The sequence below is a fragment of the Rhamphochromis longiceps genome, linkage group LG12 (genome assembly GCF_057381845.1).
Source record: "Rhamphochromis longiceps isolate RC_006_pf linkage group LG12, R_longiceps_female_GT1.1, whole genome shotgun sequence".
Classification (NCBI taxonomy): domain Eukaryota; kingdom Metazoa; phylum Chordata; class Actinopteri; order Cichliformes; family Cichlidae; genus Rhamphochromis; species Rhamphochromis longiceps.
In genome coordinates this window covers 19,541,014-19,684,092 of record NC_140568.1, presented here as the reverse complement: position 1 = coordinate 19,684,092, position 143,079 = coordinate 19,541,014, and the positions used below count along the sequence as shown (strand labels likewise).

Sequence of the window (143,079 nt, the reverse complement as noted above, 5' to 3'; positions counted from 1 at the left end):
GCTGCTGAGATTTTTTTTTTTAAATTGGGTTTTCGGGAAGGGATCTGATATGATTGCTAAATTTATCAATTTTATTCATCATTCTGAGGAAAGAACAGGGAGAGGTTCTTTAATGTGTAACATCTGGATCAGCTTAAACATAGGTGCAGCAGCCTGAACTCTCTTAGGCAAGCGTTCTTGTCATTTCTTTAAGTAGTCTTCAGGAATAGTTCTTGAATTCTTGAAGGGCATTCAAAGGTCTTGTTTGCATGTTGGGTGTTTTTAGTTCCGTCCTTTGTCAAGATGATCCCACACTGGTGCAGTAATGTTGATGTCCGGGCTCTGGGGAGGCCAATCCACGACTGATACTGTTACGCTGTGTGTTTTTCTATACAGGTAATATTTTACTGCACTGGCAGTGTGTGTGGACCATGGTATTACATCGTGGTTCAAAATCTGACTGTACCTTCCTGTGTGTACAGTTTCATAAATTTCAACAAAATCCCAATAGCCACTGACTGAAATGCAGCTCCAAACCTCCATTATATTTTACTGATGGCTGCAGCCTAGTTCTTGTGTAATTTGGCATACTTCAGCTTTTCCCTTCCTTAAGAATGGCTTCTTGACAGCGACATTTCCTCTGAGACTATTTTTAATGAAGTCAGTGACCTGTGGATGGATCAACTGAAGGTCCAGATGCATCTGGATCTTCAGGTTTTTTTTCCTGTTTCTTAAGGACATGACTTTCAGATACTTTTTATCTGCTCTAGATAGTGTTTTAGACCCACCATTTCTTCTTTTATTCTCCACTTTTCCAGTTTCTTCAGATGTTTTAAAGACACACTGCACACCATGCCAAGATATGCCAAGTTTCTGATCTAGAACTCTATGGAAATCACGTTGTTGCTGTAAAAATGCTATTCTACTTATACCTGTCAGAATGTGCTATCTTTGGCATTTTTACATAGATTCAACTAATGAAATGGTAACAAATGATGTGTTTGTGCAACAGATTGTGACAAAGTGCCTAAAGCTGCATGTTAAAATTAGTTCTTTGCGAAGTTGTCTTTTATGTGTAGACTCAACACTGGTTAATCCCTTAAAATAAGTTTCTTTTTTTCTTTTTTGCTTAAATAATTCATAGGTCAGCGTTAAGTGGCTGAGCAAACAAAAAAATATTCTTCTGAAAGTGATCAGGTTCAGGGACTGAACTAAAAATTTGAAAAAAATCATTGAATAACCTTCAGAAAGCCCGGAGAACTACTGCTAAAGACCACTTTGAAAAATTGCACTAGTTTTGACCTTTTCCTTCTGTGAGATGTCAGAGGTACAGAGAGAAGCAGACTGGTCAACTCATCTGAGTTTGCATTTAAATGAAAATAACTGAAAACTTTTGCAAGCATGCAAAGAAAAGCTGTTGGCGTAGCATCCATAACAGACTCTTTAGCTGTTGGCTTTCTCTGTATAATCTAAGTTGTTCACTGTGCTGCAAACCCTGAATAATATAGAACTGAATTCAAAAGATCAACCTGATACTTTGGCCTATTTTCACCAATACTCAGTCTAGCTTTAAGAGTCAGGATTGGATTTATCTCCAGTCCACGTATGGAATCAAAGCATCCCTATTTACTAAAGCAAGACGATACCATATCACATTCTGTACTGATGTAACACTAGTAGAGCTTTAATAGTAAAAGAATCCAGGTGCCAAACATCATTTTAGATCCATTCACACCAATTGGCACAAAGTGAATCAGAAATATGGAGGCCCCGAACTTGTTGATCAACCTAAATCCTGTTGAGCAAAAAATTATTTAGCCCTTTGATTTCAAAACCAGAGCTGTCTGTGTCCTGAGTTACCAAATGCTTTCAATTGTTACTGTGTTGTTAACAGAAGGCATGATGCAACACGGAGGGGAGTTTACTCCTGCCCAAACTGTTTTGAAACCTACTGCTGGCATTAAAAAATCAAAATGAGCGCATATTTTCCAGAAAACACACCAGAGCTCTCACTTTAAACAAAATACTGTGTATGCCGTCATAAATTGTATATGGAGCATTTTCAATTAAATATATAATTTATTATTTTAATTTATTGAAAAGGCTATCAGCATTCTTGATTTTATTATTCAATCTTATTTTGCAGTTATACTGGCTTCTTCATCTTCTTAAAAAAAGCGTTACCCTGACACTGGCTCACAGCCACTGGAAAATGGAAAAAGGATACAGTTGAAAAGTCACCTCCCCTTCACAGTCCTTTCATAATTCTGGATGTCAAAACATTTAACATCCTGAAAATAAGTGTTGACATCTTCCGTTCAAGGATGTTTTATGCTCAGAACGTTTGTTACACAGGAGTTCTAATAGAATAATTTCTTTAAGCCTATAATTCACCTCAATTTGTTCATCATATTTAGTTGAGCTCTAAATAATTAACAGTTAATTACAACTTATGTGACTTGGACAGTCCCCTTGGTGGACGTGTCTGTTTTGCTCTGAGTAAAAGCATGAAATGTGCATGGTTGATTTCCTCCAGAGAGAAATTTGTTCGGTGGTTTTTATTGTTATGACTACATTAACTCCAACATTGACGTGAAACGGCTAGTGGTGGTGATGGTGGGGGGACAGGAAACAAAAAAGTTTTTCAATTGAAAACACAAGGACACTGACTTTTACAGATGTGAAACAACAATGGACGCCAAGTTTGAAGGTTCAGGTTTGAAGGTTCAGGAAATGTGGTTCTTTTTGTGCTGAGCGAGCGCTATGTCAGCTCAAGGTTTTCCATGTTGGTTGAGGAGTTGGGGCCACCCTTACTGAAGGTTTTCCATAGTGGTGAGTCCTCAGACATACCCGGCATCCAGAGAGTCTGTCGTCTGTGTTTATGGAGACGATGAAACACCATCCTGTGTTTTACCACGATTAGGTTAATTGACAAAGCAGATTTAAACTGGTTATAAGATGTAATTGCTCTAAAAAATGGTGTTAATCTAACTGGGAAGACTGGACTTGGTACAGAGTAAAATTTACTGTCCCATCCGTCTTTACTAAGTACATAGCTTATAAGCGTTTCAGTCACTGGGATGAATGCCTTCCTTTGTCCCATCCACAGCCTCTTTGTTATGAAGGAGAAAGCTTTTTAACTTTTGACTCATAAGCCAGATATAGCAGCCAGCGTTTGTCAGTTTAATGTTGAACAAGTGTCTTGGCTGCTGTCACATATTCATATATCTTTACTTTGGCAGCCCAAAAATGCTAAGATGGTAAATTTTGAAGTGAGGCAATTTAAACCGCAAGTGGCAAAGATTTACTCCGTAATAATCGGTCTCAATAGACAATCTTCGATGATCTTTGAAGCTGTCAGTCAGAGGAATTTAGTTTAAATTGATTTGAAATGCTCTCCGTTCTGTCCAGACCCTTTTCAGCTACAATTTGATCTCAAATATGACATTAATGGAGTTTGGTTCATGTCAGTGTTGAGTCGTTTTTGCTTTGTTTTCCAGAAATCTCATTGACACATAGCGAGCTAAAGGTGGTTTCTGCTGTCAGAGTAAAGGGGCTGCTGGATGCATTAATTTTACGAGCCTGTCACATTGCATTAGTCATATTTGGTACGCTAACTCTTTGTCCTATGCAAATTCTTTCTCGACAGTGTTTGAAGCATCTTGTTTTTAAGCTTTTTAATGATGTTATGTAAGCTGCTGAGTTGTTTTGGAGCAAATTAAAGCAGAACAGAATGTGGTTATTGCAGTAAAAGACATCATAAAAGCAAATTTGTGAAAAGCACTGTATGCTGCAAGGTAGCAATTATGATGAACATAAAATACTGGCACGGTGAGCACAGGACTCAGAAGAAGTTTAAAAGAGCAATACTCCACTTATAAGTCAGTTATTGGGGTAATTTGATTAGAAACCTTTTACGTAGATGAACATTTATCCGCAGTAAAAACACAAAGTATTTTACACAGTTATTCTAATGAATATTGCTCAGATTATTAGGTTATATCTTATAAGCCACATTCTTAATGCTTCAGTATAATAAGAAACATCTGATGATTATACACTATGAGATGGTTAAGCTTTTAGAAGTGTCTTAATCATAGAAAGTTGCATTAAAAAGGAAAAAACCTTGTCTAGTTGACTGTACATTATGACTACTGAGTGCCTACTCGCTGACGTTACTGACCCACGAGGCACAAATAACAAAAACGTGCACAAGCTGTACATATTTTATTGCAATTACAAGTGTCATGACAATTTTTAATACATTATTTTACAAATTTCTTATGTACAAACGCAATTTGTTGGATCTGCTGACATCAACAAACCACGAGATTTATACAGTAAATACAGTGCTTGATTTATACAAGCAAATTTTATGATACCTGCTCAAGCTATTCAAGATTTCAAAATGAATATAAAAAAAACGTTGATCTTAAAAAAAGTTCCATAAAATACTGTCAATCAGGTTTTTGTACTCGCTAACAGTTTAAGGTTTAAAAAAAAAAACAAGACAGAGACAGAGAGAGAAGAGGAAAAGAGGAGATGTCGCCGGGTACATGAACTGTGCAGTTTTTCAAACTGGAAAAGAAAAAAAAACTGGCCAAAAAAAAAATCAAGGCTCTATTACAAGTTAATAAATCTAACTGGTTCTACAAATTGCACTTTTGAAAAATGAATGAAATTTTTTAAAAAAATCACTGGATACATTTCCTGTGTCAACTCTATATATTGTAGGGTCCCTAACTTAAAGCTACTCCCTCACATCCTAAAGGGTCACCTAAGGTTCCTGTCTCTATAATAACTTCTGAGCAATGAGCACGCCTTCATTTGTCTCATATTTTACACTGAGAATGTACACACCTCAGAAAAAGCAGGGAGCAAATGTGTAAAGTTGTCATGGAGATGAGTATTGCCCTAATGTTTGATATTGCACTTTTATCTCAATTTACCTTGACCTGGTTCTAGGTCCCCCCCCCCAAAAAAAAGAAAAAAAAAAAGAATAATAATGGCCTGTAAATAGTTTGTTTAGGGAGGCATACAGTATAGTATATGTTCCTCGGATGCTCAGTGGAAGGTGTTGGGGTTTGGACGGATCATCATGACTACTTTCTTTAATGAGTAAGCTCCTCCTCTGAACTCTGCCCAGTAGACTCCATCTTGGTAGCGGCTGCGGTAGTGTCCTCCTCTGTACCAAACTCCATTCAGATTAGAATGGGCACAAGAGTTGTACCACCAGCCTCCCTTCTGGTAATGGGCACAATTTCCTTAAAAACGTGGAAAATAAATGAGAAACAGTCAAGCTATGCTCATAAACATGGAGAAATTATTGGAGCTAATCTGCCGGAACGTCACCCAGATTTTTACCTGTATACACATCGTGGTCTCTGTCCAGTGTTGTGAACTGTTTGCCGTTGTGCCAGGTCAGCGAGTCTCCAGCATTTCCATGGTAGCGGCCTACCCTCAGCTTGTAGAAATCAGCTTCAGACTCCACCCTGAAGCTGGCATACTCCGCAAACACCTTTCTGCCAGACCAGTCCTCCAGTGTGACCAGCAGTTTGTAGTTTCCCTGGTTAGTCAGCCAGTAGATGTTCTCTAGACCCAGCCAGTACTCGCCGTCAATATTGCCAAAACCTTGCTGTGAAGTGCAGTGTTAAGAAAAAAAAACATTATCAGTACAATTAGTAAATCCCTTCTGAATGTTGTTTGAAAAGCTTTGAATGGTTAGCTTGGACGGCCGGGGGATGATTCAGGGTCGTTGCTCCTGCTCTGGTTATAATTGTGAATTTTATCTCTCTTTTCTTTTTTTCTTTTTTTTTGTGGTTGTTTATCGTCAAGGAACATTATCATAAATGGACCCTTTGAGTCGAATTTATAGCTTCAGTCGGTTTTCCAGATTTCCACTGTTATGTTGTTATTGAGAATGCAGCAGGATACAGTGCATTTAGTGTGAAAGTCAACATACTTGATCCTGGCGCGCCACTATTTTCTGGCTCTGGTCATATTATAAGTTGGTTTGTGGTGTTTCAAATTGTGGAAACACTTCTTTTGATGAGTGCACAAAGGCAATTTGAGATCTTGTGTGGTTTAGAGGTCTTTTTGCAAAAAAGTTTCTTTTGTTCCTCTGAGCTAAGATTTAATCAGGAGTCACAGCCTATAAATGTTTACCTATGAACTCCATCTTCCACTGTAAGAGGTTTCCCATTCAAGAGATAGAGGAAATTAGTTCCCCTGGGTAAGTGGTAATGTTCTCCACAGCCCTCCATAGCCATTTATCTGGTAGTTCTGGTGTAATATTCAAAAAGTATTTTTCCAGAATGTCAGTAATGATAATACAACACACTAACATGACTTCCAAATGCAATCCAATAGTTTTGTATGTGTGAATTTGTCTCAGAAGACCACTGAGACAAATACCTCATTGCTGAAATTATTGAGGTATTAGGCTATGACGTATGCAGGGGCAATCAGACTATATTAGACACGTGGAAAGCTTAACAGTCACCTATTCATTGGTCACTGACATCTGGTTAGTGTCAAAACACCCTACATAAGTAACCAGCTTCCCTCCAGACCATGAAGTCCTTGATCTGGTGTGAAGTTGCCGCACCTTGTACGTCTCCCAGTTCCTGAAAAAGTTGACAGAGCCGTCCACCCTCCTCTGAATCACAGTCCAGCCGCCTGGGTCGTGCCTCTGGTCACACCACACTTGCATAAGTCGGTTGGCATTCTCTGGCTTCACCAGGTACATGCCACTGGTTGCGTGTCCGTCTTCTAGAGCCTGCAGACAGTCTCTAAACGGGCCTAGACAGAAAGATTAAAGCATAATGTGTACACAGCATGTAAAACACACTCAGTTGCAAGTCTTTGCTCAAAGGTTGAGAGTCAGAAAAAGAGAAAAACTCAGAGTGACACAAAGAGTTACTGTACTTTACCACAGGGAATCCCAGTTTTCTGCACAGGCGCTCATTTTAACAGTAGAATTTACTTTGGCTTCTACTATCACAAGGGAAATGGCTGCTGATTGCGCAGCCAAAAGAAACACTGGCATGAGGGCAAAGGGAATCCTGACTACTGAATGATGAAACAATAGCAAAAACGTTTCAGTCATGTATAACACGTTAGAGTTCCGTGTGTGTTTATATTACCAAGATGTTAATGTTATTGCAGAGGGGAAAGAAACTGCACAGAACAGCCTGAGCAGCATCAAAACTGCATTATTTTTCAGCAGCTGTATCTACCCTAATTTGAACATGTGCCTGTATTTCTTCCAAGCATAGCAAATATGGTAAAAACACTCATCTGCAAAAATGTTAAAATGTATTTAAGTTCTCAAGATTGCATGCTTGAGTGGTTTGCTAACTGGCCCGTGTTACAGTTTTTAAATGCAAAAAGAAAGACAATTATGGGCCGCACGGAGCATTGGAGTTTGAGGATGAGGTCCATCAGTGTTTTACACGAGGAAAAAAAGCAAGCATATGAAAGAAAGAAGCAAAGAACGTGTTGTTATACACATGTTTCTGGTTTCAAGAAATCACTGTGGATGATATCTGTTTCATAGTCCACTCTTAGCCACCCATTTACTCTCAGGAATGTCTGTGTTGGGCCGATACAAGCCAGAAAGTTGCCCTGCCCTGCCCTTGCTCTGTTCTGCCTGATAAAGTCTGCTTCTTCGGTGGAACATATGATCGAGTCTTGCCTGGTTCAGCTGGAACAAATGACATCATTGACTCAGGGTATCTCTTTCTGTTTGTAGTTACACCCTCCCTTTTTTGTTAGACTTCATCCTCATGTTTTCTGTTTGCCTTTCAAATCCCTGTCTTCCTCTCTTTACTTCTTCGTGGTGTGTAGCTTTCTGTTACAGTTTTGAATAACTTTTTGGGGTGTTAGTTGCATGACCGTGGGCAGGAAATTACTTGCCTCCTTTCAAAAATTCATACAAAGGCTACTGTTCACATGCAGCCTGGTGAAAAGTGGCATGCAGTGGCACGAAATGTCAACGGAAAATGCTCCCACTGGAAATGCTGGGAATAGTCCGCTGTTTTTCCACCAAAACGAAAGTCTTTTAATAAAAAGGAGTGGCGGTGTACTATTCACTACAACTGATCCCATCAAATGCCCTTCGCATCAATTCTTAAATCTGCACGCACATGTTCAAAAAGACAATGGGCTTAGGGCCAGGTATCCATTTAGGCGCACACAGTTAGCCATGCTTGTGTTTTTATGCGGGTTAAATCGTGGCAATTTGATGATATGCATCTGAAAAGGCAGAAGACAACAGCGTTTCTGTTCTCACGGCCAGCTCTCTCCTCTAGGAATGTGTGGGATAAATTTAAATTTGCTGTGACTACGAAGAATGGGTGTTAATGATTAAGAGGTTCACTCACAAACACGGTCTTTGTTTTGCGAATGCTGTTTGTCATGGCAGCTGGTTTGTTTTGGTACCAATGCATCAAATACAAATGTTTTCTGTTGGACTGTTAGACTCACCAGAGGGCTTGTCAGTGGTAGATGGACTGTGCGTACCAGTGGGCATTGTTGGAAGAACTGGTGGAAGAGACTTTTGGTCACTCTGGATTTCATTGCTGATTGGGTTGTTGATGCGTGGGATTACAGGCGGCTGGTAGGGCTTGTTAATAGGGGGTGAGGGTTGTGGTGGAGGCTGAGGCCGCGGCTGGGGCTGGGGCACGGGAACATGGCGAGGAGGAGGTCGACTCCGGCACTGCTCCTCCAACACGGCAATGAGAGCCGACTGGTTGGTGGCTAAAGAAGCCAAGTGCTGGTATTTGTGCTCGAGATCTTTGTACCGACTGGTGAGCTGTTGCATCTCAGAGGTTTGGTTGAGGATCTTGTTCTCCATCTGTGCCAGTTCTAGCGCATTGTCTCTCTTCCTGATGATCTCATGGAGCAGCTGCATGTACAGCTGAGTGACCCTGGAGTTCATGTTTCGACTCTCTTTCCTCAGAAGCTTGACCTCATTGACGATGCCCCCATCCACCTCGACCAACTGCTGCAGGGTCTCGATCTGCCTCTTCTGCTTCTGTAGTTCCACATTAAGCAGCTCTAACTCTTGTTTGTTGACCCGGTTCTCCAGCATGGCCTCTGGCTCCTTGGAGTTGACACAGATGGCTCCAGTCACTTTTTGTTGAGGTACAATGAAAGTGTAGGAACATTTGTCCTGCTGCTGGTCAGCTGGAGCACGTTTGCTCCTTCCTGCATAGATAAAATCTCTTTCCAGACCCTCCTCGCTGCTCTCAAATTCTTGGGTACTGCCCCTGCCACGGCTGCCGTCTGAGCGACTCCCCAACGTCTGCTGGACTCCACAGGCTAGTCCATAAACTAGAAGGAGCCCTAGCAGGACCACTGAAGGGGGCTCCATGAGTTAGTGTCCAACTCTAAAGAATGCAAGTAAGAAAATGGAAAACATGGAGATGTTTAGGGGGAAACTATCAACTGTTAAGCAGAAGACACAGCTATGCTCAATCTGTTACTTCTACATTTAAAAGCACAAATAGGAATAAACCAAAACCTTATTTTGTTGCAATATCAAGAGAATCTTGATGTTAACATAGGTCTATTACCAGAAAAAGCTTGCTCATCAAGATACACTGGTTTTGTCTTCATTAACCACAAGAAACAAACAGGTACAGAAGCAGCATGCATACACATGTCAGTGTAGGCTGGGCAGAAGTTGGCAAAGATACAGTCAACTGAAAGAAAATGGCTCACTTGCCCTGCTGAGTGTCACAGATGCATTATATTCATGCGTAATCCATAAATCTGAGTGTCTCAGTGTCTTTGCTGTTCATATCACTGCTGGTGTGAGCAGACACTGTTGCTTTGCCTCTGGCTTTAAGTGTAATTTACGAAATGTGCTGAGCCTGTTTTTTTAAAATTGAAGTCCGAGCTTCAAAAGCAATACATGCACACGTGGTTTGATAGTTACTAATACACCTCATTGCCCCGAACAGTGATGTGCTGATCACTTTGGTTTATTAAGTCGCTGGTAGGAGCATGCGCTTAGCTTAATTTGTCGTTCTGGCGTCGGCTCTGCTTGAGCGACTGCCACCACTTGTCCCTTACGCACTCCAACATGCATCTGGTCCACTCTGCAGGCCTGGACATCTTAACTCATGGAAAATTTGAGACACCACCAGATGATGCTATTCAAAGCTCTGTTTAAAGTATTGAGCATGTTGCATCAGTTCTGTGTATATATAGCTCCTACCAAAACTGGGAAATTGGTTGCATTCAGACGATTAATCATAAGTCATGAAGGAAATTCATCTTAATTTGCAGACTTTAAACGCGTCTGTTTCTGCTTTGACCGCGAGACTGAAAGCTTACCCTAGCATTCAGCATGAATATGAATGAATAAAGGCAGCTAATATTATCCTCATCTTTGCTTGATTGAATCTGAGATAAAGTTCAGTTTAAAATCTCTTTAAAATCATATTTCCTGTGTGTAATTAAGCATTTCCTCAAGGGTTCAGGAGAATTAAAATATGAGCTATTCCCCTAGAATTCATTTATATTATTAGTAAAATAAGTTTTCAGAGTTTTTGAAGATCTGGAGGAATGTGCTACTGGTTGTTGAGGTAAATGTAACTCCTGCATAAGGATAACAAGGCCTGTAACTCCTTGGGCAGCATAATTGAAAGCTGCTGCATATTGGATTACAGAGGGGTCCTGTTTAACACCTCCTTGGAGTCAAAGTGGGCCGGCCTAATCATAAAGCATTACAGAGAAACCTAAATTGGCTGTGTAACGATTGCCTGCCTTCAGGACTTCCTTTTGTTATTGCTTATCTTTGTGTAAAAGACCATCTACCATATAACGGTGAGCACAAAATTGGGAAGAGAGCAGAAATGTTTTTGTCTTGTTAATCCGGGCGTGTAGCCAGCACATTAGATTGGAGACTTGGAGAAGAGAAATGCAGCACTGTCCAAGATCATGACCCTTGGCACATTTGACTCTTCTGGCTTTATCTGTCTAGAATCAAATGTGTAAACACTTTCTTCCTGGGGGAAAAAAAAGTAATAGAAATGATCTTCTGCACAGTTCATGCTAGTCTTATGTAACCTGTGTTTTTGATGTCATCGTTTACTCAGCCAGAACATTTTCTTTTTAAATTACAGTACAAAAGAGCACAAGGTCTCAGAGGTACTTTGGTAATACAATACTTTAAAGCACTCGTCACCTATGCAAAAAAATAAAAATAAAAAAAATAAGTGCACAGTTTTCTGTCTTTCAGAAAAGCTAATCCATCTGACAAAGCCCGGCTCAGTGAGGGCATCTCTGCTATTACTGATTGACGCCGAAATTGTAGTGTCAAAATATTTTTCACACTATGCAAAGAGATTCTTCTAATCAAGTCTGACAAATATAGTCTTAAAGTCTTACAGATCAAACCCTGAAGAAGTGACTAATAATAGCTTACAAGTAAGCATGATAATAGAGCAGCTCAGGGCCTGTCCTGCAATGTGCTGATGACTGTATTTGTCCACGGCTCCTGCGGTTTCTCCCCCCCGGAACATGAGCTGTGTCTCAGAGAAATGCCGTGTGATTTGCCCCTGCTGTGGAGGACTCCCATTTTGGACGTAGTTAGCCTGGAATCTCCTGCTCTAGGCTTCTCTACACTTCAAAGCTGAGGGGAAAATGTTTGCAGCTTGCTGTGAAACGTGTGTTCGCAAGTGTGATGCAGTCTGTGCATGTCTATGAATGTTTTTCCCCCTGTTAATGTGTTTCTAATAACAACACTTGCTGGCGTTCAGTATCCTGGGGACAATAGCCAGTCTCATCTGCCCCAGCAGAGGCAGCATGTTATTACCTTATCCATAGTCTGCCAGGGGGATCAGCGGAAAAGCCTTTACCTCCTTATTTCCTGTTAAAACCCCGTGGACTTTATAGTCCTAAGATCAGTCCACCTAAACAAACTGCTACTGACCACCAAACGCTGCAATTATTGAGTGGTCCTTAAAAGTGCCATATCCATACATACTCTGCTCTAGGCCTGAAGGCATATGATCGAATGAAATGAGTGAGCCTTCTTGTTGCAGTATGATTGGCAGCTCCTCTTAGGTAATTTTTTCGAGTCTGCTTCACACCAACATGTTTTGGTTTCACTGTTTTCAGGTGGTAAGTCTGTGTTTACACGACTCCTCTTTCTGGATTTTGCTCCGTGTTAAATTAAGTGTGATGGGTGGGTGAAGGGGGCGAGGTCACTGTGTCTCTGACCAGCGCCATGGTCATGCTCAGCACATATTAATTAGAAGGTGGGCTGCCTTGCTCCGGCTGGTCCGTGCCTCTCACCCCAGCCCCTCTCATTTCAGACTGAGCATGGCATTCCAAACATTCTTCGTCACCTCATTAGAGCGAGCCGCCATACTCACACCGAGAGTCAGTGGCAGTGGCGGAACCGAGAGCGCCGGACCCTGTAGATGGAGGACCACTACTACGCCCCCACCCCCCGCCCCTCGTCATCTACCTGTAAGATGCTCCATAGCTGCTGACCCACTTCATTCATTGTCCTACTTTCTGTGTGAATGCATCACAATCACACCATCATCACCCTCAACAGGAGATCACAACACGGCTACACAGCATCTCATTTGCCAGTTGCCAAAAAAGAAGCGGACACTTTGCCGCGTGGCTTTGTGCTGCATGTTCAAATTAGCGCCACCGCTGCTGAGAACTGGCAGTCTCCTGCATGACACCCAATAAGTGTTGGATCAGAGTCAAATTCAATCTGCTCATGGTAATCTGCACTATTGCTTTACCTTGAGGCGAACCTCATTCTTTCCTCAAGCATGTAATCCTTATGAGCGTGTAACATGTCATTTGAGGCATGATTAACCCCAGTTACCAGTTTGCTAACTGGGGTTATTTTTGTAATTTCCACTGTCTATTGAAAAGCGGAGATAAAGTTGTTTTTTTTTTGAATGTAGGTTTTGTTCCACTCAATGCTCTTTTTTTTTCTCTCTTGTGATTTCAGACGGGGAGGCAGGGGGTCTTGGGAATTGTTTCGATAAGTTCCAGCATTCTACCTCAAAGCCCCCTTATCCAAACACCACCCTGGCAACAGAAACAAAGACTAGATTCAACCGCCTGCTTCCCTGTCCTCTTGAGTCCAGGGGAACATCCTGAAGCTGCAGTGTGCTTAACATAGTAAAGTTGTCCCTTTTTTTCTCCCCCCTCTTTATAAATGAGCAGTTATTTATAGATAATAAAAAGAAGTCTTGTGTCCGGCACCATCATAAAGAGCTCTTCATACATATAACACGTACAGGGCATGTCCCTTCATTTTAAACTTTAAGAGCTCTGTGTTTTGAAAACACAGAGTTTTTTTTTTCCTAATGAGTAATAAAGAGGCACTTCACTATAGAGGCTCACTCACCAGCATCCCCCTGTGCTGAATTAACCTCCCCTTGGCCAAATCTGTCATAGTCAGCATCAGTCCAGTTAGTCACCATAAAGCATAATTACCTTTTGGCTACAAGCAGTGAGTCAGATGACGGATGCTGCATGATGACTGCTGAATTCAGGATTAGGCAGAAATCATTAAACCAAGTACAGAAGTCTGACTTCAGCCTGCTGTTGCAAAGTGAGCTTAACCACACTACTAGAACTAGTTATTGAGACCGAGTCTACTCACAACTCGCTACCTCAAGATACTAAAAACGAGTAAAGTCATTTTTGAATGAATGCAACACCCTGTTGAAATAAACCAGATCATAAGGTAACTGCAGATTCATGACAAGGTTACATCATGCTTACGAGATAATTGCACTATACTGGTGAGGCTCCTTCAGTTCCTTTGCCCTCCTGCCAGACTTGTCTGAAGTTTCTTATGGTTGAACGTCATCCCAAGGGTGAAACCTGCACCCCCGCGTAGTCCTCTCTGCGCTCTGGCTGTCTATAGTTACTCAGCCTTTTCTCACCTTAGTCCACTCCACCGGTGAAAAGGTGGCGTTTCAAAGCCTATTGTTGTAATTGTTAAAAAAAGAAACTGTCAGTAGCCAAACAGAACGTCAAGTTGAAACTAATCTTCAAACATTAAGGAGATTGCTCCCAGATCCACTTTAACAAAAAAAAAAAAGTTGTGAAGAGAAAAAAGGGACAGCTGGTAACGTCAGCCAGGTGGCAGAGGTAGTTTCCTGATCAACAGTGAGAGTCTGAGGCAGGTTGTGTGCTGCCCGCGGCCCGTTAGGAGAGGACTGTCACTTTCCTGTGGGCTGAATCCATCACTTCTGTCTCACAGCTCTAAGAGGCTGTCTCTCTCCACTGCACCTCTCTCTCTCTCTCTCTCTCTCTCTCTCACCCACCCGCTCTCTCTCTCTCTCTCTCTCCTCTGTGCTTTTAAATGATGAAAAATCTTGTAGTAGTTCAGTAGTCAGAGCCCCGCACCCCCACCCTCCACACACACACACACTTAAATGAACACATTCTTTTTTTAAAGCAAAAGCCTTCTGTCTTCTACCCCTCCCCCCATGGCACAGAAGAGATTCACAATCACGCACAACACAAGCTACACACTCACACACACTCTACTCAGATTTCCAACCCCTGCCCCCTGGCTACTGGTTCACCACCACCACTACCACCACCACTATTTCTGGCTTGGATTGCACGGTTCTCCTGGTGTTGGACAGCAGGGACGTCAGACTGATCACATCCTAACTGTGCGTGAATGAGCGCCCGTCCTGAGAAACAGCCTGACGGATGGGAAGCAGATCCAGGTGTTTGACTAAAGCCAGGTCTGCTTCACATCGTGGACATGACGTGTTTGAAGCAGGCTGGATTCCTGCATTGTGATGCTGCTCAGAGATAGTAAAAATGAATTAACTTCAGGAGTGTATCAATCATACGGGGCTGAACAAGACGACATGAAAAACACGATGATGTGCATGTGGAGAGCGCTGCCAGCAATCTACAAATTCCTCAATTGGTCTCATGTGGCTGGTTGTCTGTTGTTCTTGTGTTGTCTTCCTGTTTTGCATTTTGCCCTGCCGGTAATGTGGGATTCCTGTCTCTACTAAGATTTTTGCCATTTCATAATTTTCTATTCAAAGCAAGGACGTATCATAGAAACACATACAATGCCATAACAACAGAGGAATTTATCCCTCTCTTGCTGCTCTTAATCTAATTTCTTCTTCTTCTTAAAACTGTAGTCAGCTGTTTAAATTGTTTCAAACCAGCTTGTATTACAAAGACTTGCTAACTGTTAATCTGGCCAATATTCAGTTTTTTAGCATTAGATAGTGTGACAGTGAGGTGATCACATCCTATCTAATGACAGGTCAGCAGCAGTCAGCAAAGCCAAAACTGACTTATAGTGATTTATGACTCACAAATTGCTGCATCTCTAAACTTGCAGATGGGCTTCATTGTCAATCATCTTCTTTTAACTGGCTTCGAGCCTTTTTTATACCTTAGTGAATAAAAAGATGGTATCACTACTCTAAGTATTCATTTTGTCATGCTTTGAATAATTAAATAGTATATGTGCAAACATCATTGTGTTTTTCTGACTCTGTGTTGTCTAAAGTTGTCAGTTCTGCTGCTGGGTTTGTTTTATGGGATATCTCATTCTCCCTTCTGGAACATAAACCTTAAATATGTTGCAGATGGCGACTACCTTTTATGCGCGTTAACGAACCTGTAAAAGTGTTGGGATGCATATAAAAAGGAAAGAATGGGGAAGAAATTCATGAAGTTTCTGCAACATAGCTTTAATTTGAGAGTTAAGTAGCAGAAGCAGCAGACATCTCCATTATTGGACATGTCCAAATCCACTCATGCTAAATAAAGGGGCCACAAGTGGTGTTCAAGTTAATAGCTGAGGTCTTACAGTTATATGACCCCCCCCCCCCTCCCCTTTTTTTTGTTCTTAACTATGTATGCAGCTGTTCCAGTAATTGTGTATTCTAAAATCAGCATTTTCCATTGTGTTATTTGGTTATATAAGTTCCTTTTAAGCCTGCAGATTGAATACACCTCTGAAATCAAGGCTGTTGTACGGTTTTCATTCTCTCCGAGGAATAGGCCAATCATAAAAAAGTCATACCTCAGTTTTCGGAAATGTTTCAGTGCACTATTAAATAACTTCTAGCAAGAAAGGAAAAAAGCTATGCACATCAGGCACTGTTGAACCTTGCTCATGTTTCATGCATTTTTGCAGTTAATAAAAAGAAATTACTGCAAACGGCTGAGTGCTGAAAGTACAATGAGAAACAGAGAAAGAAATCAAGCAAAAGACAACAAATATTTGAATATGTGTAATGGTTAACCTCATCACCACAATAAGCAGCATGGTACTGTTGATATATTCGCTTCACATTCTTCTGTCGGTTTCTTTGCACAGATCACGTGTGGTTCAGTGTTTACAGGCTGACAGATGTTGATTTCAGTTTCTTCCTAAAGTGAATAGAACAGTCTAAATGTTCCTCCTGAGGACACAGTGGGAATGTAAAACTGCGTTTGTGGAGCAAAGTTGCTGGCAAAAGATACTGGACCAGCAACATCCTGGATTAAGGCAGACTGATGGAGTAGTCACTCATTTGACAAAATAATCCCTTAAAGGGATTTGTGATCAAAGAAACTGTGATTCCACTTAGATCTCATGGATCACATGTTACACTGGCATTTTTTCTAATGCCCTCCTTGTTTTCTTCCCTGTCTTATATGACAGCTGCAGCTGAATGTGGTCAGCACATGAATGACAGTGCTTTCAGCGTTTTTGCCTGACTCATTGTTGAATCTCATCCAAAACCACCGTGTTGGTGCAGTGATTAGGTCTCTTTCCATCTCTAATCTCTAGCAGGTGGGAGGAACACTGAAGTCAGTGGGAAAATGTTGCACCCATGCTGAAATGGTGACCAATCAATGCATTTTAAAGCTGCTACCACATGGGAGAGAGTGTGGAAAGGATCTTCAGTTTGGAAATGTTTCACAGATGGCCTCCTATGTTGGTGAATGAGTTAATAATTTGAGAGCCTGGTTGCTTGCCAGTACATCGTTTGGGGTTTTGCAGGTTTTGCAGCAGGAAAGTTCCTGTTATTACTAGAAATGGAGTCGAGTTTAACAGTGTCTATTTCTTGATTTAAAGGTAAGTTTTTCTGGTTCTTTTTGCTGACAGATGTAGCAGGATGTGCATGTCAAACAAATATGCTTTCTTGCATCAGTGATGCTTAAAAGCTCAAAACCTAGATGATGTATTTATTACTTCTTTTGTTATTCTTATCAGGTTGTCCTAAAAGCTCCCTGTAAAGTCATCATTTGATGAAAAGAGTGAAAGTGAGAGCATTTTTCTCCCATATTAATTTCTCCTCATTGGCTCCCTGTAAATCTAATTTAAAATCCTGCTCCCCACATACATGGTCTTGAATACTTAGGCCCCATCTTATCTTATTGGCCGTATAGTGTCATATAACCCCAACAGAGCATTGTACTTACAGCGAGCAGGCTTACTTGTGGTTCCTATAATGTAAAAGTAAAATAGGAGGCAGCCTTCAGCTTTCAGTGGAACAAACTCACAGGCTGCATTTGGGAGACAGACACACTGTCTGCTTTTAAATTAAGCTCAAAGCTTTCCTTTTTGACAAAGCCCCTCCCAGAGCCTGGTTGAGCTGGAGGTTTCTTTCTGCTAAAAGGGAGTTTTTCCTTCCCACTGTCGCCAATTGCTGCTGTATTATTACAGTATCTCTACTTTACAATATAAAGCTCCTTGAGGTGACTGCTGTTGTGATGTGCTATATAAATAACATTGAATTGAAGCGAAATGAACTGCTGTATAGAACATTTTGGATCTGTTTAAGATAAAAAATGTAGCGTCTTCTTCTCTTTGACATATTCCTGCAGCAACTCTGAACACATGTCCACACACATAAGAGGAAATAGAAAGAAACAGCTAAAAACAGCTTTTTCATATAAGCAAACTATTCTAGTCCCCATGTGTTTCAAATATTACAACATATTGTATTTTAAAGATTTGCGTTGTCCTGACTTGAACGTTGATGTGGTTGATTATGAAAGCTTATTGAAAGAGAACTGTAGTCCTCTACTTTGATAGAAATATTACTGGCCAAAATACAAGTGCTACAGTTTTCAATAAAACAGAGCTTTAGGATTACATCAATAGACATGTTTTTCCTTTTTTTTTCCATGAGCTGATGTTTCATCAACAGCGGTTTCCCTTGAGAACTGGGAGGAAAAGCATGACATCATGTTTTCCCCTCCTTTTTAGTAACTCTGAAGGCAATTAAATCTTATCGCTGCACTCATACAACATAACATGCTGTGGAATCAATTCAGACTTTAAGAGTTTAACATCAGTGGGTCAGTGAGACACTATTAAATACAAAAGTATAAAAGTACACGTTGACCAAACATGTGACCAAACAACTCCACTTTGCTCTGGTCGGTTCAGAAAACATCGCTACAGAAGCCTTTGTGCAGATGCAGCTTTGTTAACTGAGCCTGTGCTGCTATGTTCATTTTAGAGAGAAGAGGCTTTCTCACAATAGCTCTTCTAAATAAGTTGTTTGGTCCTTTTCTAACTGTACTGTGATGAAATGTAACATTTAACTGAGGCCTGTAAAGTCTAGTAGAGGGTCATTGACACATAATGACACACTTATGACATTTTTTCTTAATTTTTCCACCGACTAATGACCAGATCATTTGTTATTACATTTTAATATATCTAAAACATTAGAACTAACAGAGTGTGTACTGTATTATTACTACTGTGTACCATTTATGTACTCTGGGTGACCTAGAATATTTCTCATGATATAGGAAAAAAATCTATGACTAACTCATTTATTTAGATTTGGGTCACACGTCACCTTTATAGCCTGTTTGTACTTAATGTCGGGTTTTTGCCTCAAGTTGTGAAAGCATCCTGCACTTTACTTGGAAGTACTTTATTGGAGGTTGTTAAAGTAGTTCCGTTTTTAGGAAGCAGACGTGCTCTTGCTCTCAGACATGCCTGGGCTTGTCCCCTTGTTGCATGCACTAGGGAACGTAAACGCATGGTGCGTAAAAATCCGTCTCGGCACTAATACGACAGATTGTTTTGAATTAGATATAAAAAAAAGGTGGTAAGGTGGCAAAGACTACATTATTAAAATCAATAAATGACCTTTTTTTTCAAGGAGTATTTCATTCTGTGAAAGTAATAGTTTAAAGAAACTGTTGTGTACTTGAAGGCTTTCTTGGGGGGTATAATGCAAAGAAAGTTCAAGATTGTCAGGCTTTCTTAGTTTTAGCTTGCCTGAAAACACTTAAAACCCTCGTTAGTACAATTGTGTATAATTAGTTTTCTCTGTTAAACCCTAGCTTCTGCTTCAGGCTCTGTATACGCCCACATAAAACGGGGTGTCTGATGTCTAACTGCTGGCTCAGAGACATTATCAGAGGAAGGAGAAATTAATACAAATAAGGGAAGCACATAATGTTACAGAGGATTCATAATATTGTGAAGACAGTGTTAGGGTCATTACTCAAAAAAGGGTAATGCATTACCCATTACTCGTAAGATTTGTTAAAAGTAATGCAGTATGTTACTTAATTACTTGCCGGAAACAGTAATTTGTTACACTACTCTTTACATTTCTTTCTCTTCACTCCATAAAATGACCTCAAATGTACTGTCAAGTAATTCATTAGTAATTATTAACAAAGTGATATAAATCTGAGGCTTTATTCCTTTAGGGACTTTATCCTAAAGAGTACACACATGCAATCTTTCCTTTGCTTTGAACATATAAACATGAAGCCACGCAATCAGCCCAAAGAGGCTTCAAAGCAATCGCATCAGTGATTATTTTAGAAACACGAACAGGCAGAAATGGCGGCTGCAGCCTGACTGCTCATCACTTCCTTTATTATCTGTTGACGATCAGCTCTGGCTGCTGGGTTGTGGTCGGCATGCAGTCAGCATTAAAATAGCTCTGGCTTCTTGGCTAGCTTTGTGTTAGCATGCTGTCTGTGCAAAAAGTTGGATAGAGTCCAAGTTCTGTTAGCACTATAATGTGGTTGTTTATGTCCTGGATGCAGGTTTCATTTTAACATCACGCTCTTGTCTTTTTGTGGGATAAAAATAAAAGTAATGTCCATATATCACCTCCTCAGAAGACGTAGCTCACTCTGCCATTTTCCTCCTCCGCAAACTGAAATCAGCTGATCGTAGTACAAATACACAGGAAGACAAAAGCATGTTTGTTTGTTTAGTTAAAATAGTTACAAATTACTATTAAGGCCATGTATTCTTTAATATGTAGTGAAAGTGCAGATATATAACCAGAATGAATTTGATTAAACAAATTACCACAATTTGGTATTTATTTAGGAAAATACCACAAGTATGACTCTGAGCCCCCATGAGGATTTGAACAAAAGACTATATTTCTACAGGAACCAGATATTTCAACTTTAATGGAGAAAATTCTTTGAGGAATTTGAAAAACGAAATGGTCCGTACCAGCTCTGCCAGGCTGCTCTGCATGAGAGGTTAGGAATTATAAATAAAGCAGAAAAGACTTACGAAGCTGTTAGGGGCATTGTATTCATGGGGAAATGCTCCTGTATCTTTTAATGGATATCAACCAGGTTGTTAAACTTATAGTTAAATTGTCTTCTTGATTGTTCAGTTTCAGGGTTGCTGTTTGGTTCAAATTTTAAACCTTAGATATTAATGACCCTAAACTAAATCTTCACAGGAAGACGTTTCTAGTGCACTTTCATTAATGGATTCTGAAGTCAGCAGTTTATTAGTCAAACATAAAATGTACTTCAGGTAGTTGTCCCATTTACTTTCATCCTTGACAAAATGTTATAATGTTTTCATGTATCTGTATTTTTTTGCAAATCAGATGATTTAAGTCACTGATTTGTATCTTGGCAGTTAGTGTACGTCCGTAGCAGATGTGTCTCCATAGCGACCTTTGTTTAAACGCAGTCTTGTACAGGCCAGCTTTTCTCCCTGTCTGCCTGGCATGACGGATGGGTCTGTGGTGACCTTCGTCGACCTTGTCACCCGCGGCTTGTTGCTTCTTTGTTATCAGTGTTTGATTGACAAGCCTATTAGAGCTGTGATTTCGCCTTTGGAAGCTGCTGCTGTAACAGCCTTTTTTTGACACATCTCTCCGCTCTAATGAGATGGCACTCCAACAAAGCTATTAAAACATAAATATTCATATTTTCATAAATATGATGTGGTATGGAAAGAGTTTGCGTAATTATTTCATGGCCTTGCTGTGTAGGGCTTACTGTTCCCTGTGGTTGGACCTACAAGGACCATTCTGTTGGGAGGAAAACTTTGAGTTTTATGATCTGAGTGGAAAGAATGGGACTGGCTCAGGATTTTGTCGAGCTCACCCCAACTGTTGCACAAAACCGCCAAATGAGACTAGTAAATATTCAACGTGTGAGAATTCAGAGGAACAGGATTTCATTCAGACTTCATTATTCTGACGTTGAAGGAATGAGCAACCTGTGTGGCCCCGTCTGAAATTCACTCAACGTTATTCATGCAGCGATTTAACGGTGTAACGGTCTAACAATGCGTTTACTGCTAATAACATTAAGAGATCTGTCCACATGTGCAGCTTGTGACCAAACTTCAGGAATTCAGAAGTTACTAACTTTGCCTGATGTTCACCTTTTTCCCTGTTTCTAAACCCTAAATAATCTCAATAAGCTATAAATACATCTTGTCTCATGACATTGAATTTAAAGATTGATGTTACCGTATGTATTTTTCGAGAGCATTAAAGATTTGTTGTGTGCTTTCCAGACAAGTCTGGTCTTCCTTACATCACTTGGAAAGAATCCAAAGGAGCACTCAGGTAAAGGCTTTTGCAGGTGCTGTGCCTTGGGATCCATGGATGCAGAGCAGGACAACAACTAAAGATCTAGTTGAAAATATAATTAAGTGTGACCTAATGTACAGGTGAAAAGCAATCCCACTTGTTTTCTACGGGTGTTGTACATGGATAAGTTTTAATAGGCCATCCCGGTGGCCTGTCAAAATCTAGACATGGGAATGTGTTTCACGCATAACACATATAGCTCTGTCATTAGTGCCGGCTGGCTGTGGTGCAGTTCAGATTTCACAGCTCACAATGAAATTGGTAAGTCTCTGTGTGAGTTATGTCAGCAGCATATTTGACCTAGTTTTTCAGCTTGATGACCATTATTTCCACAATTAAACAGAATGTCCCCTAAAACTCACCTGGTAGAGCAAATAGTATACTACATAATCACTACATACAGTATATATATGTGTGTGTCTGTGGGTGTATTAGCAATTAAATCAGCCATTAGAGGCCTACAACCCAGTGCACTCCTATAGTGCCGGTCCCATGCCTGGGTAAATAGGGAGGGCTGTGTCAGAAAAGGCATCTGGTGAAAAATCGTGGCCAAATCAAACATGTGGATCATAAAAAATGAAATTTCCATGACCAATTGGACAGAGCCCGGGTTAACAACTACTGTCTCTACTGTTGGACAACAGGGTGCAAGTGGAAACTGTGCTACTATTGGCAAAGGAAAATGGGGAGGCATGTTGAGGTCAGGCAGAACTCTCTGTGGACTATGATGTTTGCAGACGACATTATGATGTGCAGTGAGCGTAGGGAGCAGGTGGAAGAGAGCCTGGAGAGCAGGAGGTATTCTCTAAAGGGAAGAGGAATAAAAACAGTAGAAGCAAGACAAAATATGTTTGCGTGAATGAGAGCTAGACAGGTGTAACCGTGAAGCTGCCAGGAGTAAAGGTAGTGAACATGGACGAGTTTAAACACCCACGTCAGGGGTGATTGGTAAAGAATGGCAACAGTATTTAAAGGGAAAGTTTGCAATGGTTTGGAGACAGTAGTCCCAAAGTATATGTACTCCGGTTTATGTGACTAAATTCAGTCAAGCGTGGCCTTTTCCATTCCTTCAGTAGAGTACATGTGTGTTTGTGTGATTCTCGTAAAAACGTGAACAGTGCTGTGAGTATTAAGTTCTTGCTAACCTACTAAATTTAAATCTACGAGGCTAATTAGCTGTGCTACTAATGAGCTCTAAAGCACTGCTAATTAAAACTTAGTAGATGCTTTTTATGAATTATTTTATCATCAAGCCTTTTAAAGTTTGAACTTGCATAACAAATGAAAAAAGTCTCAGTAAAGCGTTCGACCACCAGCCGTCTTCAGAACAGTTGTTGCATTCAACATATGTGAAACCTTCTGAGTGCTGAAGGATAATGACCTGAATCTAAACCTGATACCCAAATAAGAAGGTCTTTAACAAAGTCTACCAGCCAGGATTAATGTCGCCATTAGTTAGCCTTGACAGCTTGTGAAATCAGGAAAGAACGTTAAATACCAGCACTAAATGTTGTAAAATGTAAATTCCAAAATGCCAACTCTTACTATAAAAATAGAGTAATTATGCATTAAACATTCAAGATAAAAAATTTACACATAATGATAGCAAAAGTGTAATTTAGATTTCAAGTTTGTATTTGTTTTGAATAATATGTGAATAAATAGTGGATTTAATGCCTGACCTCCTCCATTTACACATTATTTAGCTTTTTTTGTAACATTAGATGCAATTTAACATCACATCTATTGCTGGACTGCCTGAATGCTAATACCTGGCAATCACAAGATGGTGATATAATAATATCAGATGTAGCAGTTTGATGGGTTTGACATAAACACAGCATTAAAAAATTGGCTGGCTGTGGATCTTCCATTAGAAAGAGTTGCACAGATTACAGTGACATCTGAGGGGGAAGCAACAAAAGGAAACTGTTCATTTTTAACCACATGTTGCAATCTCATTCGTTCTTCTGTTGATTAAACAATGGTCAGCACTTCCTGGCAACCTCCAGTTGCTAGGGAGAAATGTGTATTTCCTCACCAGGAGGCGGGAGGTTGATGGAAGCGGCCGATTGTCACGATCACCTGTAGTTTGTGTGAAAGATTCCTGTTTGTCTGCTAACAGTTACTTTTGTAAACAGAGTGCAGGACACTGAAGTATCAGGTTGATGACGAAATGGACATAAGACATATTTATGGACATAAAATGGACATAAGATACATCGTCACTGTAATTATGACGATGTGCAAAGTTTTGTTCAAATTGAGCCACTCATCAAAGGGAGATAGGGTACATACACATATATACACTACAATCATTACAGTAAAATAAAGCAATGCTCAAATTTCTTTTTAATTAATTAGTTAATAAGGTTAAAACTGCACTTAATTACATTAGAAAAAAGACCATCTTTTCTTGCACATGAAATTTCGTTTATTTGTTCAATTTACTCACGCACGATAAGCATTTGTTTATAAAATTTTCAAAAACTACAGAAAGACATTTCTATCTAATAGAGTAACAGAAAATTATTGCCTTGTCTGTGTGGAGACTGGTTATGGTTTAAAGCATAGTCACCTCCCCCAAAAGTCGACTCTGAACCAGGAAAAGGTACCACAGAGAGAAACCCAACAGTTTGCCCATGAGCCAGCACCTCAATCATGAGGAAAAACATCCTTTTAAATGAAAGAAACCTTTGTAAGAACCAGATTCGGGGTGCGCCATCCACCTTGATCAGTTGGGGTCATGTCCCCCCACCACGAGGTAAGTAAGCATTTTCCCCCCAAATACTGACTTTTGTAGTAACAGACACCTTTCATATAGAAATGTGGCTCAAGAGGTGCAACCGAATAGTCAACTAATCAAAAGGTTGGCGGTTTGATCCCCGGAGCTCCTCCTTGTTGTTGAAGTATCCTTGGGTGAATATGGATCGTAGTGCGAAATGCTTTGAGCGGTAAAAACATGAATGGGGCAAACTATTTTACTCAAATTTCTTTAAACACTGTCAAATCATAGAACTTACACAATCGGCCTCTGTGACCTGACAGTTTTCTATACTCAGCACTTAAGAGCTTAATATGTGACTGAATTTCCCTCTGAGCAGAACTCACATGCAAAAACCGTACAGTTATCATCCCCTGTTGTGACAGTGACTCAGATAATCAGCTGTGTGTGCAGACTTTTCTTGCACTTTTTTTGAGTACTTTCATTGAAGCAGGTCTGCTTGCACTCTTGCAAGTTTTACTGCATCCCTTTGCTTTCAGGTTTTCATCACAAATCACCACTCTTTAATTCGATTAGGACCTTGACTGTGGCATTCAAGCATTCAAACTATTCAGTAATTATGTAAAGGCATCAAGCATAAGAGTATTTGGCTTGGCGCTGATTTGTACATATTTTCATTTCTCAGTAGCCTTACCTTTCCACGAGGTATTTTCCGCAATACAACCCAGCAGGAAGTAAAAGTGGATTCGATTTTCTGTTTACTGTCCCCGTGGTGATTTTTTGTTAGACAGCGTACAAATCATTTGTTATGGTTTCCTCCGTGAAAACAGTAGTTAATCAGTAGCCGGAAAGCTTTGGCTCTCTCAATGTCAAAAGCAGAAGGGAGTCATTTCGCTTTGAAGGAAGCACTACTTGCTCCACTTGTTTTGATGACTTCTCCATGTGTGAAGTGCAAGTATTCGATTGAACATGGGAAGCTTTCCACACAGGGCAATGAAACCTCATGACAAGTCAGTGTCATCTATTAGGACTCTGCTGGTAGGAGGTAAAAGAGTCACCTGAAAGCACAAAGTTCAATGAACGTGTTAAATGGTCTGGGTGAGCACAGTTTAGTTTAGTACTGACTAATATAACCATTACCTGAGGGTTTTTCTTTGCTGTTACTGCTTTTCTGCATAATGTGCGGGCCAATACAAAAGCCCACTTTAGAGGAAGATGGAAAAAGAGTAGCGGAGGATGGGGGCCAAGCGGTTTGCTGTGGTGAGGTAAAATTGCAGACGAAAGCATATCTCCTAATCACGCAGCCCAGAGGATGGAAGAGGAGGAATCCTCTTACTGTTATTGTTTCCCATGTTCTTCCACCCCCGGTAATATTTTCCACATTAAAGCATGCTCTTTGCCCTCGCTCCAAAGACGGACCCAAATTTCACAGGAGAAAACCAAAGGAACCGCAAAAAACGACCGGGAGAACCCATGTCTGCTCAAGACTTAAATAATACTTTTATACGACAAAGTCCTACAGATGAGCTACTGGCTTAGAAACGGCCGTATTCTTCTTTAATTTATTGGATTCAACAGCTCACACTGATGTAATGTGATTTCATGCTTTATAGTTACAGTAATGAGTAGATGCCTTCGGAAAGATTTTATAAGACTCTTACACCACGGGTCTTACAGCTCGGAGAAATCTGGATACAAAATGTTTACTAGTATAACCTAAACGTGGCTCGAGTGGAACAGTGAGGCATTTCCTGGACCACATCAGAAAACGAGACAAGCTTAATTACCACACGCTTCTGAACAAACACATGTATACACTTAGTTCCCCATTCAGCACAGACTGCTTTCAGAGGCCAGTGTTGAGCTCATAATTTGGCTGAGTGTCTGCAAGCTTTTTTGTCTCGTTCCTTCAGACTACCTCATAAGAACAGTCTTCCAATCCCGCTTTGGACATGCATGTTTAGTTTGGAAGTTTAGCTTGGGAATCATTTCTGAACATGCAAAGTCAGGTCCTTTTAGCTCTGCCTCTTCGTCATTGCAGCTAGGATCAGGAAAGAGGTTTGAATTTGGTTAGTTGAACAGGCAGATGTCAGGGACAGAGTTTCATCTCTGCACTTTTCCTTTGAAAAGTTTCTGAAGTGCGAAGTGTTTACAAGTGAAATGCCACCGGCTTCCTGCACATGAATGCTGCGTCAAGTGTTTAATTTCCGGCGAGCGGCGGAGCTCGTTGCCATAATTACTGTCCATTTGACATGTTGTTGTAAATGTCGCATGTCATTCCCGAGGACCTGATGCCGTGACATAAAACGCCTGCTGAAACTACTCAAAAGTTACATTCATCCAGCAACAGCAATCAAATGAAACTTTTTATTACTCGTGCTTTTCCTTCACAGCACTGGCAGTCGGTTTCACTGTGGAACAATAGGGTGCCTGTCGATCGAATTGTCTCAAAAGGAAAACTTTATAACGTTTGCTGTTCCTCCAGAGCCATGCAGCAAATTTCTTTTCCAAGAGCTCTGTTCGTATAACCTTACTTGGATGACCTTAAGGTACCGGACTGCAATGTACTCAGTCGAAAAAACTCCATGGCTTTTGTTTCAACCGTTGCTCTAGTCAGACACTTAATCAGCCCTAAACTCTCATTTGCACGGCTATTTGTAGCAGATGCTGTACTTGATTACTCCCCTATTTGTGGACTAGAAGAATAAAGTAGAGTAATTCATGGTCTGTTCATTTGCAAAAACATAGCTGGTAGCCTGCTGCATAAAGATTATTTTAAATGCGGATCATTATGCTTGTGTTATGTTACCTCTGTCTTAATACCTTAAATTGAAGGTGCTTAACCACTGTTACCTAATGTTTGTCTGTCATGGCTTCCCTGAGCCAGCCATAACAACTTAGCCAATATTTAGTCAGCTATTTCCACTGGTCAGGCCATTAAAAAGACTGGAGCCCCAGACAGACAGTATTACACCAGTGTGTCCGTTCAGGCAACATCCTCAGATTATGTAAACACTGTGCGTTATAGTGCTGAGTCTCCTGTCAGCATAGAAGTCTGCATCTGTGACAAAGACTGTTATCCACTATGTGTGCTTCGCTAAACCAGTGTCAGAGTATTTAAATTTACTTAGTGTACTTTTTACTGCCAGCTTTTCAGCAGCCTGATTTAACATTCTCAAACCCAATTTCCTTTTTAAATCTTTTAATTGTGTGCACGTGTGCATTAAACATTTAATTAAGCTGTGAATCAGCCCTCGTTATGCAATCCATCATTTGTAGTTTTAGGGAATCGCAGCTATCAGTGGTTTTTTGCCTCCTATACAACATGCGGAAGTGGTTAGAGGGAGTCAACAGGAGACAGCTGTCTGCTCATTCAGCTAAATAATTCTTTGATATTTCCTGATATTGTAGATTTTCTTATTGTTTGCTTTCCTTATTCTTCTCTGAAAGAGAGAGAGACTAAGAGTACTGTGCACAAGTCTTGAGCCACCCTTTCTTTCTGTTTAGCTTCTTGTAATTCTTAAAGTGGAAAACAATAGTTGAGCAATAGTTCTCCAGGATTTCTGATGGTCTTCTTCTTTTTTGTACATTGGCTGCTTTCGCATTCGTTTTCAGTCTAGACTTTGTACTTGACCATTTTCAAAACAAATTGTCAAGATTTTTGTGTTAAGCCACTTTACAGTCATTTAAGCATAAAAAAAGTCACCTAAGTTAAGGGATGAACCACTGTGGTGTCTACACACAACAGGCAAATTACCAATGAAACAATCTAAAATTGCATCTTTAAGCAATTTGTTACAAGCAGCCTGTCATCAAAAGAAATAATTTTTTATCATCTCTTTGGTTAAATCTTTGAGAATTGTATGGAAGACCATTTCTACCACAAAAAATATATCCATAACTAAGCAAAAGTAAGTCAAAATTTTGACTTATTAACTCAAATTTTTGAGAAAAGTAACTCGAAATTTCAAGTTAGCGCTGCCAATGACTTCGTGAATGACGTAATTTCTTGTTACTCGGAAGCTGAAGCCCTCAGCTACAAATGCTACAGCTAAGCTACCAGTATTGCAGTCAGTCATGAATGCACAAATTGCTGAGTATTTTCAGCGTGGCTTCACAAATGATGAAATCCTTGTGTTATTAGCTGAATCACATGGCGTTACTATCAGCAAACATACTCTCGAAAGCGCCAATTTGTTGCTATACATTGGTAGCTCACGATCTGGTTTTGAGTGCACATTCCTCTGCTCCATATCCTTCCGGGTAATAATAATAATAATAATAATCCGGTAATAACTCCAAATTTCAAGTTATGGATACTTTTGTTTTGATTCCCAAGAATCTATTAAAACTAGACATAACTCAGCAACTGGATAAGTGAAGGCCAAAAGACTGAGCATCAGGCTTCCAAAAATAAATAATGAGCGATGTATTTGGCCCTTCAGCTGATACATGAAGTGACCTCAGTGGAAGAGTGGCTGTCAGGAAACCTAAAGGATGGGAAACAGGGAGAAAAGACTGAGGTATACCAAATTACACAAGAACTAGAGTGAATGACTAGACTGTTTTGAACACAAGTATCAAGGAGGTTAGGAGCCGGTGGTTAAAAAATGGTTGAAATTATGAAAGCAGAAAAGCATGGTCAGATTTTCATCCACCGAGCAAGACAATCTAGAAAGCATCTGATTGGCAACAGCTTCTTCTTTCAGCATGACAATGATCCCAAACATATGGCCAATGCAGTAAAAGCACACGTGGACAGCAAAAACGCAATTGAACACTATCAGTCATGGATCATGGATCAGTCATGGATCAAGATTATTGGAGCAGTGTGGGATCATCTTGACAGAGAACAGAACGAAAGGCAGGAACATCCAAAGAAGTGCCTTGAATATATTTCAAGATGTCTGGAGAACTATGACCGAAGACTGCTTAAAGAAATAAGAAGAAAGCATGGCAGAGTTCAGGCTGTGTTGAAAAATAAAGGTGGTCATGCCAAATACTGACTTTCAGGCTTGTTAGAATTGTTCAAAACTTTTTTTCCCCTTATATACCGTATTTCTATGTGTGTTTGCACATGTTTGCGCAAGTCACTGTACCTGTTTCCCAATTTCTGAGCAATTTGGGATAAAGCTAGCTGGATTGTCTTTTTTTTTCTTCCACAAGCTATTTGCCATTGCATAACAGCAAAGTAAAGATGTCCTTGTTATGGAACCTCCAGAGACACTACTGAGAGTAAAGACAGCAGCTTCTCCCTCAGCAGCAGCTCAGCCATGCTGAAATGCCAGAGTCTGGCATGCTGGTCATGCTGTAGAAAGAATTTTGGACCAATAATCATCTACTTCCTGACTGTATTGTAAGGATAATAATCTAAACGTCTAAAGTGCCTAAAACCTTTGCCCTGTACTGTATATTCTCCATGTCCTATGTTCTAGTTTAATTAAATAATTACAGGAAGCAGTGTTTGCATGTTTTTAAATTCTTTCCTGTAGTTGAAGAACCTTGGCTTAAACGTGGCCTTTGGACATCTGAAACCCGACCTGTCCCCGTGCATGTACAGCAAAACGCTGCAAACCAAAATGAAACTTTTAGCTAACTCAGGTGTAAATTTAGACTTTAGCTACTATAAAGTTGCAACAGTTTGAGACGTGGGAGTTTATCCCTCAGCAGTTTAAGTCATTACAACCTCTTTGCTACAGGTTGGAACTTTAGCCCCGAACAATGAACCTGGAGAGCTGATGGAAAAGCCATCTATACTGAGACTGGTTTTATTGCTTTCCAGGCCTGCTTTCCCCCCTATGAGGTAATTTTGGAGGAATGTCCCAGAGAGTAAAGTAAAAGTCAGGTCAGAGTACTTGACCTGTTTGTTTTGAGCCTAACTCTTGCAACTTTCCTTTTTTGGAAACAAAGCTAAGAAGCTTAAATTTCTTGACTCCCGACTTTACTAGTGCGCTAACATCGAGCTTGTAAAAGAACAGTGCTTGTGTCAGCACCCACAGTGTGTATCAAATGAATGTAAGACCTGTCTTGGGGGAAGCCTTCATTGAGGTTGTAAAATTGAGTCACTGACTTGTAGGTGAGGGTACTGTAAGCACTGGCTAAAATCGCTCTGTTTCATATTTTACACACTGACTAGGTTCATAGTAGTGTGTGAAATATAACAGCTTAGCCTTGTGATAATATACCTAGAAATAAATCCTCCCCAGTTAACAATTTGGTTTAATTCCCGGTAATAAATAAAATAGAGAACATGCATCTCTAGAGTCTTAAAATAAGTCCACAGAAGAAGTGCAGACTGCTTCTGCTGATATCACAGAGAGTGGGTTTTACAGTAGTTTGGCCTGGGATGTTTTCACCAACCGTGGGCAGTTCGCAGAGTAGCTGTTTTTCATTAAATTTAAGTCGGATCGTTTGTCATAAACTCAACGGCGCAACAAATTTGCAAAAAGGATGGCAAGGCATAAGGAAAAGCTGTGTTAATACTTCGTGTTGTTAACCAGATGAGATCAAAGAGGCAAACGGTACATGCTGTAACAGCTCAGTTCTGATAAGTCAGTCTGGTATAGGTACTGCTGTTTATTCAAAGGGGGCAATGCATATTAATTCACATAAGTACTTAAATGCATCATGTAAATGTGCCAGATTTAGCCACACAGGCTAAATTTCACATTTTCATATCTAAAATAAAAGACATACCCACATAACACTGAAAACACCTATGTTACGCACTATGACAAAAACATCAGATTTATTGAATTTTACCGTACTGTGAAGAATTATATGCCCATTTTATCTAATGTTTTAATATCCAGTTGGTGCTGCTCAAAAACCCCACTCCTCTCCAAGTGGGATCTCACCGAGGCTCGGCATTTTTTTTGGCCTCTTCAGCTTTGATTTTTCTCTCTCTGTTTACTATAAAAGCTCGTGTGATCACCGGCCGTTGGTTTATATTTACTGTGGCAACGGATAAGCTCCATCCTGACTGTCAACGTCTGAAAGTCTGAACACGATGTTGTCTCCGGTCGTTGTATGTTTTCATGTTTATGGAGAGGAGGACTGTTGTAATCACTCAGGCCAGAAGTTTTTAAAAGAAGTCAGCTGTTTATACCAAGTATTTGGATAAAGTCTGATCACTAATGACATTGACCGGTTTTGACTTTATTTACTAAATACTCCTAGAAAAATGTTGTGCCTCTACCTCAGTGCATTTCTGAAGCGAGGAGTAATGAGTTATGGAAACAAAGATCACTTCCACTTAAACTCGTGACGTCACGTGTCAAAGGATTTCAGCTTCTTATGGCCTCTGTCTTCATTTGTAGGTAGAGCAGAGCTCTAAACTTACACTGCGATTCTTTGAATAGTTAAGTGATTTCCTAAACTTGGGATGTGAGATGTGGCAAAAACAAATATTAAAATTAAGCTGATTAGTCAAATATGCCACAAAGAGTTTCTCCATTTTCAGGGGATATTGTGTGTGGCGCTTACAAGTGCTAACCGTGCTATATGAGAAGGTTGATGAAATATTTTAGGCTTTAGGTTGCTAACTTTTTTTTTTAAGAAATTGCAACATAATTACCCGAATGTGCTGATTTATTGCCCACAGCTAACTTCCATTTGTCATTCTTTTTTGGTTGTTTATCGCTCTGGTCACTCGCTGCTACGTGTCATTTGCAACAACAAAGAAACAGCAGAGCGGTTGCAGTTCGTTGCCATGGACAGGATTTCATACAACACCCATGAACGGTTATGTCTCATACTAGAGCCATGAGTCTTTGTTGGCTCTGTCCGTGTTGTAAAATGTGGAGAGGACAAGCTAAATATAAATGTGTATTGGATTTCAAGAAGCACGAAATGCTGAGAGGAAAGCCGGAGAGCACACCGTGGCTGGTCCCATGGCACCGTCTGTGATGGATGGCTGTCAGCCCCTCCAGTGCCACCCCATTTCCTGGGGTCACACCACTGGAGGTCATGTCTCTCTGGAAGTCAGCCACCAGAACTCTCAGCCCCATGACGGGAAAAGCTCCGATACATCTTTGAAACTCATAAACTGTCGAATAGAGCCAAAGCAACAAAATGTAAATGTTGCACTAAATGGCTGCCAAGACAAACAGTGTCTTCGTGGTTTTTTCCAAGACTTCTTCTTGAAAATATACAACATTGACTGACTCTCAGATGTGGTATAGCGTGTCTTTATTGGAACCATATAAGGCCCATTCTTTTCTTATGAGGTAATTCTGTTTGCAGTTATATGGGGGGGTGTATCCAGTGATGTCACCCCGTAATTTACCCTATGCTCTCTTCACAGATTTGCTGATGGTCTATGTAGTGTCTGACTTCTCATCAGAGGCAGGAAATGACCAGTTATGGCTGCAACTGTTGCTGCATAAGAAGAGTCCTTAAAGACTTCATTAGTTCTTTTTAAAGCACAGCGACACATGTTCAGCTCTTACTTAACTAAATGATTTAAAAGAAGTTGGTACCGTCTAAAATATGAGAGTAGCTTTTTCAAATCATTATGCAACCGGTTGTTCAGAGTCATAACCACTTTTTCCCCATAGACGCTGAACGGAAGACTCTCGGCTTATCTTGAACCTCTTTGTTGCAAAGCTATTTATAATGCTGATATTTCCATTTCGTCCCGTTCCAGGCTGTAGATGAAATGAATGGAGCGTCGCACTCTGCCAGCTGCAGCTTGCTGGTGTTGATTGCACTGAATATGTGTAATAAAGTCAACTCTGAAATTGGAAAGCACCAAGTGTCTACAGACTGGGGACCAGATGTCAAAAACACCTAACATGAACAGCGTGACCTTTTAAAAAGTCATTTCACAAGTGTGTGATTACGGGCGTGGAGCAGAGAGGCATCTGGTTGATAACGAGGGAGTTTTTCCTCCTCACTGTCTCCAAGCGCCTGCTCACAGAAGGTCGTCTGATTGATGGGGCTTCTTTCTCATATTGTAGCATCTTTGCCTTTATGATATAAAGGTCACCAAGGCAACTGTTGTTGTGATTTGGAGCAATGTAAGTAAAACCGAATTGAACTGACCTATGCTCATATTGGTAAAGTATCTTATATATTATAGCAATATGGAATGTAGTTTGTAAAATTAACAAAACGTATGTGTTATGTCTTACTCAGGGAGTAAATCTTGATTTGCAGTCACACGTCTAAGCAACTATATTTCTGTAACCAAAACACTAAAACTTGCAATGTAGCATGTGAGTTGTTGCAGGGCTTTGGCTGAGGGTGGGTTCATCTCAGCGTTACTGCCTCTGGTTTGGGGCTGTAAAGCACTTCTTTAGTATCAGTCCTACACAGCATGGGGTGTGTCTAAAAGTCATTGCTGGAGCAAAATTGACAATTACCTATCCTGTCAGGGCTGTAGATCTAAGCAGAGTGATTAGGTAACAACTGTGGGTCTGACCTCACTAATGGTGCAGACACAAAATATCCTGAGGGAGCAAAGAGTGCTTGTGCCGCCAACTATTTAAACTGGCGGGGGTTGCAAGTAAAATAAAAGTCTTTTTATCTGGAGCTTTAAACTAGATATCTACACACAGCAGAGACCTTTCTCTCTGCTCACTATCGAGGGGCATACCTGGCTATCTAAGTACTCGATTTATCATGACAAGAGTTCTGTTGTTAAAAAGTCTTATTGTTGCCTGCTGTTGCTGAATGTGGCATTAATGAGAGTAGTGCGGTTGAGCTGGAAGAGCTGAGCTGAAAGGCTGTAGAGAATAGCACAGAGGGCTCATAATTATCACTGGATTTCTCACAGTGAGTTACAGCAGTTACATCATTTATTACTATATTGATTATAGCAGCTTTATAAGTCTCAATGTCTTTGTGTAATTCTCTATAATTATGTAGTTATAGCGGTTACTGAATTATGCGCAATTAAAACAACAAAATTCAGTTCGTGCACGTTACTACTCTTAGTGGTGTGCTGCGTTGCTTTATTTTGCTTGGACCTCTTCATGCAAGTGGTTATATAAGAGTTTTATTCAATTGAGCCTGGAAAGTCTTTTTTCTAAGAAGAAATGTGAATGTGAGGAAGAAGAAAATCTGGCGTCTGATGTCCTGCTATAATGCCAGGACTGATGTGAATGACATTAAATGTCGAATCGAACCCAAAACAGTAGCTTTGAGACTTTTGTGTAAGAGTGTGTATGTGGTGGTCTTTATTCCTATTTCCTTCTGTAGCAAAAAAATGTTTGATTTGGTACAACGCCCCCCACTCCCGCTCCCATCTGCAGTCCCGTGGAGTAATGGAAGGAAGCGGGGCTTGGCTGGCAGATTGGGTAGCAGGATGGATGGAACTACTGTGGTGAACTCTGTGGGGATGAAGTCAGTGTCTGGCTCGCATTAAATCTTTACCAGACACATTCAGTCAACCAACAGCTAGATTCCAGCCAACATGCTTAGAACACATGAAGGTGTTAGCCTAGATCAAGACAAGCTGATGTCTCTGTTGCATGTGTTGGAGGAGCACTGCGGGTGGCTGGAAGAGTGTCCCAGTAATGATTTCACTGGCTATTCTACAGAGAGCCATGTGATGTCTTATACAGCGCTGTAAAAAGTAAAGACCAGTTCAAAACTTACTAATGTTCTTGGCAAGCTGTTCACTGACGTGTGCAGGAAATATTGTCAAGCTAGTTGAAAAGAATGATGTCAACGAATATGCCACACAGCATTTGTGTTTTATTGCCCCGGCGAGAGGAGAGATGGCTTTGAGGGCTTCGCTGGTGCAGATTTGTAATGCAGGTCGGTGTGAGCTTGTAGACATGTCTGACACGTCTGCCTGAGATATCAGCCTCTGATCATAGTTAGCCTTTTTTCCATGCAAAAAATAAACATATAAATAAATAAATAAACATTTTATCCTTTTTCACAACCGCCTTAGTGAGAGAAAGTTCACTTAGCACCACAAAAATTAAGCTAAAATGTGTGAGTGCACGTGCATTATAAATAACCTTTTAAATACAAAATTACCCAAATTATTATTTATGGACCATGTCTGCATTATTCCACACTTACCTATTTTCCTCTGGCTTACTTTCATAAAGATTTTCTTTTTTTATGTATGTATGTTCAACTGCTGCTATGGCAACAAGTAAATATTGCCATGTCATGCTTTTCATCTGTGCACAAGTGGTTTCCAGGAGGGCACAGGGTAATGTTATGGTTAATACTATACTGCGTATGTATGTTGATTATCACATTTATTGGCAGCACAGCTGTATGGAGCAAGAAACTTAAAATGTCATCTGGAAAATAGATTTCAATTTTATAAATTGGTCTCCACACTTGAGTGCTATGCTGACAAAGTATGTGCTAACGAAATGCATTAATGGCTCTCAAGCATGTTGCCAGCATCTTTATATTCACGCAGTTACTGCAGTGTGCAGCATGATTACATTTGCATTAGTTGGGCCTTTGGTGACCCTCATCCTCTGTTTCAACTTCATGCACTGATTCGGTGCCAGACAATCTGCTCTAAACTTCACATTTTAAGATGTCTAACAATAATGATGAATATGCAAGAAATACTCAGTGTTTGGCGAATTGGCTCAGACTACACTTTTGCTCATGGACATCCTCCATTACGCTTTTACCAGTAGTTCAGTCGCCATTTCATAGTATTACTCAGTCTCTCCACAGATGCTGGTGACCATATGAATGTTGGACATTAGTCATATTCCTTACTGGTTTGGATTCCAGTTGTGTCTGATGTTAAATAAAAGGGTGTCATTGAAAAAAAGCAAAAAAAAAAAAAAAACGTCTGGAAAACTTCTTGTACCAACTTTAATGGGTACAGGCTCTTTCAACACACACATGCTTTTCTTGCAAATTCTTGAGTTTTTCCTTCAATTACCAATGTTAAACAATCCAAAGTTACTTTAAAGGTATATTACGCTGTTTTTGAGGTTATTGAAAAGAAAAAATAATATTGTGCAAGGATAAAATGTATAAATGTAGAATTTTGTGGACCCCCATCCCCCTTACTTTAGAGTTTCCGGTCACAATGGACCAGTCAGTTTTAACAGCTCTTAAATTAACACAACAAACATTTTTCACCAACAAATTCAGTTCAATAGGTCGTTCAGTGGGTCTTTTATTTATTTGGTCATTCACTGGGCCATTCAGGGGGTCAGAGGCCGAAAGGGGTGGGGGGTGGATTCCCATTCATTTCCTATGGCGGACACTTTTGACCGGGAACACCACATATATAACAAAGTTGATTAAAGCACTCAAAATTCAATGAAAGAGGTGCTCGTTACTTTTATATGTTCAAGTTCATAGTGTGGAGGATGTCATAAGGCCTTGAAGCAATCAGATGTAAAACACAATATTTATGAGTGTTTTAATTTGTAAATCAGTCAGATTTAATCCGAACACGACAGGAAGGTTTCAAGAATACACAGGAACAGATTTGTGGAAACCGAGATGTTGTCCCATCATCTTAAACACAGTGGCCGAGATGGACATGGCCGTTCCACCTAAGTGCGTATTGAGTTTGTGGCGAGGGAACGGCCACATACGCGTAACCTGAAAAAAAAAAAAAAAAAAAACAAGAAAAGGAGATAACTCACAGGTAAGAAAACAGAATTCAGTTGACTGCAAGCTGTTATCTACTGCCATCTGGTGGTGAGATTTTACACGCTCTACCTTTAATTATGAATGTTAGACTATTCAAGGCTACATGAATTGCATTAAATTTAGGTTTGAATCGGGAACACAGTAAAGCTGAAAATCATCTGAATACAAAATTTTGCAAGTCGTTAACTTTGCTGACAAAGCCAAACATTAAGCAAGTTCAACAATATGAGACATATACTGGTCAGCCTCTTCTGTTATTCCCTGATATCATTTGTAAAACTTTTCCGAGTCTCAGTCTGCTCACAAAAGAAGGACCAAGTTGAAAAGCTGAATCTGGCAAGTTTTTATTGAGCCAAGTTTTGGTCAGAAGAAAGCAACAATTCCTTATCTGCTTTCAGTCTTAGCCAGAGAAGCTCTAATTTATTGTCCATGAAGCTAAAGCTGGCTCAGTCAGTGTACCATAAAAAGTACTTTGAGTGTAATATTTGGAGGTAAAATGGTAACATATTATTGCCTTAACTCTTCTGTTGCCATTTCTGGACAGTTGAACTAGATATAAAAACACAGCATTGACACATTATCAGCTTATAAAAAAATGTATTATGAAACCAGTGCTTGCTCGCACACCCTACACATGGCGAGAAATGTGAAATATTAAAACCACTTGTCTAATATTGTGTAGCGCTCCCTCATCCCTACAAAACAGCTCTTTTACCACCGTTGCACTGATGAGGAACCTCCTGTGTCCTGTGGTGTCTGGAGCCATTCCTCCTTTGTTTTATAGCAAAGTTTGAAAAGGAGTTTATTTTTGTGGTACACATATAAGTAACATCCACAAGAAATCCAGAGAGACTGCCCAAGACGATCAATGCTCCTTATTTCTCACGTCAGTGGTTTTAATATCTGACATTCATCCTCCTATTAACTGCGTTTTTATTCCACTGACTTCTGAGAAAATCTCTTTATCAACTAAATATCCCAGTGTGTTCACCAGATGCTAACTTTCTCAGTATACTGATGCTCAACAGGTAGTTTGAAATACATCTATCATTGGATTTTTTTGACTAAAACCAGCTGCCTGCATCTGGAAAAGAGAGCTTAAAGACTCAAAAGAAAAGCTCTGCAAGAGCTTGAGAGTTGAATAATAATTCTTTGTGAGTTCATCATGAGCTAAACCCTTCATATCACACACTGTCATTTTTGTTTAAAATATGGACTACTTCAGCACTTTTTTTTTTTTTTTTTGGTCTTTTTAAATATTTTTCAGGATGTGAAAGTTTTCTGAGTGATTAAACAGCGGCTGATTTGTGCGTGAAGCAGAATCTAGGACAAAGTGAAATGTTTGACAAGAGTTTGACTCGAAGAATTCTTTTGTTTGCAGGTTTAATTTGTTAATTATGGTTATGCTCCGAGCTTCATTGCTTATACCTACTAATAGGCAGCAGTGTTGTGCTCATTAGCGAGTGGAGCACAGCAAGTCCCCATTTCTCCTGACATCCTGACTGTGTAAAGCAGTAGGGGAGATGGTACTGGTAGCCATCGCTCAGACGTAAGCATTCATTCCCACTAATACTTTGTGTTTTATAGAAAAGGGAAAACAGCCTTCAGTCTGCCTTACAGCGCTTTTTTTTTTACACGTGTTACAGGGAATTAGTGATACTTAATGAAGGATAAGCTTCCAAGTTTGTGTGCAGTCCTGCTGTTTTTCTCTGAAAGAAATGGGAGAAGGAAATGTAATTTTTTCTCATTTTAATGCTATTTTTAATTATTTGCTACCACTGCTCGTTCTATTTACACATATCTGTTAAAAAATTCCAGTGGTAGCACTGATTTAGTTATTGCCCATGCTTCAGAAATATTAAAGACGCAGCGCAGATGGTTTTAATTAGCCTGGCATGCACCATAGTCAAAAAGAATTAAGTTTAATGCGTGTTTGTTTAGAAACTCGAGCAGCATGGAACATAATGGGACAGTATTCACAGACCTGCATTTATTTTAAAAAGGAAACATTTTTACCTAATAGTAATGTTAGTATTGCTACATGACAGGTTTTGGCTTTAACAGAGTGCTCCAACATTATTTCAGCAGATCAATTCTCTTGTAAATGTTGCAACAAATATTAAATCTTCACAAACGCCATCAGCTTTGTATTCACTAGTTATTCCTAACATGCAGTCACGGCTAATGAGCACATCATAGAAAACAACCTGAGGCAACTGCACACACACACAGCACTGAAGCATCAACAAACACGCTTCCCCGGTACAGCGCAGGCCAGCTTTCCTTGACCTTCTCTATTACTCATTTCGGGGAAATGAACAGCAAAGAACTGGGTTCTGTATTCCAGAAGAGCACATCATAGGTTTCAGGAGAAACCGTGTACGATGTGGGGGGGCTAATATAAACATCTCTCCTGTAAAGTTCGAGCTGCCCAGTGCGATTTGGGTTTTGTCAGTTATGACCAGCAGCTCAACATCTGAGATTAATGACGCTAAGAGAGCACCGTTACCCAGCAGCGAGGACTCTAGAGATCACCCGCGAGTGGATCTTTTTAAAAACGGGCTAAATCCTGCTCCATCTACAGAGCAGCTGAGGTATTACCTCAGGCAACGGCTATTTACTGGAGATTTCCTGTTTTCCAAAGTGAAGAATCTATGGTTCATATGACTTCCTGGTTTTTATTAAAGCGCTAAAAGATTCTTGATTTAAAGCATATTTTTGTCCAGAGCAAATTTTATGTTGCAGATGGGGGGCAAATTAAAAAACAAAACAAAAAAAAAGCAGGAAGTTTCTTGGTGTTGGGCTATCACGTGGTGTTAGAACAGCTTTACTGTGTTGGCATTGACTCTACTGAAGGGATGGTTGAGATCTGGCCACTGTGAAGCTGATGATCTAAATCATGACCCATCATGGCCTGTAGATGGGGATGTTGTCATTCTGGAAGAGATCACTCTTATGAGTACAGAAGTATTGTTTTGCAACAATGTAATAATTGTGATTAATTTTGTATTGGTCGGACTCTAATGTGTTATCCCTGTGTATATCCTGTTAGATTTGACCCCTTTCTGATTGAAATATAAAACTGCTTTTTTTAGATGTAAAAAATCCAGGTTAAATAAAGGTCTGGACTGAGATCACCAAAAAGGAATAATGATATAACAAGATTAAGCTCAAACACTCAAAGTTCTTCTTGCCCCATTAAAGGGAGGATTTTCTTAGTATGGTCCCCAAAGTTAAAGTTTGTTTTTTGAGTTTTTCTTCTTCAACAGAAGATAATTAAAACTACGGTGGTACGGCAGTAAGATAGACAAAAACAAAATTGTGGTCCATTTTATTTCTGTGGATATTTGACATTCATTTACAGCAACAGGGACATACTGTACTTAAACTGCACTTTATGGTTTTCAGGTTATGTTCCTTTTCAGATTTGTACAACAGCGGCACATATTTGACTACTGAACACCATCGATAACTTTCAATACAGTGCTCTGTACAGTGGTGTGAAAGCATGCTAGTTTGTAGCGCCACGCTGGAGAAAATGTAAGTGCAGTCCAACTGTGCTTCATTATTTGTTAATAACTATATTACCTTTGTAAAATCAGCACCAATCACATCGCTTGTAATGGTATCGCCAAAATACATTCAGAATAGCACCTTTACAATTTACGTGACAACAAAACGTAAGAAAAGAGTACAAAAATATTAAGATAGATGAAAGACTGTTGTTAGCTAGTTACAATGTGCCATTACAATGCCAGTAGATCCTTAATAAGTCAAACTCTCTGTGACAGGAAGTTTTATTAACCAGTGATGTGTTCAAATTCCTTAAATAAATTAAAATAATAGGGGTAACATTGTACAGTTTCGTAGCTGTGATAGTAGCTTAGCAGCAGGCTTGTATTTCCATGCTGCAAACATGTTTTTATATGAAAAGGAATTTTTCCCAGTAATAGAAATGCAACACTTTAAACTAACATACAAAATGTTTGATAGAAGAACATTAAAAAAAAAGTTCCTGATACATTCTGAATTTTCAGATGTGAATTAGATGCTCTCTGCATTTTTTAACCACAAAGAGGGTGCAGGGTAATGAAATGAACTTCAGATGTCTTCCGAACAGGATGTTCTGCTCTGTGATCAAAAGATCCCACAGAAGCCAAGATTTGGAACAGGACTTTTCCTGCTATGATTCAGTCGCAAGTCAAGATACACAATAATTATCCACTTGCTAACATCCTGGGGGGGCAGAGTCATGTGGAAAGCAGCATGGACGATCAGTAGGGGTAGGGTGAGATGGAAATGTAGATGATAAAGATGCTCTGGTAGGTAATGCGGCCTTGCAGCGATATAGTGGTGGCCTGCACTTTGAGCCTCACTAGTCCAGGTCTGTCCAGAACCTGCAGGGTGTAGATGATCCCTCTGCCGGCCTCATCTCTGATACCGAACACCTGCCCCAGCCCGCCTGCCTCCGGTTCTTGCTCAAGTATTGTAAAGGATGTGCGCTCCTGCAGGATGCCAGACTCTGAGAAAGCTGACAGTCGTACCACGTTGTGATTGGCTGGAATGCCGGAGGGAAGAGTGAGCAGCTTGTACTGCAGGAGCAGAGGAGAGCCTCCGGTGGCGCAATCCAGCAAGCAAGGCCTGTAACAGGTCCTTTAAAAGTCGTCCGGAAAAAAAAATAATTATTAATTCATATAATGAACATAATTTTGCATTTGTGTGGTATCTACAACTTAATTAATAACCCTGTATAACACTTATTAATGTTGCAAATTACCCGGGTCTTCTTCCACTCTGGTAGGATGCAGGGCAGGGTGTATCCAGACACTGGTATCCTCCTCGGGTGTTAAAACACATCTGGTTGCGTCCACACTGGATGCCTTGTTCTACACACTCATCAATGTCTAAGAGAAAGAGAGGGGATAAGTATATAGCTGTAATAATTTGAGGGGAAGGTGGAAGTTTTAAAACAGTTTAAGGAGACATTTACCTTTACAGCTTCGGCCGTTGGGTAGCAGCTGGTATCCAGGGGGACACAGGCACTGGAAACTACCAATCGTATTTCGGCATTCATGTTGGCACGGTTTCTTGAGGAGGCACTCGTCCACATCTGTAAGTGGAAAACAACAGAACATTGTTTGGGCTTATATTGTAAGAATCCTTTGTTATTTTACATCTTTTGGAGTCTTTTTGATTTCAACTTACCAACACACTTGCCGTCTCTGTTGGTGTACCCGACAGGACAGCTCTGCCTGGTGATGCGAGATACTCCATGGGAACGGGAGAGGATTGGCCTGCCGAGGGATGACACCAGCTGTGGGACGAGTCTCGCCCTGACTCTGGTTCCGTTTGTGAAGGTGTGCCCTCTCTCAAGCCCTGCGCAGGAGCGCCCATCGCCGAGTAGCACTGTCCCAGGGGGGCACAGACACCTGAAGCTGCCCGGCACATTGCGGCACTGATAGGCGCAGGGATTTGGCGTTTGCAGACACTCATCGATGTCTGGAAATGAAAAACAAAAGTTAAGTAGTGATTTGTGCTTCCGTTGGGTGTGATGTTTAGGGTTTTTTTGTTAAACAAACGTAATAATTACCCAAACATGGAAGCCCAACTCCCTGAGATCGATAGCCTCTGGGACACACGCATCCATAACCTCCGACTGTGTTTCGACAGATCTGAGTGTAGCGACACATGTGACTTCCATCCTGGCATTCGTCAATATCTGAAAAATGTCCAGATCAAAAAAGGATGATTTTCACACAGTCATATCCAGTGTTGGGTAAGTTACTTTAAAATAGTAACTTAGTTACATTACTAGTTACTTCTCTCAAAAGTAACTCAGTTACTTCAAGTTACTCGTTACTTTCAAAGTAACTAGTTACCAGGGAAAGTAACTTTGGTTTTACTCAGACTTCTCTTGTTAATGTGTTGCTTCCATAACTTTGCCAGTCTTCTAGCTTGCTTACTTGCCACAGTGCACTGTGCCACCTACCAATAGAAAGGAAAAGATAATGTGCACATTTCCACGAGAGAAATCCCACGCCTGGACCGTCATTGACTGCTGCCATGATTCTAGCCTACGTCACAGCGTCATGTGCGCCTTTTACATCCAACACAAAAACTGCAGTCGTGGTGCTTTGATTGTACTCAGAACTCGGAAATTCTGCCTTCTGAATAGGAAGATGTAGGTAACACCAGACTGCAGATGAGCTGCATACAGAGCTGGACTGGGACAGAAAATTGGCCCGGGCGTTTTGACTAGAGACTGGCCACCATTATAGGAAAAATCATAAAGCCTTTGAATGAAAACAAACACTGTTGTGACAGTGATGTTCACTGTTCTGATGGTATATATGCATCAATCTATCAATCGTTTGTTGTAAGATTCAGATAATTATTTAATAAAAGCTAGACATTTTAAATGAGAATAAGAAAGAAAAGTATTTCTTTGTGCCCCCCTCTCCCTGTTAATGCCCTACATGCCCCCCTGGCAACACTTTGCTAGACCCGCCCCTGCACAGTTACCAGCTGTCAGCTACATAAAAAAGGATCCTGGTGTTATTTGTCTCTCAGAAACAGTTCATAACTTCAACTCATTCATGTCACCTAAAAGGTAAACCTGTTTCTCCATCACAGCTCTGATGGTTCAGTAAGGACATCTCCTGGTTTCATCTTCATGTTTCCCTCTCACCACATCTCCAAACCGACATCATGACCAGCAGCTTTACAGCTGTGGCTCCAGCAAACATCAGCTGATACTAGAAATTAATATTAAATAAATTCTAACAACAGCTGATCAAGCTTAAACGTGCTGCTGTTGTTTAGCGCGACATCCGTTGGTTTCCTCTTTCTGGCGCAAAGTGAGCGATAAACAAACAAGGGAGAAAAGCCGATCAGCTGATCATTGATCAGTTTTCATGACTGAAGTAGAAACGGGAGAGGGAGGGGGGAGAATGAAAGAAGAAGAGGCAGCTGTGCAGCGTAAACACAGAATAACTCCAGCTTTGTGCCTTTTTCATTGTAGCTGAATTACGGGACAAACTGTTCCTTTTCACCTCAATAAGAAACGCGTAATATTTTCTCTGAATACCAGACGGGACGGTTGGCAACTCTAATAACTTATGAACAAAATAAAGTTCAACATCATTAACTTCATAGCACCCACCCAGCTGTATAGAAACTCCGTCATGCTAGCTAGCACGCAGTACGAAAAAGTCAGAATAACGAAAATAAACTCCACCTACACTTGGTTCATATCTGACCCAGAGAGACTGCAGGTCAGAACTTCTTACCTGAAGTTCAGTTCACACTTGGACCTGCGGCCGCCTCGGGCCTCTCCTCCTCCTGCCTCCCCTTTCCTTCATCCACCTGCTGGCCTCCACCACTTGCTAATGTTACTGAATCTGTGGAAGCTCCGCGATGCCACCACACGAAGTAACGAGTAACGAGCCTATCTAAATCCCAGTAACGACTAACGCGTTCCTGATTTTGGCACAATAACTAGTTACCGTGCTCGTTACCACAATAATAACGTAGTTACTGTAACGCGTTACTTAATAACGCGTTAGTCCCAACACTGGTCATATCCAGCTATACCTTAACGATAGATTAAGGTTAATGGTTATATTGACAAAACCGATAACTTTAGTTTGCTTTTCCTCACTTTGGCTAAATAAAGGTTGTTTTAAGCCTGGATTATGCATCTTGTTCTTGTTGTATTTTTCCTGAAATTATCATTTTCTCTTTATTAAGAAAAAAAAAGACCCCTTTACACACGCCTGTGTTTAGTGATTGCTCCTACACTGCAAACACTGCCTCTTTTACGTGAGTGCACTTGGCTAGATTGGGACGACCTGAGCTAATATGTGTGTTAATGCTGACTGCGATTGCTGACATGAAGCCAGTTAAAGAGAAGATATCCTGAGTACCTTAAAGCTGCCGTGCAGCAGTGTCTACCATAAACTCTGCTGCATCTTGTTACAGAAGTTTTCTTTTTGCAGCAGTGGATTTACAGTTCATAAAATCTTTTGCTCTCTATTTGGCCTCTTTTGACCTCAGTGGTTCTTTTGGCTTTCAAAAGGATTACAGGGGGTTTCATTTCCACTTATTAGGAAAACCATTTTAGCAAATTCACGATACAGTGTTGAAGGGTTGGAGGTAGAAGCCAAATCTGAGTCTTTCAAGGCATGAATGAGTTCATGCTGTCAGTCAATAAATTAAGCAGTGATTAATGAACAGGAACTGTTAAATGAAGCAATGTCTAAATAAATAAAGTGGATAAAAGCAGCTTACCCACGCAGGCCCCATTCTCTGCTTTGGTCATTCCAGCTGGGCAGCTGTCGAAACACTGGTATCCTCCTTCTGTGTTACGGCACTGCTGGTGAGCCGGGCATACGTTCCTCGTGCATTCATTGATGTCTGCAAAAGTTAAACCGTCACATCGGAGCTGTTAGTAAATATTCTGCAGGGCCCGCATTACTGTGGATGCTGTATCAATGGAAAATACATCCAAGGGGAATAAACAGGCTTTTCAACATTATAAGTATAAGAAGCAGCGTTACAACAAAGAACACAAACTGAACACAAACTTCCTTATATTTTGTGCTAAGTTTGTATATAAAAAAAATGCAGTTGGGTGTAGTCTTATCTTTTGAAATCTTCTGTAGCATAACTTAATAAGAATTCAAACAAGTTAAGGCAGGCAGGTAGTTTTTGTTCTTTTTATCTCAACTGACCAATGCAGTGACGTCCTGACAGCTGGTATCCAGGGTGGCAAACACAGCGGTAGGAACCCAGAGTATTGAGGCACTGGTGCTGGCACGGGGAGACAGCGGACTCTTGGCACTCATCTACATCTAAAAGACCAATTCGACACATACAGCAGGGCTTTATCGCTGATTAACACTTAAGTGATTGGCAAGAAATGAGATTTTTATTATTGTTGCAGGTGCAAATATAATAAAATATTACACGAACAGGAAAATAATGAGACGTTTATGCCTCCATATGAAATGCTGGACATTTTAACAGTGATTAACAGCTGCTTGCCTTCACAGCTGGTTCCTGTGATGCTGGCCTTAAATCCTGGTCCACACTTGGCCTGGCAGCGATACGTTCCCACTGTGTTGACACACTGCTGGTTGTAGTGGCACATGTGTGAGCCTTGGGAACATTCATCGATATCTGCATGAGGGAAACAGTTAGTGAGATCATTTTAGATTTACTTAAGTAGGACATTATCTCTGTGCACTGTGTATTGTAATATTGGATATTGCAAAAAAATCACCCAGCAGGTTTTCTTTGTCTTACCTTGGCATACATTGGTGTCTGCAGAAATGGTGAAGCCAGACGGACAGGTACAGGAAAAGCCTCCCATAATGTTGTTACACGAATGAGAGCAGGGAGACTGGAGCGCACACTCATCTTCATCTAATAAGAATGCATTTGATGATAATAATAAAATAGAACAGTCACAAATGTTCAAATAAATGGTGTTAAAAATGATTGAGGTATTAAAAAATAAGCACAGCATACCAGCACAGTAGGAGGTGGTGTCAAGAGTGAAACCTTTAGGGCATGCGTCTTCATAACCATCTGCAAACACAGAGTACATGCAATGTTAGGCTTTCCAACAGATCCTGGATTTCATGTAAAATCGAGTTTAAATTGCTGGAATTTTTAAATATTTTTGCAGACCTGGTACGTGTAGGCTGGCAGTAACATGGAAGTCCAAAGTGAGCGTAAACATGTTGTAGGCACTATTCATCCCAGAAACCTTGAGCAGTTGAAGCACAGGACCCTGGCGCTCTTCCTGGCCCTCGTAAATAATTGTGTGATTACAACGCAGCACCATGGGGCTTCCTCCTCTCTGGTGGGTTTGCGTTGACCACGAGTACAGCTGCCCTTGGCCCGTCTGCACATATGACTCATCGAACTCCTACGGGGCAGGAGTGAAATCGGGTCACACAAACTAAAGAGGATCGGAGGTGTGAAACTAAAGTGTCATGTCTTTAAGTCAGGATTTGATCTGAATGATCTTTAAATACACATTGCGATGAAAGCTGTGAACACACCTGAAGGCTCATGTGAGATGATGATAATGAAGGAGGAACAAATCCGTTAATTACTATGTCAATTAGCAAAACACCCTCCGAATCCAGACCTCTGGCAACATGAGTCAAACGTAGGATTTCCCCTGTTAGAAGAGATTAAAAAACCAAAAAACATAACACTGTAAATCCACTTAAAACCACAAGGGAGCGTGCTGTAACTGCTTAGAAGCACAAGCCTCCATGTTCAATGTATGTGACTGCTAGTAAGTGCTGCCATCTACTGACTGTTTTACAAAAGAGCGCATAATGGACATGAAAAACTCAACATTTGTTGTTGTTCCTGTAAAATCACACCACAGTTTAGAAGAAACTAAACAGAAATAAAAAGAGTTGAACAAAACTTATCTTAAGCCGAGTACTTTCATCGATTAAATATGCAGTGCATGACCTTAAATAAATGAATCAAAAGCTTTAAATATTAACTGGCATATGCACGGAAAACAAAGCAAAAATGTGTAGTAGGCAAAGCTCACCAGTCTCGAACTCCAGCTGAGACTCCTGTCTGAACTGGCCCTGAGTGAAAGCGTAGCCATTTCTGGCTGCTCCATTCGGCAGCACGGTGGTCCAGTAGATGGGTGCAAACACAGACACCAGCACCCGCAGCAAGGGACCTACAACAAGACAGCATTAGCTCTGTGCCTCTGCTGCTCTGCTACACATCAACATGTGATTTGAACAAGATTGGGAATGCATCCCCAAGAATTCAACTCTTTCTAGTAAAATTCAGCGTGACCACTGTTTAATGAAGTGGTAACTGTTAGGTATGAGGCTGAGGTCAACAGCAACCAATGGTACACAATGGTACATGCCATCACTCACCCACAGTGGGAGGAATATTGTCAAGGCGTGCCTGCACAGTGCTGCTCCCCTCGTCATCATTGTCTGTAATGTTGGCCTCCAGGTAGGACACACCAAACTCTCTGTCATTGACCATTCCTATCAGGCTGCCTCTAGTCCTGCGTGGAACCTCACCTGGCAGCACCAAAATACGTTTAAATAAGCTACATTAACTGAAATTCATTAATATCAGGTTGTCCTAAACGCTCCCTGAAAGTGTTTAAAGTTACTGACATGGACTGGAAAGAAAGAGCATACTTCTGTGTTAGACACCACTCCTCATTTAATTATTACTTATTATTAATCTCTGGCTTTCTTCCATATTGCGTCTCTTGTCCTGTCTTCCTCCCTTCACCCCCAACTGGTCACAACAGATGACTGCCCCTCCTTGAGCCTGGTTGTGCCGGAGGTTTCTTCCTGTTAAAAGGGAGTTTTTCCTTCCCACTGTCACCAAGCGCTTGGTTTTCTCTGTATTATTTTTAGTTCTTATGGTACTGAGCTAACTTGAGGGGACTGCTGTTGTGATTTGGCAGTGTATATATAAAATTGAATTGAAGGGTTGAATAATGAAATATTTTGTAGTTATTGGCAACGGCCAAGATTGCAAATACTGAGATAATATATTTTAATTTTCAAATTTCCTCATGCATTACACAGACATATTTTTTTGGAGGCATCAAAATGAATCGAAATGAATAACAAAGCCACTGGTACCTGGACACAAGCCGACCTGACATTTTCTAGAGTCGATACTGGGGCCGCTGCATGATCGGCCTCCATTAGCTGGTTCTGGGTTGTTGCATAGTCTGATTCGCTCTTGGAAGCCTTGGCCACAGGTGCTACTGCATGGTCCCCACTCCTGCCAGCTAGAGTAGCCTCCATTGACTAAGAGAGGAAGAGAAGAAAAGAATTTTCAACAGTGGGTCCTCAGGAAGTTCATTTGCACAGGTTATGTTGTGCAAACTTGCTGTTGTGCAAAGGAAAGGAGCACTTGCAACACATGAAAGCAACAGACATGAATAAGTGAACACGGGGGGAAACTAACATTTTAAAGTCGTTCTTAAAAGTGGATTGGAGGCAGTTTGGGAAGTACATTATGGTACAAACTTGTTTGAATTTTTTATTTCATAACCCGTTAAATAAATCATATAGACAGAACTCACTCTGAACCTTGAGCGTAATGGTCCTCTCAGCTGTTCCAGCCTCACTTTCAGCCACACACTGATACTCCCCTTCATCTGCAGCCTGTAGATCAACCAGGTTTAGCTGATTATCGAATTATCTAAGGAACAGTTATCCTTTAATAGGACTACAAACCTTCCAGACAAACATATCTCTGAATTGGGTACAGTTTTACAGTTTAGGGAAATTACCATACAAGCAAACAAAATCTGACATTTTCAATGGGGCAGTTGACTTTATTCCATTGAATTGTTTGTCATAATTAATATTACAGGGACAGAGAGAGGAAATTTCATAATAAGAGCACTCTGCTGGAAGGACAGTCATCTGTCTGTGAGAAAGTCTCAGCTGCAGGCTGTGCAATTACAGCAGCAGTTAGAGACCATAATAAGGTTAGAGGCTACGGAAAGAGGGGCAGAGTCTGGGAACATACAGCATTCTGTTTGTTTCTTCCCTCTGAGCCTAATGCTGTTAGCCTCTCCGGCTGAACTGAATCTGATTTAGATGGGAGCAGGACACTACAGGACAGTCACACGCTGTTCCTCTACCCAAGGGTATTGTAGATGAAGCTCAGATGGGATGAATAAAGCGCCGCTGTTCTACTCAGATTGCGTGATGGAGCCTTCTTGCGCAAACTACATCGGAAAATGTTTCATGCCAGAGTGAGCTAGGCTTGACAGAACTTGTTTAGAAGCAGGATTACTGCTCAAAAGAACAGAAATAGGAGGAGAAAAGAAAATGTTATATTTACAGTGGTGCTGTAAATGACCAGAGATCCGTTGTGGAGGGTTTGCATTCGGAGGAAGCGAGGTAGCGGTTTTCCATTTCTGAGCCAGCGGAGGACAGGGCTGGGGTCTCCGTGGACGGGACAGTCAAGCACAGCAGAGCCACCCTGAATGACTGTCTGAGACGTGTGGGCTTCACCCTTCAACACCGGAGGCTCTGGAAACACATAGCATGTGTATTTTCAGATAGAATGTGTCATAATGTAAATATCTATAGAAAGTTCAGTGAGCGGGAATCCTCGAGGATAAATCTCACCTCTGATACGGACGAACGAGAGCGCTCTAATGGAACCCACGCTGTTTGCTGCTATGCACACGTAGGTCCCAGCATCACTCCGAGTCACATTCTCAATGATGATGGAGCTTCTGCCTGCCTCATCTACAGTGGCACCTGCAACAGTTTTGCAGTTTTACACCACAGTTTTATTTTAAATTAGGCTTCTTTTTTTTTAAACTGAATGCATTACACATAATAACAAATACAGTAATCTGTGTGGCAATTATGAGCTGTTTAACTGAAGAAAAAAAGGAAAACACTACCTGCATAGGGACTGTTGTTGACAGTCCAGGAGATAGTAGGAGAAGGCGTTCCCTGAGCATGGCACGATAAGGCAAGAGTCTGCCCTTTGTTTAGCATTGCATCGCCTGGCAGCTCCTTGAATGCAGGCCTCATATTGATGGTCAGTCGGATGTCTTGCCTCGCAGAGCCTGCTGCATTGGTGGCTACGCATGTAAACACACCAGCGTCTCCTGACTGTTGAAGGAAAGAAGCAGCAGCTGAGTGTTGCACATGGAACTACAGAGAGATGCAGTTCATAATAAAGTGCAGAGAAAGCATGACATAGAGGCTAACCTCAGCCCTCTCTATGATCAGCTCTCCTGACCGTAAGACGGTGAATTTGCCAGGGAGGTTGGGCACCACGCTGCCGTCCTTCTCCCATGACACTTTAGGCTCTGGTGAACCCTGAGCAGCGCAGGGCAGCAGAGCCTGAAATCCTTGGATAACTGACAGTTGCGTCTGTGTAGGAGCAATCACGGGTGGGACTGAAAAGAGACACCACTATTAACACAAACATGTTACGACACAGCGCAGCTTGTAAAGTGCTTCACTCACCTTGAATGAGCAGCCTCATATCATGGCTGGCTCTGCCGGCGGGGTTTTTAGCAGTACACGTGTAAAGACCCGCGTCGCTGCGCTGGGTAGAAATAATTGCCAGAGTTCCATTGGAGAAGACGCGCACATGAGCGCCATCAAGCACAGGCCTCCTCTCTTTGTGCCAGGTGACTTCAGGCAGAGGCTGCCCATCAGCTATGCACTCCAGGCTGACTGGCTGGCCTAGCACAGCCATGTACTCGACATGAGGCACGCTCAACACTGGTGGAACTGCGGAAACATAAGATGAGCAGATATTTATTTGCAAATTTCCTAAAATGTATGTAATGTTTCATAAGATTATGAAACATTACATAATGTTATTCCCATGGTGAGATAAAAAAATCGGCATTACCTTGAAGGACTAATTTTGTCCGGCCCACAGCTACACCAGCTTCATTCTTTGCCAGGCACTGATAGGTCCCTGCATCACCAAGCGTCACACGGGAAAACTTCAGAGCTCCGTTCGGGAGCACAGCCAGCCTGTGACCTAGACACACAGTCACATGAAAATTACTGGTCCACATGAGACAGGTCAAATTAAAGCCCACAGCATGATGACATTGCTGTCTTATCTGTAAAACGTTAAAACAAAACAAAGAAAAGATTCTTGTTGGAGTATGACTTAGTTGCTGTTAGATGTGTTGGATTCTAATATATGAAAACTGTGCATAATTACAGCAATGTTCATCTGTCTGTCTCTTCATAAATAAGGATTTGGCTCATATTTTTTGTACCGTTACCTGTTGCTATGGGAACTCCCTCTCTTTGCCAGGTGATGGATGGTCTGGGGAAGCCCTGAACCTCACAGAGGAGAAGAGTCCCGTGATTCAGCACTACTTGTACCTCTTCTGCCATTGGTCTGATCTCTGGCAGCTCTGTGTGTGGAAGACAGAACACAGTGTCATATGGTTTCATACATTTTAACATAAACATAATAAGATAACATATGTCCTTGGAGGCCTACCATGCACTGAGAGAGAGATGTGTTTGTGAGCCACTCCAGCTGGGTTTCTGGCTGAGCATGTATATTTGCCAGTATGACTGGGCAAAGCAGCAGTTATCTCCAACTCTCCTGCATTAAAGTGAGTACAAAGAACATGTGTTTACAGAGGACCGTGATGTATGAAAATGTAAGGAAACAGCAACTGGTGTGCTGCTTTACCAGTGGGAAGGATGCGGTAGCTTCCTCCTCTGGAGCTCAGTTTGGCTCCACCCTTCGTCCAGGTGACAGTGGGCATTGGGCGTCCTTGTATGTGACAAGGCAACACGACAGGAGACATTTTCACAGCTTTAACTGCCGTAACATCATCTTCAATAGATGGAGGGACTACGGGAGAGAACAGCAAATTTGTGGGCTGAATTATCTGAAACAGCATTCTACAGCCGGCTGATTTTCACAACACTTTAAATCAATACCTTGCAGGATGACCTCGATGACTCTGCGCTCCTCTCCAACATCATTGACTGCAGTGCACTCAAAATAACCTTCATCCTCATTGGCTGGGGACAAAAGAACCAGAGACCCTGAGGACAGTAACCTGAACAGATAAGCAGAACTGCATCAGCTTTGAAGTTTTTATAGCTGTACGAGTTGTACTGCATACCAATTGTGTATTTGAAGCGTACAGGCATAGCTTTGTCTATACCTGTATGCACCAGGCTGCTGGCTGATATCCAGGGGAGTGCCATTCCTCTTCCAGGATACTTTAGGAGAAGGTATACCTGCAGCCTCACAGCTAAGCAGGGCTCTGATACCAGTGGTTACTGTCACGTTGAATGGACCCGGACTGATTGAGGGACCCACTAAAAGGACACAGAAGACCTTCAGCTAAGCTGTTATAACAATAAAAAATTGTGCTAAAAACTGAATCTGCTGGCATCCCCAAAATCTTCATAAGCTAAGTACTGCTTATACTGTCTTTACCAAACACACGAAGATCCACTCCTCGGTGATCTGAGCCAGCCTGGTTGGACGCGGTGCAGTAGTAGCGACCAGCGTTATTCAGCTGAGCTGCATGTACGCGCAACGAGCCCTCGGATAATATGGTGTATCTGAAATGCACGAAAGATGAATGAGTTGGGGATACACCGCGTCTGTGTTCGACAGATACAGTCGAGTGTGACGTATACAATTACAGACACCTGTGAGAAATCTCAGGACGTACTTATTGTTATCTTGACGCACGGGGAAGCCGTCTTTCCTCCACATGACCACAGGTGAGGAGTCGCCTTTGACTTCACAGGGTAAAACTGCATCCTGGCCAATATGTACAGTCACCACTGAGCTGCTCTCCTTTATTACAGGTGGTACTGGAAGTAAAGAGACAGAATCTTGTTGTGTTTAGCATATAAAACTCTTTTTTTCTCCCCAGACATGAATGTTGAACGACACACCAAACACTTATTTCCCTTAAAACCACCCTAAACGCACAAACAGTGGTTTCCCTTGAAACTTGCTTGAGTAGGTGGCTCTTTTTAAGCCTCTCTTCAAATGATGATGTTACATGTTACCACATGTTACTTCTAATTCTTTACTTAGCCTCCTAAATAAACTTCTTGAACTTTGCTCCAGCTACCCACCTACAGTCAACCTTTAATGGCAGCATTAAAAGTTGAAATACGACAGGGGAATTTCTCTTTCATCTCTATTAGTCCTCACACATATAAATATTTAGGAATCTGGATCACATGCAAGTACAAAGTTACTTACCACCTTTCTAAATTAATACAACACAGAGATTTGATTGGTTTCTCACAAAGTGATTGCACATGTCGCCCAAACTTTGTGCAAACAGTTGCAGTCTGTTGCAGACAGGTTGCCAACAGTCTGACTGAGTCTTTGTTAATGAGCAAAACTCAAGGGGACTCAACTCAACGGACTGCCAGTTGGTTGTATTTTAGTTTTATTCCTATACAGCAGGAATGCTGCTGAGGTCAAATATGTCATCTTTATCCCAGAGTTATCCCAGTTGATGTATTATCAGCTATAATAGTAAATATAACAGTATAGTAGAATAAAATAGAATAATAGTAGACTAACTCCATCTTATAGAAACATTTATGGCAGGTTTCAGTAGCAGTGTTGGTATATTTGACAACCTCATTATCCAGCAGGAAAAATGACTTGAGATAACTTTATCTTATTGGATAAAAAGTGTAACTTTGATAACATGATTAGCAGATGAAAAAGGGGATAAATCACAATATATGTGCAATATTCAGCACTCAGCACATCACACTAGTATTGCATTGTGAAGAACTGTGATAATATCATACTGTGGGGTGTCTGATCATTTCCACCTCGAACAATTAATTAGGCTTCTGTTCTATTGTACTGCAGAGCCTCAGCTACAACTAGCTACTCTTTGCATGTATCTATGACCTTCTTATGTAAGTTCAAAATAAGTCATGACAATGTATTAAAGTGACAGCTCTTTTAGCTCTTTTAAACATTTGTTTGTTTTTTCTAACAGGCATTTCAGAAACTAGTGGCTCCGTGGTGTAGTGGTTAACACATTTGCCTTACATGTAGGTCCCCGGTTTGACACCAGGAGGCGACAGAAACCCAGCCTCAGGGGCTCACGAGGTATCGTACTTGCATTTGTCTTATTCCAAGACTGGATCAATTAGAGCAGGGGTCCCCAATCCCAGTCCACAAGGGCCGTTGTCCCTGCAGGTTTTAGATCTCACCCTGGGTCAACACACCTGAATCACATGATTAGTTCAATACCAGGCCTCTGAAGAACTTCAAGACATGTTGAGAAGGTAATGTATCCATTTAAATCAGCTGTGATGGATCAAGGACACATCTAAAACCTGCAGGGACACCAGCCCTCGTGGACTGGGATTGGGGACCCCTGAATTAGAGGGTTACACCACAAAGGTCATCCACTGTTTGGGTTTTTTTTCCATCTGTGGCAAGTCAAAGCATCCAGATGTATTCACTGTGGCAACCCCTTGATAAATAGCAGCTCAGTGTGCCATTCATTCATAGCTCACTAACACTTTTACTGCAAAACATTTTTAGAAGGAGCTCCATTGTCTGCAGTGTTTGGCATGACTCCAAAGAATGGAGTATACTTTGGTCTTTCACTCTCTCCTTGATAACTTGGACTGGTTACTAACTGCAGTAACTGGCAACTTGCTGAGTTAAATATTTGGTTGTCATGTGTTTATGTCTACGGTTCAAAAGTTCAACAGTTTAAAAACAAGATATGACAAGTATGCTTACAGAGAATTTCCACAGTGAAGAAGAGACTGCTGCTTCCAGCTATGTTGGTAACCACACAGCTATACTGGCCGCTATCCTCAGACCTGACTTCCTGTATCTCCAGGTACTGACCCCCTGCCAGCTGCTGGATACGACCACCCAGCTGATACAACAGAAGGAAAGGAAAGATAGAATACGCAAGTCAAAGAGGAGATCAATACTTTTAATAGTGGATGACTTATTTGAGTTCACATTCTGCACCTGCAGTTTGGTTTCACCCTTGTACCACTCTATGTGTGGAGGAGGGTCGCTGTCAGCCAGGCACTCCAGAGTGAGGTGACCGTTAACCGGCACTGTCAATGTCCTCACATCACCGGAGCCAAGGAGCGTTGGTGGTACTGCAACACAACCACTGACCATTAAGATTTATGTGATCCACAATAACAGCAACAAAAGGAAAGTAAAAGAAAAAAAAGTGCTGTGAGCCTGAAGTGCTCCTTCAGGAAGAGCTTGGTAAAGTTATGAGGCCGTGTGGAACAGATGAAGTCAGAATGTAGATCGGGGACAGGTATAAAAAGCATGTGTTTTCACTTAAAAAAAGACATTACTAAAAAAAGTGCTATAAAAATGTGTGCCACACAGTTTTGAATCTTCTAGAAGAGTCTTAATTATAGGAATGGGGAAAAGAAACACCATGAATTTGGGAAAACACTGATCTAAGCAGTCTCGCAGGTCTTAACTGCATTGTGTATGATTATATTTATAGAAGCATCATTTTACTCAAATATTAACAAGTGGAATAAATGGTGAGTAGTGCACACTCATAAATTAAAGTCAGGCCATCAATAAAAACCCAAGAAAATGCACCCTGCGCTGCATGCATGTCATATTGCGTGCAAAACAGCGAGACCGATATACAAGCAGCGCAAGTCTGTTTTTCACTTGTGTAAAAATCCAGACTTTTATTCCTGATCGCACACAGAGCTTTATTCATGCAGTACCAGGTGCAAAGAGAGGAGGAAGTTAAGGGAAAAGGGGGGCATGACATATTTCTTCCATGCTGAATAATATCCAAGAACAGCTTGTGTCACCTTGGACCCGGACCCAGTGGTTTTTTCCATCCTCTCCGGCTAGGCTGCTGGCCAAGCAGGTGTACAGACCTGCATCCTCGACCTTTAAAGAGACAATATCAATCAGCTTGAGTGGTTCTTGCATGACAATGCTTTATTTGAAAATTTACACTCAACTAAAGTGACGACTAAGGTTTAAAAAGAGTGGGTATGTTTTTCTGTTTGTTTTTTAACAGGAGTGATTGCTTAGAAAAAGTCTTAGCGACATACATTGTCTTAAATAAAGTTTTACACCTTAAATTGCCAATCTCAGGAGAACATGTGCTCGCACAGTCAGTAATTTATACCTGAACTTTGCTAATCCTGATAAAGTTTCCGTCCTGCTGAACGATATCAGATCTCTCCACAGGCCGACCATCCTTGAGCCAGCTGAGGGTAGGAGGTGGGACTCCCACAGCAGAGCACTCCAGCTCAAGTGGACTGTTAACTGCTATGGTCAGCTCTTCTGGTGAGTCGGAGCTGACTATCTTTGGAGGCTCTGCATTAGAAAGCAAAATGTGTTAGCTTATGTTCTTTTTCTTTATTGCAGATATAAATAAATAAAAAGAGGGTGATCGTACCAAGCACGGTGAGGTTGAAGCTCTTGGTACTGCTTCCAGCCTGGTTACTAGCCACGCAGCTGTAAAAGCCCGCATCTGAGGGGGCCACGTCAGGAAGCTGCAGTCTTGTCTCCTGTCCATCCAGCAGCAGGTTGCGGTGAAGGGACAGCGGCTGTCCATCTTTCATCCACGTTAGCGTCGGAGGGGGGACGCCACGTGCTTCACAGGATAAAGTCACCAAGGATCCCTGGATTACTGAAACTGGCTCCACCGGTTCGACGTGATTCACACCGGGGGGCACTGCAGACCATAAACACAGAGTGTGAAACCCCACCGACCCAGCATGTTCTGTTTTCATGTTATCTACTGTTGGGATTGTACCTTGGACTTGGACATTATAGCTGAGCTCTGCAAGACCAGCTTGACTGCGTGCCACACACGTGTAAACTCCAGAATCAGACAGCTGCACAGGAGAAATCCTTTTTTTTTTTAATGAAGAAAGAGAACATTTAGAATGACCTCATCCACCAACCTGTAATCTTTTTACAACACAGTCTGTAATCATCTTAACTGACCTCAGCAAAGAGTCACCGGAGAGGAGGCGAGCGCGGTGACTGAGGAGCAGCGGATGCCCATTCTTCAGCCAGCTGATCTGAGGCGGGGGGTTTCCTGCTGCCTGACACTCTAGCGTCACAGCGCTGTCCTGCGTGACCTGCACCTCTTTGGGGATGGTGGTCTCACCAGAAATAGATGGCGGTACTGCCACAGATGAAATAGACTGTGAAGAAATCGCTCAGAAACTTAACGCAGATAAACAAAGCTAAGGGGTGAAAAACCAACCTAGAGTAAAGACGGTGTAGATTTTGCTCTCCTGGCCGGCCGAATTCACAGCCAGGCAGGTGTACGTCCCAGAATCCTCAGGACTCAGGCGCAGCAAAGTCAGTGTGCTGCCATCAGATGTCACGCTGCCAGAGAACAAGCACGCTTTGTTTTCACATCCATTTTTCTCTATTATTTGTCCACATCTGAACCTCGGTGTAATTCTTTCATTATCACCCACATCCCACAGTTTTCTCACAGTCACATGCAGATACATAAACACAGTCGCTTACTGTCTGATGACCACATAAGCTGGCGAACAGCTGTGAAGCAGCTGCTTTTACAGTTTTTCATGATCTAACTGGGCAAGACACTATAAACCATTTGTTCGTCGTGCACATCATTCTCTGTGTTTCTGATTAACGGTGACACTTTCCCAAACCCTTAATGAAGGCTGTTCATCGATTCAAATATTTACCATTGTTATGATTACTTCACACTTGACAGAGCGGGGCCTGAGAATGACTTACGCAATGTGACGGGCATCCGATCCCTCCAGAGTCACTCCATCTTTCAGCCAGCTGAGGCGAGGTGTGGGGATTCCATTTGCTCTGCACTCCAGGGTCAGCTCCTCTCCTCTGGGTGCACTCACTTCAGATGGGAGGTCAGAGTCCAGGATGGTTGGGGAGACTGAGTAGGGCAGAGATTACTGTTAAACACCTTTTGAAATCATTTCTCTCATAACACATGCTTTAAGAAACCTCGTTACCCTGCACGGTGACTGTGTACTCTTTTCGTGTTTCTCCCTCGCTGTTCTTGGCCACACACATGTATGTTCCGGCATGAGACAGGCTGAGAGGCCCCAGCTCCAGCCTGGTGCCTCGAACAGACCACTGCCACTGCAGGCTGCTTTCTGGAAACCACACAGATCCACTTAATCTAGCTGTGACACCCTTTGGCAAGTCTGCATTTCTCCACATTTCCATGTCACTCCCTCCCACTTACCAATAGGAGTTCCATCTTTAAGCCAAGAGATGCTGGGAACGGGTACGCCTGTGGCCTCACACAGCAGAGCCACGTGGGAGCCCAGGCTATAATTTAGAGACTCTCGAAGAGGTCCATCCAGGACAGGTGGAACTGTCAATATATATTTATGAGAATTTAGTCCATTAAAGACATTTGTCTATAGCGATTTTGTTCCAAAATGCTACAGAGTGATTTTTACCATGAACCGTCAGCCTAAAGGTTCTGTCCGCCTGTCCAGCCACATTGGACACTTTGCAAGTGTACGTGCCACTATCTCCCATCTAGTAACCACAAAGGAAAAAATTGTGAGTTGTGTTTTCTTTACAAGTTATAATCCAAAGGGATTCATGATTTTTTTTTTTTTTTTTGGAACACCGGCTTCAAATGCTTTCAGATGGGTGATCTCAGCTCCAGCCTGTTAGAATTAGTCAGAATTATCTCAGGGGTTTTAAATGCACCAGATAAAGGAACAGTGAGTGCAGTGAAAATATGTATACATTACACATCAGCACGCTGTTGAAAACCCCTTAAAATCCTTTTTTATGTTTTGTTTGCAGTCATAAAAAATGTCTGATGAGTCTGACCTGGACTCCTATTATCTCCAGCTGGTACTGATCCATCTTTAGTCCGTTCCCTGCAGCCAACTGGAGCCCATTCTTGTACCACGTGACTTCAGGCTCGGGGAAGCCGTGGGCTTCGCATCGCAAGGTGACTGAGGAGCCAACCTGAGGGGTCACTGAGTCTGACTCAGCATCGTGCCGGGGCTTCAGGGTGGGCACGACTGTTGGTTTGCACATTTAGAGAGGACATGATCTCAGTTTGATTCATTCAGAATTCGAATGAGTCACTCCTGAACTCTTCTCAGTCACAGCTGGCTTGAGATAAACAGATTTTTTTTGCCAGGCAGTGTTTTGGGATTTGATCATCTGTATATGTGGCTGAATTGTGCAGATGGGTCACAGTGTGTTTGCTCACCATAAACACTGAGGAGAATACTCTTCTGGTCCTGCCCTGCTGAGTTGGTGGCTGTGCAAACATATTGCCCTGCATCTTCTAGTCTGGCCCGGGGCAACTGTAGCATCTGGCCACCTATTACATATATATAGGCAATATATCAAATAATGATATGAAATATCAGTGCAAGAATTAGATTCTACCCAATATAATGCTTCTGATTGAAGGATTTGGGTATTGAAGATGGCCCAGAGGCTAACCTGGCAGAATGTGAATGCTGGTGCTGAAATGGAGGACTTGTCCATCTTTGGTCCAGGTAATCTCTGGAGGAGGGTATGCTTGGACGTCACACAGCAAAGACACCATGTGGCCCTCAGTCACACTAACCTCCTCCTCTTTAGGGCCTGTTATTCTAGGAGGGACTGCAAAAAGAGAAGAGAGTTGCATATCACAGTAAAGACTTTTTTGGGGTTTTTTTTGGGGGGGGGGGGGGGGTTTACCTTGCACTGTCAGACTGAAGAGCTTCTCAATTGTTCCGACCTTGTTCTCCGCTACACACGAATACCCAGCCATGTCTGAAACCTGGACACTGAGAAGCTGTAAGTTAGGACACAAGCGTTATTCTTCACTATAGAACGTTACGGTTGGATCTGTCTATTTGCTGGCAACGGTGCACAAAGGTCAGAGATAACTAACTTGAAGCTGAGTCCCATCCTCACTGATGTGGTGCTGTGAGTCCATGTGCACCGGCTGCCCTTCTCTCAGCCAGGAGATGACTGGAGCTGGATGTCCAATCACGTCACAGTGTAGAACCACGGTGCTGTTAACCACTGCTCCTATCTCCTCCATAAACTCCTTTGATGCTCCAGTAATAACAGGAGGGACTATGGAAGTTAAACACAACTGAAATTATTAAGTTACATCTCTATAATCACAGATTTTATTATGCAAACATTTTAATTACATCTAACTTAGGTATATGTACTCACTTACCTAGAATCTCCAGATCAAAGTGCATGCGATCCTCCCCTGCCTCATTAACAGCCTGACACGTATACCTTCCAGCATCCTCCTTCTGCACTCGGGCAATTTGTAGCACTTGTCCCCCTGTCATACATTAAAAATGACTCCTCAGTTACATATAACAACTGCACTAGTGGTTTTACATGAGGTTTTACAGAGTTTTCCCTGACCTGGAAGAAGCACCACTCCATCTGCAGAGGTTAACTTTTTGCCGTCTTTATACCAGCTGAGCTTGGGAGGGGGAATGGCATTGCTCTCACAGGACAGGCTGATTTGATGGCCTAGCACAACTTCCCGCTTCTCCACCACGTTCTCATCATTAAGGTCGTCTTCGTGTCCCAAACCCCAGGATGCTTCCCTGTTATTCACCCGGTGGAAAATCGGAGGGACTAAAGAGACAGCGGCACATTAGAGCCAGATTGCTTTCTATACAAAGGTTTTAAAATGAAGTGTTTTTCTAGCTGCTATACACTGAATTAACCGAACACACCTTGAATAGTTACACGAAAGTGTCTCTTGTCCTCTCCTGCAGAGTTGGTGACCACACAGGTGTACTGACCCTCATGGGACAGCATGGCATTCTCTATGTGAAGGAAGTGGCCGCTCTCTTTAATGCCAGCATGGATGTTTCCAGTCAGCAGCTAAAACACAAAGAAAATACACAGTTAATGTGAAGTATTGCTCGCAGGAATCTGTGGGTTGATGAATAAATAAAACAGACTGTCTCTGATACTTTGTTCAAAAGTGCTCTTTAAGCTCGATGGAGCCTCCTTAAGATTTGTTGCCTCTTTGAACTACTGTGTCAAGAAAATATTTAGCAGATCTTTAAATGTGGCTTTAAAACACCCAAGACATACAGAGCTTCCACCCACACTCAGAAAGAAAATCATATTTTACATCATCTTTAATCCAATTCCTGCTTCTCATATTGTAGGCCCTGCAGAATATTCATACACGTGCACTTGCATTCTGAACAGAATAAAGGACACAGTACATCAAAACACAGTAGGTCACGAAAAAAACAAAAAAAGAAATCGCACAGTGTTTTATGTCTTGAGGTTTAATCACTGGATTCTTCCTCTATGTCTATAATTAACTGGCTTACTCATCACACTAAATAAGGCGAGTGGAGGTGGGTTGTGCAAGAGGGTTGCTGTAATTCATACCAGTTGCCAATAGAGGCTGGCAGAGGTTAGAACTTGTTCCATTGAAAACACATTTTGATTTTAGGAAGCATAGCTTTTAACGGTGACACACACGGACCTGTCCGTCTTTGAACCACTGGACTTTGGGCTCGGGGAAACCTTTGGCGAGGCAGGACAGAGTTAAGCTCCCGTTGATCCGCACTTTCTGTTCCTGACCACCAAACGTTAGGGAGGTAGAGTCTCCTTCTATCTGCGGTGGGACTAAAGAGATGAAAACATTAAAAATCAAATCCCTCTTTTATTTTTCACCTTGTTAGAGATGCACATGTCTCTTACCCAGAACACTGAGTGAATAGTGCTTGATGGCAGTGCCAGCTGGATTTGTAGCCCTGCAAGTGTAGAGGCCGCTGCTGTCTCCCTGTGCCGAACCCAGCCGCAGGGCCAGCCCACCGCGGGTGTATGTCAGCTGGGGAGTGGATACGATGGGGTGATTGTCCTTGAGCCAGGTGATGCTGGGTGTGGGGAAGCCCTCGACGTTGCAGGGGAGGATTGCAGGGAAACCCAGCACCACTGACACCTCTGATGTCTCAGTAGTCCCCTTAATAGTGGGAGGGGCTGGAGTAAAAAACAGAGAACACGTTTATTTTTAACAGCCAAATCATTTTTTACTGGCACACAGTACAGAATAACCAGAGCAACAGGCGAATGCTTTGCTTTTGTGTAGGAAACCTTCTAAAAAAGAAATGCAGCGTGTGGTACTCTATTACTGCACCTGACAGAGAAATGTCCCCTTAAAGAGAATTCAATATGTGCACATCGACCACATGGCTAAATACAATGTTAACTTATGTTACTATAGAGGCTGGGCATTCACATGAATTATATATGATGCCTCGCAATTCTCTTTCTCAGAGTGTTGCCATAACAGCAGCAATTTAGGGAAAAATGTCAGAGTAATATCCTGAATCTATACAACTGTTTTGTTTTTTGCTTTGTTTTTTTCATAGGTGTTAAATCAATAACTGCTGTTAAATTCAGGTGAGTGTAGTTGGAGGTTTACATTTTGTTAAAAAAAATGTTCAAAACAACCTTGGACGTTGAGTCTAAATTGGCGCATCTGAGTTCCTGCGTCGTTACTGGCCAGACACCGGTAAAGACCCTGGTCTCTCGGCCTTACTGACTTCACCTTCAGCACCTGGCCATCTTCCAGAAACTCCACATGAGGGTCTCCATCGCGGGACAGAACCCTGGAGAAAGAACGGAAAGGATGATCGAATCAATTCAGTGAATCCTGCATCCTGTGTACGCTGCTGAATGTCACGTCGATAAAAGAGATTCTTACTCTCCGTCGCGGCTCCATTCCACTCTTGGCGCTGGTTTTCCACTAACCCGACACTGAAACTCCACCTCCTGGCCCAGTACCACAGTTAACTCCTGCATTCGAGACGTTCCTGAGATCACAGGTGGAGCTGGCGAAAAACACCACATGCTCAATGACTAGTTTGCATTAAGAATGAATGCTGAATGTGTATCTTATCACAGATCCCCAAACTGGTCTTTCTTGCTGCCTTATACCTTCCTCTTAAATATCCATGTGAAAGCAGGTTTATAATGAGCTCACCTTGCACCACTATGTTATATTGTCTTTGGGTCTCTCCAGCTGAGTTTTGAGCTGTGCAGACAAACTGTCCTGCATGTTCAGGCTGAACTCTGTAGATTCTGAGCAGCCTATTTCCATTCTCAAGATACACCCCAGGGTTGTCCACCTGCACACACAGAAATCAGCTTGAGTGCATCCACACTGTTTAAATGTTATTGAAATAATTGCCACTTGGTGGCATTGTACCGCTAGAGATCGACAAGATAGCGTTTACAGTAAAAACATGTAACCTGGCTTTTAGATTTTTCTGTAAATGGGAATCCAGGATGACACACTCACAGCTTTGCCATCTTTAGTCCAGGTGATTGTTGGAGAGGGGATCCCAAAGGCGTCACATCCCAGCGTGAGAGGCTGCTTCAAGGTGACAGTGAGGTTCAGCGGTTGGCCATTATCTTGAATTTCAGGGGGAACTAAGACAGCACAGAAAGAAAGGTTTATGGACCATCGTTATGTGTAAAATATACTTTTAACAGCAGGAAAACAGCCATGAGATAAGTTCTCACCATTCACTTTTAGCCTGGTCTTTCTCTCCACAGAGCCTGCCTCATTAACTGCCACACACTTGAAGTCCCCACTGTGGCTGGCAGACGCTGCGCTAATTACAAGAGCTCCATCCCTCGCCACGGAAAAGTCGGGTTGTTCGGGGTGTATCTCCAGGCCATTCTTGAACCAGCGTACTTTGGGATTAGGCGAACCTGCAGGTGCAGCGACAAGAAAAGCGAGTGAGGATAAAATGAGCTTTATTGATCATATCGGACAGAAAGAAGAGTTACTTCCATCTCTCTTCTTCTGTGCAGGATAACTTAACGGGCAAGCAGCCCAGACTACAAAAAAGCCAGCTCTCTACATTTATCAGACAGCAGGACAGCAGGGAGTGGATGCCAAAATGGTTAGAGTCCTTGTCGCCTGCAGGCTTAAGATTTCAAGGTCAAAGTCACATAAAAAAAGTAAAACACTGCATAGAGGAGTGACGGAGGATGTAATACTTAAAATGCAGACAAAGATTTATTGCTAAACACTGGGATGAGAGTGAGTAGAGAGAGTAAGAGCTGTAAGAAAGATAGTGGTTGAACAAGTGGTTCAAAGGCACTGGCGTGTTTCCTCAGGAGCCTTAAAAACACATGTGTTTGGTGGATTATTGGGTGGAAATAGAGCTAGAAATGCCCGACAGAAGAAAACTGGATCAGGGACAAGGTGGAGAATTTAAAAAGCTTTGTAACCCTCCAAAAATCTCCACAACAGATTCCCTAACAGACTAACAGAGCAGCACAGAGCCACACTCCCTCGATTTACAGAGGTGACACATATACAAACACCACTTGAAAAATCAACCGCAGCACCCTTCCTTCTCCATCCCCCAAAAAGCAGGAGAAGACGCAGCACAACCAAAGGTGACGTTACTGTCTGTTTCCTCTCAGAACACGTGTTTACAGTTAAGGAGCTCTGAAGCAAATTCATTATCTCATTGCTGCGGGAAATGCATACAGATGTTGTGTTTTAGATGTTAACAGATCTCATTAGCAGGCTCTGAATTTATTTACCGGGGCTGACGAAGTCTGAGATTATCTCTTCCATGTGTTTCTCCAATAATTACCTCTATCAAATGCAATGTGCTTGTTGGTGAATTAATAATTTCCTTCTGGCAGAGACTGTGCTTGTTTCCCCTCGTGCAGATAGATCTCAAAGAAAACAAAAGGACCAAAGAAAGTGGGGATCCTCGTTTGGTGCTGCAGGCTGACTGCCTCTCCGGCCCGTCAAGAGCATCAAGCATTTCTGTATTTCTGTGCTTGGTACTGTCAACCCTTCCGTATGACTCAGAAGAAAGGTGAGGCCAGCGAGGCTTCGTCTTTCTATTCCTGTGCTTCACGGCGCACCTCAGACATCTCTGTCCTTTATCTGCCAGAAGCAGCCTGTAATTAGGATTCCGCTCCCAGCAGGCCCGACACACAGGAAAGCAGATGTGGCTCACAGAGGCAGGAGGCAGACTGATGTTCCAGCTGTTGCTCCACATTATACACAGTGCTCACCTCCTCTCATTGAGCTGGTTACCATGACACAGCTCCACACAAACAATACCTGTTTGTGCGGGCTGCCACTGAGTAGCCATCAGTCCAGACGGAGACGCGACACCGACGCTTGCTGCGTTTTGATAAAACAGCAGGTCCTCCACATCCCTACAGAATGTCTCTCGTTCGCAAATGGATGTTAGGAAATAGAGACAATGGCATGCCTCCGGGTGCTGCAGTGAAAAGAAGTTTCTCCTTTTAAGATGGCAACTAGGAGTCTGTGGTGACAGTGAAACATTCTTTTGATTGCGCACAAAAACACATCACTGTCCTACATATAACATTGATTTCTCTCTTTTTTTTCTCCTTTCTGTGTTGCAGAAACAAACTGAAAGATGACAGAGTTCAGTTTTAGGCTCCCTAAAACTTGAATTACACCTTTTCAGTGTGTCCACGCTGACTCATCTGTGAATCATTCCATACCTTTAGCGGGGCAAGGGATGATGACCTTGCTGTTTGCCACTTTCTCCATGATAACATCTCCAGGTTCGGCAAAGGTCGGGGCCTCTGTGAGTACAGAAAAATATGTTAAGTGCTAGTTCAAAGTGCAAGGGCAGCTAATAAATAAGAGGTGCAATGACAATTAGTTTTAGGTTTCGGAGTAAGAAGAAGCCTCAATAGGATCTAAACATGATTTGAAAAACCGAACAGATTCTCCCCAATGACCAGAGCGTGCATCATGCTTTGACAGCCTGAGCCAGGCTGACTTCTTTTTCTTATCTCTTAAATCAGACAGTCATATTGAGATCGAGATCATTTTTTTAAGAGAGAGACCCCAAAAAATGCCACACAAAGTGACAGGACCACACAAACGGCACATGTAAGTCAAACTGAAACCAACAAGTCAAGCGTGAAATAGAGAGAATCAAAGCAATTACAGGGGTTGCTGCAAAAAGAAACAACAGCTGTTAAAGCCTGAACATCTGTAAGAAGAATGGGAAAATCCAGTTTTTTGCTTTTAAAAGATGAGTTTTGGTTTAGGAGAAGTTAGAATGTCCCTGTGCGCTTGATCCCCTTGATGTTGAAAATGAGTAAATGATTAAGTAGGGAAGCTGGGAAAGCATCAAAGGCAGACTGCAGATGAGTAAGAGCATGTGTCAGAGAGGAACAAGGGCATGGAAATATAAAAGGGGACTGATCGGGAAGAATAATATTATTTATATATCACGTAAATAACAACAAGAAAGCTTGATTCAGTACAAATGGACACGACTCTGAGTTCTTAACCCGAAGTCATCTCCCTTTGTGAATGTTTATCAGAAGGTCAAATAGCTCACTGTTTGCCAGTTTGTACGGTCAATGTGCGCCTAAAGTGAATGTGCCTCTAAACGCTGAGAGGGCCGAAAACAGATGCATCATTAGTGAACCTTCATATGACCAGTGATAGTGAATAGTTGTTCAGATATATCATAGAAAACAACCATGAGTCACAATTTAATAGTTCTGCAAGTGAACAAGCAGGTCTGAGGAATTGAACTCGTGACATTCACCAAGAATTTCCAGCTTGATCTCCAAGGTCTCCTGTCCTGCACTGTTCGAGGCCACACACCGGTAGGCGGCCTGGTCGGCGTGGCTGACCTGCTGGATCCTCAGGGGTGTAACATTCTTGTCCCCAACAGGTGATCCATTGCGAAACCAGCTGATCTCAGGGCTCGGCTCTCCCTGCGCTATACATGGCAGAGTCACTGTTTGGCCGAGCAAGGCTTTCAGGAGGGAGGGTGCTGGCAGAATCCTGGGTTTAGCTGAGGACAAAACAAATATCCTAAATATTAGATGCACATAGTTTTGAACATTGACACAAACTTTATCACATTAAAGTTACAGGCTGTCCATGCTGTAGCTTTGAATAATCTCCAGTTCCCTTTTCCTGCTAAATTTATGAAGAAATAACAAAGGGATGGCCCACAACTACCGATAACCAACTGATTTCGCATCAACTCTCAAACCTGAAATGAAAAAAAAACATAGAGAACTGTGCATAAAAATGAATGAAATTCCCCAGCTGTTAATGCAATATTGAAGCTCGACAGCAGCTTTAAGCCCATCATAAAACTGTAACTTGAGTATGTCATGGTAAATGGCTTTAAAGTAGCAAAAATCTATGTGCAAAAATATTTGGAACTGTATTCATACACACGTCTCACATATAAGTGATATATTCACACAGAGACTTAAAGATATTGGCTGAACAAACAAGTTTCCATAAACTTCAACTTTTACTGAAACCCTGTGGAGTTACCTTGAATGTGTAAATTGTAGCTTAGGGACGCGTTGCCTGCTGGGTTTTCTGCAGTGCAGGTGTACAGTTTACTATCAATCAGGCGCACATCAGTGATCTTCAGAGAGCCTGAAGGCAAAACAGTGAACCTGGGGAGTGGTTAGGGGTCAAGGGCAAAGACATGGAGAAAACACAGAACTTTATGAGTCACTGAAGATCTACAGCTACTGTGTTCTGATAAAATAGGTGTGTCTGTTTTCTTTTTCTCTCCTATATCTCCTATATTTTGAAGCATGCATATAAACCACCTCCTGCAGGCCAGAACTCCTTTAAAGCTGACTGAGGAAAAGTGGAAAACTGTTCAGTGTTCAGATGAATCAAGACTTTAACTTCTTTTTTGGAGAAAATGGACACAAAAATCTCTGCAGCAAAGAAGAGAGGGAGCGTCTGTGTTGTTATCAGCACTCATTTCAAAATCCTGCAGGGGGTGCAATAGCAAAAGTGGCAGCTTGCACATCTGCAAAGCTAGAAAGATTCCAGAGAAACTTTGTACCAGATGATGTCTTTTTCAGGGATGGTCTTGCACATTTCAGCAAAACAATGCTAAACTGCACACTGCATCTATTACAATGACTTCATAGCAGAAGAGTCTGGGTGTTGAACTGCAGTTCAAAACATTTACCAACTGGAAACATCTGGCATCATGAAGTGAAAAACATGACAAAGAAGATCTAGGACTGCTGAGCAGCTAGAATCCTATATCACATAAGAACGGGACAACATTCCAAGAAGTCCCACAGCTGGTCTCTTCAGCTCCCAGATGTTTATGGACTGCTGTTAAAAGAAGAGGGAATGCTACACAGTAGTAAACATGGCCCTGCCCCAATTTTTCTAGATTTGTTGCTGCCATCAAATTCAGAATTAGCTCATATTTTTTCAGAGTTTAAACATTTAATATCTTTTCTGTGCTGTATTGTAAATAAAATGTGGGCTTATGAGAGACGCAAATCATTACGTTCTGGTTGACATTTTATACAGCGTCCAAACTTTTTTTTTTTTTGGTATTTGGGTTGTACAACAAGTATCAGAGCATTTGACAGGTATACATAAATTGAATTATGCTGTCAAACACTTAGTGGTCCTTATTCAATTATGTTGTTTTGTTGAAATGGAAAAAGAAAATGTGTGAGGGTTAGAGTTCATAAAGAGCAAGCAATAGCCGGAGTCTGGACCTCATGCAGAGCTAAGTACGATTGTCTGGGATAATTACAATGTGAAAGGGTCAGCAGTGTTTGACCTGATAATATCACCATGGGAAAGGTTGTAGGTTCAAAAAGATCAATGCGGATTTTTCTGTTTGCGTGTGCAGCTATTGTGCGTTTACGACCGCGGGGTCAGGAAATAAAGATAAAGTGAAAATCAAAAGGTTGACTTAATGGTGGAGCTCGAATGAAAGGTCGCACAGGTCTCCAAAGTCAAAGCGTCATCCTTCCTGGGACCAACTAAGTTCAAAGCAACGTTTTGGCCCAACTTGCCATTTGTTTTTTTTTATGTTTGTCAAAGTCAAACAAGTGGACAGATGGTGGTCATCACATACACTCCAGTACACAACCTCAGCTCCAAAGTAAGGCCTTGCTTGCTGTGGGTCAGCAACTTTAAAGGAGGGTGTGGTAACCTGAAATGCTACAGAAGCTATCCAGCTGTACAAATGTATAATATACAGCAATGTAAACACACCTCTGCGATTTATCTTTGATAAGTGTGTCTGCTAAGCAACCAAATTCTAACAATAACACGCCTGTCTAAGTGGAAACGAGCTAGAAGCACAAAGAGCTCTGTATTTTAGACGCACATATGGTGTAATGTCTTTCACCCACCCCCCCACCTCCCCAAACAGCCGTAGGAGAGACGACAGCATCCAGCTCGAAAACTGAAAGGCGGCCTCTGCAGTGGTTAATGTGAGCTCAGGCTACAGCGGTGCTGCTCCACGTGACATGAACAGCCCCTCTCGCTCATCCATCACTCCCCACATTGGTGTCATCTGTGTACACAGTGCGACTGCGTATGCAAAGCATGACGCTGGGTTTGTTCACAGGGATGTGTTATTCTCATCAGACAGGACTAGTAAAGAGTCAGCATGTTGTTTTACTGCCGAAACACCGCGGGGAATCTGAACATCAGACAGACACAACTTGTATCTCTTCCACTGTCAGTTCACTTTCCGCCCCTCTTCCTGGCACCCCCTCCCTCCAACGCCACCCCCCACCGTTTCCTTCTTCCTGACCCCCATACTGTATCTGAGTCACAACGGCTTTCAACTCCCTCTGTCATTCTTCTATCTGCACTAAATGATTCGGCCTGGTGTCTGGCCCAAAGAGTCTGCCTGTCATCCATCCAGCTCGTGTCTCGGGGCAGCCTGCCTGCCTGTCTGCGCCCAGAGTGACCACACATGAAAGCCAGGAATCAGGCAACCACGTGGGACCAGATGTTTTACCTCGGTTTAGCCAACTGGTGATGCCCACACACAGATCTCTAGTCTCTGCTGCCTCTGCCTGGCTGCTCTTCCAGAGGCATTATGACATGTTAGCAGAAGCTTTGAACAACAGCCAGAGCTCTTTGTAAAAGCTGACTCAGGTGTTAGTTAAGTCAGAGGTAAAGTATGGTTAGTGCTTTTGGATTATGTCAGCTTATATTTGAGACATTTAACTGCATGATTGTCGGGGTGAGGTAAGGCTTCCTCTTACCCAGCTGTGACGGGGGGGATGGGATGCCCGTTTCGGCTCCACGTGACTAACGGAGAAGGACTCCCTTCAGCCTCACACGGGAGAACAACCTCTGCCCCCACCTCTGCAGCCATGTTTACTGTGTTGTCGTGACCAGTCACGCCCATTATCTTTGGCACAGCTTGAACACAACAAAAGAACTTGTTAGACGACCACATAGGCACTTCCTTTACAATTCCAAACGCAAACTGTTTGCCTCCGTTCGCCTTACTATTGACACTCAGCTGGATCTCGCGACTAGCATAGCCCACAGGACTGGTGGCAGTGCAGATGTAGATGCCTGCATCTTCGGCGGAGGGGTTGGGGATGTGGAGGTGTCCCTCAGAGTCAGACTGAAGAGCGGAGCTGTCCCTGGGCAGGGGCTGCCTCCCCTGGCAGAATAAGATCAGACAGAACATATTATATTAGAAAAGTCCTCCACACAAGCGTGCGCATGGATGCTAAGATTAGTTCAAAGTTTACAACCCAACCTTTGATGTCTAATGGAATTACTGGCCACCCCTTCGGATTGCTCTCTATCTGCAGCGTGCACACGCAAGAACCGAGGCAGCTGCGCATCCACTCGCTCTGAACATTAGAGCGCTTTAACAGATACACTTTTATCTGACAAGAAGGTAAATTTACTTGACTCTAGAGTAACATTTTGAAAATGTTAGGGGAAAGGCCGGGTGGAATATAAATCCGGCTCAGTTCAGCAACATGTAGACAACAACAGCATGCTGACCTCGTGCAGGGTAGTATTAGTACAGGGTACGTAATAGTGGCAGGGTATTTCATCGGCCATGTTTTTCTTGCCTTTAAAGAAAAGATGATATCACTGCAGTTCCTAATTTCAGTGGTGGAAGAGAAACAGATGCATTAACAGTATACAAACTGCCGCTTCTGCTTCACTACACGTCAAAGATAAATGTACACTTTTTACCAGGCAATATTTATCTCACAGCTTTAGCAACATTACAAATTATTAATCTGTTATATTGCAGCGGCTGTCAAAGGCAACGCTGCAGTACCACACAAGCTGTAATAAGATCTGTTTTTGCATCCTGGATGGATCGAGAGCATCGGCTTAGCACCGCCTGGTTGCACATAAACTTTTGTGTTTTCCTCTCGTGATATGATGAAGTGTTGTACTAGGAGGGGATGCGGGAAAGTCTTGAAATAGATTCCTAAGGTACGATAAAAACAGGGTGATTTGCACCAGTCAAGCAGCAATATAGTAAAGTTGCCATGGTTACTTCCCTCCCTGGCCAGGTTAATCAAGTCTTGATTGCAGTGGAAACTGTTTTTGTTGGTGGTGTTTTGTTTTGTTCTGTTTTTTTGTGTTCTGACAAATCAAAGAAAAGACCAGAGGGGAAAAAAAGAAAACTGTTTGAATAAGACAAAAAAAATGTAATTGTATTTATGTAAATGTAATCACAGTAAGTGAAGGCGATTTGAAGTGCTACAGATGTATGTGTAAAATAAAAAAAATATCCAGAGTAACTCAGTGTGCCTCAAAATGAATTCAGAATTAAAACCCTTTTTCATTATCAGTCATTTCACACTGATTTGATTCTGGTTTTATTAATATCGTTATGCTTGTATTGACTGGCACGGTCCAAGATTGCACTCTTAAGGATAATCTAGATCCCATTACCGCTGAGTATTGATTTTTGCTGTTGCCTGATTGTGATAATTATTTCCAAAGTGCTAATAATGACTCATTGTAAGCTGAACTGATACAAAGGGCTGACCTTGGACTAGACGGTGCTGTGGAAGTCACGCTTGATTTACTGAGCTGAAGCTGAAGGTTGCGAGTGTTACCTTGGACCAGACAACATCTGGTTTGGGAACGCCGGTGGTTTCGCATGATAGCCTGATGGCTACACCCTCGTTGGCTATGTAGTGGTACGGACCAGCGCTGATCTCTGGGGGCACTGTGGAAGAATAAGGTCATAAAACACAGCTGTCTGACTGAGCGTGAAGAAGCGATCTGCTGCTGCATTACCACCGGCCTCAGCTGACCATCAACATCGGCGTTTGAGGCATTTCTTCATTACAAACTGATGATGAACCGTGATCCTGGCTGTCTGTCATTACATGCTCATGACTCCATTTATCAAAGCATGCAATAAAGCAGGCCCTCTCTCTGTGATGACAACAGGTGGTCGATTCATTCAAAAATTGTTTTCCATGCTGAGTTGGCACATTTTTGGCTTAATTGTCCAATTATATAGCCTGTGGTTGCAAACTTTGCACTGAGAAAGTGCATTCAGTGAGTGAAAGGGTCTGCTTTTAGATTAGGCTCATATATTTTCTTGCTGATATTTTATTAGTGCACATTAAATATGACGATAGAACCAGATGTAGGAGATGTAAGTTTAGTTTAGCTTGGATTATGGAAGCTTAGTATAAAGACTTGAAGAAAGTGGGAAACAACTAACCTGGCTGTGCCAAAAATGTAAATTACACACACAATTTGGGATTTTACAGCGGGTCATTTACTACAATAATTTGAGTCAGTTACTTTCTGGAGTATCTCCAAGACTATAAGCCTGTCTTAGCTGCTTGTGCTTATTGTTTGCTGGCTTTGATTTTATTGGTAATGTGAGTGTTACTATTCCTTTACTCTCCTACCGTGAACCTCCAGGCTGACTGTGATGTTCGCGGAGCCTGCCACATTAACCGCAGTGCACACATAAATCCCAGTGTCCTCTGGGATGGCTCTTTCGATGTACAAACTGCCATCGCTCCTCAAGAACATCCTTCTGTTCAGATGGAACTGTGCAAACGAAAAAAGTAAAAATATTCCTGTCATACACAAACACAGATATGATCCATGGGAGAGGCAGGTTTGAGTTTGATGTTTTTACCAGCCTTACAGGTTTTCCATTCTTGGACCAGTGTCTTTCTGGAAGAGGAATTCCATCCAACAACATGCAAGGAATACTAAGTGACTGACCGCTCCCGGTGGTGATCACTGGGGCAACTTGGGCCAATAGAGGTGGCTCTGCAAGAAAAAGGATTTGAAATGATTATTAAACAACAAGAGCAGGAATATATGTGTTATAGCCACAGTGTCCTTCTGTGTGTTTCTGCTACATGCATATATGGGATCACAAAAAGAGCCTACCCAGTCCAGTGACACTAACTCTGGCCTCAGATTTGATGGTTCCAAACTGGTTCTTGGCCTCGCAGATGTATAGACCTTCATCATCCAGCCAGACACCTACAGTCAAACACACATCATTGAAAAATGCACCCCGCCGCACATTACAATACATCTGAGAGTAGCAGCATCATCACACTTACCAAGAAAGAAAACAGTCTATCTAAAAAAACTAAATAAGTTCATGCTAATAGCAGCTAAGACCCCTACTCAGTAACAACTGGTATTATTGGCCTGACAGTGCTGTAATTAGGAGCTAAAAATAGAAAATAACAGGATTAATGGGTTTGGCTCAGCTGCTATCCTGCTGTCCCACTCAGTAAATTCTCTTGAGATCACATCTTGGAAGATCAACATATGTTTCAATTCTTCTGTCCTAGCAAATATTGAAGGATTCCAGGATAAAGCATTAAAGGTAACCCGTGAGGAGCACGATTCAAGGAGATAGTGGCGTTTGAGCACTACGCAATATGAACAGAGACATTTCTGAAACTGCAGGTAAAAAAAATAAAATAAAGCCATCTGTAGCAGATGGAGCCAATCAGGTCAGAGGGCAGCCGCAAATGGAAACAGTGACAGAAACGGCCCATGTAAATATGTCTGTTCCTGTCCAATATTATATTTCACACTATAAACATTTAGTCTCAGGAGCACAAAGCATCACGGTATGTGGCTAAGAATAGTCATGTTTCAGGCTGAAATATCTTCCAGAGTTCACAGCTTTGATCCCCCTGCCCTGATGAGGACAAAGACAGACGCCTTCTCTTGCCAAATAATTAACAACATTTTAAGGAGAGTCTTTTCACAGAGCAGAGATAATGCTTTTAGCAGGATGGATATTCGAGAGGCATCGGTTTACTGTAACTTTACCAATGGCAATGACATCCCGGCTCTCCCACCTCTTAAGAAAATGTTAGCTGGATTTAATATGATACTCTTCTATATATACTTGCACAATTTGAGTCAAGCCAGTTCGAGCAGGGAAACCGTGAGGCTGCCGCACAGCACACCAAAGCTCTTTGCTGTGATAACTCACTCTGGATTAGAAGATGTCCGTTCTCCAGCTGCATTGTTTTACTGTGGCTGTCTGAACGCATGAGAATCTGTCTGCCATCCTGTCTGCGCCAGGTCACCGTCGGCTGCGGGAATCCCCGGGCAGTGCAGGGGAGGGTGATATTCTCCCCGACATTGACTGTCACGTCAGCCGGTGCCTCGGAAAACAATGGACCCGCTGTGGAAGGAAGAGTGGTGCCAGATGGATGTTTTTTCCTTTGTATAAATGTGAGAGAAATACAAGTTTTATGTGGAAAACTGTAGTGTGGCCTCACCTCCAACCACCAGACTAACAGTGCCAGAGGAGGTTCCAGCAGAGCTGCTCGCCACACAGCTGTACTGACCAGCGTCGACCTCCTGCACGCCACGAATGTGCAGCGTCCCGCGATGTACGTCCTGCTCAACAAAAGGAGCAGAGCCCACCTCGAGTTCACCTGGAAGTACGAGCAATATAAGCTTGTCGTCCTCTAACAGAGACATCTCCACAGTCATTTTAATAAAAGCACTGTGTATGGCGTTAACTCACCTTTGAACCAGTGGACAAGAGGGGACGGAAAGCCTGTGAACTGACACTCGAGAGTTGCATCACCACCAACAGTCACTAGCACAACCTGCTGTACCACTGTTATTCTTGGTGCCTCTGCAGAACAAAAAAATCAGTGGGATGAACTTTTTATTCCAGGGATGTCCAAGTCATTTTACATCATAGGCCTCGGGACTTTGATTTTAAACGGACCAGTGAAAATCCCCTTTCTATCGGTGCAAAGGAGTTTAACTGCACATTTAAACCCTGCGATATCTCAATGTAAGAAAAAGAAGTGGAATTTCAAAGGTGCGTCTCAGTTTTTCCACGTGATAAAGAAACGCTGCTATAGTAAAATAAAGAAATTTGTCAGCATGACTCTGTGGACTTAAACTGTAACAAATAAATGTGTAAAATTACAGAAGTACTGATAGTTCGTGGGCCAGATTCTCCTGTGGTTTTAAAGTGGGGCATTTTTGTTGTTCTATTTTATTTATTTATTTAATTGTTTAATTGCAAATTCTATTTCTGCATTACTTTGGTTTAGTATGAATGGCTGTTTTGGAGGTCTATCAGTAGGACAAGCTTACAGTTTAAAGTCCAAAATTTATGCTCTCCTTCACATTTTCTAAAGACATCTAGTGGGCCGGATTGGAGTTTTTGCTGGGCCAATTCTGCCCCCCGGGCCTTATGTTAGGCCCCCCTTTTTTTAGTTTATAGCAATGCACCGGTCTTTCATGCAGCGCTACTGTACGTGAACAGTAATGTGCTGTTTGTTTATACCAGCAAGGGCATGAGAAAAACCCTGATGTGAATGTAAAAATGATGCTTATACTTTAGACCCAGGCAGCTGAGCTGAAAGGATGAGATGATCTACTGTGTTATAAGGTTTTCCCTGATTTGACAGATCAGTGTTGTTAAAAATGACATTCAGAGACAAGTGCGTATAATACCAGCAAGCCCCAGGAAAATGCTGCCATAATCCATCAGTGTTACGGTTTCTGTCAAGCACTAACTGACAGCCGTGAGTGAAACTTCAGGCCCACAACTGTCAGCGCTCACCAAACAAGGAGAGAAACATCACGTCGTGTGAGACAGAGCTGTATGTGGCCATGTTCGCTTGCTGTATACTCTGCTCTATCCTGCTGGATATCATTAAAAGAAATGCGCCTTAAAAACAGTCAACACGGGCAAAAATGCTTCGTGTCACTGGAAGTTAAAAATGAAGTCAGAAGAGAAGCAATTATTCAGAACAGAAACTTTAACAACTCCGAATGACGAAAGGCTAATTCCAGCAACAATATATCTTCGCGCTGGCATCCTCAACCAGACATCTGTCGGGATGTGTTGACTTACCCGCATAACTAAGTGACACAGACTGAGAGGCAGTCCCAGCCTCGTTGCTTGCCAGACATGTGTAGTTCCCAGCATCCTCTGGGAGGGCCCCTTTAATGGTTAGAACTCCATGCTGGTTCAGACTGAACCTGTAGCATACAGTGGACAGGATTCATGTTTGTTGATACTTTTGTTGATTACAAGCGCAGATGTAAAACAGAGATCCATCTCTCTGAATCTTTATGCTGCTGTTTGGTGTCACGGGAGAAATTTGTGTGTGTGCGAATGTATATTTCACTGCTGACATATAAAATACTTGTGGTTTGGGGGAAAAAAAAGGGTTGACATGAGTAGATGTAAATTTCCAAAGCGATGCAAACAAGATGAGGCGATGGCGCATGTAGGTCAAGTGGAACGTAATGACTCTCTGAGTCCTTTGTGCCAGAGGTGCCGAGTGGGCTGAGAGTTCCCCTCTTACCTCGGCCGATTAGTTAGGAACACGTTGCCTTGGCTCCAGAAGAGCCGGGGAGGGGGGGAGCCGGACGCCGAGCAGACCAGGTGGATCTCATCGCCTTGGGAGAAAGCCAGGGACTGCGGGTGCACTACCACAGAAGGAGCCTCTGCAGTTGAAATCAAAGGAAGGCAAAAAATGTAAAAAAAAATAAAAAGCAGACGATGACTCAGGGCCTTGTCACAGGCTGCATGATGTCATTTATAGCTATCACAAGCTTAACAAGAGCAAACTTGATGCTGTGGGCTGCAAAGCAATTACAAAAACACTCCATGTCTGACTTCATAACTACAGGATGTTCTTGAAGACATATTTATTTGCCTGTTTGTTGAAGTCATTGCAAATATCTGAGTGCATTCCCTCAGTAGACGCCACACTTTTCAACACGCATAAGTCTTTGCTGATGAGAAAAGGAAGTGGCTTAATCTGATTGCAAGGAGGTCGAGGCAATAATGGAAAACAGATGACGGGGGCCCGCGAGGATCCGTTAAGCCCTGCCGCGTTAAATGTTTAAGCAGATGAGCCGCAGGGTATTGGGCTATCATACCTGGGACATGGAGCCACACGGCGATTCTGCTGTCTCCGTAGGGGTTGGTTGCCACGCAGCGGTACTCCCCAGCATCCTGAGCCCGCACAGCGCTGATCTGCAGGTAAGAGTTGGGCAGCAGCTTCACCCTCCCTGCCCGTGCCTGGATAGCATAGCCCCCTCGATGCCAGGTCAAATTGTGGCGCATGTTTCCCTCCACCTGACAGGACAGCACAGCCACGCCTCCCACAGAAGATGTCACATTCACTGGGGGCTTCAAGACCGGAGGAGGATCTGTTTTAGTGGAAACATGAGTGCAGACAATGTTTAAAACAAATATTTGTGCAGACATGCTTTCTATCTAGTTTATGTCTAAACGATAAAGCAGAGGTTTGTATCTAAATGGCTGGAACGCACCCACGTCCAACTGAAGGGGAGTGTGCGCTTGCATTGTTGTTGTGTGACATACCTCTAACAGTTAACTGTGTTACAGCCCACCCCTGCCCTGCGCTGCTCTGCGCCATACACTCATACGGGCCTTCGTCCTCGGCTGATGCCTTCGGAATTTCCCATGATGCAACGGCAGAATACCTGAAGCAAAGACACGTTTGGTTTATTGGCCAGCACATATTCCTCTTATTTCATGTCACACCCAGTGGCTCTTTGGCACATCCACGCACTGGAAATAATTTTCATCAAAAGTCAGCTGCACTTCATGAAAGTAATTCAAGCCAGAGAGTCAACACCAAGACAAAATAGTTGCTTTGTTAAATTGAGTATGTGATGTTTAGAAAATCAACTGTGTATATATCCACTTGTTGACAGATGAACCAATAAAATGCAAGAGTGAGGCAGCACTAATGCTTTACAGGCGTGCCCACTGGTAAGATTAGGGAGTGACTTAATTAATGCTTTTAAATGAGGTAATAGGCGCGCGAAGCTTCGGGGATCTGAGGGAATCGGAAGGAAGGCGAGCCAAATGTTATGGAGTGCTGAGCAAATAGAGAAGAGACTCACTGAAAGAACCTCTCGCTTCCCAGTGTAATTCCACTTCTGGTGAATCTTAGTCTGTAGGGAATGTCACTCTTTACAGAGCAGCCAATCACAGCTGGCTGCATATAAACGCCCTTCACTACAGTCGACATGCTCACAGCTGGAGCATCTGCACAAGGGAGGAAACAAAGGTTAAAGGCTATAAAGAGATTGATGAGGTATGGGAGACACTGCAGTGTGGCTTTGGTGAAGAGGGATGCCTTGCCTGGAATGATGTTGGTGTAGGAGACGCTGGACAGCCTCTGGAAGCGGTAGCCCTCTTCGTCTTTGCCCGTTACCTTGATGAAGAAGCTCTGGGAAGGGGTGCGGAATTCCGGGAGACTCCACAGGCCTTGTTTTCCAAGGTCAGAGGGCAGCGGTACAGGGATTGTTCGCAAGGAGCGGCCTGAGCCTGACACAAGCTCCACATGGCTCAGATGACCTGGAGGCTTCAGGCCGGTGCATTTCAGTAAAACATGGGATGGGAGCCCTGAAGGACAAAGGAAGATCGGCATGAGGTAATTTTCTGCACATGGTCTCGGTCAAATAAAAGGCAAAGAGCTAACAGACACATGCCAGACACCTTTTATCGGCCTCTCTCTCGTGTGGTTGAACTCTGTAACAGGTACGCTGGAGAAGCCTGCGCGGAAGTCGAGACTGCTGACTCCTGTGACCCTCAGAGTGTGACGCCCACTACAGCTTATCTTTAGAGTGAAACGTGTGAAGTGAATTCAGCATCATAAAAAAGTCAGACAAAACACATTTGTGATTTATTCACCAAAATAAATACCTTCAGTTTCCAGGCACCGGGTCTAGGAAACTTGAGGTTTATCACACGAGCTGAGTTGGGAATATTCAAGAGTTCTTTAAGGCCCTCCTCTACACCAACTGCCCGACCTTGGAAAAGGAAACATAACAGATGTTATTTCAAAGAAAAACATGACTTTCTTTAAAAGCACTGATAATGCTAGGAGTAGATAAGAATAAATAGGAAAAGCAGGAATGAGTTACCCAAAGGATCGCTGAGCTCGATTTCTGGTGCTGGTCCACTGAGTGACACCGTGACCTCTCTGAGGCTTGGGTCAAAGGGAACTTCCCAGTTGTTTTCCTGGGCACTGTCATGATTGGAGGACAGAAGGTGGACCTTCATGGCCTGAACTGTTTCCTCTACCCACTTTAAAACCTGGCAGGAGGCAAAACACAGCATTTGCAGGAGCACAACCAAGCAAGATATTCCTGAGTGCATTAATCAAACTGTCAGAGAGGTAAACTTCAAAAGGCAGGAGAGGGACAGGAAGGACGCACTGGCCTTAACTCCGAAAGCCCCCACAAAGCCCTTGCTTTTCCCTGTTCTTCGTCTTTCGGACTATTCTTTCATCACAAAACTATTCATGAGACGGATTTTGCCTAAACAAAGGAAAAGTGAAGCAGCTCAGCTGTCAAACTGATAACATACAGTTTTCTGCACTTTCAAGCACGTATTCCCAGAAAAAGTGTCTCTCACAGTGGAAGCCTGTCAGGCAGCAGTCCCGCTGCAGCGGCGCAGGTTTTATTAATCATAAAGCTTGTTCCTCAGAAGACAAAGCGGAAGCGGTGGATCGGGTTGTGGGAACGGCCGTGGTTTTGAATTAAACCTAAGCATTAAACTGAATCAGGCAGGCATTTCACACTTTTCTGCTGAAAGGTTTAAGCTGAAGAAGTCTGATGAGGTCAGACAGTGACTCTCTTCTTAGTCATTCCACCACTTTGAGCAAAGATTACAGAAAGGTTGAACAAGCTGATTGTACATGATGGTAAAAACAGTCATTACTTAGACTTTAATTTCCCTCAGCAGCTCTCCACAGGAATCTGTGATGTTACAGGATTTCAGCTTTGACAGGTGCTTGACCCTCTGGGTGTAATCATCAGCGAGGTACTGATTAAAAATGCAGTTTCTCTTTTGTTTTCACTCAAATCAAAACAGAAGCACAGCAAAAGCCCACTGACTTTTCACAGAGTCCTATTTCAGCGGTCACAGCAAACTAAATGTCGTCCATCTTCCAAACGCTTAACAAGCAGCTGCTGTCTAATATTTGTTTTCACCTCGTATTGAGAGGCATCACGGTTTAACTGTGCCTGTAATGAAGCCAAATGAAAACATTTCCTCGGCAGGCCCTTCAGAGATGAGGCCAACACCAACACGTTTTACGACACAGACGTAAAAATGAAACAGGGAAAGCCTTTGATAATTTAATTATCAGCCCTCGACTTCTCCTCTATCGGGTCTGCAAGGTCCTGACAGCAGCTGGTTCCTCTTGCCATTTTACAACTGGAAACAGCTGTAATGTCTGCCACGTGTGCAGTCGTCACAGTCAGAGCAGGAAACTGCTTAGAAGTGACCCACATCTATGTCTGTGTCTTATGCGGTAGAGCAAAGAGGAGTGGGCATTTCTCTGCCCTCGGACCTCAGATGAAAGAGAAGAAGAGCCCAGAGGTGGGGCCAGTTCCCTGTCTGGGCTGGCCTGCAGGGTCTAGAAGAGCCGAGCGCCGTAGCCTCTCCCTGGCTCTACCACTGGGAATGCAAAGGACCTTAAGTCCCCGTGAAACCTCATCCAGCGTGTCTCAGATGATCAGGCTTACAGGGCTGTAACAGGAAAGACCCCCTGCTGCTATTCATAGAAGCATGACAGATGGGGCAGAGAAGAAGTGTTACCTAAAGCTGGGGTGATGGTGTATTCCCCACATCGATTCAGGTACATTACCTGAAGAAGAAAATGCGTGACCGCGCCACTGTAAGGTAGAACAGCTTGCCTCCAGACCTCCCAGCGGGCTAGAGGTCAGCTCTGTCTTTACGCAGGTATAAACACAGCATTTACCGGATATTTGCATGAAGATGGCCCGCTCCAAATCAAGGTTATTAAAGTAAACGAGACCCAGACAGATCCCCTGCTCCTTCTGAGTGGGAGTTTCCACATAGAGAGGCTCAGCTACAGGATAAGCAGTGCTTTTGTTTAGCCGGACTGTGGGTAAAAGGTACCTAGATTTTATGCCTGGCAACCATTACCATTGCCATTTCCCTTAACTCGCTGCAGCACCCATAATCAGAAAAGACCCCGAGGCTAATCTTATAAACAACTCATCAAGGTGCTCGAGTTATCCATGTATGCACCAACTAGAAACACAAAACTAATAAATCTCAGGTCTTTCTCTGAGCGAACATCACATCACCCAGTAAAACATCACATTCCTCATTGTTCTTCAGCACTTTAGGGCACTTAAGAACGCAGATATTTTTAAATGTTCAACACTTTAAAGACAGCGGTTCTCATTGCCTGTGTTCTGTGTTACCATTTTCACTCACTTATCATAACCAATTAAAATTTAAAGCGCGTAAAGAGCGTGTTACACAGAGCTGACAATAAACTGTTGTGCGAGGACCTGGAGCCAATTCCACTGGGCAGCTGTGTTGGAAGAAGCGAAACCATGAAAGATCACATCCTGGGATTAGAGAGTAAAATAAGCAGTCTGTTTTCTCTGCGCTGGCCCCCCTGGAGACCACAAAAAGACACTGTATATTTCATTTGGCTGCACATTATTAAACTACTATTAATGGTGAATATTTGGTTAGATTTGTACTACTTCTGAGGATTTTTAAGGGATTAAAGGATTTGCATTAATTTGGTAAAAGCATGCCACCCAGGAGCTAAAAAAAAATCATACAGGTTAAAAAAAGAGAAGCGACTGACAGACAGCGTAAATCCAAGAGGGGGAAAAAAGCCTGTTTATATGAAAATGTACACAAAGACTATGTTCAAAATAATAGGGCTACATTAGCACAAAGCCATCTGGTGTTGAGGTATAAGGTCTAGACTACATTTGGTCCCCTGTTCCCTTAATACGACAACAGTAAAATGACTTTTAAGCACTCCTTAAACAGCTGGTAGGATTATGGAGTGATAATGAAACGAGCTGCCACACACACACACACAGGCATTGTATGTCTAGCTATATGCAAGCATGACTTGACAGGAAACAGACCCCCCCACACACACAAAGACCCACACAAACACATCTGAGTTCAGAGGTTCAGTGGGCCACCAGTGTGCAGAGCTGTTGGCTCCAGCTCAGCGCTGCCCAGCCATCTCCTGTGTTGACATGTAGGATACCAGTGTCTCTTCCAGAGGAAACTCTGGCTTCTTTTACGTCTGCTTGGGAAGTGAGCCCCGCTGTCTTTGGCTTCTGAGACTCAGCTCCTGTTACATGCTGCTTCCGATATAAAGGAACCACCGGCCCGTATCGTATGACCAGGAAGTTTAATATCAGCACTGGAATCATTTGATTAGGCTAAATGAATTCCTCATTATCATCTATTATCGGTGGGTCAAATGGGAGTTGATGTTGTTCTGCTCCTGCTCTCCTCTGTTATTAGAAAATATCACCCCTTTCATATTCAAATACACTAGAGAGTTCCAATTTAGGGGCTAATTCATTATGTGTGAGGGCTTAATGGGGGTTCGGTGGCCAGTCGTCAGAGCGCACGGTTACTCTGCGTTGCTCTCACCTCGTTGACCTGCTGCTTATCCAAGTGAAAGATTTGCCCAGAGGAGGTGGCGGCGATCTCCTCGTACGCCCTGTAACCAGGCTGAGAGCGGTCTCCACAGTCCCCGGTCAACACAAATACTACCTGGGAATGAAGAGGACAGAGGAGTTAAGAGGATTACATTTGTTGAGTGTTTGCTTTCTGCTGAGTCGCTTTCACTTTGCTCCAAATGCTCATTGTCATGCATCATGTAGGGGCTGAGACGAGCAACTTTCCTGCACTCAGCTGATCCCGGGAACTTCTTTGGAATGCAGATGGTTTTTCTTTTTTACAGCATTGCTGTTGTATCCCTTTTGTGACAGCGTGCAATAAATGCAGAGGCTCTAAAGACAGTGTGGGATGGGGCTCGTGTTTGTAGGTTCAACTGTGTTCCAGATAACATCAGTTAAATGGCATCTTGATCATTATGGGAGTATTCAGCACCAGTGAATACAAATGAGATGCTTGTGGGCATGTTTTTATTTTCTTTTAATCAGTTTACATACCATAGATTTGATCAAAGAGAAGCCTGCATCTATCGGATGTTTGACATTGAATAAAGAGCACACATTGGACTGATTAAGTATGTATCAGTTTTGTCCTGATGTATAAGAGGCCTGTTTAAATTCCCTGCCTTGTACCTGTGATTGACGGAGTTGCACCAGTTGCAGAACATCTCTCTTCAGGCGGTAGTCTTTGGCCCTGGCATCAGTAAACACATAGATAAAGGATCCAGGCAGGGAAACCTCCAGTGCTTTCTTTATGGCTCCGATACTCATTTCAGGGCAGTCGCCTCCACCCTGTGTGATAGAATCACATTTGCTTAAAAACTCCAGAAAAAAAAATCATATATTTATATTTTTTAAATGTTCATTCAGATATCGTGTTGTTGAACACATCCATTTTGTGGAGAGACACATCAAATGTTTCTTAAATACATTTAAATCACTACCCATAAAAGCAGCACTAATTTACTTTTGAAAGAAGAAAGAACCGGTCCCATAAACGATGTGCCTTATATGAGTACTGTTCAATTCAGTACAATCTGGGGTTCTTAACATTCAACAGATGTGCTGCTTATCATGATTACAGTTTTAGGGGCTGGCAATCCACATACTGTTCACCATAATCTAAAGGTTTCATTCGTACAAAATTATTAATTTATGTAATCTGTGTCTGAACCTGGACAAACAGCTCTTGCAGATCCTGCTGGAACTTCTTTGGGTCGGTGGTGATGGACACGGGGCCGATATCTGTCAGATTAAAAATATACATCAGGAAAAAAAACCTTTCTGTGAAGAAAATCAAACCCAGTCAGCCGGTTCTGTTCTGATTTCTGAAGAGTGTATGCCTATACAGAACAGGATAATCATTGCAACCACAAAACGCCTATGGTCTGGAATTTTTAGAAGGGAGAGCGTTTGTTTGTTTCCTCTTAGCAGCTTTGCCCTTATGAGCAGAGGAAAAGCACACAGCATCAAAAACCCTATTAAGCCAAAGCACATTTTATCAAGGCCAGAATGATGCCCCACAGCCGTTGTGCACCACATGAATATCAATCACACATCACAGGGCACAAGAGAGGCCGTGCTGACAAAATTACAGCGTAACATTTTGTTTTACACAAATCACTAAAAATCTGGCGACAGTTTGCACGATGACGGAATAATCATTTTCCAGACCCAAGGATGATGGATAAAAGCCTGTCAGGGCCTGACACTTATTTGGATGTCTTCTGGGGCCAAACTACAGAACAGTAAACATTAACCAGTGCAGAGGGAATGCATTGTGTTGCTGCCCTCCATAAACACGAGCACTTCATCACAGTTATTACAGAAAAAGACCCTCATCCAGTCTTGTATACCTCATGATTTTGGTGTGTCATTGCTCTTTATTCCAACTGTCAAATATAATTTTGAAGTATCTTTGTGAGACTAATGATACAGAGTTTGCAGACATGTGTCAGGGCCATGACATTTCTAATTCATTCTCGGTGTTTTCTCCAGCTGCTTTCAAGTGCTTGTCGACCTCTCAAGAGTGCCTGAGAGGAAACACCGACGGCGCTGTCACGCCTCTTCGTCAGCCACAGAGGGCTTCTCTGGGATCTTGGAAGTTTACAAGGTCCCCAAGGGCATAGGCGCATTAAACACAGACAAAATGTGTGGCGTTAGGGTAGGCAACCCCCACAACTCCCCCCCCCCCCGGGTGGCCAGTGGGGGGGCTGCGAGGCAGAAGAGGGAGGAGAGGCAGGAGTAGGGTGGGGTGAGTGTGGGGTGGCGATTGGGGTAATTACACACACAAGCAGACAGCATATGCTTCCCATCAGCGCACAAACACCCTCCCCCCATTGGAGCACTCTTATTTTCAAGCTGTAGCTTTCCCGTATAGAAAGGAAGATGCTGGGCTGGGATGAAGAGCCTTACCTGTCCCCAAGACCCACTGTGAGCTCGCATATCCTCCCCTGCTTGACGTCTTGCATCAGTTTCACTTCTCTCTACAAGTGGGCTTCCACTGAAGCCGCTATGCAGCAGCACACTCTGCTACACGTTCTGAGATGCGTTGCAAGTATAAGTGTGTAAATGGCAGATATAAATAGTAAATCAGTGCAAGGCGCGGAAACTATAAAAATACCACGCTCTCTTTGTAGTAATTCAAGAAAGTCTTTTCCTTTGAAGTCAATGCTCCAATAAATTATAATCATATTCATGAATTAACAAACATACGCATTCCATACATCCACTTTCACGAAAAAAAAGTTTCTTAAGTTGTGGCTCTTTAGTTAAAGAACAAACTTGTGTTAAAGGTAGAAAAAGTACCTGGGTCGTGGAAGGGGACCAGGACAAAGTTTTTAATGGGTCTGGTCCTCCGGCTGAGCGTCTTCTCCAGGATCCGTGAGGCGCCCTCTATCACCTGTTTCAGATCGTCGTACATGGAGCCGGTAACATCGAACACAAAGGCCAGGGTCGAGGCGCTGTCATCGGATTCATCACCCGTCTCAACGCGGGGGTCTGCCAAAAGTCTGTGCACGCATACTGAGAGCGCCAAGACTAAGCACTTTAATAAGGCACCGGCCATTTTCCAAATTTACTGCATCTGTCTTTTGGAATAAGGCGAGTCATATATTTAAAAAAAAAAGGATCACAAAGTTTTAAAAAGTTTTGATTTCGAAGCCGCCCAAATGACTCTGGCACTGCTTCTAGTAGATTTAGAACAACGCGGCTCAGCTGAAACACTTCAAAATCCAGTGCTGAATACTTCCACGGGAGTACATCCGTGCGTAAAGTTTGGAGGAGCATGTGGACTGGCCCCAGGAGAGCTGGTGCTCTGACGCTCCAAACGGGGGCGGAGATGGGTATTAAAAAGTTCCCGGGACCCAACCTGTTTTTTTCTCCTTTCCTTCGTGTGTTTGTGTGAAAGTGTGTGTGTGTGTAACTCGACCCCACTGTGACTTCCAGGCTTCTTTAACCCTATTCAACATTTCCCGTCAGTTTATTTTTCTCTACAATGGCGGTGGGCCCCTGGAGACGCACTTTTTAACAGCTTTCCCCTGTTACCAGCGGGGCCTGGCGTCTGTATTTTGGACGTGTCGAGAACATTGTCTCAGTAACAGCCTGGTTTTTATAAATAGCCATAGTTTATATTCAGCTGACACCAACCTAATTTTATACATAGCCCACGCTGACAAATATCTCCTTGACATATGAATGAAGAGCAATGTCACTGTGCTTCTTTTCTTTTCTGCTGATGTGGATGAAATGTTATTGATCATTAAAAATGTTATCCTCGTGGACTTGGTGCCCAGCTATGATATATCGTTTTTAATGTGATCAGACCTCACAGAGGAAGCCACCACCCACCCCCAGATCTTACAAACGCAAATATGTCAGCTAATTCCAAAGTAAGCTGCATAAAAGCAGAACATTTCTTTTAAGAAACTGATTATTCACATGAAAACACACTCGTGTTTTACTGTACTTAAGTTACACATGCTACATTTGAAACTTATGCTGAATAAAAAAAACCCCCGTAAAGAAACAGTTTCAGGTCAAGGCCCCAGACCCTTCCTCCTCTTGAATACACCTGCATCTGTCCTTCATGAAAAGGGGGGGGGGGGGGGAGATAAGAGACAGGAGAAGAAAGAAAGCAGGTCTGAGCAGGCCCGGAGAGCCCAGCAACTTTAAAAGACACGAGCCCCACCCATTAAACCCATCAATGCCAAGACGTCAGAGTTTTATGCACTTCATTGTTCATCACATAACTACACAGTGCAGGCTTATACCACAGAGCAAGCTGGCATGTTAGATTCTGTGTTATAAAGCATTACAGGCACTAAAGCTTGACATGACACCTTCCCTTAACAGTGGTACAGCAGTGCAAAACTGGACTCATAATAAATTACATTTGAATCACAAAACATCAGGGTCTGTGCAAACTTGAGTTACTTCTTGAGAGTTGATTAAGATTCGTAAAGTTTAAAATATTGCAAATAAACACATGAGCAACAGTCATTCTACAAAGCAGCCCCTTAAAGTTATTAAAAGCTGTTAAAAAAAATAAATAATAATAATAATATATATATTTGTTTTTTTTGTTTTTTTTTTAAATGAAAGTTTTCTATCCATTACAAACTAAGGATACAGTAATAGAAAAGATAGCCACTTAAATGCATTTTATTCTGTGCTCTTATACTGTCAATCAACAGGAAAATGACATTTAGAATTTAGTAAATTTGCATAAGGTATAAAGATCAGTGAAGCTGAAAAACATCTTAATGCTCAAAATGAAACAATCCAATGGAGAAAAAAAAAAGGCATCAATACATGTGCAGGTCTCACACAGAACAAATACCAAGCAGACAACTGAAACCACAGAGCTCACAAAAGCTTCACAGTCAGAAATGATGTCCGTTTGTGGCTCTCAGTGACCACGGCTTTGTGTTGCTGAGGGTGCTCTCCAAAGAAATACTGAGCTTCAATTCGGCTGCTGTGAGAACCGGGCTGGGCTGCTTGGCCGGGCCATTCGAGAGGCGGGGGCAGCAGAGCGAACAACAGCAGGGAGACTGAACCACGATGGGATGCACGGGCTGCAAACACAGCAAAATAATCCATAGAAAACTCTGTGCTACTTCAAAATTCCTCCTCACATGAAAAAACAAAACAAAAACCCTGCTCTCTCGAGAAAAGGAAACCTCGGGGCGTGACAAAAATGAGAATCGGGCAACAATAATGAAAAATACAGTGCAATACATTTCAACAACCTTTGATTTAAAAATAAAACTTCATTCCATATTTATGAGGAAATTCCCATAAATGCAGCAAAAAAAAAAAAAAAAAAAAAAAAAAAAAAAAAAAAAAGCAGAAAATAAATTACCATTATATTTACATTATATAATACACACTATACTGGTTTGTGTCTTTAAGTTAGTGTTCACATTATCACAAAAGTAACACTTTCTTCCCCCCCGACAGATTCTCCTGTGGTTTAGAGTCTCTCTGTGTGGTGATGAAGCAGCAGCACAGTTCCTCTGAGTGAGCAGTTCACTTTGCATCTGCCGCTTTACAGCATGTGAACAAGATGCACACGAACATCTCCACAGGAATTCAGTACCTCGCACTACACAATACTCCAAAGTCCAGAGTTACTCAAGGGTGTGATGCGATGCTGCGTAGCTGCAGAAGCACGCACAAACAACGGAGGGTTTTGCAGACAGGTTTGGATTCGCTATCACATCAGACGATATATTTGTTCACAGTCCGCTATTGGAAACGCAGATGGGCAGATACTTGGGAGTAGAAAAGTTTGCAATCTGCTTCTGGGTGATCGAGTTAAAATGTGGCTTCCTCCCATTATTAGTGTGATGGTGCTGCACTGGTGTGTAACGGACAGTGGGGGGAAGCTGAGTGGGATCCATCTGAGGTGTAAGAGGGATGTGAGTGGAGCAGTTGAGTTATGATACCTGGTTGTGTTCAGAGCATGCTGGGTAATCACTAACAGAGCTGCTGTGTTACTACAAAAAAAAAAAAAAAAAAAAAAAAAAAAAGTCTTCACAAGCTCACTTCACAGTTGACAAAACGCTGAGCAGGATGTCAGCAACAATTGGCAGCAGCCAGTGCATTACATTAGCCAGTGAGAGGAGGTCCCGTCTCGCTCTTCGTTCAGCGCTGCAAGAATATTTGATTGCCAGTAAACAAATGAGCCAGATGAATAATTCATAAGAACAAACTCAAGAGCAGAAAGTGGCTTCTTCACTTTGGTTTCAACCCGCAGACTGAAGTTCCTTTCTGTATTCTTTGCTCTGAAGAAATAGAAATTACACAGCATTACTGTGAGGCTGAAGCATGACCGGGAACTGAAAAATCACCCATGCGGGTAGGTATGCAGGTAGCAGCTGATTAATACCCCACTCACCTTACATTCCTACACAAGTCCATCATAGAGTGACAATGCCTGAACAATTGAGGGATCTGCCTTTGATCCTTCCTGAAACTCCTGCAGAGTCAGCTTCCCGTCTGCATTCTGCAACACGACACAAAAACAGAAAAATATATCGAGCTGAAGCCCTGTGATGCTTTTACACACACCTTCCAGCAGGGGGCAAAAAAGCATCTCAGGCCATGTCATGTTGCCCCTATTCTACGCTATTGGGACTGATGTTTGGTTCAGTGCACTTGGACAGTCACCACTCTCAGCTAATACAAATCACTAAGTGCTGCTGTGCTGCACAGTTACTCCTATGGGCTGATCTTGGCAGTAGTGAGCTGACAAACACGCCCATGCAGGCAGCATCTCATCTTTCACTAAAGCCGAGTAGATTCTTGGAGCTGACAGAGCGGGCACCAGCACTGAGCGCTAGAGGTGGAGGAGAATATATATATATGATGTTTATAGACTGCAGGCGGTGTTAGTGACACTGTGATGAATACAGCTAACAGCTCTAAACTTAACAGCGTCCATATCAAAGCCCCGAGGGTGGCAACAAAGGTAGACGAAAGCCCTAATAAAGTTAAACTCATGACTATATCAATGTCAGTCTCAATGAATATCAGATATTGCTCTATCACTATTTACTAGGGGTGCAACGATACACAAAATTCACGGTTCGGTTCGGTTCGATACTTTGGTGTCACGGTTCGATATTTTTTCGATACAAAAAATGTTCATGCCTTTTTAATTTGTCATTTATTAAAATTATAAATATATATTTTAACTCAAAGTACAGTTTTTAAATTTAACCCTAACCCTTGTGCGCGTTTTTTATTTTGACAGCAAATGCGCACCTGCGGACCACTTATGTGCAGCCCTGGTTATTTAGCTCGTCATATTGCAGCCACAGAAATTATTTTGTCCATGAAACCATAAAGCTGCACTTTCTTTTTGCCTTATAGTCTCATTTGTCATAACTTCTCCGTTTTGTGGTAAGCTTTTCTTTGGCTGTCACTTCTTCACCCCGACCTGTCTTATTTGGCTCAGCAGAACTAAAATATATATACTGCTACTTTTACACACGGACTCACATAAGCTCAGCGATTCTCTGCGCGATCAACCTCTCACATGTTTAAGCTTGCTGCGGGAGATTTCACTTGTCATGTTTGCATAGTAAGCTAACGATTAATAAGACGATGTCAGAGGAATTGGTGCACAAATTATCATCACTCACAGATCAGTGCTGTCATTGCAAAGTGAAAGCAAAAAAACAAGCGCAAATTCAAACGCGATTTCAATATGTCACATATTGACAGTGGCTCACCGATGCCAATGACATAATTACCCAGCTACATTTCTGAAAGAATGCAAAAGCATTGACATATATTTTTCCTTCCTACAATAGCCCGACGGGCCCGTCTGAAAAAAATCGCTAGCCCCAGGACGTCGGGCTAGCGATATTGCAAGCCCTGTATCTGATTGAGGAATCACTCATCTTTGGAAAAGAGAGTTTATTACAGAGAAATGTCTCTTTCCAAAATAAAAGCTATACTATCCGCTTCTTCTGGGCTATATTCTCAGCAGCATAAGGAGAATCATGTGCTAACAGCTGTCTAAATGACTCGGCTAAAGTTAGTAGCATGCTTGTTGTTTTTGTCTTTGCACTAGGATGATGTCGGCGTAAATGTGCAGTCATATTCGTTGTGTTCCCACTAGTGCTTTCAGGTTAATCTCGTTGAAATGACCTTAACGCCACAACACGGCAAATCTCCGTTAACGAGCTACCGCCGATCGCCCCGTGCATGGGGCTAGACGGCCAACACGTTAACGAGCTAACTGCGCTAACACACTAGTTCCCACCCATGTAATTGAGCATTGCATGGCACATCCAACATACTGTTTTACTTTAGTCCATGACTCGCTTACCTTCAGGGTCATACGTCACATGAAAACCAAAATAATTCCAAACGCCAGATCTGAATGAGGGTGGGGGAGGTCCATGTTGCAACTTCTGTCTTGCTAGCTTGCCCTGCGCTCTTCCTCCTGACTATGCTGTCTGTGTTGAGCGCTCAGTGGATCTGCGCTCGACAGTGCAGCCTAGGCGGAGTAGTCGAACGCAGATTCACTGAGCGCTCAACACAGACAGCATCGTCAGAAGGAAAGTTGATAAAATAAATTACAAATGTTGTATTGTTCGATACATATGCGTACCGAACCGAAAGCACTGTATCGAACGGTTCAATATCGATACGAATATCGTTGCACCCCTACTAATTACATCTCTAGTACTCAAACACTGACCTTATCCATCATTGCAAAAATGCGGTCCACACGCTTCTCTGGTGTGTTTTCTTCCTCAGGCAACTCCACAGTGTTCCCCTACGACATCAGCAACATCATAATGCTTCATATGGTGTTTGCATTAAAACGAGTCAGGATTAGATCTCTAATGTTTGGGAAAACTTACCACCATCTGATATATGGCATCTACAATGTTCAGCATCTCGTCTCGGGTTATGTAGCCATCATTGTCGAGATCATATAATTTAAAAGCCCCTGTACAAAGACAAGAAGTTAAAATATGTGGGCTTCATGTGGGTGAAAAAGGAGGATAAATATCGTCACACTTTGTCACAGGTTTAAAAATTAAGTCAAGGTTTTATTTGCCGTTTTTCTCTCTAGAAGTCTGTACTCCTGTCATTTAAATATTAACAACAAGAGAGGAGATTCCATCTTCTTACATCGCAGCTTTTCATCTAGAGTCCCCCGGGAAGTCACTGACAAGGCCTGGATGAACTCGGAGAACTCGATGCGTCCATCCTGCAGAGCGACCGAGAGAGGGGAGAGAAAGAGAGTGAAGAGAAATGGCCCAGAGACAAGACGAGGCTCTCACTTCACACTTGCAGTGGCTGTACTTTCACAAACTCTGTCCTGTTCTTTTCATGATGTCCTTGCTGGATTCTTCTGAAAATGGGGCCAGACGTTTGCTCCAAGTCAGATGCTATTTTTTGCCTCGCACCTGGCTCTCTCCTGAGGTAGAAATATGTCACCTCTGGTCATTAGTAAGAAGAATGCTACTGGCTCAAAGTCTAAAAATTACAGCAGGCAAACATACGACCACAACATACGGGGAGCAAAGACGCCTCGCATTTTCCAGTCATTTCACATCACGAATGGACGCGAGTGATCATTCTGTCCAACGGGGCAGGAACCGTTCCACTCTGAAATTTAGTTTTCTCTAAGTGTTGTTAAAATGTGACTCGCTGAGCTAAAAAAACAAAACAAAACAAAAAACCCCACAAAAAAAAGACGAATTACACTTTTAAATCCACACTTTGTGCATCAAAGAGTGGTCTACTGACTTGATTCTAAATCATAAAAACACAACTCAAAGTTTCTCAGACGCCATTAATTCAAACCAATCCATCATGTTATGACTTCCTGTTTCAAGCAGCTGACGGAGTCTGTCGTCTTCCTACATTCTGCTAAGTCAGCTGCCCACTGCAAGTTTAGCCACAGTATTCTTTAAAGCAGGGGAAAAAAGCCTGGTGTTTTTGTGCCCCTCAGGGTCAGCTAATGCTATCTCTACCAGACAGCTGACTAGACAGAAAATGCTAAAGTCATGTGTTGCAGATCGCACAAGTCCCAAAAACTGCTACGATCAATGCATTCTCTAACTACGGGGTGCGTAATGCTAATGAAGGTCACAGATAAACATCAGATGAAGGGGATTGTGTGATCTTCCTGACACAAAGCCTCTTAACTCAAGTCAATACACCTCCGGGGGGCTCAGCAGCTTTCTGCGAACTGCTCTTCTTCAGTTTGTGTCCCCAAACACAATCACAATGATCACGTACAGCTACAGTGAGGTGGATTTCTTCAGAAAAATGCATCTATCTTGTTGGCTTTGCCAGTACATCCTCCAACCCTCACCCCATAAAGAGAACAGCACATTCTCTGGGTTACAATTATAGGTTATTGTAGACACGAAGACTCCACTGCAGCTCGTTGCTCGTTTTTGAGCAAAAAGAAGGGGTACCTAGTGTAATATAATATCTTTAAGTGTAAAATATATCCAGGTTCTTTTTGTGCTAATGTTGCCAGAAATACATAATGTGAGCACTCAGTGTGCATCACAGAAAGAATATCTGCACTGGCACTGCTAGATTCTTCAGTTGTAGGTAATGTACACGTCCCAATGGGGAAATAGTTAATTACATTTTTGCCTATAATTTTTATGACAATGCCCAAAACAAACAGCTCTCATTCAAAAACTGTGTGTATACAGATGTGAGAGACTACAGCTCTGAGGGGGAAAAATACAACAATAATGGCACTGGAATAATAATTAAAATGAAAAAGATTACAACGCTTCTCTTTTATTCTGCTCAGTAGTCCCTAGATGTTCACAAAGAAAGAGATGCTGTTCTCACAAACTGACATGATCTGAACAAAAACCTCCAGATTAGCCCTCTCCTCAGACTCCTTTTATCTAACGGCAATGCCAGCCCCAAATGATCATATTACTGTGAACTAGCAAGGGTATTTTAATATTTCCCTACACACCCTAAAAGGCTAATAAAACATATGAATTTGTTTACAAACCTTATTTTCATCAAAAACATTGAAGACAAAGGAGGCAAACTTTGTGGGATCTCCAAAAGGGAAAAACTGCTTGTATATCTTCTGAAAACCCACAGCATCCAACTGCCCACTCGGGCAATCTTTGATGAAACCTTTGTACCTAAAAAGAAAAACAGAGCGCACTGTGAGATTATTTTAAAAAGTAATACAGCCTTATGCAATGCAACCATACGAAACGAGAATTCATAATCAAGACTAGAACGGACAGCAGCAGTAGACTGAAGTCACCTCCTCACTCTTACCATAGGCATTACTGATTCAGTCTGAAAGAGTGCGCTAGATCAAAAAGGTAAAGTGCAAAGCTATTTGTCTCATTCACAGATAAGACGATCGCCTTAATCCAATAGCAAGCCCAGGGTGGTTAACTCTAATCAAATTACTCTCTGCTCCTCTTTTGATAATATGCGTGGCTGGTAGATAAGTCTGAGAGCTTCCTCTTGCCCTCTGGAAATACCATATCTGGAGAGTGACTTAACATCTCTATTAGCCTAAATATAGAAGCATTTCATAAGCAATTTCAAGCGCAATCACTCAAAGGTAGGCAGTGTTCTTCTATGTCTTCATAAGGGAAGTCTGCATCCACAGAGTCTAACCACACAGGAACAGGTTAGGAAGCAAGTAAGCGAGATTTAGTCTTTACAAAAATAAATCTTAGATGAATAGTAGGAGGAGGAGGACATGACAGGGAAATAATAACACTCTAGTTATAAAAAGCATTGCAAAAAGCTTTTCCTCTTAATCAACAGCAAAAATGACACAAGTTCACACAAGGGAGCACTGCGTGTTCGTCTCTGCTTAAGCTCTGGCTGTTCGTAATAAGACTGGGCTATAATTAAGGCCAGAGAAAGCGCGTTCTGATGAAGAATGAAGGCCAGGGGCGATCTTTTCTACTCACACTCTGACTCTTCACTCCTCTTAAACTCTTTTACTTTTAATCTGCCCGGGAGATAATGAAGCCAGCTCCTTACAGTCAAAGAAATAGGCAAGGAGCTTTGAGGAGCAGCTGGGAAAAAGTTCAGCGAGAAGAAAAGCGAGAAGAGAGCAGAACCACAAAATTCTCATATATGAATTATCTGGAGATACATGCAGGGAAAAAAAAAAGAAAGCCTAGCTTAACTATGCAGGCTATAACCTGATTGGTATTCAAAGAACCGAACGCACAATGCATATCGTAATCCACAGCCGACCTATTTCACCTGAATTCTTTTGTCATTTTTAATGCTTGACGGGGGAATATCAAAGAAAAGACTGAAGACAATGAAATGTGCTCTATCATACTGTACATACAGTGCTCATGTTCAAGCACAGAACATTACAAGTACAAAAACTAGTACAATTAGTACAAAAACCGTTAGTACAGTGCATTCAAATTCTCCGTTTACTGCTTTCAGGCACTGAAGACTGTATCATAGGTACACCCACAGTGAGAGGAATATGAATTCATCGAATCACATCTAAAATAAATATTCTTATTCTGTCAATATCACATCTAGTTTGCTCTTTTTTTAAATAATGTCAGATCAGGAGGGTCAAATATCAGCAAATTTTAGCTCATTGCAGACAAGCAAAAATAAATTAGCACTCCCATATTGATGCATGCGCTTAAAGATGCACTGGCATCTGTTTTCTAATAAGTAACAAGACACTGCATGGCAAAAATCACAGTTTGGAAATGTGTTGAGAATCGTGGCAAAAATGCTGTTTTATATCCTTCTCTGTCCAGAGGATAAATGAATTCACTGAGATGAAGATCAGCAAAAATGATGTTGTCCAGACACTTTGTTGCTTTGCGTTTTGAGCCATTATGCATGGCAAAAAGAAGGCTTTTAGAAGGGCAACCCATCAATTTTACACACAAAGGCTCAGTTCACCCATCAGGAGCATTTCTCGGGCTGTGAAAGCAAATCTTCTGTGGTTTAAAAGGAACTTTATAGAAAAAAAAAAAAAAAAAACTGAGTGACTGTTGATGTAGTTTGGGTTTTCTCGACTTTAGCTCGAGCCTTAAAATTTAACAAAAAGCCTGTGTTGCAAGCAGGAGGTATGGCATTTAAGAGGAGAAAGCATTTAAGATGCAAGTGCAGTCTAATGGAAGGTGATTTTCTGTTGCATTATGGGAAATGGATAAAAGGATAGGGCGGACTCGGCTGCTTTAATTTTGAACAGTTTTTTAATTTTTTGCTCTTTCAGAGGAACTCAATCTTTTTTTAATGCAATGCTAAAATCACTTGAGTACCTCAGAGCTGCGTAAATAAGGATTCCCCCCCTTTTTGCAACTCATAAGGAATTACCATCTTAGAAAACATCTTCCAGTAATTTAGCACATCTACAACATTTTCAAGGTTTCAAAATGTGAGAACGCCTGACTACAGTGTCTATAGTAGCATTTCCTTAGACCTGTAAATATACTTGTATGCAAAACTAATCCAGTGACATTTAAGCAGTTAATAGCAACAGGCCAACAATTATAAAATAATTTCTTACACATGATAAAATAAAAGAGCTCTAATGACGCAGTAGTGCATTTCATCTTATGATTATTATTATTACAGCTCCACAGTGTTTCAGTTTTAATAGCTGAATATTTAAATAATTAACTATTTATTTCAAGTGAAATCAATTGTGCATCAACCAGACAGCCACTTAACTGTAACATTAAAAGAACAACGGCAAGAATAAGTCAGACTACTAAGCCTGCCCCTTTTTTGTTAAACATTTTGCTAGCATCAAATTTTTAAAAAAAAATTTAATTAAAAAATTAAAAAAAAAATAAAATCATAAAACAACTTGATACGCTGTCTTTGCACAATTTCCACAAAAAGCAGGGTTTAAACAGTGAAGTGCACCTTTACTGACATTTTGCACAGCATCCCAAACTTTGGGAAACACATCAACTATACAACAGCTAATTTACATATGCACTGTACACTCAAACTGTAGATATAGTGGATACAGTAAGCACTGCACCAACGTGTAAACATGTTTGCAGTGTCAGCTGCTCATAATACGAATCACTTTCATTTGCCAAGAACACGTCATGTACAAGAGATCCTACTTGGTGACATTAGTGCTAAGACACACACACGTTCAGCCTGTACTTGAAGCGGTGTAATAGTGCAACTACGTGCTGTACTTGTGGGGATGTGACATTGTGGATCAGACTACTCTCGGGTGCTGGGATGAAGATAAGATATTTATTTTCTGGCACTGGTTGTGTTCTTTGGCATCTACCACGGTGGCTTGGTACTGTGCAGGATGTTTCTTTTGCTCCTGCCTAGCTGGCAGGGAACATCACTGAGCTATGGCATTTAGTTATTGATTTCAGGTAGGCCGCGGGCATACTAATGATGTTCCCTTAGAGGAGAATTAGAAAGGAGAATAAATTTAATGCACAACACAGGCATTTATCTAACCCTGCTAATTCTTCTGTGTCTGTGCTTGTGCTCTAATTACACGCCATCTGGCATTCCCCCTGGTAAAATTCCCTCTCATCCCTCACACTCAGCCGTGTTGATTGCTACTGATCTTCAAGTGAGGGCTCGTGCAAACTTTCCTGTGAAAGACAGCGAGAGCGATGGCGAGCTAGCTGGCTGCACAGCCGGCGGGGTGGAGGTTTGGGGAGGGGAGGGTTTCCGCCCCAGTGCACTCAGGCAGCCCTAGAGACAGGCCAGCTCGAAGGCTCTGGACCTGCCAATGTCCAGTGATATCTAATGCTGCTGTACTACTGCTATGTGCCGTGGCTCCCTTTCCCCCTGCAAAAAAACTCCCCAACAGGAAACATGAAGAGCAACTAGTTCTAAAGGCAAAGCTCTTTTCACGCATGTGGAATTAGGTCATGAAATGCAAACGTCAAAAGGAGGAGAACTAAAATGTGAACATTGAAGAGTCATCACTTCATTACAGAGCTCTTTTTTCTGATTTATGGTCTACTTTGATTTGGATTTTCAAAGAAATAATAGCCCAATAGCACCACCCGGCAAACAAAAGAGATGACTGTGCTCACGCTTGAATCATCTCCGCTAATGAAGAAAGCATTGTTTCTTATCCATCTGCCAGAGGCTGTCAAATTGTCCCTTCACAAAAAGATCCATAAATTCACACCTTAACAATAAAAACAGATTGCTCCGGGCCCACTTTTATGCAATATCCTGGCTTAAACTGTCTTTGTTTTATGAATTTGCTTCGTTTTGACACATTGACGTGCATGTTTTAACGCTGTTAACATAGACGGGGATCAGACAAAGGCTAGACCTCTATGAGCCCATCTTGGCTCAGGTCACAGTGACTAATAGGAACAGAATCTGACAGGAAGGATTACTAATGAGCAACCTTGTGTAGGTTTTGTGGCCAAGTAGTCATGACTGCCTGAAAGTGAAACAGCTTGCACCCCTGCCATTCCTCTGTTATCAGACATCCCTTTTGCAAACAGAGCAAAAAGGTTGTGGAGGAATGCATCATGGAAATGTTTGTATCAGTATTATCAGCCTTCAAAGTCATTCTGTCTCAGTTAGGCTTCAAAGTCATTCTATTTTCAGAACTCATCTGTCTTCAGGGAAGTGTGAAGGAGATGGCTCCAAATCGACTATCAAACCAAATCCAGCAACACTGTTTGCTGACTCAAGAAAACGAATCCTGAGAAGGGATACATCGAAAAGGGTTTTTTCCAGCTGGGTCAATGTAAAACTTCCTGACCCTTTTGAGACCTGGGACATGTAACGATGCTGACCTCGTCAATCTGTCAAGGTCACTGTGTTTACCTGATCGTGATGCACACCTTTCACTTTACGTGCCAAAGAATTGTTTTAATCGTGACGACGACAGCTCTCAACATCGATTCTAATTGAGTGTGACCGCATTTGTAAATATCTTTCTCGAGTGTGTATTTTTCCGTTTATGTATGCTGCACGTCACTGCCCCTCACACAAAGGCTGAGAGAGATAGAGAGCGCGATCTCCACCGGATGGTCTAAATCAGGAGTGCATCATAGGTAAATACCTTTTGTAAATTAGAAACACAGCCAGCAAGATGCTATTATTTCTCACATTATTGCAATTAAAGGCATTCTCCAAAGACAACCATGCTATCAGTGAGCCAAGCAATTCATGAAGAGACACTTTGAGTCAAACTTTTGTGCCTGCCAATCTGTTAATACAGCATGCAGTTTGGATTTGTGGTGTGTTAAAAATGACACAGTATCTTTTATATAAAAAAAACATGAAACCAGCACATTCAGATGCTGTCAGATTAATGCAAAGGAGTAAACCTGAAAGGAGCGTCTAACTCCAGCGAGCTTTGTCACTGAAGACGCTGCTAAATGCTAATATTTGACTAGCCCCACATGAACAAAGGAAAAAAAAAATCTCATTAAAAATGCATGCACACACTTACCACTGCTGCACCTCCTTCTCTGTAACTGTAAGAGAAATAAAGAGTGACATTAGCTAGATGCAAAACTTAGCATATCAGACACAATAGAGGAGCCTGGTAGCCAACCATATTGGTACTAGGCTTTCAAACATGTTTTATGCAACAACAACAAAAGAAACATTAAGTTTCAACATGCAATTATTGGAATTAGAGCAGGGCGATATGGCCAAAAATATTTATCACGATATATTTGAAAATTTGCGATAACGATTTAACTGACGATATAATTGATGTGAGACAAAATACAACTCCACAACATTACTAGCGCAAAAAGACAACCTTCCATTTATTTTCACTTAAACAAGAAGCTGGTTTTTATGTACATTAAAGCTTTATAAAAATGTAACAGTGCAAATGCAAATTCCTTGCTGAAAGTTTAACCAAAAGGCATTTCCAGTAGAAATGGGCTGACATATCCTGAGCATAACCATGTATAATATCCACTGAAGTTAAAAAGAGGTGCTTTGCAACATTAAACTGTAGTGTGCAGTACGTATTTTTCGGACCATAAGGTGCACGGGATTATAACGCACATTAAGTGAAACAAAACAGTCAGATAAATCAAACTTTATTAAACTCATTCTTCTTGCTTCCTCCACTTCTGTACCATTGATTCATTAATGTTGAATTCTCTGGCAGCTGCTCTATTCCCATGTTGTTGCAGTATATTAATGACTAACCTTGTATTGTGGATGGATTATCTCAGTTGTGGAAAAGTGTTAGTGTTTGTCCTCCAGCTTCACTGTTTATGTTATGCTAACGTAGCTGTGTCGCTAGCAGTCACGTAGCACATCATTATATACCAGCTAGCCCAACTTCAGTAAGCCTACAAACGTCACTGCTGTTTAGTTTCCTGTCTTCATTTATGTTGGAAGTGAAAGCAGAGCTGTACGTTTGAATTTTTTCAGAAATCTCTCAGTCAGAACATGCGGTTGTTCAGTGATGACGCGACGAATCCTACTTCCGGGTCTAAAGTAGTCTGCGTTTAATATGGCTTTTGTGTTGTTAACATGTATTTTCTGATATTTGATCTCAAAAAGCTCCTAAAACAGTCAGTGATCCCTGTTGACCTCCCTCGGCTTTTATTACCGCTAATCATTTATTTAAGCTCAGTTTTTAAAACCTTAGGATGTAACTACAGCCCAGCCCATGCAGCAGTATATGAATGACTAACCTCGTATTATGGATGGATTATCTCAGTTGTTCTCCTGGCTGAAGTTTGGTCCTTTTACAGCATCCTGCCATGCGATTACATTTGTTCCTGACCACCGAGAAAACTCACGTTAACTTTTATCGAGTGGAAAAAAAGTTAGCTTGTTTATATTATGCTAACATAGCTGTGTCGCTAGCGGTCACGTAGCAAATCATTATATACCAGCTAGCCCAACTTCAGTAACCCTACAAACGTCACTGCTGTTTAGTTTTCTGTCTTCATTTATGCTGGAAGTGATAGCAGAGCTGTACGTTTTAATTTGTTTCCAAAACCCCCAGTCAGGACATGCTATATTGTATTTAGATAGAAGCTAGCGAGCTAACACCCTGCTAACTTCTAACTCCGTTAAATGTCATAAATTCCGTTTTCATGGATGCCTGGATGTTAAACTCAATTGTTACACCTGGTAGAGCAGAACGCTGATCATTTTATTAAAGATGAAAGACTTTAGACAGTTTTTCAACTCTCAGTAATGCCATAGTGATCGTTTGATATATGGACCTGCAGCGGAGTTTAGACCCAGACACGGCTAGTGACGTCAGACTGAACAACCGGATATCATGCTTAGGTAACTAGCGAAACTAGCGAGCTAACTTCCGCTAGCTTCCTGCTAACTTCTAACTCAGTTAAATGTAATAAATTTTGTTTTCATGGATGCCTGGAAGTTAAACTTCATAGTTACACCTGGTAAAGCAGCAATGCTGATCGTTTTATTAAAGATGAAAGAATTTAGAGAGTTTTAAACTCTCAGTGATGCTGCAGTGTTGTTTGACCTGAAACATACGGAGTTTAGGACCCAGATTACTCCCAGATTTAAGAGCATCTTAGTCTGACAAATACGACAATAACGACGGCCGCTTGCATGTTCTGCAAAAAAAAATGTGCTTTGTCGTGTATCTGACGGACAAACACCAAACCAGTTCCACATCACTGAAGTTGCACCATTTTTACAAACCAATTCTGGTTCATCTGTTTCACTCAACAATCGGCCATGTGCGTATGAAAACAAAGGCACTGCGCATGCGCGGTTTACTCATATTCTATCGCGATATTTCATTTTCCTATCGTTGCCTAACATTATACCGGTATTACCGTGAACGGTATAATATGGCCCAGCCCTAATTGGAATACAGCTTTTGTTTTGCTGAAAATAGAATTCATTAATTCTAGTATATCCTGTATAGCAGTAGACAAGTGGGAGTAAACCCTAGAGAGCCACAAAAAGACGAGGAAAGCAGAGGGAATGAAGGTCAGCCACTGATTTAAGAAAAAGAACTGTTTATGTGGCAGGATGTGTTATCATGCCCACACAAGCACTACTATCTGCCAGTATGTAATCAACCATTCCCACATGCCTTTCCCTTGTCTCTTTACTTTCTCTCAAGTAACCAAAGTAATTTTCAGCCTCTTGGCTCCTGGGATTACTAATGAAAAAAAAGGGCTGGAAATCAATAGCATTAGTTTAACCAGGTGGTCTTTTGAGAGGCTCTCTGAACTCATGTTGCTGCTGCTGCAGCAAGCTGACAATAGATGCTGTCTACCACCACTTCTGTTTGGCCCGGGGGAAAGTAAAAGGCTTTTAAAGACAACAAAACGACAGTAACTTAATCACTAATTTCATCTACTGTAATGTTGAACCTTGAGCAGCTCATAGTCATGGTTACTAGCCAGGTAAAACACAGAGAGGGTAAAAAGTGTTGAGTAAGCAAGGCTACATTCTCCTGTAAAAAAAATAAAAATAAAAATATAAAATTACATTATCCAGCAGTCTCGCATTGTAGGAGACAGACAAATTAAAAAAAACAAACAAAAAAAAAAAAAAACAACCTTCACAACAAATTTGGGAAAAAAGAAAATAAACACCTGAAACACAAAACATGATATTTACCAAATGTTTGTGATAATGCGACTACCTCAGATCAAGAGCAAAACAATACAGGGACTACGGATAAGGAGCTCTGCATATATCTCCATCTCAATTTGTTCTGCTCAGCATTTAAACCGAGAAACTCATCCTGTGACCATTTTCTGGTCAGTAAATGACAGGGTCAATCTCACTACTTTTAGCCAAGCCAAGCTAGCATTAAATTGGCCTCAAAAGCCATTGCTGCAGTCAGAAATTGAGGCAATTTACCATGGCTGCGATTTAATAAAAAACCGTGTTACATAACTCAGTCAGCGGCAATGGGCAATAATGCAATCAGCCAGTTGCAGGAGGGTGCGGGGCCCACTCAGTCGTTGGCCCTGCAGGGTCTAGCTAGAACACATTCAGCTTGTGCCTCCATCGCTATGAGTGTCATTGTCTCTTTTCACTTCAAAAAAAGAAAAAGAAAAAATCTTCATGCTGATACATGGGCCTATGCTACATCCTGCAGACATTTTAATAGGATTGCTGGTCCTTCCATGTAATGCCAGAACAGTCATTCAGGGAAGCATTTATGGGGAGGAGCGAGTTTGTAACTATTCCCTACTGTTTTCCACTAAAGACCAGAAAAATCACTCATTAGTGAGAGCTGTTGCACAGCCTACTGTTGTCTCTGAAGGTGTTTTACTGACGATAACAAAAAAAAAAAAATTCCAAAAATATGCTCATAAGAAATTTTCTAAAATACAATAAATCCAGATGTCAGCATTTATTCCTCGTAAATAAATGGGCCTCAATTCTGGCCTTGCTGTTTACCTTTTAACACACATTATTTTCTGTGCAAAACATCCTGCATCTTTTACCAGACACACACAAACACAAACAAACAGAGGGGCACAGGGAAATTTACTGAGTCCCCAATCTGTCAAGGACCAAAGGAAAGCATTGACTAAAATGGCAGACTACGCTTCTCATGGGAGCGCAAGAGAAAGAGGTAACAGGATGAAGGAAAGCAGAAACGATAGTCTCAAGTCAAGCAACAACAGTAGCAACAAGAGAACGATCACGCTGGGAGAGAAAAGCTCAGAGCCCCTCTCAGCGATGCTAACCAGATAAGATCCTAATTATACTATTCCATTCCCTGCTCAAAGAGGGCGGTTAGGGGGAAAAGCAAAAGAGACAGGGTGAAAGGTTAAGAGAGAATGAGAAAACCAGTCAGACAGGGGGAGAGAGCGAGAGAGAGAAAGGGACAGCAGCAAGCAGTCCAGCCCAGCATGAAGTCTAATCTTCCTCCACAGCAATTTCCTGCTACAACAGCCTTCCTTGGTTCTGCTGTGGAGAGACCAACCACACAAATAACACTGTCATTAAGCAGCCAGGGGATGTCAACTCCCACCCACACCTGCACACCACGGTGCTCAAATAATAATAATAATAGCAATGCTGTGCTCCAAAAATAACACACAAGTGGTTAATATAGTGGATACCAAGCAGACATTGCTGGTGGTAATTAGAAATGTGATCCAAAGTGATAGCTGAGCAGACGTTGATAAGCAACGGCTGGTAAGATGGTAGAAATACAGTCAATTTGCACCCTAATGCATCAACGGGAACAACAATCGAAGATATAATTACAAAGTCGCACCTTCGCTACAGTTCTTTATCGGAGGGTCAGTCCCCTTTCTGTGAGTCCACCCCATCCATCGATCTTGACGCAGGAATGCAATTTATAAGTGTGGCGGCACAAGCACAATTGATTTACCCTTTCTACGTTTAAATTTATCAATGTCTGTCACATTAGAAGTAGAACATACAGCATGTTTACAAGCACAGCACATAAAACCACATTCTCATCGGTAAAGAAAAGCTATCATTACAGCTGCCACAAACTCTACTATGTCCTCAGCGTAACTTAAAGACCCCCGCTTGCAACTTTTTACTCAGCCTTAGCTGATTGCAGTCTGCGATACATTCAAGAATCTGAAATTTGAAACAAATGAGGAGATCATTCGCAACTGACATCTGCTCTGTCAGTGGTGAAAAATGTATAGCATCCCAAAGCATCCCAGCAGGCAGCGTTATTTACTCTTAAGCCTGTGTGGTGCACAGTGGGTGGAAAATGAGATTAGCAAACCGCAGCAATAAACTCTGTATTATGTATTCCTATTGCAAGCTGTATGTTCTTTAACCTCAGGCCAACAGGCTATGACAAGCTCACAGAAAAAGTTTCTGCAAAGTTTTTCTTTGTAAGAACAAGCAAAAAACAAACACACTTTCAGTTACTCACAGTAGGTTTTCCTTGTCAACTCCTCTACCACCTCTGGCTTGAGCTTGCTGTTGGATTTACCCATGATCTTCAGCTCTCTTCGACGCCCCCAAATCCACGCTGGCACGTATCACCTGTTACTACGTCCTCGCCAGTCTGCTCCTCTGCCAAAACACGCAAGAGAAGTGGGGCTAGTTTAGGTGCGAAGACACGGGTGAGATAGGAGAAAGACACTTTTATTTGAGTTTGCTTTGACAGAAAAGGAAATAAAACACTCCCATTCAGGCTAATCGTTCTGTATATATCACTCTAGCTGCGGTCATGATCTGCTCAGCCATCAGCACTCCACACAGACGAGTCAAACCCCAGGGAACCACGTGAAGAGGACCCAGCAGGCTATTGAGTCTATACGAGCGCTGCGGAGCGCCTATGTGTCCGCCTCATTTCTTTACAGCAGCCCGTGGGCGAAGAGTGGCATTTGGACGCGTTGCTACCTTCGTCCTTGGATACAAGAGTCACTCAGTGGCTGGGTTAAGCACGCTCGCTCCCTCACAGTCATTCTCTGTTCTTCTCACTCCTCCCACCCCTCCTTTCCCACCACTATCTCTATTGCTCAGGGTAAGTTACTGTAGAAAAAGAGTCCTCCCTCTTGACAGCTGAGATAAGGAGGTGTGTAAACTAAAATACAATGAACAGAGCTCGACTTGGATGCCCCCCGCTGCACTTTGCGCTCGCTCTAAAACGTTAGCTCTAATCCTTGGAATTTACACAGACACCACAGTGTAAAGAAACAGTTTTAAAAAGCTTCAGTAATAATTTCTAGGGGGGAAAAAAAGAAGATACCAGAAAGACGCCAAGTCTGTTCATGGTTCTACAGCTCTGATGCCAACTGAACAGCACAAAAGAGATCCGGTGCTGCTCTTAAAATAAGCATGTGAGCTGTCTACCAAGTTTAGATGTGTATTTGAAGAGTGACAGTTTTCTTTTTTTTTTCTCCTCCATTCTGACTCATAATTCTCCCTCCTTTTCTGGCCTCATGACAACATGGCATGGTGGTTTCTTCCTCTCTGTCACAGAGATGGGGATAATGGAATTTCTTTGTACCGTGGGCCGGGCGTTGGCATGCACTGACGGTTAACCACAGCAGCTGTCTGAGCCACAGAATTAGAAGACTACTGTACGCACTATGCACCTTCACTGCAAACATCTGTACTCTGCGTCGACGGCCAGTGATGTCTTTGCGAGGGATGCCACGCTGGTAATCACCATTTTGCGTTTGCTCAAGCCTTCTGGTCCTGGATATTGCACAGACACTATGAAAATAAACAAACAGACAGCAGTTACAAAGGGAATGACAGGCATTTGCTGTATTTCATGAGAAATGGACTGGACTGTCACCTAGAGCCACAGACACATGGGCACTTAACTGGAAAAACACTCAAAACAAGACGACCTTTGTAGTGACTGCCTAAGCTGCTGAGTGTAGCCAGCAGGCATCACACAATATGCAGCTAGAAGAGTGCTGTCAATTTAACTGTAGAGGCTGCTATTAAAGTATTCTGCGTTAAATCAGCACAGCCTAAATGAGCAGAAAATGAAGTCACGTTGTGAAATGACTGATTCAAACAGCTGGCTAAGACAAAACAGCACAACTAAAATACATACATTCTCAACAAACGTATAGCCTGGTTAAAACCCTCGAAAAGCGCTTTGTTTTTATTAATTTCAACGTGTTTTGATTGACAGCAGCGAGAAATACATACAGTCGCGGCAGCAGCAGGTGGGATGTTGCCTGGCAGTACCATAGCAACCCTCAGTTTATGGCTACAGTGCGGGAAGCTAGTCATTGTACTCGAAACGTTTGGTACCCATGCTGTTCCGTGTAGCTAGTTGACAAGGAAAAAAAACAGAAAACACACCTTTTAAACGAATAAAGAAAAAAAACGTTCCCATATAAAGCGGCTTCTGGTTACCTCAGCCACAAAAGCGGAAAGTCGCGGTGAAAAGAAAAAATTTGCCCCACAGCAGAAAGCCGCTGTCCGACGCCGTCTTCCTTCGCCGAGTTCCGGAGTGAGCGACTCGCTGCTGCGCGGATGGCCGTCCGTGCTGCTCTGATGCCGCCGTCAGGGAGTGACGTTGCTGCCTCTGCTGCATGGCCCCGACCAACTCAGCTCAGTGCCAGAGACACTGACGTCGCGGTACCACTGGACACACACTGACTCTTTGTGTGCTTTAAGAGCCTTTACACGTGTCACCGGGCATATAGCGAGAGGTTAACTTTTCGACTCACATTCACATTATATGTAACGTTGTTTACAGGTCAGTCTGCCTGCCCAGTTTTACACACAAAAAAAGAAAGAAAAAAATGGTTGAAAGTGGTGGTGAGGTTTGTCTTTATAACACTCAAATTAGACACTTACCCTTTTTAATGTTTAATCACTTCACTGGATTCAGAATAATCTAACTTTTAGTCCTTCGTCGGGGTCAGTCAAGGTTGAGCAACACTACAAGTCCCACAATGCCATTGAAGGCAGTCCTGCGTTTGAGGTAAAATTCCAAATTTACATGATATCTGATTTACAGCGTTTGGCCTAAATAACTACCGTTAATAACACTGGTTTGTACAAAGATCACTTTTTAAGTGTGAAGTAAAGAAAGGTTTATTTTTTTCTATTTATTTATTTATTGCTATGTTTAAAAGCTACAAAGTAATCCACTTCCATATCTGCACTTGTTTAAACTTTTCAGTATTCTCACACCAAACCAAATAACACAGAAATGATTAGCATTTGTTAATGGCGTTTCTCATTAACACATCATACATATTCAATGACTTATTAAAAAAAACAAACACCTAAAATCAATGGCATTTTAAATACAAGCTATTTTCAATGATTTCAAATGTCAGCAGCAGAGCAGCCCATACTCAAAAAAAGATCACCTGCCTCTTTTGCTCTCTGTTCTCTCTCTTTCCTCCATTAATAGTGAATTATCACGCTTAATGTTAATGGTTGAAAACAAGGCAGGTAGCCAAGTTACACACTGAAATAGTTTTTGTGTTTCGTGATATGCTTGGTTTCGTTTTTTTAAAGCTTGGTTACAAAACGATAACATCAAGTCATGTTTGGAGAGACTGATCTGCTAGCTTGTTAAAAAGCCCATCTACAGTCTCAAAGCCTCCCTAGGGCAGCAAGCCGTTCAAACAATGGGGTGTGAATAAATGATGTGTGTAAGTGGGTCGTTACATTTTCAGCAAAAGGCTGCTGAATCACTGCTGAGTATGAACTTTAACACTCACAGGCCTTTGGTCAAAATTAAAATAACTTCACCAGAGGGCTTCAGGCATAATGAGAACACGAGTTAAAGCGTGACCACCATGGAAACATGAGAGGGAATTTCTGAGGTCCCCCTGTTGGTGAATCGGCTGCTGATGCCATAGTCTGCTGCTTGATAGGTATGTAAGTGCACACATCCTCTAAACATAACACCGTACATGCTATTACATATATGGTTTTATGTTATGTTCTTGAGAAGAAAAATGTGTGCACTCACTGCTTTTCACTTGCTTTCTCGTCAGGACCCAGACTATCCAATAACTGTTCAGTGAATCCAAGTACTCTTATATTTATCCATCCATGCATCTTCTCTCGCTTACCCAATTCAAGGTCGCAGTGGAGCCTTTCCCAGTGAGAAGTGGAGTACACCCTGTACTGATGCAGACTGGTATTATTATTTATTCCTTTCATATCTTAACTGTGAAATGTGTTAAGGGCCACTTACGGAATATTATTCAACCTTTGCCAGGTTCTATAAGGACTTTGTAATGAGTTTCACATAAGCAGACACACACATACACACACTCGACCGTGGAGCTGGAATGCAAGGAGCTTGTCTGGCATCAGGAGCAAGTTAGTTCAGTGTCCTCCCCAAAAACACTACTAGTGTGGAGGGCTCAGGTATCAGAAGTTTATCAAAGCTTATACATAGCTGAATACATGTATATCACTTATGAGTGAGTTATTTTTAGTAACATAAAATGCTGACACTCTGATTCAACCATAGTAAACAAAATGTTGTGGTCAAAGAAAAATACTGTTACTACTGAAAATAGGCTTCGTAAGGTACTATATTAACTTTGTAAGGTAGGGTCAAGTTTTTGACCTTCACAGAGAAAGCCTGGGTTCAAAATCCAGTGAATTATGCTTAATAAAGTTTGCTAAAAATACAAATTTCCGGGCAAAAGGAAAACGTGTCTGCAGACTTGCCCGACTTGTCTGCTTTTCTCAGCAGCACAGTTTTGAAACTGAATACAGACTGGGATGTTTTTATTGCACATCTTCATATATGACTCTAATGATAGATTTGCAGGTCTTGTACACGTCCACAAAAATTAAATTCACAAATTTGACTAGAGAGAGATTGGGAGACATCTGTGTACAGGTTTGCAAATAAAGGTAAAAGCCTCATTATTCATCAAATATTTAGGGAGTAAAGTTTGTTAGCCTTGGGGGTAGGGATGTGCATGATTTTCTAATATTAGTCACTGAGCTACAAAAAAAAAAAGAAAAGGTTATCTTTTTTTTTTGTGGTTATAATATGATGGATGATTTTGGAAGAATGCCCATCCCTTCTTGGCAACCACGCTATTGACTGTATTTAAAAAGTGGGCTTGGTTTCCGGGTCTGAAAAATGATACGTAAAAAGTGAAAGGGGGTTGGGGGTCGTTTTGTTACCAAAACAAGAAAGATTTCAGTAATCTCTGTGGGAAATACAAACCTTCAGTAGCTTGATCTATGAGCCCAGCAAATACTTTCCTAATGAGTTTTATGGTCTCAGTGGCTAGTTTGTTAAACACAGCATGATGTTCATTCTAGAAATGATGCTCTCTGTTAAAACACAGCAATAAAGCAGCATTTGCCTTGGGGCAGGCCTACCTTGTGATTGGTAATTTCTTACCCTACGAGGGGGCCTGTTTGTGGCCACACCCAACTACGGCTGGTTTCAAAATGCTAAGATGCAACTATCACCTCAGCCTTTGGGATGAAACGTTACTAACCAATGGGGGATTTTCTCAGTGGTTGCATACATCTCTTATGTACAGTCTGTGTGTGCAACTCATTTATGTTATTAAAACAAACTGCACAATCCACCCCATTTTTTAAAAGATTGTTCCTTCTTTTCCCAAAATTCATGAAACTCTCTTCTGTTAAATTCCATGCGTCTGACCAAAAGACAAAGAATCCACAATCGAAGGGCTGTGGCAGAAGTAAATAAAACTGAAAGCTTGAGAGTGGGATTGTAAATTGAGACACCATACCAGCAAATTTCAGGTAAGGTGTATCCAAACATAGGCTACTATAATTACTGATCTGGAGATTGCAGGGTCCTGCTGGGAAAGAGCACAAGATGGGAATAAGGGAAAATGATTTCAGATACATACTTGCTAAAAGATGGGGAAAGGAATTTTAATTGGTCTGAAGAAAAAGATTAATGCGCTGCAGTTTCGTGTATTGATTTTTATACTGAAGGACGTGAGGACGAGTCATGTAACCAGAAGGCTCATTTGTATTTTTGCTCTCGATTCCTCTTACTCATGCTCGAGTCCAAACTTTGCAGTCAGACATCTCCATGCGTAGCTTATTAAAATTCAACTCCCCCAAGCATCATGTAAACAGATGTTCAGCTATTGGATTTGTTCATTAACAACTGCCACGCCATCATCCTATAGCCCGATAGGAGCTTTCTGTTAATTCATGGGAGGATTGGATCAAAATGTAGGCTGTCTGACTTGGCCAGCTTAGTATTCAGTATCCTTCCCTGCAGTCCCTTATTGCAGTCAACTGCAGTTACAGTAGCCCCGTAGGAATAGAGAGAACAAGGCTGAGAAATAGAGAAAGAGGCCATGTCAAAAATGGGGCAAATTGCTCTAAGATTTTTTTTATCTTTCTGGATCGTTTAGAACTTTAGAAGCCTTGTTGAGTTTACTAAACTAAAGTCTGCATCTTGTATCAAGTTCAGTCTAAATGCTGTCTTATGTTTGTCTAATTTTAGATCACTATGTTGAAGTTAACTTCAGTAGGTATTGCAGCAGGTAAGGTTTGCATTGTCTGGATCTGTTTGAAAGGCAATTGCATTACCATTGCACCACCCAACTGTATGCTTATACATACAGTATCTGCTTTGTGATATCACAGACTTTTAAACTAGTGTTTTTGCTGCTGCTGTTGGCCTTGTGTGATAATTCTTTTTTTGTGCATATCTGTGATGCCACACATTTTAGCTCATAAAACAGTCTCGGTGTAGAAAACTCGACTTCCAGAGCGAGACATGAAAATTCTGCTCCTATAGTCATTTAACTTCCAAACAGGACAACATTACAGAATAATGCATTGATCAAACACCGCTTTACCTCACATCACACCATTATTGAAACACATATTACAAAAGCGCCTCCCCTGAAAATGATTGTTCATAATCACTTGCAGATTATAGCCGTTTATCAGAAACCACACACCACGATCATTAAGGCATCACCATCAGCAGCACAGTGGCATCATTAAATGCCGGCGCAACGTCGGCATCCCTGCGATATGCTGACATATGCTAAAACAGCTGGGGGGCTCCTGGAAGAAATGCCACGGCCAGGAAAATGACTGCACATTTCAAGTTTCAGCACCCTCCGTATTGCCTTGAAAACACTGGAAAGCTATCATATCAGGGCTGACAGTATAGCATCAACACAATATTTGTCTTAATTAGCAGATGGAACACTGAAAGGGAGGAGAAACTCCACCAGCAGGAGGAAATATTCTTAGGTTTACAGATTTTCCAGAGAGAGAGAGAGACCCATGCATAAATTGAGGAAATAAATGTTCAGAGGAACGTCAGTATGTTTGAAAAACAGATGTTACAGGGCCATTCTGCTGGTACTTTTATGCATGAAGGTAACTTTGATTCAGCATCTGATACATCACTGTGACAATTTTATAAATAGTCCAGTACTTAAGTCTGAACAGAAATGCAGCTTTACTGAGACATGAAAGGTGTGCTATATTTATGCGAGGACTTCTGCTTATAGTTACAGCTGATAACTTGCAGAAAAAAGTCAGGTCAGAAGATTCTGTTCAATCATCCACTAAAACTAACATACTTGATCTGCCATCAGTGCTTTTCCCCAACATAAAGTTTTGGTGATGGACTGTCATAAAGAGGCAGGTGAACATTTCTGTTGTTTTTGTTGTTGTTGCACACACACAAATCTTTGCGACTCTGTGACAGATGGATGGAATGACAAAGAGCAGCAGATGAGCGACAATCCTTTTATGTACAAGCCAGAGCCACTCTACTTAAATGCATCTCAAAATTAAACACTGCGAGGCTGGACTTCACAGTGAAAAAAACCCAGTTTACCAAATGTCTTTCCAAAATGTCGTAATGCGTGACATGCAGTTTTACATGACTTTAATATAGTTTCTAGCAATAAGATAACTACAAATGGGGCACAAAGTGATCTAACAGAGATTACTTTCTATGAATATTTTTCAAGCCATAAACAGCTTCCTCCTTCCTCAGTAATTACAACCAAACAAAATTTTCCTGAGGCTTCATCTGCTGTGCCCACTTGTGTATCCCATATGGCTAGATATATATAATTTAGGACATCATGAATATACAATTCATGCCCTCCTCAGAGTGAGCAGGCATGAGACTCCGACGACGCTCATCACAGTCTGTTGTGCTCGGCAAATCTAGCATGGCATTGAGGTTTTAGTGGAGCAGCAACGCTGGTGTAATGCTTGTGACACCCAGCTGTTAATTCAGACTGACAACAGGCAGATATCTGGCCGACTAATGGCAGATGGGGCTTGAATCCTAGCTTTGCAGAGATAAACTATACCCCCAGAGGAAGGAAGGGGATGGAGAGGAACAGAGAGAGCGAGTGAGAGAGGAAGAGGGTCAAATGCTATTTCCACAACATTTCGGAGTTTATGTAAGGCGTGGAATACATTCTGGTTATACTTGAATCTTTTTCATAGCAGGATGAGAAACCAGCGTTGTGTTAAAAGTCAGATGGAATCTGATAAGTTCATTGCTACTGTATTCATGTCATCAAAGGAATATCAAAGCATAAAGTTATATTTAAAATGGCTTTCCTCCACCAAGTGTTAAAAAAAAGCACTAAAAATAGTTGGAGAGAAGAAAGTCTTTCTTCTGACCTAATTTAAACTGTAAAGGAAATTAATTATAGCCACAGACCAAAGTTATTAGATCGTCTAATGTTGCTTAAATTGAGCTGTTTTATTGCTTACACTCTGAATCTTCGGCCCTTACAAATAAGCAGCTTAACGCTGGTTTCATCTCTGTCGTGAACATGAGGGATGTTAGTTTGTTACACTCTTGTGGAGTAGCTCCTGCTCTCTCCCCCCGTTACTTTCATTTCATCCACAGGATCATGTGTGCCCTCTAATGGCTACAACGGGTAACAAACTTCACAATCACTTGTAACAAATTCAGCACAATTCATTTGTTGTCTGGGAAAGGCCTATAAATATGGTGGGGTGTCTAAAGTTGGACTTTTGGTTTCTAAATAAAGCAAGGAAGCTGCCATCACTGCAAATACAAAAACTCTCGGTGGGTCGTCATAGCTTTTATCACTCAGTGACAAAAGGCAAGAAATGACACATATTAGTCATAGCACACGCTGAGAGAGCCAACCAATAAGAGCTGTCCTCTTGGTCTCCAACCCCCCAAAAAACCAGCAAATGACGCGTGACGCTCATCAACTTTGTCCCTACTGTTTACATAAACGCATACTCACAGACTCTTGGCTCTGTCCTGCCTGAGTAGGAGGATCACATATTGTCCTGGTGTTAAAGCGGAGCAGGTACACACACAGGAAGAAGGAGAAACATGGTTTTTATGACTCTGTTCTGTCTGCTGCTGCTGCGGCCTGGCTTAAGCGCACTAATGATTTCTCCATTGGAAAAGGTAGGTGGAAAGCTGCGGGTGAACAGGAGCACTGCGGTTAGTCATTCCACTGCTCGGAACTTCTGCAAAGTACATTGAACTCTTCAACTTTAAGCTGTTTATCATCCTGCGAAAAACCCACAAGTTACAGAGAGTCCTAACTTTGGTTATTGGATTTACATGCATACTGCTAACAAGCAATTAGCAGTATTTTCATGTTTTTTTTTGGTGTTTGACTCACATGTCTAAATCTAGTTACATAGCATTAATTTCACTACTAGATGTAAACAAAGTTTTGTTCCTTTCAAAAGCCTTTTCATCACTCAACCAGTCCAAGAGTACTTTCCTATCCAGGTTCTTCTCATTCCACAGGTATGTGTGTCAATGGAAGCTTGAAAATACAACAAAATGAGAAAAAAAGTATATACACAACCACTGGCACACAGACAGGTTATCATTCTGTGTCTGCACTGTTTTCTTCTTGGTCGCAGTAAGTGAGCGACTGCGTCGGTCAGCTGTGATGCCTGATATCACCCATCTGGAGCTACTGGTAGTGGTGGGGCCTGATGTCCAGCAGGTCCACAGGCAGGACACAGAAAGATACATCCTCACCAACCTCAACATTGTAAGCCTGATCGCACACATGCAAAAGAAGTTAGAACTAGTGGATGGGAATGTTTACTGGAACAATCCGTAAATGGAGCTGTGAGGATGATATAGGGAGGAATCAGCAGATAATGAAAGAGGTGTTAAAAGCAATAAGTCAGAGACAGTAATGTGTTCTGAAGTTGTACCGTGTCTGCTGAATTCTTTCCATAGTCTGGCCTGGTGTAAGTGCTCCGCAATTCTATAGTCCCAATACACTGAAAGTGATGAAATATAGTAATTGGACTTATATTTCAATTTCCACCCAGGCCTCAGAGCTGTTGAGAGACATTACCCTGGGTGCCAACATGAGGGTGCACCTGGTCCGCATGATCATCCTGTCAGAGCCAGAGGTAAGTGGCTTTCTGTTATGACTCCAGCTCATTATAGTTAAGTCACAAATGACCAAATATTAGATATAGCTTTTTAGCACAATAATCTGAAGTCCTACAGTGCTTGTGTAAGCTATTGTCACATCTATAGCTTATTAAGCTGCTGCTATCCATAGTGACTCTGAATGTGAGCAACATGATTAAAAGTTTCAGTGCAAAGTACTTTAATTCTCTTGTTACATTTGACCATGTTTTAGCCAGAGATCCAGCTGTCTACCAACATCACTTCTTCTCTCAGAAGTGTGTGTGACTGGGGCAGAAGGATTAACCCTTCAAATGACACGGACCCGCTACATGCAGATCTTCTACTGTACATTACAAGGTATGTTAACTGTCTGTATCTGGTTATAAGAGGATGTTTTATTATCTTGCAGATGAGCAAAATGATTTTTTTTTTGCTTTACCATCACAATCAGGTATGACCTGGTGTTACCTGATGGAAACAAGCAGGTCAGGGGAGTAACACAGCTCGGTGGGGCTTGCTCCAGTGACTGGAGCTGTGTGATTACAGAGGACACTGGCTTTGACCTGGGAATCACCATTGCTCATGAAATTGGCCACAGGTAAAAGGGATAATCCACGGGACCTAAAATGTATACTTTAGTTTACAGCTGTGTCTAATTTGGGGCATTCCTTATTATTTCTGTCATTTTGAAATTATCAAACAGTATAATTCAGTTTAATTGCTTTTTTCCCCCCCTTAAGTGAGTTTTTCTTTCTATTTTCAGTCAGAGATAAATTTTTGTCTATACAGGAAATGTTTTCAATGTTTCCAAGAAATTCTTCACAAATCACAGACCCATAAAAAAAAGCTTTAATTGTACTGTGCAGTTTAATTCAGCTCATAACACTCACTATAGTCACCATACTGGACCGTGATTGACAGTTTAAATGGTGCTTTACATGCTTCAAGACTGTTTTACCGTAATTGTTTGCTCTGGTATTCTTGGCAATTTAAAATACCTTTAAATGTCACCAGCCAGGGAATGTCATCTTTTAACAACCGCATGCTCACAGCATCCTACACTATGGTTACTTTAACATCTTTTATGCTTGATTGTATTTCACCCAGCTTGGGAATCAACCATGACGGAGTAGGAAACACCTGCAGCAGGAGTGGGTTCATGATGGCCTCTGACGGAGGCTACAACAGTGTGGATTTGACCTGGTCTCCCTGCAGCAGACAGCAGCTTCTTACTTTCTTCAGGTGGGCCAACCTGTTCACAGCAGCTGTGCAAGAAATGCCATTCATTTATCATGCACATCTTGCACTACTGAATATGGTATTTACTCTTAAGTCGTGTCTTCATATCTGCCACAGAGGTTGATCCTTAAAACGTAATTTATATTAAGTCTTCAGTCTTTCAGCGCAATATAATGTCAGCGCTTTGGGTTTTCTCATCTGTTGGTATTCTCAGTGAAGGGAAGGCGGAATGTGTAAAAGATCTCCCTGCAATGGAAGGATCCCTGCAAGACTGGAAGCCAGGGCTCTACTATGGCGTGGATGACCAGTGTCGTATAGCTTTTGGTAGCACTGCGAAAGCCTGCTCTTTCACCAATAATGACCTGGTATGTCACAGTCTTCATGGCACAGGATGGGAAATTGACATTACCACATTTTCAGTTTGTTAACAACCTTTTTCTCCTTTCCATCAGCCAGCTTGTCGTTTTCTGTCTTGCCACGTCAATCTAGACGACAATAGCTCCTGCAAACGCCTCCTAGTGCCACTTCTGGATGGGACAGAGTGTGGTCCTAATCAGGTACAGCTCTGCAGGCACCAGAGAGTCATCAAACAGTAGTGTGTTTTTCACGGGATGCAATCCTCTCTTCTAGTGGTGTCTAAAGGGGCGCTGTGTGTCTCCAGATGATCTCAGCTCCCCTGATGTGGTTCACGGCTCCTGGTCTGGCTGGTCTGAGTTTTCTTCCTGCTCGAGGACGTGTGGTGGCGGTGTCGCACTTCGTACGCGGCAATGTAACAACCCAAGGTTAACAAATGGATGCGTCAGTAAAAACATGTTGCTGAACTTCTTCTTAAGAACATGTGGGATTTTGGTGTGTCACCTCTAATTTTCAGACCTGCGTTTGGAGGGAATGATTGTGAGGGCCCAGATATCGAGGCTGAACTTTGTAACCAGCAAGTAAGTACTTACCGGCTATGTTTACATTGGGCCTCCATACAATAGGTCAATATTGCTTAATCAATGGAACATTGGACCCAAAATCATTCCCAGCTTTGAATGAGCTTTTCTTAGTAGTTTGCAGCCCATAATTTCAACAGAAATGATTAAATGTCTTAGAATTACGAGAAAATAAGTCATGCACATGTGAAAATAAGAGCATGGGACAAATCAGCTATTCTTCAAATTCAGTTTACTGCCAGAGTATCCTTACTGTAATTTGGGCTTGGCAGTGTAAACTTGACTTATTAGGAGAAAATAACACTTTTCTTACCATCTACCTTATTGCAGCCCTGTGAGCGCACTCAACTTAATTTCATGGCAGAGCAGTGCTCCCAAACAGATAACCACCCCCTCTACCTGCCACCAAACAGTGCTTCCTTCTACACATGGATTCCTGCATTAGGCTTTACACAGGGTAGGTCTAAGCAAACTTGATTTTTTTTTCTTTAGAGCAAAATGTGAAAAATGTGTACACCTAACATTTCTTATTCTTATCCTAACCAGGGGATGAACAGTGCAGATATATGTGCCAGTCAGATGGAGAAAACTTCATAGTGAGCCGTGGCTCTCAGTTTGTGGATGGTACTCGCTGTGAGACAGACAGCCCTCGTCCATTCGGCGCTACAGCAGCTTGTCTAAGAGGCAGATGCCAGGTAGGGATGGGTTAATGAGGCTAAATATATCAGGGATCAAATGCCATATCCCTCTTTCTGTGATCTTTCTTTTGTCTCTGATCAGCTGTTTGGCTGTGATGGTGTCCTGCACTCTGGAAAAGTACGGGATATCTGTGGGGTGTGTGGTGGAAATGGGTCTTCCTGCAGGTTGATATCTGACTCCTACAGTGGTGGTCAGGCCAGAGGTAACAAACTGAGTGCCATTAATTTAAGTTATTTGTAAAGCAAATATGATGTTTTCCTGCTTTTTTTCCCTGTTGTACATAAGCAAATTTAATGCTTTTGGGGTGTGAAAGGTTTTTTTTCTTTACTAGTTTGAAAAGAATAATTGATGGCATTATTAACTGCTGTATTATCGTGCATCAGTTATAAATCAGTGATTTATTTTTGTTTCAGAGTACATCACCTTTGTCTCGGTGCCAGTGAATGCCACACAGGTTCATATTATCAACAGGGCACCTCTCTTCACTCATATGGGTGAGTGGCATAACTGGACAGGAGATTTACATTTCTATAAGACAACCTTAACAGGATTAAAACTTTGCATCCACAGCTGTAAAGACTGGGGAGACGTACATTGTGTCTGGAATGGGCAGCATGGCTCTGAATATGACCCACCCTTCCCTGCTGGATGAAAACCGCCTGGAGTACCGAATCCATCTAACACCTGACCTTTTGCCTGAGATGGAGGAGCTGCTCGTGCCTGGGCCTCTGCAAAAGGAGATAAAAGTACAGGTCAGGCGAGGAAATCTTACTAAACTGTTCACGTGGCTTTGTGCAACAGTTATAGTGATTTTGTTTTGTTTTTTCTCACTGTAGATCTATCGCAAATATGGAAAAGAATATGGAGAAAAAACAAATCCAAACATTAGCTACCAGTTCTATGTGCCTACCAGAAACAGCAGCCAAATGGATGTGTTACCCAAAGGCAAATGGTCTGTTTTCCCAACACCCTGCTCTGTATCTTGTGGATCAGGTAAGTAACTTAACGAAGAAAGTGACAAAAAAAATACTGTTGATGACGGGGATCATTTGAGACCTTGAGAGACCGTGTAGTGTTTGCTTTTTTGTTTGGGAAACAGATGTCTTTTGCAAGTAAAATGCCATATTGAAAGCATTTGTATAATAGTGTTTAGCAGTGGCTGTCAAACTCTGGTGTGCGCTGCCTACTGAGAGCTTAGATTATTGGGGAAAACAATGAAGTGGAACTAAGTTGAATGAAAATCATTTAGTTGGCAACATAAATAAAAAGGAAGCTAACACTATCATAGCAATCTTTACTTGACTAAAGTTCATATTTTGTTGCTAAAGAGTGACAAAAAGTGTACCAGTCTCTGGTGCAATGTTAACAGCACATCCCAATTCTTCTACATGATAAAGAGATTATGCTGTAGTAAATTAAAGAATACAGGCCCAGACTGTCTTGTTAATTTACAGATAATGTCCTACTTGTTTATTTTACTGTGAATTTTTCTGTCATTTAATTGTTTATCTGCTATTTCACTACTTTGGTGTAGCATGAAGGCTGTGGGGGAGGTCTTTATAAGTAGGAAAAGTTGTAAAATTCATGAAAATACAGTTAGAAGTCCATAATTTACACCCTTATGTTTGATACCTGATGTAGACTATAGGAGGCTACAACTGTTAAATCCAAGGTCTTGTAAACATTTGCATCTTCCACCTTTCACCCCTCAACAGGTGTTCGGAGGCATGTTTATATTTGTGCAGATGAAGAGACCAGCAAACCTTTGGAGGAACATGACTGTTCAACACCCCGTCCAACCACACTGCTCTACACAACCTGTAATCTTGCACCCTGTCCCCCCAGGTTGGGTTCATACTCAGCTTCTTTTGACATACAGTGCTCAGCACAAACTAGCACATGTAAAATGTACTATTTTACAGATGGACTGCAGGGACGTTTGGGCCTTGTAGCGCCTCTTGTGGTGGGGGAGAAAGAGTGCGTCCTGTAAGGTGTGTTCAGAAACATGGATCTGATGTGGTGAAGGTTCCAGATTCCAAATGTCCACCTGATACAGCTCCACACGCTATTGAAAAATGTAACCTGCAGCACTGTCCTGCCAGGTATGACATCTGCAATGTAATGCTGATTATTAGATTCACAGAGTGTGAACAGTTAACATTGTAAATCTTCGGTCTGTGCGTTTATAGATGGCACGCATCAGAGCCAGGGGATTGTTCGGCAATCTGCGGGCCAGGAGAAGCAAAACAGATTGTATCGTGCGTCCGACCTGAAGGTGGCGTGGATGTTGAAGTCGATCAAAGTTTTTGTTCAAAGCAGATTAAACCCCCCGATTCTGTGCCCTGTGTGGTAGACGTGTGTCCCATTGGGTGGGAATCAGACCGAGAGGTAAAATCAACGATAACTTGAACTCCAGTGTTCTTTAAGAATGTGAAACATCTCTACAATTGTTGTCTTTCTTGACCAGGAACAACCCAGTCTAAAGTCTGATTTGTTACCACGCTCTAGTCAGCCTCGTGTGTATGTGTGGAGCCCTGTTATTAGCCCGTGTTCAAAGACCTGCGGCAATGGTAAGTCCTCCCTTAGTCAGAAACAGTGCTGTCTACTCAGATGTAGTAACTCAAAGCCCACTGATTATGTGCTGTAGGAACTCTGCAGGTGTGGTTTTCTTGTGTGGACCATCAAACCACACTGGGAGTGCCTGACTTCCACTGTGATGCCTCTACTAAACCTCATCCCAAGTCTGAGATATGCAGCACTTTACCCTGCCCTCCTATGTGAGACACTGTAGTAACCATAGAGATGTGTAGAAAGTAGGATGCAGATTTGAAATAAATGTTTTAAAATTACAGGATATTTTTCTTGTAACAACCAGGTGGCGCTCTAAGCAAGGAGTCTGCAGTGTTACGTGTGGAGGAGGGGTAGCAAACAGGGTGCTGTACTGTGCTCGGGAAGCAGAAGGGGAGGAGGTGGTTGTGGAAGATTCGGAGTGCAGTAACTTTCCCAAGCCCACAGCAGTGGTATCATGTAACACTCACAGCTGCCCAGCAAGGTGAAGATCACACAAAATGCAAACCTGAAATCGATTTCTGCAACAGCAAAAAAAATAATGAACTCCCCACCACTGTCACTTGGCCAGGTGGAAGGTATTCAGGACGTTACCCTGCTCAGTCTCCTGTGACCTAGGTGTAGCTCAGAGGGTTGTGTCTTGTGTCCAGTTTATCCACGGCAAGGAGAGCATGGTGGCAGAGGAAAACTGCCATGCAGCTGTCAAACCAGCCATCACAGTGCCCTGCTTGGTGCAAGTCTGCACCTTTAGGTGGGAGGTGAAGCCGTGGAGCCAGGTACGTCACAAGATGGGGATGGCTATTAGATAGAAATGGGATGAAATAATCTCTTTTGAACCTGTTTTTTTTCTCCCGTCCACTCCTTCGCTGAATACCGAAGCAGTGGACACTGATGTCTCATTAAGCATGATATTGCTAACATTGTGAAATTTCCTTGTCATAAGTGTTGTGTTTCTCTCAAGTGTTCAGTATCCTGTGGCTACGGTATCCAATCCAGAGCTGTGTCCTGCATGGGCCCCTCTAAGCCAGAGCCCCTCAGCCCCCTGATTTGCATGCACATGCCCAAGCCAATCACCATCCAGGGCTGCTACACGGGCAGCTGCAGAGATGTGCCATCCACATCAGATAAACCCACTCCTCTGCATTCCACTCTAAGCCCTAAAAACATATCACAGCCAAGCATATGCCAACTTTCTCCTAGTCCAACAGAGGCCTTCACCATCCCAGTGGCTGCCACAACACTCACTCCAACCCATAAATCAAGTCAGTAGACATAAATACTTTAAGAGCTCATGAAGAACCGAAGGAAAAGCATTATTATTAATATTATAACATCTGCTCCTGTCTAGGTGCATGTGGACAGCTACTGCTGGAGGAATCAGGCACAGTGGATTTAACTGATGTGACAGATCGCTGTGTGGTATCCATAGGCCGACCCTTGGATGAGGTCATTCACATTAAAGTGGTGTCCAGCTCCCTGGACTGCAGAAAAAGTTGGTTCTATTAATAACACTAATACTGCTACTTTCTGTGCGAAGGCTGCAGCAGCAAAATAAATGCAACTCTGCGTGCGTTTTTACAGAGGAGTACGTGGCATTTTTCGACCGACTGGCATTTATGAGGAAGTGCGCGCATGTGGGAGGTACTGAACTGACCACCAGAACAAATGTCCTGCTGGTGCGTCAAAATCTGCTCACGCCAGGGAGCGGGGTTGTGTTTACGTACAGTTCACAGAAAAATAAGAAGAGGAGCCACCATCAAGGTAAGACGGTGCTTGAACAGAACTAGGAATTTTTTGCAGAAGGAATTTTTTTGCAGAAGGATTGTCAAATATCATGAAAGATAGGATTATGATTAATGAAAGAGCATCCTTCATTTGTTGTTTGAATGGATGCAGCAACAAGTGAATTGAAACTTATTCACTTAAACTGAATTAACAGAGATTTGCAAGCCTGTACACAAGTCTTAAGCCACCCCTCACTACTTGTGCAAAGAAGGTTGTTGTTCGGTAGCGTTTGCATGTGTGTCACTCTCTTTCTACAGGGGGGCACAGCGGGGTCATGTTAGCAATCCATTAGAATTTACGTTACATCCACCAAGATCATCAACTGAAGTTAAAGTTAATAATTTTATTGAAAATTGACAAAAGCCATACAAGTTAGAAAGTATGAGTCTTTGGTGGTGTGCATTGTCGACATATAGAAACTACCATACTAAGATTTAAAATATGTCACATTTGACCTCTGACCTCTCCTTAAAGCTTGATAGATTGATTTGAAGGTCAAAATGATTTAAAACTGCCTTTGTTTACATTGACAACATACGGGTAAATAGGGAAAGATATGTGGGAATTTTAAATATCATGTTACTTTGGACCGCTGACCTCTTCTTCAAGGTCAAATGAGGTCAAACTGTCCAGTCATTAACAAATCAATACCTATTATCCATTACCTACTCTTAAATAACAAAAGCCACTTTGCACTTGATTTTACTTGAATACATTTGTAGTGCAGTATGTTTAAAAAGAATAAAGAAAACTAATTAATACATACAAAATTCATTTACTATTTCCTTAAAAGAAAATACTGCCCAGAGAGTGAGCTGATTGAGGTTGGCACTCTTATTTTCCTTCCAAAGAGTTGGATGTATGTGTAATTTTCAAAAGTCATCATGAGGATAAACTGGAGGAAAGTGGAATCTACTGTTCACTGAAGCCTCATTAGAAATGCTCTCAGTGGAAGAGTGGCTTTCAAGAAGCCATTCTTAAGAAAGGGAAAGATGGAGACAATTTTGAGCTATGCCAGCTTAAACAAGAAATGGACTGATGATCAGTGGCAGCAGGTCTGAATCTAAACCAGAACTATTTAGTTCAACTTATTGTCAGCATGTCAGAGGTCAGCTGAGAGGTGCAACAGTGAATCGTGGATTCACCTCCCCAGAGCTGGGACCTCAACATTATTGAAGCAGTGTGGAATTATTTTGGCAGACAACAGATCAAAACTTCCAAAGAAAAGCTTTGAATTTCCTTCAAGAAGCCTGAAGAACTATTCCTGAAGACTACTTTAAATTAAAAGAAAGCTTGCCTAAGAGGGTTTAGGCTGTGTGGAAGAATAAAGGTAATAATACCAAACCTAATTAGAAATGTACAAGCACTGTTTTATACCTTATATAGTGTATATATTACACGCGTGCATGTTTGCACATCTTCAGTAAATTTTGACACCTATTTCCCCATTTTTCCTAACAAAATATCAAGGAGGTTTGGCTCAAGACTTTTGCACAGTACTGTATGACGCAGTGAGAATACTTCCACAGTCTAACGCAATCATAAACAAAAGCCCTGCAATACATAACGTCAGATGAGAATACTGTAAGTTTTTTACGCTTTTGCCTCGGATAGAGTGAGACTGTTTTAAGATTTCCAGCTATATGGGCTGTTTTGTTCATATCCTTTCCATCCACCATGCAGGTGGGAAGGACGTGATATTCTAGCTATGAACAATCAATTCACAGCTATAATATTCCTTGTAGACAACTGTAAATTTTATTGCAATTGCACTAAACTGCACACAGACTATAGTGATGATAACTTGTTAACCAACGATCCATATTTGCCCCTCAGATTGTGACATTCAGCTGTTCTCCCCCAGCGGTGTGTTTGAGAATCCAATAACGTCCAGCACTAACCACACCTGTCGAGTGCTCATCAATGCCCCTCCCTCAGTGAAGATCAGAATCCAAGCACTACACATAGGATTAGTATTCAACACCACAAACTCCCAGTCTACATACATTATGGTGCGAACAAGCTCTCTAACATGTGTTGGTTCAATATGCTGTATCTTACAAGGACAAAAAGCGCACGAGTATAACTACTGCAATATGCTTGTTGTGTTATTCAGATCCGGGACATGGATGTCTTAAAGACCAACGTGTTTAAAGGTAACCAGCTGTTTCAGTGGCATGCGTCGGGAAATATGGCTGAGGTTGAATTTCACGGAGACTACCTGCATTCTGAAGGAAGCTTCAGAGCTCGATATTCATTTGTGCGCCTTTGATACCAGATACTGTTTTTGACAATGTTCACTTGTGCTCTGTTGAGAAGAAAGAGTTAAAGGTATAATATGCAGCAGTCATCAGTTATGTGATTTCTATAAACTGAACACAACATTTATATTTGGCCCCTCCTCTCTGGCTCCACAAAGCGAAAGGGAGGAGCGGTATCCACGCGAGCTGAAAAAGGTGAAAGATGAAAAGGAGCGGTGTTAACAAGAACGAAGCTGTGACTCAAATAGCTGTGAAATGAAATGTTATTTGTGATAACGTGATTGTTTCGCAGCACTTTTCATTCTAAATCACAACTGTGAAGGGAGGTGCTGCATTGCTGGGTTTTGTGGGAATACACCTGAAGCGCATGCTCCATGATGGCTGCTATTGCCTCTGGCTCCGCTCAGACCCCCCGAACAGAAGGACCTCTGCGACTTTTCATGACACGGACAGCGGAGAAGACAGACAGTGACAGTAATGCCCCTCGTTCTGTATTTTTACAGAGTCCTGCACTCACACTCTCAGTTGTTGGTCAGAGACTACACACCCTTTGTACAAAGGCAACACCCCTGAAAAAGGAAAATAAGAAATTACAAGAAGGCTGTTTCCCTGCAGATTTACTTACCACCATACAGTTCTTGTGGTTCATAACTGCATATTATATCTTCAAGTGAAAGTGAAATGAAAAAGGATCTTACTGAAAGATCCTTTTTCATTAACTGTTATAACTATATGCAATTATTTTGACCTTAAATAAACAATAAACAAACCAAAGCACTCAAAATCTTTAACTTAAGCAAGGACAAAGTCATTTGGAAGATAGCACACAGAACTGCTGAAGTATAAAAATGGAGGGCGTACTTATACTATTACAGTTAGTAAATAATGCTCATCTAAAGTTCACACGCACACCTATATATAGCTCTATCTCAATACTGATAGTCACACGGTAAATTTCCCATAATTCCTTTAAAAACTGGTTTCCCCATAGCTCCAACACACTCAGTCCATTGCAGGTCTGTGTCAGTGTGGCATTGTTCCAGGTTCAGCTACAGCCACAGCCCGGCGGGGGCACAAAAACACCGTGCCAGGTTCCTGTGTGGAATCACTGCTTGGCTGTAGCTGTGTCTTCCAAGAGAGCTCTCATGTCCAACAGTGCTTCCTCTACAGCCTGGGCAAAGTTGGCAGCATTTGTCTCCTCGCAGCTGTTAAAGGCTGTGATGGCGATGTTGATGTGCTCATCCATGGGATTGTAACACACTCCATAGCCATCTGGCACCATTGGACCAAAGCACATCACACAGTCTGTCTTGGAGCCAACCTGGACATCGAGACGGGAGGGATGAGGGCAAACATGCAAGTAAACAAATATTACAACACATTATCCTTTGCTCAGCAGTAACACACTGGGGCTTTTCTTAGATGCAAATATACCTGGCTGGTGGAGAGATTAAAATGATTAGCCACAGCATAAGAGGTGTCCATAAATATCTCAGGTATAGAGGTCAGGTCTTCTATGCTCTGCCTCTTGAGCCCAAGGAGGTGTCTGTCAATGGCCTGCCCATGAATTGCCTGAAAAAGCAATGGTGAGCATGTTAAAGTGATATTTATCAAGTAGTTAAAAAGTGGTTGTTTTGGGGATTTCAGCACTCACGTTGTACGTGTTTTCTTTATGCGTCTGAATGGCCTTCTGCAGCAGTGCCAGCTTCTCTGCGCTCTGTTTGAACATTTACTGCTCAGTTTTTACGATCACATTTAAAATGTTACATCGCTTGTGAGAGCCCATCATTTTTACTAGTACCTGTTTAGCTGGGTCTTGCATTGCCTGGACAAATTCAAGTGAGTCTGCAGTAGTTGACCGGATTGCATCTGTTCGCCCATATTTGAACATTCTTAAGGAAGCACTCTCATAGGTAGAGCAGCAAATATTATAGATCCTGGATTGAAAACAAAAAAAGTATATCATGCGGTGCACTCAGTGTCTGCATCCCACGGGACCTTTCCCCCCCTTTCAAGAGAGCGGACTTCTCACCTGAAGTACGTCAGCTGAAGAGCCATTTGCACAAAGGCATCTGGACTGAGCTTATGCTTCTTTGGCACATTTTTTCCAAAGTGAGAAAACACAAGCACTTTCACATCCAAGTCGTGTACCATTCTGACAAAAATGAGAAAAGAGGGAGTCAAAGAAAATGTCTGACATCAAAGCCCAAATGACAACAGCAACAAGAAAACTACATTCTGACTGCACAGCATGACATACATGTTCATATTTTGTTTGGCCTTCTCAATATCTCTCTTGACCTCAGGTGTAATGTTAAAACGCAGCTTCTGGGGCATGGGCAGGGGAATCATGGGAGCGCGACGGAATTGAGTCCTCTGCCTGTTGAGAAAAACGTGACCCGCCGAGTCAGTGTGAGCTCATCATAAACACGAAGAAACACTAGTCTAAAATCTGAAATAAACTTACATGTATTTAACAACGTAATCGATGAGAAACACAATGGGTGGACCCTCAGCAGGTGCATGTTCATACACCAGTCCACATGCACCGTCTTCACCAACAATGAACTGAGGACGATTTGCAGGTACATTCAAATTCTCAACCATTGCCAGAATCCTGTTTATTACTTTGGATCTGTGAGTCATTGCGCTCTTTTAAACTGACCTGTAGCGTCTTATCAAACCAGCGGTTGCCACTGTTCCAACGAGCACCTCCTCCATGCAGAATCTGGGCAGCTACGCGGCTCAGATACAAGTCATCAGACACCCGCAGCATTGGAGCATCCAAACAAACTGTAAAAATACTTTTCTGGATGGCACGAACTGAGTCTTTATTCGTCCTATCTGAGAAGAAAAAAAAAAGGGGGAAATGGAACTTGTGAATCACAAGATTCTAACAAAAAATGCTTTCTATCTATAGAATACATCTGGCTGATACTGTGGCTTGTCCTCACCCTTAATCAGGTTATTATAGGCTTTTCCCCAAGTGTTGCGGTGCTGTGATGTGAGGATGCCAATCGGTTCTTTGTTAGTCTGCAAAGAGGAGTTCCAGATCTTCTCCAGCTGCATATACATCTGATCCACTGTTAGTGGAGTGCCATCACTGTTGTACACATCTAGGACAAAAAACTAGAAGAGAAGCCGGGTTGATTCAGTAACAGATTTAGTTTATTACTCCTTTTCTTCATAATGACTATAAAAAAAAATCAGGATCTTTATAATTGAAGAAAGAACAGCAGTGCCATCTAGAGTACCTGAAAGTTGTGGACCACAGTGATGTGAGTCGGAGGTGTTTTTCCACTGGCGTGATTTACAACGATATCTCTCTTTGGTCCAGGAATACGACAAGAAGACAGGATCTGGTAATACTGGTCCATACAAAGAGGCTTCCCACTCAAATACTCTACAGGCAGAGTCTGACTACAACACAGTAACTAATATTATTCATTTGCAGTTTTGAAAAAAAACAAAAAAAAACAAATAAAAAACAGCTGCAGGCCATGGTGATAATGAGCTTATTGCTACAGCAGTACAATGTTTGTATTGATTTCAGACAAACTCACGTGTCAATCATTTTTTTAAAGTCCAAAACTCCTGCAATTAATTTGGCAGCAAACCTGCAAAAAATAAAAATAAAAAAATAACAAGTCAGATTATAGATTACTACACATAATGGTCAGTGTATGCTTTGTTTTGCATCAATGCTCCAAAAGCTAGCGCTCATATATAGTGTTCACAGATGGAACAAAATCAGTCATGAACTATGGAGAGGAATGGAGAGGAACGCAGTTAAATTTTTAGAAGCTAAAAGTAAAAACAAAACAAAAACAAGCACTGGCTTGTTTACCACAGTCTCATATGTTTGGCACATATATTCTTATCATCTTCATTGTTATTTTTGCATTACATCTCCATGGTGCCCCTATGTTCACTGCATATCCTATGGGTCACAGCATTCAAAAACAGCTGAGCAATGGTATGAGAAGCCCTGGGGCTTTAAATAGCCAGCATGTGGAGGGAAGACTGTGCAAAGGTCAGCTTAAAATGAGCTTGTACTGTAACTTCAACACAAAGTAAATCACTTTTTAAAACAGCTTAATGGCTGCACTTATATTCAGACAATTAAACTTTATAACTGGTACTGCTGGAGCCCCGAAAATTTACTGCACGCATTACAAGTGCTGGGGTTTTTTTTAGTGTTTGTGGGCCTGTGATTATTAAGATAAGCAGTTTGGATACTGTAAGGGCATGCTGGTTTCTCACCTCATTTGACCTTGACGATCATGAAAGTGCATCTGGGGCAGGACTACTCCAGGGCTGGTGTAAACTGCCACCGGCATACGGCAATCCAGGTAGGCCGACTGCATCCACCATTCTGTTAACTACACAAACACAGCTGTAGTCAGACCAGGGCGAAAAAAGAATTACTTTAATTTCTTAAACAGCCAAATTAAACATGTATTTAGTGTATGTAATTACAAAAGACAGATTCTTCTGTCAAAAGACTGCTTTTACACTCATCATGTCTACGGTGACACATAAAGTTAAATAAATCCATTTATCTACCCAGTTGTCCGTCTTGCGTGCCCGCCTTTCCAGTCCCTTTTGAAGCCTTTCTCCTACACCACCCTTAAGGAACTCCTGTACCACCTTCCTGGTGTGATCCATCTCTTCATCACTGATGAGGGGTTCCAAAGCTGCGAGGTAGCGCTCACACGTTTGATTCAAGGGTGGCACAGGTAGCTTAGGCAGACCCTCTTGGTGTGTCAGGGGCCTTGCAAGGATCTGCGTTACGGGTCTGACTAGGTGACATGGCTTCACCATACCTGGCCGCATCTATAAGATAATATCTTGTTAAGTTAAAAACTCTTCTGTTTTTTCTGCTATTACACATTAAATTGGAGTATTACAAATGGATTTAGAAAGTTGAAGGTGTCATTGCTATTTGAAGCCCAACAGACAGTTAAATATATAAATAGCCCAGTACATTCATACATGAGTGTGAATACTGAAATGTAATCTTATTGACAATCTCACTGGGGCTCGTTAACCCTGCAGATTAATTGAATCTCTTTAACCTCAAGTGTCAACATGTTGTTTAGTGCATGCAATCTAAGACTGCAGACATTAATGAGTCGCTGCAAACTGGTTTAAGCAAGAACTAGCTTCGGGCGTTGCGAACAACGGTAAATAACTTAGACAGGCTCGTGCTTTACAGCGAGATGATGATTTGGTGCATGAAAACGGACACCAAAACAACCGACAGAAGCAGCTATACTATTCGGACTAACTGGTGTTAGTCTCTGCCAGCTTATAAATAGGTTGACACAGTTGAACCTTCGGATGGGAACTACAACAAAAACACATCAATATAAAGTCGTTATACGATTTATTGACAAAAAATAAGAAGATACATTCATATGATATCCCATTTGATTTAATATTACTCCAAATAAGGTTGAATTAAATACGTAACGGTTAGAAAAAATGTAGGGATATTTATGTCAAGCTGGAACACAACAATTAACTTCCGGTTAGCGATATCAACATAAAGTTATTGCTAAATATTTTGTGTATTTATTGCACGCCACGACAGAAAAGATGCAAGAATGTGGATAATACTGGGGGATGACTCCGAGTCACATTGCTGTTTCCCATGTCACGAACTAAGCTAACGCTAAGTTACTCTATGCTACGCTAAGCTAACGCTATGCAAAATGTTAGCTAACCCCCTCCCCGAAAAAAAGAAAAATACTCCGTTATATTCCTTAACGCACAATTTAAATGCACACGTTGGGTGAACGTAAGTTACATTTTAACCTACTGTTGCCACATTGTTGCTATTCTGCACAGCGCCCCTCCCTCTTCACTCACTCACTTGACCTGATGTCGCAAAATCAAACGTAACGTTACTGCGCTTTTTTAACACGCACTTAAAACACACGCAAAGGGGGGAAAAGGAGGACTCACCGCGGCTCTGACAAAAACACCCAGCATCTTGTCAGACGGACGCGCTAAAAACTTGGACTGTCCCGGGAATATAGATGGGGAAACCCTCGGGCAGTCATGTCTCAAGGACAAGCACTCTGCGCTCAGCTGTCCGCCCCCCGTCGGATACAGCAAACAAAACAAGCGCTCTCTCTCCTTGAAAAGTGTTTTTCTAGGTGGAGTTTGGCACACGTGAGACTGCTGTTTCAAAACAAATAATTACACTAAACCTCTACCCGCATGGAAGCTTCCTCAGCTCATTGTTTTATTCATTTTAGGAAAAATGGATTCAAATGTTCCACAAGAGCTGCTAATAAGCATTTGTCTTTTACTACTTCTGGTTATTGTGTTCAGAAATTGCATATTAAAACCTCCAAGTTCAGTGAAATGATGGCACATTTACTACTACTACTAATAATAACTGTAATAATAATAATAAGAAGAAGAACAAAAACACAAAATCTGTCTGTATTTCTAAGTTGACCGCTGCGCCCTCTTTCCAAGTAATTTGAAGTCAATGCATTTGTGTTTTTAGACTGTTTGTTTTATTGATTAATCAAAGCAGGCCCTGATATAAATATATATTTACATAATAAGAATAAGAATAAGAATTCTCGTTGAACTGTTGCACAAAGCTGCACAGATCTTCTCTGGCCACATGGTGGTAGTCGTCCAACATCTTTCCAAGGAGAAAACAGCATTCACTTATTTCTCCAGGAAATACAAACCAGTGACTCCGGTTTTCCCGCAGAAAAAAATAATTTAACAAAAAATCACCACCACAAAATAATATTTAAATAAAGGTTACAGTTTAGTCATGCTGTGTAGAAATTATTCGCACTAGCACAGGAAATGTCAATGTGCAAAAAGTAATGGAAATGCATATGACCATTCTGTATAATTTCAGCACTGTTTTTGTATAAAAAGTCCAAGAGAGAACTGCAGTCGTGTCATGATTTATTTAAAAGCAGCAAAATAAAACGATACAAAGAAATTAAAAACACATAGTCATACATATCAAAATGCTTCGATTGCTCTGGTCCAGCCGCTGCCTGTTAACAGCGTGTGTTTTAAACAAATTGTTTGAGTGGCGAATATTTGCTCAAGGTCCGTTTGCTGCCAACTCACAAACTCAGATAGCCCACCTGAGCCCAGCACCGAGATCAGGTTGGAGATGTTTGTGCTGTCCAACTGGTCAGAGTCTGAATGTGAATCATCATCACTCCTCATTCTTTTACACGGCACTGGCGCAAAGTCTGGCAAATAAAACTCTGGATCAACGATATGATAACTTATGTCAATCTTTCGCTTTTTTGTGTAGCACTGCGCGCCCTGCGGCTGTTTGGGCTGCGCGCAACAGTCTGTGTGGAAGTATCCGTTCGTGACAGTAGTCACCACATGGGTGTCCAAGTCCAGGACAGTCTTTTGGTTGGCTTGCGTGTTCGGGATAGATAACTCCCAGGAGGATTTGTCCGCACAGCTCCAACAGGCGTCCGAAACCATGAGGTCAGAGTCACTCGGTGAATCCATTGCGCAGGCAGATGCGCCTTGGTGCGCCACCTCTGCAGGCTGACCGTTGGGCTGGTGCGCTCCGCAGTGCCAAGTGTCCGACTCAACCCCAGTAAAGTTGCAGTAGAAGTCATCAGCCAACTCCGTGAAGCTCCCCGTCCATTCGAGGTATTCTTGCCTTTCTCGGACTACGGTTACATCCTCGTACGGATTCGTCCTCTGCATCTGCGACAAGTTTTTGCTCATGTAGAACTGCCTGGCGTTTCTCAGTACGTACGTTACCAGTAAGTTCTTGTGGAGCTTGATGCCTCCTCTCTGCGTCCTGGAGCTTTGGATTTTCCTCAAAGAAATGGAGATCAGATTCTGTGCTTCAAATGCACACTCCATCCTCAGTCGGGCCACCCTTTCTTTGCTCTCGGTCTCTCAAATCGTTTGTTTCCAAACTGGAGAAATAGTGATGCCTTTAGTTGAGATTCCTATCAGATTCGTGTAGACTGTGTCCATAGCGCTCCATGTCTTCCCAGTATGGGCATGGATTTGCAACTCTCATCTTTCCTTGCCACGCCCTCACGTACACATTGTCCAATGGGAGGGAGGAGGTGCTTCTGTTATACGCAAATATCACTACTAGCCTCATTCAAAATGCACGTAGGAGCAGGCAAGCTGTATTTCACTAAATATGATCTTTTTAAATCTCAGTGCAGACAAATAGGAGACTTTGGAGTCCGCACTAAAACAGAAATCAATGGAAGGTGGAAGAAAAAGCAGATGCGAATGTAGCGGGGTAGTACAATAGAGTGAAATAGTGTAATGGGATGTAATTTATAAATATAACATGTACTAACATGTAATAACAAATAAGAAAAATATTAGATGATGTGGATGTAGAATATAAGTAGAGAGGATGAACATTAAAACAGGGTTAAGTTGCATTTTATAATATCAACATTATCTACTTTACTCAGTTTCTTGACTGTTCCAATCATGTATCTTATTATTTTCCAAAACAGTTTATTACTTTATCATTTTATATACTGAGGATTCTTTCTCTACTATATTGTTACATTTTATATTACAATGTGCTACCACAGTACAAGACTATACTATACTACATTTTATGGCTGCTTGATGGCAAAAATCACAATTACACTTAACAGGATCAAAGCCGAGATTATAATGATTGAATCTAAAAGATAAAAAACTGATTCTATTATTTATTTAATTGTCTTTTAAACAGTTATGAGAACTTAATTTTAAAAAAAAGCCCTAATTCCCCAAAATCAACTAAATAAATACATTTTAAGCAAATAATAAGGTGAACTAAAGAAGTTTGGGAGAGAACAATATCACTATATTATATGGTATATTGCAATATAATATGATATGACACTATAAAACATGGTACTATGCCACGTTATTCTACATTATACTATAGTAATCCAAAGTTAGGTCCAAAGATTGTTGGATAAAGATGCTATTTTTTTTTTTTAATTTTACCTCTGTACACCACCATGATGAATTTTAAATTAAACAATCAAGATGCAGATTTTCAGCTTTGATTCCAGACGTTTAACAAAAGTATTACATTAACTGTTAAGGAATTAAAACCATTTTCATATATACATATATTTAGTCCCCCATTTTTAGATGTGCAAAAGTAAATCGACAAACCAAGATTTGTTTTAATACTTGGATGAAAATCATTTGCAATCAATGACTGCCCGAATCCTAGAACTCATGGATACACTCAAAATGCTGTGTTTCCTCCTTTGAGATGTTCTGCCAGGTCTTTACTGAAGCTGCCATCAATTGCTACTTGTTTGTGGTTCTTTTTGACTTCAGTTTTATATTTAACAACTGAAAAGCATGCTCTACTGGGTCCGGATCAAGTGACTGACTTGCTCAGTGAAGTATATCCCATTTTTTTGTCTTGAGAAACTCTTTTGCAGTTTCCTTTGGCTCATTATGTGTGTGTTGTCTGATCAGTTTTTAAGCATTTAGTTGTACCCAGCAGTAAGTATAGCCCTGTACCCTTCAGAGTACTTCAGTACACTTCATAATACTACTTTTATAAGCAGTCTACTTCAATCAATAAACACTAGTTACTCGGTGCAATTGGCAGCCATGTCCATGGCATAATAATGCTTTTCCTAACCTTTCCACTTCCATATTTTTCTTTCCCCATCATTCTGGCACAAGTTAATCTTGGGTCATTTTTAAAATAACTTATTTTTTCCAGAACTGTGCAAGTTTTTTTTAAATGTCTTCTGGTAAAGTCTGCCCCTCTTGTTCTTGAGTGTAACCAGTGGTTTGCATCTTCTTGTAAATCCTTTGTATTCGTATTCACGAAGGTCTGCCTTGATTGTAGACACTGAGAATGAAACACTTACCTTCTCAAGACTATTCTCGATGAGGTTAGATGGTTGTAATTCTTAAACAGTTAATGTAAAATGTTTGTTAAATCCTTTGAATTAAAGTTGAAAATCAGTGTAGAGTATGGTTTCTCTCTATTTATGCTCTATAAAAATCACCTCTACAGCTTATCTATTTATTTATTTATTTTATTCTGACATTTTCCCCACTAGCATTTCACTCATATTGCCATTTAGCTATGTTACTGTATTGAGTTTACTTGTCTCATTTTTCCTGTGATTGTAACAAATAAAGCCCCTCTGCACATTTAGTTTGGCTGCTTTTTGTGTTGGTATATTAATTACAAATGTGCTCGGTGATTTTTTTTAAAGTACTTTCTTTGTTAGAGACTCACAGTTACAGTTACAGATATCCGATCTCCCAGTTTTCCCTAAAGCCACTTTTACTCTGTCTTTCAATACACTAGAATATGCTGCCCATAAGCTGTAGTTTACTGGATTATTCTTATTTCACATTAATATAATAAACCTATTATCTGTGCTCTGATTAAACCAAGGCACCTTAACAGTCTAGGATCTATGTTTTATATTCTATGTTACTTGATGATGATGAAAAGGTTGGGTATGGGAACATGACTATATTCTATGTAACAGTATGAAGAACGTAATGTAACCAAATTCAAGAATTATATAAATATGTTGTTACTTGTGTTACAAGTTTCTTCACTTATCTGTGCACATGGCAGAAAGAAAGAAAAGAAAGAAACAAATCATTTTTTTGATTTGGTTTCAGTTTCTGTGCAGGAGGAGGGCCATGGGGGAGTGGTACAGCAATACAGATTGTGATCAGTGGAGCTATGGACATTAATTTTATGTTTTTTTGCTCAAAAGGATGAAACCATGATGATAAAGTGGAAACTGCATTAAGGACATAAACAATCACATTATATTGCTTACAAAACTTCGGCTCTTTGCATGCATCTGCACAGACAGCATGCAAACACAAAGACAGCCAAGAAGCCAGATTGATATTAATGCTGAGTGCATGCTGACCCCAGCCCAGCAGCCAGAGCCTGATCTTCAACAGGTAACAAAAGCAGTGATGAGCAGTCCAGCTTGAAGTCTCTGTTTTTATCAGTTCATGTTTCTAAAATAGGACCACTCTCTTTGGGCTGTTTTTTACCTTTTCTTTCTGTTGTTACCTTTTTGATGAAACATAAGCCTAAAAGAAAGATGTTATGTCTGTCCTCGTTAGGGTAGGGGTTTGTGTTGGTGTGTGGGACTGGAGCCTCAGGTTTAAGCTGTAAACTGACTATGTCATTATGAGACATTTATGTGACCTTTCACGGAGTAATGAGAAAGTCTTGTAACGAGCAGTCTAACTACTTTAATTAAATTTTTTTTAAAGTAATGTGTAATACGTTACTTTTGCTTCCGCTTCCAAAGGGTCTGCTCCATTTTTTCCTCCTGCCACATCTCTGCCACTTGAGCTTTTTTTTGCCATTCTGTTGTGATACTAGATCCCACCTGCAAGTAATTTCAGTGATATGGATGGGTGGCTCCTTCAAGTCTAAGCCCCATCTAACACTACCAGTCTTGCTTTGTTTTAATCAGGTCACTCATTCCCTTCACAGTCTTATAGATTTCAGTGCCAAGTAAACTTAATGCACATAGAAGTAGCCAAACAACTAGCTGTCCCATTCATTCCACTGCAACCTCCCATTCCTGCCACTGCTCTCAATAAACAAGTTTTTGCTCTGATCACTCATGAGACAGAACCAGTCCACTCAATCTAATCCGGTAATCATTTGAAGACTCTCTCATTCTACATTTTTGATTCCCCAGAGACCCCTCTGATCCTTGGTTATCCATGGCTAAAGAAACACAAGCCCCATATAGACTGGTCTGGTGATAAGATCGCAAGCTTTTCTGTCTTGCCAACTGCCTAAAATCGCTACTACCTTCCGGTTCACACAAACCTCCCTCACCAATCTTCCACCCCCCATATCTGTCCTCCAACCCTAAAGAGTACCACAACCTCCAAGAAGTTTTTAATAAAGACAAAGCCTTGTCGCTTCCCTCTCTCAGGCCCTACGATTGTGCCACTGACCTTCTCCCCGGGGCTCTGTTACCCTCTAGCTGCCTCAACAACCTGTCTCAGCGAGGCAATGGAAAAATATATTTGTGCGTCATTGGCTGCCGGCATCATCCATCCTTCCTCCTCCCCAGTAGGTGCTGACTTCTTCTTCATTGCCAAGAAAAGTAAGACGCCTGCATTTATTATAGGGGATTAAACAACATTACAGTTAAAAACAAGTGTCCATTACCACTCATCAACTCCGCTTTTGAACGCATCCACAGGGCCACTATTTTCGCCAAACTAGACCTCTGAAACACTTATCACCTCGTTCATATGAGGGAAGAGGATACATGAAAGACTGCATTTAATATGCCATTGGGATATTTTGAGTACTTGGCGATGCATTTGTAAATGATGTGTTGAGGTATTTTTTTGAACATTTTTGTCTTTGTATATTTAAATGATGTTTTTTATTTCTTCCATGTCCCTTGAGGAATATCAGATCCATGTTCATAGTATCCTACAACGTCTCCTGGAGAACTGCCTGTACGTCGTGGCAGAGAAATGTGAGTTTCACTCTTCCTTGATCTCTTTTCCGGGTTATATTTTGGCAGGAGGACAGACCCCTGAAGGTGCGGGCGGGAAAAAAAAGTCCCACTCCCACATCTCTAAACCATCTTCAGCGTTTTCTTGGATTTGCTGACTTCTACCGCCATTTTATCAGGAACTACAGTCTGGTAGCCACAGCTCTTACTCATCTTGGTCCCCAGAAGCTGAGGCAGCGGACTTCCGGTTTTGGCGCGGTAGCAAATGGCTGCCTGAAAGTTTCGGCTCCCCGCCGGGTGGAAATAATCCCCTTGGAAGATTATTCAGACACAAAGAACAGTACCTAAACTTGACATGGATGGGGATAAACAAAAAAAGCCTAAAGGCAAACCAAGCTCGGGACGGGAAAAGGGAGAGTTAGCCGAGGAAACTCGCAGCGGAGAGGTGAATAATGGCGAAGCTAGTCCCTCCATGCTAGCTATCTACGATGAGATCCGGGCTCTGAGATCGGACCTTAAAAGTGAAATGAGTGAGTTTCGACTTTCTTTCCACGATGATATGAAAAAGGAACTGAATGAGTTTAAAGGAGAAATTAACAAGAAACTTCAAGAAACTACAAAGGAGCTAGCGGCTACCACGGCAAGGGTAGAGGAGGCAGAACAGAGGATAGCCGAGATTGAAGAATGGGACACGGAGGTTAAGGAGGCACTCGCACTCATGATGGAGAGCCAGGAGACCCTGAGAGCAAAGCTGACCGAACTAGAAGCACGCTCACGCCGGAATAATCTCCGCATACATGGAGTACCGGAGGGATCAGAGGGCCCGGATCTGATAGAGTTTGTAACGAAGCTGATAAGGGCTCAAATCGGCCCGCCGGTTGCGGAAACAAACCTCGGAATCCAGCGCTGCCACCGGGCGCTCGCCCCAAAGCCCCAAGAAGGCGCTCCGCCTAGATCACTGGTGCTGTGCTTTCTGGAGTACAGAATAAAAGAGATGGTACTGCATTCAGCGTGGAGAAAGAAGGATGTCCGCTATGACAGGAAAAGGCTTTACTTTGATCAAGATTACCCCCCAGACATCCTTAGGAAAAGAAAGGCGTACGTGGGGATCCTGAGAGTGCTCGAAGCCAAGGGACTCTGCTTCCAAATGCCAGATCCAGCGAAGCTGAGGGTGTTTTTCGATAGCGGCACCAAACTCTACGAGAACGCGACAGAGGCAGCCGAAGACCTGAAGAAGAGAGGATTCTGCCTGGATGAAATCAAGGAACCAGGCCCCACGGCGCCGAAACAGCAGAGACCAGCAACGTGGGAGAGGGCCGGCGCAGATCGCAGCAGAAAGGCGGTGGATCGGCGGAGGATAAGAGAGAAACTACGGAGCTTCCACCGGGCCCCTCCGGGAACATCCGACTCCTGCGAGTGAAAACAAGAGGGTCTCCACATCCCCTCTGGAGCTTTGCAGTGAGGTATCCTGCTCTCATGCAGAGAGGAGGTTGAAATATTACTCCTCAGCAAATCTACCAATAACTCTAATAAATCTAATAAATCTCTTCTGCACATGACAGTTTAAGCTGAACTCTATATCTAAGAGTTTCTACCAGTTCATCTCGTATCCCATATATGACCCTAACTACAGTGATTATTTTACTTTTATTATTATCTGGGTCGAATATATTCAGGCTTTTGGATGTTCAAATCACATCTGTAGCTCTGCTCTCCGCATATCCTGTGAAGAGTCTTTTTTTGTAGTTACTCCCTAAGCTTGTTAAAGAAGGAACTTTGTACCGGTTGGGCAATTCGGACGTAATAAAACAATGATACTGGTGCTGGGTATTTTCCCTGACACTGGAGGGAGGCCCTCGTCTGGACCGAGGATTTCCTCTCAACTCGAGGCTCCACCTGAACTTCGGACTTGGAAGTCTTTGATTTTGTTTTTTGGGATTACTTGTTTGTTGTTCTTGTTTATGTTCTGGTCGGCATGGGTGATGTTGCACAAGGGACCACAGCCTGAAAAAGTCGTATGCATCACCCGGAAAGTAAAATAATCACGTTGAACGTAAATGGGCTACATAATCCGATTAAAAGGGGCAAAATAATAGCCAAAATGAAACGTGAGAAGCTGCATGTAATTTTTTGGCAGGAGACACATTTATCTTCTTTAGAACATGAAAAATTGAAAAAACTTGGATTCCAGCATACCTACTACTTGTCTCATAAATCAGGCCGCAAAAGAGGAGTAGCCATATTGATCCCCAATGCTGTTAATTTTGAATTGTATTCAGAGATAAAGGACAAAGACGGGAGGTTCGTTTTGGTAAAGGGTAAATTAGAAGAGGAGGAAGTAACATTATTTAATGTATATGCCCCGCCAGGAAGCACCAAATCCTTCTATAAGAAGCTACTTGATTTAGCGGTCTTGGAAACACGGGGAGTTTTGATTTTTGGTGGAGACCTTAATGTTCAACTCCAGCCAAAACTAGACTCATCCAACCACCGGCAAAAGAAAAATTCAAATGCTATCATGGTCCAACACATGCTTACAGAATTGGGTCTGATTGATGTGTGGAGAGCCTCTCATCCAGGGGATAAACAGTTTACCTGTTACTCTGCGTGCCATTCAGTATATACTCGTATTGACTATTTTTTTATGTACAAATCAGACTGGCATAAGGTCGAGGAATGTAAAATTGGGGTCAGAGATTTATCTGTTCATTCAGGTGTGTATCTAACCCTGCGCCGCGCTAAACAGCGGACAAATACACTTTGGAGACTCAATACCAGTATTCTGAATGAGAAATCAGCACAAACACAAATCCAGCAGGAATTTGAAACTTATCTACTAAATAATGACAATGGCGAGGTATCTCCAAATACTCTATGGGACGCAGCAAAAGTTGTCATTAGAGGTAAGATTATTGCCCTCACAGCACACAGGAAAAAAGAAAAGCAGAAAAGACTTGAGAAGCTACAGGGGGAGTTGAAATCGTTAGAGTCTAGACATATTGCCCAAAAAGACCCCCAGATATTGGTGAGGATGAACAAAATTAAACAAGATTTAAACAGCATTTACGACGAGGAAATTGAAAAAAAGCTCAAATTTACAAAACAAAAGTATTATGAGACGGGACCTAGGGCGCTGAAACTTCTGTCGTGGAGGCTGCGAAAACAACAGGAAAAGAATAGAATTCATAAAATCAGGAACCCTGAGTCACAAATTATTTGCAGTAAACAGGAGGACATTCAACGGGCATTTGAACAGTATTACAAAGACCTATATACCCAACCTCCCCTAGTAGAGAATACAATGATGGAAGCCTTTCTAAACTCATTAGACCTACCATCTATAGGAGAATTGCAGGATAAAAAACTCATGGCTGAGATAACTGCTGAAGAGCTGCATAAAGCCATTTCCAGGCTGAAGGCGAATAAGGCACCGGGCACAGACGGTTATCCGTCCGAATGGTATAAAGCATTTAGGACACAACTAACACCAGTGCTGCTTAATTGCTTTAATCATACACTAAGAACAGGAGTAGCCCCACAATCTTGGAGAGAAGCAGTTATCTCAATTATCCCAAAAGACGGCAAAGATAAAAAAGAATGCAGCTCGTACATGCCAATCTCTATCCTTAACGTGGACTATAAATTATTTGCTTCAATATTAGCTAAGAGACTGGAATCAATTATCCCGGAGCTGATAGACTTAGATCAGACAGGCTTTGTCTCAAATAGACAGACCCAGGACAACCTGAGGAGAACGCTACAAGTGATGGATCATATAACATCAGGAAATATTAGTGCAACGTTGGTCAGCCTAGACGCCGAAAAGGCATTCGACTCGGCGGGTTGGGAATATCTATTTAGGGTACTAGCAAGATTCGGATTCAAAGATGGCTTCATTTAATGTATCGAAGCACTGTATCACTCCCCAACAGCCAGGATCAGGATTAATGGGCACCTGTCTCAAAATATTGCTTTGAAGCGAGGGACACGCCAGGGCTGTCCCTTGAGCCCGTCCCTGTTTGCCTTGTACATTGAGCCTTTGGCTCAGGCTATTAGAGAAAACTCTGAAATACAAGGAATAATGATCAGGGGTGAAGAACACAAGACTTGTATGTTCGCGGATGATGTTCTTTTTATTACAAATCCTGAATCTAGTTTGTTCCAATTGATGACCTTACTAAAAGCCTACAATCACTACTCTGGCTATAAACTAAATATTCAAAAAACTCAATCCCTTACGTTCAATTATACACCTCGACTGGAAACTGTAAAGAAATTTAACTTCAAATGGGACTCTCCCACAATAAAATACTTGGGAGTAAACCTAATGAAAGACATGTCTAGACTCTATGAAATTAATTATTGCCCCCTCAACAAAGAGATCAAATCTGACCTAACTCGGTGGTCTCTCTCCTCCCATTGGATATGAGTAATAGAATAGAAATAATTAAAATGAACGTTCTGCCTCGAATCCTCTATCTCTTCCAGTCACTACCCCTGGAGATACCCCAAAAACAATTTGACGAGTGGGACAGATGGATCTCACGGTTCATCTGGAACGGCAGACGACCGAGGGTCCAGTACAAAACGCTGCAACTAAAAAAAGAGAAGGGAGGGAGAGCTTTGCCGTGCTTACAAGATTACTACTACGCCGCACAACTGAAGCCCCTGGTAAACTGGTGCTCCCCAAACTTTGAAGCTAAATGGAAAAATATGGAAATTACACAATTAGACTTCCCACTACAGTCACTTTTAGGAAATAAGAACCAAGCTGAAAAATTTTACAAAGATTTGAACCATTTGACCCAGTTCACCCTGAAACTATGGTTCAGGGTAGTGGGGAAACTACAAATAGAAAAACAGGCTAGGACCTTGAATTGGATAGCTTATGACCCGGAGTTTGTGCCTGCCAGGCTGGATGGGACCTTTAAACAGTGGTCTCAGAGAGGAATTACTTCTTTTTGTTCACTAGCAACAAATGGGGGATTCCAAAGCTATGAAACCATCTCAGATACATATGGACTGGCAAAGCATGACTTCTTTAGATACTTGCAGGTTAGAGACTATTACAACAAGACGTTACTAATCAGAGATGAAAACGAATATGACCTAATTCATATCTTCCAAGAGGCATACAAGAGAAAGGACTCTAAAAAGATGGTCTCAAAAATATACGGTAGCCCCTGGAGGGTCTTAAGGACATTTATTGTCTTTTGAATTTTTAGTTTTAAACCATTTTCACTGTGTTGAGTGGATTAAAGCCAAATTTGTCAAAGAATTTTTTTTTTACTTTTTTTGTTTAATTGTGGTGTAAATTCATTAAATTAGCCTAAAATGGCTAAGCTACAGCAATGCATCCACCTTTATGCCTTTGGACAAAAATTGTCCCATTGAAACCCATTATAAACGCTATTTTTCACGCCAGAAAAATTAAGGTTTAAGGGAGCGTCAGGTTTCCACCTTAGGTTTCGTTTTTAACTAGAGACCTTAGAGTTGTAATTTTTTTATTTGTCCACCGAGTGGCGCCCTTGCTTCACATTTGACCTCTGCTCGAAAACAGCGGGCTGCAGAACTGAACTGCGGGAAAGGAAGTCTGATTTCCGGCTTGCATCACCGGCTATGCCCGCTGATCGGGCGAGACCAATCCACCCTCTCACCGACGTGAGAGGGTGGATTTTTTTTTTTCAATCAACAGGAAATGACGTATTTGTTGTCACGTGGTATGGACGTGTCTGCTGGAGAAAGGAGTCCCACGCAACATGCCCCGGTTCTTCGTCGCAACTTACCC

At 41.9% G+C, this 143,079-nt stretch overlaps 6 protein-coding genes across 11 annotated transcripts; 1 reads left to right on the top strand and 5 right to left on the bottom strand.

The window, feature by feature from the left end:
* Positions 1–4,886: 4,886 nt before the first annotated feature.
* Positions 4,887–14,290, bottom strand: angptl2b (angiopoietin-like 2b). Its single transcript, XM_085425101.1, has 5 exons — positions 13,753–14,290; positions 8,467–9,371; positions 6,587–6,780; positions 5,344–5,614; positions 4,887–5,243 (listed from the first exon to the last, which is right to left on the bottom strand). Exons 2-5 carry the CDS (start codon positions 9,353–9,355, stop codon positions 5,044–5,046), a joined length of 1,554 nt encoding a protein of 517 aa, XP_085281227.1. The 5' UTR covers positions 9,356–9,371; positions 13,753–14,290; the 3' UTR covers positions 4,887–5,043.
* A 26,216-nt stretch (positions 14,291–40,506) lies between these two features.
* Positions 40,507–86,847, bottom strand: hmcn2 (hemicentin 2). The gene is made up of 81 exons (XM_085425098.1): positions 86,324–86,847; positions 84,690–84,760; positions 84,149–84,307; positions 83,490–83,612; positions 79,961–80,132; positions 79,740–79,846; positions 79,533–79,653; positions 79,176–79,439; positions 78,935–79,079; positions 78,387–78,508; positions 77,939–78,211; positions 77,359–77,500; positions 76,902–77,029; positions 75,549–75,662; positions 75,298–75,456; positions 75,006–75,200; positions 73,934–74,029; positions 73,683–73,810; positions 73,438–73,582; positions 72,625–72,737; positions 71,033–71,192; positions 70,783–70,942; positions 68,060–68,187; positions 67,311–67,562; positions 66,244–66,327; positions 64,258–64,449; positions 64,034–64,164; positions 63,716–63,860; positions 63,437–63,563; positions 63,184–63,341; positions 62,431–62,709; positions 62,213–62,355; positions 61,440–61,590; positions 61,120–61,338; positions 60,920–61,033; positions 60,623–60,810; positions 60,427–60,523; positions 60,187–60,348; positions 59,948–60,061; positions 59,557–59,753; positions 59,172–59,253; positions 58,952–59,083; positions 58,716–58,859; positions 58,477–58,636; positions 57,968–58,092; positions 57,703–57,886; positions 57,509–57,606; positions 57,149–57,427; positions 56,876–57,066; positions 56,550–56,631; positions 55,720–55,856; positions 55,480–55,621; positions 53,414–53,558; positions 53,173–53,300; positions 52,895–53,051; positions 52,665–52,786; positions 52,411–52,575; positions 52,213–52,320; positions 51,989–52,123; positions 51,601–51,735; positions 51,207–51,476; positions 50,946–51,136; positions 50,633–50,846; positions 50,349–50,483; positions 50,059–50,249; positions 49,289–49,370; positions 48,840–49,010; positions 48,108–48,260; positions 47,762–47,899; positions 47,250–47,371; positions 46,873–47,113; positions 46,711–46,770; positions 46,486–46,605; positions 46,225–46,359; positions 45,912–46,031; positions 45,469–45,594; positions 42,770–42,898; positions 42,385–42,678; positions 42,170–42,289; positions 41,957–42,083; positions 40,507–41,832 (listed from the first exon to the last, which is right to left on the bottom strand). Exons 1-81 carry the CDS (start codon positions 86,580–86,582, stop codon positions 41,454–41,456), a joined length of 12,606 nt encoding a protein of 4,201 aa, XP_085281224.1. The 5' UTR covers positions 86,583–86,847; the 3' UTR covers positions 40,507–41,453.
* A 2,668-nt stretch (positions 86,848–89,515) lies between these two features.
* LOC146657188 (neuronal calcium sensor 1) lies at positions 89,516–107,540 on the bottom strand. 5 transcript variants are annotated; one of them, XM_085425095.1, is made up of 11 exons: positions 107,315–107,540; positions 107,105–107,227; positions 106,527–106,654; positions 105,363–105,505; positions 99,960–99,984; positions 94,536–94,674; positions 92,672–92,750; positions 92,398–92,486; positions 92,232–92,309; positions 89,916–90,023; positions 89,516–89,802 (listed from the first exon to the last, which is right to left on the bottom strand). In XM_085425095.1, the coding sequence occupies exons 4-10, from the start codon at positions 105,424–105,426 to the stop codon at positions 89,925–89,927; spliced, it is 573 nt and encodes a 190-aa protein (XP_085281221.1). In that variant the 5' UTR covers positions 105,427–105,505; positions 106,527–106,654; positions 107,105–107,227; positions 107,315–107,540; the 3' UTR covers positions 89,516–89,802; positions 89,916–89,924. The 5 variants fall into 5 exon arrangements, with proteins under 5 accessions (XP_085281221.1, XP_085281218.1, XP_085281219.1 ...); XM_085425092.1 differs by having other exon boundaries at positions 106,534–106,654; positions 107,315–107,539; XM_085425093.1 differs by lacking the exon at positions 107,105–107,227 and having other exon boundaries at positions 107,261–107,540.
* Positions 107,541–114,168: 6,628 nt separating this feature from the next.
* On the top strand, positions 114,169–124,808 carry adamts13 (ADAM metallopeptidase with thrombospondin type 1 motif, 13). The gene is made up of 29 exons (XM_085425088.1): positions 114,169–114,329; positions 114,620–114,680; positions 114,800–114,933; positions 115,223–115,306; positions 115,543–115,667; positions 115,762–115,908; positions 116,418–116,552; positions 116,764–116,914; positions 117,002–117,106; positions 117,180–117,331; positions 117,421–117,484; positions 117,815–117,941; positions 118,031–118,179; positions 118,265–118,385; positions 118,597–118,677; positions 118,754–118,935; positions 119,020–119,176; positions 119,899–120,028; positions 120,106–120,285; positions 120,373–120,571; positions 120,651–120,753; positions 120,831–120,960; positions 121,059–121,235; positions 121,323–121,527; positions 121,713–122,013; positions 122,100–122,243; positions 122,333–122,512; positions 124,373–124,548; positions 124,653–124,808. Exons 1-29 carry the CDS (start codon positions 114,252–114,254, stop codon positions 124,806–124,808), a joined length of 4,134 nt encoding a protein of 1,377 aa, XP_085281214.1. The 5' UTR covers positions 114,169–114,251.
* Positions 124,809–124,833: 25 nt separating this feature from the next.
* Positions 124,834–130,923, bottom strand: LOC146657186 (carnitine O-acetyltransferase-like). 2 transcript variants are annotated; one of them, XM_085425089.1, is made up of 14 exons: positions 130,768–130,923; positions 129,364–129,633; positions 129,061–129,179; positions 128,361–128,414; positions 128,052–128,217; positions 127,752–127,926; positions 127,463–127,641; positions 127,265–127,365; positions 127,058–127,177; positions 126,830–126,952; positions 126,599–126,734; positions 126,452–126,514; positions 126,232–126,369; positions 124,834–126,118 (listed from the first exon to the last, which is right to left on the bottom strand). In XM_085425089.1, exons 1-14 carry the CDS (start codon positions 130,792–130,794, stop codon positions 125,903–125,905), a joined length of 1,887 nt encoding a protein of 628 aa, XP_085281215.1. In that variant the 5' UTR covers positions 130,795–130,923; the 3' UTR covers positions 124,834–125,902. The 2 variants fall into 2 exon arrangements, with proteins under 2 accessions (XP_085281215.1, XP_085281216.1); XM_085425090.1 differs by lacking the exon at positions 130,768–130,923 and adding an exon at positions 130,622–130,737.
* An 830-nt stretch (positions 130,924–131,753) lies between these two features.
* Positions 131,754–133,726, bottom strand: LOC146657185 (immediate early response gene 5-like protein). Its single transcript, XM_085425086.1, has one exon. It carries the CDS (start codon positions 132,679–132,681, stop codon positions 131,803–131,805), a length of 879 nt encoding a protein of 292 aa, XP_085281212.1. The 5' UTR covers positions 132,682–133,726; the 3' UTR covers positions 131,754–131,802.
* Between the last annotated feature and the right edge of the window lie 9,353 nt (positions 133,727–143,079).

Bases quoted from the DNA above. Each gene is read 5' to 3' on its own strand.
- angptl2b (XM_085425101.1), bottom strand. From the start codon at position 9,355: ATGGAGCCCCCTTCAGTGGTCCTGCTAGGGCTCCTTCTAGTTTATGGA. The intron at 5,615-6,586 runs GTGCGGCAACTT...TGCACTTCACAG, and splicing joins GGAACTGGGAGACGTACAAG to CAAGGTTTTGGCAATATTGA. The intron at 5,244-5,343 runs GTAAAAATCTGG...CACGTTTTTAAG, and splicing joins AGACCACGATGTGTATACAG to GAAATTGTGCCCATTACCAG.
- hmcn2 (XM_085425098.1), bottom strand. From the start codon at position 86,582: ATGGCCGGTGCCTTATTAAAGTGCTTAGTCTTGGCGCTCTCAGTATGC. The intron at 61,591-62,212 runs GTCCGTGTGTGT...TTTGTGTTTTAG, and splicing joins AGTGGTTCAAAGACGGACAG to CTGCTGACTGGAAACATCCA. The intron at 59,754-59,947 runs GTGAGCAAACAC...GCAAACCAACAG, and splicing joins TATTCTCCTCAGTGTTTATG to TCGTGCCCACCCTGAAGCCC.
- LOC146657188 (XM_085425093.1), bottom strand. From the start codon at position 105,426: ATGGGTAAATCCAACAGCAAGCTCAAGCCAGAGGTGGTAGAGGAGTTG. The intron at 94,675-99,959 runs GTAAGTGTGTGC...TTTTCTTTTTAG, and splicing joins GAGAAGGAGGTGCAGCAGTG to GTACAAAGGTTTCATCAAAG. The intron at 92,751-94,535 runs GTTTGTAAACAA...GTCGCTCTGCAG, and splicing joins ATGTTTTTGATGAAAATAAG to GATGGACGCATCGAGTTCTC.
- adamts13 (XM_085425088.1), top strand. From the start codon at position 114,252: ATGGTTTTTATGACTCTGTTCTGTCTGCTGCTGCTGCGGCCTGGCTTA. The intron at 115,909-116,417 runs GTAAAAGGGATA...TATTTCACCCAG, and splicing joins GCTCATGAAATTGGCCACAG to CTTGGGAATCAACCATGACG. The intron at 117,485-117,814 runs GTAAGTACTTAC...ACCTTATTGCAG, and splicing joins CTGAACTTTGTAACCAGCAA to CCCTGTGAGCGCACTCAACT.
- LOC146657186 (XM_085425089.1), bottom strand. From the start codon at position 130,794: ATGCTGGGTGTTTTTGTCAGAGCCGCG. The intron at 129,634-130,767 runs GTGAGTCCTCCT...ATTATCTTATAG, and splicing joins GTGTTTTTGTCAGAGCCGCG to ATGCGGCCAGGTATGGTGAA. The intron at 129,180-129,363 runs GTAGATAAATGG...GTGTTTGTGTAG, and splicing joins CACGCAAGACGGACAACTGG to TTAACAGAATGGTGGATGCA.
- LOC146657185 (XM_085425086.1), bottom strand. From the start codon at position 132,681: ATGGAGTGTGCATTTGAAGCACAGAATCTGATCTCCATTTCTTTGAGG.